The sequence below is a fragment of the Haemorhous mexicanus genome, chromosome Z, assembly GCF_027477595.1.
Source record: "Haemorhous mexicanus isolate bHaeMex1 chromosome Z, bHaeMex1.pri, whole genome shotgun sequence".
In the NCBI taxonomy this organism is placed as follows: Eukaryota; Metazoa; Chordata; class Aves; order Passeriformes; family Fringillidae; genus Haemorhous; species Haemorhous mexicanus.
Window position 1 is genome coordinate 77,002,390 of NC_082381.1, and position 124,635 is coordinate 77,127,024.

At 37.5% G+C, this 124,635-nt stretch overlaps 2 protein-coding genes and 1 long non-coding RNA gene across 9 annotated transcripts; 1 reads left to right on the forward strand and 2 right to left on the reverse strand.

Annotated features, from left to right (window-relative positions):
- The first annotated feature begins 10,212 nt into the window (after positions 1 to 10,212).
- RICTOR (RPTOR independent companion of MTOR complex 2) lies at positions 10,213 to 84,547 on the forward strand. Of its 2 annotated transcripts, XM_059873838.1 has the most exons (39): positions 10,219 to 10,292; positions 10,443 to 10,490; positions 18,990 to 19,419; positions 28,407 to 28,504; positions 36,967 to 37,031; positions 38,359 to 38,490; positions 39,432 to 39,495; positions 43,308 to 43,434; positions 44,296 to 44,465; positions 44,713 to 44,780; positions 45,322 to 45,389; positions 46,623 to 46,705; positions 47,344 to 47,431; positions 48,338 to 48,428; positions 48,573 to 48,639; positions 48,748 to 48,828; positions 50,134 to 50,234; positions 51,728 to 51,890; positions 52,265 to 52,366; positions 54,740 to 54,786; positions 57,519 to 57,654; positions 58,209 to 58,408; positions 59,381 to 59,507; positions 60,682 to 60,846; positions 61,289 to 61,365; positions 61,472 to 61,550; positions 62,394 to 62,503; positions 65,491 to 65,578; positions 66,333 to 66,425; positions 67,294 to 67,400; positions 68,040 to 68,269; positions 69,072 to 70,101; positions 73,528 to 73,705; positions 75,011 to 75,095; positions 76,352 to 76,585; positions 77,747 to 77,809; positions 78,502 to 78,625; positions 79,490 to 79,628; positions 79,793 to 84,547. In XM_059873838.1, the coding sequence occupies exons 3-39, from the start codon at positions 19,248 to 19,250 to the stop codon at positions 79,865 to 79,867; spliced, it is 5,127 nt and encodes a 1,708-aa protein (XP_059729821.1). In that variant the 5' UTR covers positions 10,219 to 10,292; positions 10,443 to 10,490; positions 18,990 to 19,247; the 3' UTR covers positions 79,868 to 84,547. The 2 variants fall into 2 exon arrangements, with proteins under 2 accessions (XP_059729820.1, XP_059729821.1); XM_059873837.1 differs by lacking the exon at positions 18,990 to 19,419 and having other exon boundaries at positions 10,213 to 10,292; positions 77,657 to 77,809.
- Positions 84,548 to 84,710: 163 nt separating this feature from the next.
- OSMR (oncostatin M receptor) lies at positions 84,711 to 116,177 on the reverse strand. Of its 6 annotated transcripts, none has more exons than XM_059873843.1 (21): positions 116,027 to 116,177; positions 115,587 to 115,780; positions 113,416 to 113,530; positions 110,088 to 110,184; positions 105,600 to 105,757; positions 103,946 to 104,105; positions 102,143 to 102,415; positions 101,422 to 101,548; positions 100,018 to 100,175; positions 97,885 to 98,021; positions 96,237 to 96,390; positions 95,630 to 95,706; positions 94,999 to 95,221; positions 94,283 to 94,465; positions 93,010 to 93,111; positions 92,389 to 92,568; positions 90,576 to 90,740; positions 89,304 to 89,382; positions 88,953 to 89,025; positions 87,774 to 87,972; positions 84,711 to 85,190 (listed from the first exon to the last, which is right to left on the reverse strand). In XM_059873843.1, exons 4-21 carry the CDS (start codon positions 110,158 to 110,160, stop codon positions 85,117 to 85,119), a joined length of 2,595 nt encoding a protein of 864 aa, XP_059729826.1. In that variant the 5' UTR covers positions 110,161 to 110,184; positions 113,416 to 113,530; positions 115,587 to 115,780; positions 116,027 to 116,177; the 3' UTR covers positions 84,711 to 85,116. The 6 variants fall into 6 exon arrangements, with proteins under 6 accessions (XP_059729826.1, XP_059729827.1, XP_059729822.1 ...); XM_059873844.1 differs by having other exon boundaries at positions 84,711 to 85,911; XM_059873839.1 differs by having other exon boundaries at positions 87,585 to 87,972.
- Positions 96,538 to 97,877, reverse strand: LOC132341794 (uncharacterized). The gene is made up of 2 exons (XR_009490312.1): positions 97,739 to 97,877; positions 96,538 to 97,654 (listed from the first exon to the last, which is right to left on the reverse strand). It is a non-coding gene; the product is annotated as an uncharacterized LOC132341794 (long non-coding RNA).
- Positions 116,178 to 124,635: the final 8,458 nt, after the last annotated feature.

Sequence of the window (124,635 nt, forward strand, 5' to 3'; positions counted from 1 at the left end):
AAGGAATGCAGCTGATCTCCTGCACATTCCTGTGTAAGAGGTTTATACTCTCAATCCACATAATTGCAGATCCCCTGGCTACTCCTCCAACAGTCATAACAAAATTTCTTCTATGTGTGATCCCTTTGCATAAATATTCTCAGCTGGAAAGATCAGTACTTTAGTAAAAGCGTGGAAATTCAGGGGGGGAATGTAGATTCTCTGTGTGAATTATAACACCCCTGACCACTACATTACTCTGCAGCAGACACCGTTGTAAGCACATGTGTGCATAGGAATGTGTGCATCTATTATGTGTGAGTATACTTCATGCATCTATTGAGGCAAATTCTGACAAAACTAATGGACTCATTAAAGGGCACCTTTATGATTTCTGTACAGCAGCCCCAGACCACCCTGCACAGAAAAGCTTTTGCATGTAGTGAAAAGAACTGCAGTGCTAGGAGAGTCAATAGATATGCTTGTATTTGCACAGCCTCTGTTCTGACTCCTCGTGTGGATGTGTTGTTAACTGTGTGCACAGTCTGTAATTACATGATGGCTCAGTATTTTTTCCACAGGATCCCTGCCTCATTTAGTGCATGGGCTGGATGAGAACTAATAGAAAGGGCAGTTGTTCAGCCCTGCTCATTCAGTTTCTAGCCACTCCTTCATTTAGTGCAAATCTTCCCAAGCTTAAGCTGCACCCAGAATTATTAGTTTCTCATGGCATTCATCACAATGATATCTCACATTCCCTTGAATGGGAATGGATTTATCTTGTGAGATAGGAAAACATTTTATCCCCATTTTAATGTATGAAGGGAAGGCACAAACAGAGAACAATTTGTGGCACATATCCATTAATCCTGGATATAAAACCAAACCACTGAAACTAAATTAAATTTTTTGTACTTTTCTAGATTAGGACTCCCACTATTTTATCTTCCTGTTCTTTGCCTCTGCCTATGGTTAAATAGAAAGATAAGAGAGACATTATCTTGTGTTTAAAAAGTATTAGCATGTAAAATTTATACTGTAAGTAGACTACAGAATTACAGACTCTCTAAGTGCTTCTTGAATTCTGGCACTTGGCACTTCTCAGACTTACCACTTCCCTGGGGAGCCTGTTCCAGTGCTCAACCAACCTCTGTATGAAGAACCTTTTCCTAACATTTAAATCTCCCCTGACTCATCTTTAGGCCATTCTCTCAGGTTGTGTCACTGGTCACCACAGAGAAGAGATCAGTGCCTGTCCCTTTGCTTCCATTCATGAGGAAGCTGTAACTGCAGTGAGGTCTCCCCTCACTCTCCTCTTGTCCTGGCTGAACAGACCAAGTGACTTTAGCAACTTCTCATATGGCTTCCCCTCCAGACACTTGACCACCCTCGTTGCGGTCCTTGGACACTCTCTAACGGCTTCATGTCCTTCTTACACTGTGGCACCCAAAAGTGCCCCCAGCATTCGAGGTGAGGCTGCCCCAGTGCAGAGCAGAGCAGGACAATCCCCCCCCTTGCTCAGCTGTTGATGCTGTGCCTGATGCCCCCAGGACAGGGTTGGCCCTCCTGGCTGCCAGGGCACTGCTGGCTCGTGTTCAACTCACCACTGACCAGGACACTTTTCTGCAGTGCTGCTTTCCAGCACCTCATTCCCAGTTTATTCATACATTCAGGGTCGCTCCATCCCAGGTACAGAATCCTCTCTGCTTTAGAGGCAGTCAACAGCTCCTCTCATTTTTGTATCATCTGCAGACTTCCTTAGTATCCATTCAGTCCTGTGTCCAAGTCATTTCTGAAGATGTTGAAGAGCACAGGGCTGAGGATGGAGCCCTGTGGAACCCCACTAGTGACAGGTCACCACCTCCCTAGTGACATGTCTGATCTCACCTCTCACTGTAACCTGATGTCACCCCAGTCACTGGGGTGCCCCACCCATGAGCCAGCTGCTCACACATCACAGGATGTGTTTATCCAGCTGCGGGCAGGACATTTTGTCCAGAAGGCTCCTGTAAGAGTACCAAAAGCTTTGCTGAAATTGAAAAAGATTATATCAACTGGCTTCTGTTGATCAACAAGGTGGGTTACCTTGTCACAAAAGAAAATCAGACTTGAACTATGTTTACAGTAATAAAAAGGTCAGTAAATAGGGAATAGTAATTAAAATTTAATGTAAATAATAGGTGAGGCTATATTGAGAAACTTAATAAAAAGTGAGGATGAATAGTAGAATTAGTGGTGCACATTATTACACTTCATATCAGTTGCTATCTTTCAGCTCTCATATTGACAGGCAGTTTGTTGGTATGGTTTGGAGTAAAGTCTATGGCTCTCGCCAGAATTAAACCTTTATGTGTATATGGTCTGGTATAGCCTGGTCCCAAGGCTGAGATATCTAAACTGGTTCTGAAAGAGCCAACTTATCTATAAGAAGCAATTCACACAGGATAGCAGCACTACCCTACAAACCCTCCACCCTGACTGCTTAGCCTAGCTAAGAAATAAGTCTGTTGTGCAGATGAAGGGTCATCTTAAGCAATTTCCAGAACCCCAGCCACTTGGGAACACTTTCAGTACCACTCTGATTAGCCATGCTACTGCAGAACACCCCCTAACTCATGTTCAAACCTTGTGCTGAGCAGCACTGTGGTAGTCCCCAATCCCCTGGGTGCAGCAAAGTACCATGATCTCACAGTTTTCTTTCTCTGATCTCATTCTAGATAGATGACTCCTGAACATACATAGAATTTGGTAAATCATTTTTATTTGCCTCCTTTGAAAGCAGTTTGAGAGAGAAGATTAAGATGTTAATAAATGTATAAAGTTTATTGCTTGGAGGCTTTTTATATTGTGGGCCTTGCTACAAAGAATATGGGACACTGTGTATCTTTTCTCAATACACAGACACGTAAATATTTCTTGAATTTAAAATACTCACTACTAGGCAGAAAGAAAGTATGCAAAATGTCAACACAAACATGAATGAAATGCTAATTAGAGGGATACCAAGGGTTTTAAGAAATATTATACGATTTGCATTACTTCTGCAGTAGCACAAAATCCTACTGCTCAGAAATCATGAGACAGACAAAGAAAGGAAAATTTAGCACTGGCTTTTTTCCCTGCTTTTTTAAACTTTTTTTTCTTTGGCCTGATTCCTGATTTTCAAGTTCTTAACAGAAAAAGCTGCCTGATCCTTCATTTACGTGTGGGTGTGCTTCAGGTAGAAAATGTACACAAAACACAGACACACAATACAAGGCTCTCGTCCATTTTTGCTGCTGACAGAAGGGACACACTGCCAAGCTCCCTTCCCTTCTTCTGCATTTCAGCTTCTTCCATGTTCTCCTGCCTTGGACAATGTTGTTACACACCTTCCAGCTCACCCAGGTAAGCCCAGTTTCTTCTTCTGTATTGATCCAAAGAAAATCTATATTTGGTTTTCATTACCTCCTTTCAATGCCTGACATGTTCTCTGTATTTTTTTTTTACTCAATTACTTCCTGTTCCCCATAATTATTCCTCTTTTCCTCTTTTCTGACCATGGCATTCTGTTCCTTGCTTTTCTGCTTCCTTGTTCCTTTCTCTTCTCATCCTTCTAAACTGTTGCCTACTTCTGCTTTCCTGCCCCTGGCACTTTCATTTTTATTCCATTTTTAAAAGCTGATCTGTTTAAATGCCTTTTTTTTTTTTTTGTGCAAGATTTTTAACTCTGTGGGTGACACCAGCAGAGGTTTAATAACTCAATAGGCACTGAGGAGACTTATAATTCTTGTATTTTGAGTTCTAGGCTGTTTATCCCACAGCATTTAAAATCAGATCAAACATAACTTCCTCTGCCTCCAATATTCGTGGGAGTTTTTTTTAGTACTCAAGTTGGGATGCTATATATAACTAAATCTTACAATTGGCAGTTTAAACTTTAAAAAAACTTTTTTCTATCCCATTCCTTTTTTCTTCTGTATTCATATTAAGCTGCTTGCTACTGGCCATGTAAGACTGAAGCATGCTCACTGGCTGCTTAGAATCTCCAATATTCAAATATTTCAGTACGGATATCAAGATGTATTTTAGCATTGCTGTTGAAATGTCAGCCAGTGCCCAAAGAAAATATTAATGGGCTTCTTCAGTTTTTAAGAAAAGACTATGAGTTACAAAAATAGTTTCTGCTGCCACATAGATTTTGTATCAGTGGATTATAAATTATCCTTACATTGAGTTTCGGCACTATTACTGGAGTTTATTTGGACAGAAACAGCAGCTGTGTTTTGTTAAAATTTTTCCTCAGGTGTAATTATTATGCCAGCTATACACAAACTAAACACCTGCTGCTTTTCACAGCTTCAATAGGATTATACAGTGTGGAATGCTGGGAAAAATCTCACATGAACGGGTGCCTGAGTATAAGGCTGTACTAATTAACAATCTAGTTAGCAACCTGCCCAATTAATCAGGAAGACTTGTTGCAGCACTTGACCTTCTGTTAGTTTGCCACTGATTGTTACTGCTTTACTTATGGTGCTCTTGCTTAATTATCTGCCATGCACTGTAAGTTCATTTTTTAAATTTCTTCCATTATAGGGTACTGAAGAAATATTAACACTACAAACAACTGCAATCAATTCTGATTTATATTAATACCTTTTATTTATTTCTTTATTTAAGGGTCCTATCTTTGTGAATTAACTTAGATTATGATGGTTTCCAAAATCAGAGCAATTTCAGAAAAGAAAAAGAAAGAAATTTCCTGAGCTAAAAAATTTGTTAGATATTGGGGAGTTGTTTATAGCAAACCACATTACTTTTGCCAACTATATTACTGATACTTCAAATAGTGCGTACAGAACTCATTTTCCATAGATATATATGTAGAAATACACCTAGTTAATTGTATTTGAAAGGGTTAGCATTGGAATATATTAGAAATATAGCATGTAAGCCAGAAGAGCACTCACATCCCAAAAGGCAAGCCCAGTAGTCGCAACTGCAAATTGCCTATTTTTCTCCAGGCTGTTTGGTGAACATGGGACCAAAATGGTCAAATCAAAACCATCAAACATATGGATCAAAAGTTCAGCAAAAAAAAAATTCAGCATCCACTTAAATGCAGTACTTACCACTTAGGTCTTCCTTGTTTGACTTACACTCTGCACTGTGCCAGTCTAGGCAGTTTGGCAACCCACAACTTGCCTGTAACTAGATGCAGCCCACAGCTGCATCCATACTACATGCATATATCATTTAAAACTCTGTCAGGGAACATCCTTGGGCACTGGACCTTGACGGCCTTTGCTGCCACATTGCCTGAATCAAACAGTTTTGGCTCAAGACCACTGCAAGGTTGTCCAAAGAACTCCCAGCTCATCTTTTCAGGATATCCACGTCACTACTTCCCTCCCCAGGTGACCCCATGAGCCAGATGGATTCCCAAGGAGCAGATGCATGTAAAATGCAATATCACTGCTTTCACATTGCAATTCTGTTTCAAGACCTCTGCCCTTCCCAATATCCCAGATTCTGTTAAGTTTTCAGCCCAGCTCTGGCCACACTGAATTTTTCTCAGATCCTCTGGTAGGATTCACAGCAAAAAGACTCTGTTCCCAGGAGTCAAATTAATTTATATTCAGGAGGAAGGACCCTTTCTATTTCTGCTTGTTGCTGGGGACATAGAACCAAATCTCAAGAACTGCACATTAAAGGACTTTGATTTATGTAGATTAAGCTGCAGATAATGGGGTCACCTTTTTCCCCCTTGTTTCCTTCCTCACATCCTCTGAAGCAGGTGCCTTTTCAATCTTGCAGCACAATCCTCTCTCAAGCAGGTCCTTCTATTGCACAACAAGCACACAAGCCCAGAACTGCAGCTGCATCCTCCCACAGACTGCTCTGTATCTGGTTGGAGATGTGACATTCATTGTCACGCTTGTACCACTTTATGCCAACTGTGAAGTACAGGGAGAATTTCAGTGCATGGCTGCCCAGGGGTCAGGCATTGTGCAGGTCTGCTCTAGGACCTGTGTTTTGCTTCAGAATGACCACTGGTTGTTCAGAGCTGTCAATAATTTAATTTGATACTATACATTTTTCCAGCTGCTAAAAAAGTGCTGATGAGCTGGATTTGATTTGACTTAAACAGTGGAACTTCTAAACCAAAACTCTACCAGGACCCATTCTTAGACAGACTTGTTTAGGTTGGAAAAGACATCTAAGATCATTGAGTCCAACTGTTAACCCAGCACTGCCAAGTCCACCACAACACCATGTCCCTAAACAGCACATCTATTCAGCTCTTAAATACCTCCAGGAATGGTGATTCCCTGGACAGCCTGTTCCAGTGCTTTACCAACTCTCCAGTGAAGAAATCTTTCCTATTATCCAGTCTAAACCTCCCCTGCTGAAACTTGAGGCCATTTCCTCTTGTCCTATTGCTTGGGAGAAGAGACTGACCCCCACCTTGCAGGATACAACCCCTGTCAGGCACCTGTAGAGAGTAATAAGGTCTCTCCCAAGCCTCCTTTCTCCAAGATAACATCCCCAGCTCCCTCAGCTGCTCTCCATAGGACTCCAGACCCTTCCCTAGCTGCATTGCCCTTCTCTGGACTCACTCAAGTACCTCAGTGTCTTTCTTGACCTGATTCTGAGCTGCTGCTCAGACAGACATTCTTACAGCCTGAGATTTTTTTTTTTTTACATTAAAAAATCAGGTCAAATTATTTTTGTAATATTATATGGACAAACCAGTATCAGATAAACTTCTGAGCAACTTCATTCAGTGATAGTTTCTTTATACTTTTCTTTTTGTACCTCCATTGACAGTGTTCCTTAGCTGCAGAGAATAGAGCTCACATTTTATCATGTTCTATGCAGTTTGATGGGCTACATGTCAAGAATAAGACTAAACAAACAGAGTGATTACAAAAACTCTTGCTAACAGTATAGAAACAGCAAAGAAGGGATGATTGTTTTAACCTTTTGATCCCTTTCACTAGACTTTCTTCTCTTCCTGTTTGTCCAATTGTAATTCAGTATTAATCATTTATTTATAGCCAATTTTATGAGATTGCAAATTAAGGAAGAGTATTGCAAGTACATTTGCCTAAGATAAAAAGCTGTGCAGTTACAAATCACTGTAGTTCAGTTGAATTCAGTAAGTTAACTTCTTGTCTGAATAGTTTGATTCAAGTTTATGTTTTTTATTCTACATTTATACGATGGACAGGCTGCAGCTGGTGTAAATGGCCCATCCATACTCATTTCCACAGAGTTTAAATGATTCCAGATAGTTAAGGCTCTGCCACTAGCTTTCTTTATTTGACCCCAAACAAGTGAAAAGCTTTCCTTTTTGATCTTAATTTTAGATTTTAATTATATAGCTCACATATCTTCTACAGTACATGGCATATCCCTGTTCAGTGTGTAAAAAGGCTGCCCCACATGTGAGGGGGTAAAAGCAACAATTTTGTGACTGGAAAAGGAAAGAACAAAGCAGTTTCTTTTTGAGTCCTTTGCATGCAAGCACAGAAACATGACTTAAGTTTTAGAAGTCTCTTTCCAGTCCTTGAGCATGTAGAAACACTTTATCCTGGTTTCAAGACCAACCTGCCTCTGCACACCTCCAGGTGACACTAGAGGATTGTTATGGTCTCATATGCCATGCTTTGCAGTTGGGAAAGGAAATACACCAGCAGCTCACAGGAAATTCTGCTTACCCAGTGTGTCCCTGTGTCTCCTTTTGGAGACTTACTAAACTACAGAGAGAACTAAACTACATACTTTCACATAAAATTATAAAGGAAGAATTAAATTGAAGCATTCTGATTCCCCATCTGGCCACTAATATATATTTTCTTTGATTGGATTTATAGTGATTTGATGTATTGTGTTTTAGACACTGAATGACAAAAAAATAAATAGAAGAGGCTGCCATACACTGGATCAGCTGTAATCTGTGACACGCAAGCCAAGTGAAGAAGTTAATTTTCTCCTTGGTATTAATTTTCCCCCTCCAAATGGCACAAAGAGACTTTTTTCCCCTCCGTATTTCTCTCCTTCTGCATACTCAGGAGCAATAGTGCTGATAAAAGTGTGTATAAAATTTGACGGGTAAGGAAACTTCATAAATAAACTTTGTGAAACTTTTTAAATAAACTTTTGTGATTCTTTCCCCATATTCGAGTGAAGACTAGAACAGAGGAAAAGCTCCAAAAACAGATGCAAAAATGTTCTCTGCTCTCCTAGGGTGAGAACTCCCATGCCAGTGATGACCACAACATTTTAAGGCCCTGACTTTCCTTGCAGCCTTATGTATGGGGCTGTTGAGTTTTTTGTTTGTTTGTTTGTTTGTTTTGTGGGGATCTAAATGGTAGTTAAGGTTAATGCATTCTCACTCTTTTCCATTTCTCCATAAAGATTAAAAATCAATGTTATTTTTCCTTTTTTTTTTTTTTCAGTTGTGGCAAATATTATTTATACCTCAAACTTCTTTTAACACAGCCTTGTGGATTAGCACTTATAACTGACATTATGACATTCTTTTATGTGTCATTATCAGAGACAACCGCAATTTTGTCTGCAGAATCCAAATATAATTAGTGGGAAAAAGGCATAGGAAACTCAAGCCCCCCAAAACAAATGTAATTTTTTTATTATTAAAGGCTGTCTGCAGGAAAAGATCCACAAGAGAGTATTCTGGGATTTAAAAATTACTCCTTTCTGATTCTCCCTTGTTGAAATATAGTATTTCCTTGTTGAAATATAATGTTTGGGTTCTCTTGAAGTACCTCATGTCTTCCAGACTGTATCTCTTAGGGAAGAAGCAAGTGCTGACTGGCAGTAGCATTTTTCATGAGTCGCACTTTACATAGCGATTACAAGTTCAAATCCAATCCAGACTTGACTAATATTTAGTGGTGAGTCAAAGTTATATGAAAATAATTACAAACCAGCAGAATTTGTAGTAAATAGGATGCAGCATTACTACTCCAGCAGCAGTTAATTTGGCATTTTCGAGAGGTCAAGGGTTCCCTGAACACAAAACCCTAAAGGACAGCCCTGAGGCATATTGATGAACCTGCTCAAGGGAGTTCGACATGTTCCTGTGTTATGAACAGATGAGATTTTATTGTTTAGAGCTGCTAATTTTCAGAATCTTTGGTTCCTCCAAAACATTAGCTTCATATTTAACATATTTAAAAATCATTATAAAGATTTTTTTTAAAAATCATATTTTAAATTAAGTATATTTGATGTAACAGGATTCTTCTATGCCGGGCATTAACTGATATGCCAAGAAGTTTTTCCAATCTGTCTTACCAAACAATTATTTTACTCTCCTAAATCAGTATTAATGTTTTAGAAGTGCACCAGTAAGTGTAAAAATTTTGAGATGAAACTTAGCTTTCCTGAATACTCAAAAATCCCAGATAAGTAATGCTGAATCTGAATTGAAAGACCTCAAGAGAAGAGGGAAAATTCAGAGTGGAAAATAATTGACTAGAAAACAGGAAAACAGTTACCTAAGCTTCTGAAGGTAATTTTATACAGCTGGCTTCTGCCACACTTCAACTTTACAATTATTTGCTGGATTTGGTTTAAAGAATTTGGGATGTCAGAGTGCAAGGATTTGCCTTGTCCATGGCTGTCTGTAACATCAGGGCGTGATGAGCTAATTTAAACTTCTCCCCAAAGAGGAGCCAGTATGTCAGTGAACCGTTTCTGGCAGTGGGACTTCTTTACCACATTGGGGGTTTTGGTTTGTTTTCCTTTATATTTTTTAAACTGCATTTATTTTATTAACTGAGTTTCACAAAATTTAAAAGCAGTAAGCAGATCAGCACTTGAGCCTAAAGAGAGACCCGCAGTGGACAAACCCAACAAGCAATGAAAAGCGGTTCCTTCTTTCCTGTTTTTAATTACTTCACGCTTTAAAAAAGCAGAAAACATCCGGCGTACAAAGCCCACGGTCACGCCGCACCCACGTGAATTACCACCTCATCACAAGGCCGAGAAACCGGGCGGGCAAACCCCGAAAGAAAGAAAGACTCAAATAAAAACACAGCCAAAACAAACCCAAAACCAACCAAACAAACAAAAACAGAAAAAAGGGATAAAGGAGCGATCGCTACCGCCAGGCCGCTGCCGCGCCCGCCCAGCCCCGCGGTGAGGGGAGAGGTGCCGGGGGGGGGCGCCCTCCGCGCCGTCGGCTCCGCGCGCCTCCCCTCGCGAGAGCGGGCGAGGTTTCCGGTGTTGTGGCTGCGGGGCCGCAAACATGGCGGCGACGCTCCGCGCCCGCTCGCTGAGGCACCTCCGCATCCGAGGTGAGGAGCGCCCCGCGGGCCGCCCGGCCGGCGCCCGCACCGCCACGGTGCCCGCCGGCGTCCCCCGCTCCTCTCCTACCTTTCTCTTCCCTGTCCCCGGCTTCTTCCTCCCCGCCTGTCTAACGCGCTTCTCTCCCCCCGTCCCCGCAGGTCGGAACGACAGCGGCGAGGAGAACGTGTCCCTCGATCTCAGCCGAGGTACGGGCGAGGCGGGGGGGCCGCACAAACCTCACTGCGCCCGAGGCAGGCGGGGGGCGCGGCGGAGCGGAGCGGCCTGGTGGTGCCGTGGGGCGGGTGCGGGGGCCGGGGCCGCCGCCGGGGGCTGAGCGGAGCCGCCTGCGGGTGGGAGCCGCTCCTCGGGCACCGTGGGGCCGCGCCGGGGCCGTGCCCGGGCAGCTGCGGGACTCCTCGCTCCCCGGCGTGCGTGCTGAGGCTGCTCGGCCGCCACTGGGGCTGCCCTTGAAGCCCCTGTTGCTCGTAGACAGGGTTGTTCTCAATGGCAAACCCTCCGGCCGTTCGTGCCGTGCTCCTCCGAACAGCACCTCGGCAGTGGCGACTGCTCCTGCCTCCATCCCTTTTTCGTGTATCCCTGCGTGCCTTAGGCCGGCTGGCCACCCGTTTGCCGTGAGCCTCTTGCTCCGAGACCAGCGGCCCCTTTGCTTGTTAAAATTGCTCCAAACATCCTCCACTGCTCTCAGATCTGTCGGGGGGTGGAGGGGGTGGGGGTGGGGTGTTAAGAGGAAGGAAGCAATGCTGATATCTGCTACACGCTAAGAAGTTTTGTCTCAGACGAACAGGTACTCGTTAGGTGCTGTTTCCCACCCACATGTATAGGGTACAAAATGTGATCTTGCCTAGCTGAGTACTGAGGTAAGGGTTAGACCCTCCCAAAGACTGGTAAAATTCAGAAAGCAAACTGGAATATTACTGCTCTAGAAGTGGTGATATTTCATGGGACAGAGGATCCTGGTGTGGGGAAGGAATGAAGTTGATGCTGGTATGTAACTGTTCTGCTTCAGGAGATCCAGGATGACTATTATGATGAATAGATCCATTTTATGGGGAAGTAGGCAGGGAAATGACAGAATCAATGAGATAAAAGTGGCCTGTGAAATGGAAAGGAAGTAAAAATACCAGCAGTAGAAGTACTGTTTTCATCTTGGAATTGTTGATACTGCATTATACTTTCTCTAATTCTCTTTTCCCACAAAGTAAGCTGTGTTTAGAATTATTTTATTAAGCAGTTTTATTGTGGCTGCAAGTTACCTCTGTGTATACATATCATATTTACAAGTGTGTTTTAATAACCGGGAAAACTGCGGGGGTTTCCTCAGTTTGAAGAAACAGACTCTTCTCATTCTCTCTCCCAATGGACATGATTGCTTTAGAGAATTACTGTCTTTAAAAATTAAAACATGTGGAGCTTTCATCAGCAAAATGTGGAACGAAGGCCTTGACAGTTTAAACACATTATTACTGTACATAAACACAGTTATTACTGTAAATAATGTCACTTGTTTATGAAATCTGCAGAATTAAGATTTTAATGAATGGGTCTAACAATTTATTTTTTTTAATTTTCTATAGCATACTGAATTATTTTGAGGTGAAAGAACAATACACAAAATTTAAATGCTGGAGTGGTAATTTTGAGATGTGGTGTGTTTGAAATCTTCTAATCAGAATTCGATAGGTGACTATCATTGTGATATTGATTCTTGCCATGAGGTGTTTTCAGCTGCCTGCTGATTCCAAGAGACCTGTAGTAGTAGAAGTACAACTATTACACGTGTATCATGTTGTAAAAGAGTCTCTTGAGTAAGATGCAAACTGCATTTTTAATATGTGTTTTCATTTTTTTTTAATTAAAAAAGGTATTTTGCACTGTAGCAATATGTCTTCTATTACTAAAAGAATAAATCATTGGGGAAATCGAATGAGAAGCTACTTTGAATTTAGATGTTAAAAACCCAACGGTTTTGGGTTTTTTTATTAGAAAGACTACAGCTGACTGATCAGTAAATATATAGCACCGTATATCTATGTGTATATTAACTGCATTTTAATGAGTAAACAAAAATAAGAAGCTTAAAAGTCTCAGCAAGATGTTAACTAAGCTAGATGATAACTTGATTTGCATGGTGAACACAACGAGTATTTGTTTTTCCAGCTGTTACAATAGTTATGTAAGCAATTATTTTAAATATTTTGTTACCCTAATTTGGTCCTAATAGCACAATGTTTTGATTCACTGTGTTGTGCAGATCACATAGTTTTCCACAGGGCTCACGTTTGCATTAGCTTAAAAGAATGTTCCAATGTTTTTTGTTTCCTGGTACAACTGAACTTTGTGTTGATTAATGTGAAATATCTGATTTGGGCAAAGTAGAGAATCATCATAAACAGAGCCTCAGCCATATGCTTCTAGTTACAGGGGCCTCTTTGTTACAAACACAAGAAGTTATATTGGCACTGCCTTATTTTGAATAGCTTCCAGTTAGTAATGGCACGACTTAGCCTACAGGTTAGACCTTTACTCGTCCATACCTGTGACTACACTTTCCATGCAAGAGGCCAGTGCTGTTATAAAGAATTTCAAAACAAATAATAGGTGTGGGGAGAGCACTCCAGTTTGTGCTGCTCTGAGTTCTGCTTCTTCCTGGCTTATTGAGCATTAAGGTGTTAGGACTGCCTTGCTGCTTGCAGAGTGATCTGCAATTTTCTGTATATGTTTGGTTTGCTCTTTTTTCTGGTGCTGTAGTTATAGGGTTGTTCATGTTTTCCCAGAAGACACCAAGTTTTTACAAAGTTTTTACCATGGCTGCTATACTAGGTTTACTTTTTGGAGCTTCTTGGAGCTTTGCCTTTTTAAAAATGATACATTATGTTTATGAAAGCCATTTTGCATGATGCTGGATGCTGCATTCTGTGTGTTTGTGTAGGTATGTGTGAGCTTTCTGCTTACACTTATTAGCCTGGTTAAAGATCATAATGTAAATAAGTATGTGGTTTGCTTTTACTGGGTTTTTTTACTTTTTTGGGGGGCGGGTTTGGTTCTTTGGGGGTTCTTTGTGTGTTCTTTTGTTTGGTTGGGGTAGTTTTTTGGGGTTTTGTTTGGGTTTTTGGCATATATTTGTTTGTTCATTTGGTTTTGAGCTTGTTTGTATTTATTTTGTTTCTGAGCCACTAAGCCCTGCCCATCTTCTAAGGTAATTCAGATAAATCTTTTATAAGAAAAACGCTTTGCTGAAGGTTTGATCAACTCTGGAAAGATTGTCCCCAGGATAAACATTTGTGTGTATAATGTCGGTATAGTAAGAAAAAATGGTGCAGAGACAGGGTAAACTCATTGCTTTTGTCTAATTAAATTGTCTGTCATGTATTTTGTTGATTACAAATTGCAGTTAATAATTGGAATTTAGAACACTCATGTTTTGGCCTTGTATTATATTACCTGCTCAGAATAGAACAGAAAAGGAAAAAGAGGACAGACTCACCACCAGTACAACTCCCACTGCAGTCATCTGGAAGGAATTAGCAGTGGGACGAGAGAGATTGGTTTAATTAGACTACTGAAATCAAGCCTGTAACTTTTGAAGGCCAGAAATGACAATTGGAGATATCAACCACATTAGTGCATTTGGTAGTAGACTTTGGCCATGGTTGTGTATAAAACATAATACAAATATTGTGCACCTTTTCTTTGTGACTGTTTTACAGGCATTTGAAGTTGAATCACAGAAGCGCACACACCTTCTGGAGCTCTGGGCACTGTTAAAGGCGTGTGTAATCCACATTTCATGTGCTCCTGAGTTTTTGCAGGGAGGTTGGACTACATGACCTTGAAAGGTCCTTCTCAACCCAAACCATTCTGTGATTCTTTGCTCACCTCTGTAATTGAATCACCTTATACTGCTGGGTGACTAACACCTCTTCCTTTGTTGGAATTTTGGCTGTTGTCCTTGGATCTTGAAGGCCTAAGTAGTTTGGAACTTGGCTAGCTGAGAGCAGTCTCATGGTTCCTTATCTGTCGTCAGGCTCATCTTCCTTCAAGGGATCCCTGTTTTCTTGGAATCCTGTAGCTCAGAGATTGCACTGGCTATTAGGAACTTTTCCGAGCTTGTTTGCCTACTACTGCAGGGGTGCCAACTGCATACTGAAGTTGAGTGCTGTTTATGTGTGTATGTGTTCATTTCCTCCTTTTTGAGGGTAGCAGTCTTCACATGCTGATAGTGTACTGTTTAAATAACTGAAACGTACCTATCTCAAGCATTAGTAGTTTCATTTACTATTCAAAAACATGCATTACAAGATTCTACTTTGGTTTATCAACTTTTCTTGTACAACCAATTCTGTTTTGTATAGTTTTTGTAGATGTTGAGTCTTCTGACTAACACAGGACATACATGAACAAAGCAGCAGCTGAGAAAACTAGTTGTTTTTTTTTTTTCTCTCTGAGACTGATATCACAAAATTGACTAATGTTATCTGAGAAAATACTCTTTCCTTTTTTGCCTTCATTTTTTCCTGTCATGTAGGTAACAATAAAACATAAAGGAGTTCCATTTAACTTCATGAGGTCTAAATGGTCTTACTTTTCTTACTGTGCTTTCATAATTTTAAACCACGTATATTTGAGTCTGTGTTCCCACATGGTATATCATAATGCAGTCCATGCAGGGCAAACATCTTGGGATGCTATTTGCAGTTTACAGCCCACAGAAATGTCAGGCATTTTTAAGGGTTATTTGTGGGATAGTTAAAGAAGGCTGGATGAATTTTGTTTCCAAAATCAGCTTGAGATTTGATGACCATACTGTTTCCAGCTTTCTTCATCAGTGTGGAAGAAGCAGGGAGGAACGGAGCACACATCTGATGCTGAAATCTGGAGTAGTGGAGGAAGCAGAAAATAACCCTTTTGTATTGCTTGCAGCGTGGCAGTAGGGAAACCACTGCAGAGATGGCAGCTGGTGCATATTTTTTGATGGCTCAGAGGCAGTACTTTCACGCTAATGGCAAGTCTGTTACAAAAAGCCTTTAGGTGGCTCTTCCTCTACTTGTGGGAAATGTAGCCTGGCTTGAAAATGTGGAGAAGTGGGGCTCCACCACACTGTAGTAACAGTGTTTTTAAAATAGCCAGATAATCAAAATGAGTGGGCACCTTTCACCCTCACTTTGCAGTATGCCATCATTTTCATGGGTAGCTGTAGCAGGATGTTGTGCTTGAGCAGGTCACACGGAGGAATAGGTGTTTTTTGCTCCTTTGTTTGTGAATCTGTGACAGAAATGGTAACAGTCATAAGAAGATAATTAGTAACATTTTTTATTCGGTCTCCTGGGGCGTGAAATATGCAACAATGGGGCAAAAACTGTTGGAGACCTCTTACTTCGCTGACTGAGAAATGTTATGCTGCATTATTTTTGTATGTTGGAGTTTTTTATTATGTAGGAGGAGCAAAGGGAAAGCGGTCAATGATGGTGGCCTGCTAACTTTTCTGGCAATGTGTAAGCTTTCAATAGGTTTTAAAGTAAGTGAGTTAACGTTCTGAATGCATGCACTTCAGAATTAAGTCATATACTTAACTGTCCGGTCTGCACTTGTGCTTGCACTTGTGCTTTAGCTGACTATCATTTTGGAATTGTATAGTGCATTGTCACAGTTAGATTAATAACACTTCTGTACCTTTAACTTTGCTTCCTAAGCACTGCTTTTATAATCTTAAGACTTCTCAGAACTAAGATGGTGTGCTTAAAATATTTCCACTTTCCATTTCTTTAAAACAAGAGCCATATTTTTAACAAAAGAAAAATTTCAGCAAAATTTCAGTAACTTTAAAATCTTATGGCTTGCTTGTCTGTTTTTAAGATTTCTATAGGAATTGAGTACTGCCATGTCTTTGAAGATCTACACTTATGTCTGTCTTTAAAGTTTTTGAGTACAGCACCTCTAAATTTGTTTTTGTGTGTGGGTTCTTTTTTCTAGCTGTTGTGGTCAGAGAATAAAATGACTGTTGTAAGGTCTTGTAGTTTCTATTACAAGAGATTATGTGATCTGGATCAGTATTACTATACCGATCCAAACACCTTCGTAGATGTTTAAGCAATGCTGTGTTTTCATTACTTTCTTCAACATATTTCCTTCCCTCCTGAGTGCTGAAGTATCAAAATCTCCTGCTGCCTTCTTGATATATTTGAGTCTTTGTCATAAATGTTTTTCGTGATTTTTTTTTTTGTTGCTTCCCAGCATCTCCCACTTAGAGATTAGAGCAATGCTTAGTTTCAGCATTTTTTTCTGTTAGAGCCTATCCAGTGTAAATGCTGTCTAAAGGAACTCACCCCCATCATAAATACAGTCAACAAGGAAGCTGTAAATCTCTTGTCTGTAAAGAAATGCATCTCTTGCCCAAGCTGATGATTTTCATCTGTACTTTACCAGTTACCTGGCAATCTCAGAAGTTTTACCCTAACATTGAAGAGATGCTTTAACATCAGGTACAGTTCCTTTCCTTTAAGTGGGAAGAAGTGAAATAGCCGTAGTTAAAATGCGGTTTTCCTACTCTTAATATCCATACAGACTCTGAACTGCAGAAAGCAGCAATGTTTAAGAGCTTTACAGGACAACTTAAGAAGTGACGTTGAAATGACAACTGACTTGGGGGAATGCTCTGAAAAATCATACAAGTTTTTCTTAATTTTTATACTAACAGAAACTCATTCTGATATTTCTTTTTTTAAACCAGTAAATGGCACAAGTCATCTACTTTTAATACTAACTACCTTCTTGCAACTAAGACAAGAACATGTGTCTTGAGGCTTAGATAACTACATAAAAGATCAGGTAAAGTAAGAAGTTTGCTTTTCTTTGGAAGTGTTTTACCTGCATACAGGCAGGCAGATGCTTGCACAGTAGTGCAGGTGAATTCACACACTGAGCAGTGCTCTGTGCATAGTTCTGATACAGAAGAGTAGGTGACATAACAGTGCTACAGAAGTGCTGGCTGGTATTTGTCAATTTTTTAACTAGAGCACTTGTAACCGTGACAATAAAATTTATCTGTTCTTGTTTAAGGGTCTTTAATTTTGGTATATTTGTCTATGTTGCAGAAATTGGGGGTTTTTTTCATTTGCCTGTCATCTGGTGTGGTGATGGAAAATTTTGGAAGCAAAACTTCAGAACATGATTAGTGAAAAGTGTATTCATCGAATCTTAGCATCTGATATAAAGGAAGAACACTGGTAAAGATGCATAAATGAGAAAATGTAGTTAAAAAAACTCTAAATCAAACACAAAACCCAATCCCCAACAGCAAACAAGAAATACTTAGTTGTATTTTTTAGTGATGTTACTGAATTTTACTAGCACATACCTGAAAGCTTTCTAGTTGTCACTAGTGGCCTGCATAAGTTTGCGTAAATAAATATAATGAGGAAGTCTCTTTACCTGAATTCTACCTGAACAGCAATAGCCTTTGAATCAATGTTGTTCATTAAAAAATTACCCTGAGTAATGAATGTTTTCGTAGAAGCGAAGATTTTTTTTCCTAAATTGACTGGTATTGTTCTTCCCTAGACTTTTCTATGCTCATTTTAGTTCAGCTTCTGTCTACTGCTCTGGGTTTGGGTACATCTGAAAATTCACTCAGCTGGTTGCTCCTGCAACATTTCAGAAGTACAGTTTTAAGTTTATTTATTTATTTATTTATTTATTTGCTTGTTTAGTAGAATTGTGTTTAATTGTCTGAGATACAAAATGTAAGTTTTTAATTATGTTTCAGTTAGAAAAATGGTTAGGGAACATAATTTCATGCTGTTTATAAATTACACTTTCAGTAACCATTTAAGTCCAAGAGAGAAAAAGGGTGACAAAATGGTAAAGATAACTGTTACTTGCCATCTTTGAAATGGCTCCTGTGAGTTAGCAGTTGTTTGGCTGACACGAAATAAGTACATCTCTGTGCCCTATTTGCATAAGTGTTCATTGTGAAATGAACTACTTCTGTTGATTTGAGACTACAGAATGATTGGTAGGAGATCTTAGACTTAAGGTGCTTAAAGCAAAACAATATGGCCTTGACTTACGGAAAAATACACAGTAATTGTAAGAGTAACAAAGAATAATTTAATTAATCTCTTCATGTAAAAATGTGTGGTGAGCAACGCAGGGATTTTGTTTGGGTTTTTTTAGCTGCATAGAAGATTGGCTTCCTGCTAGAAGTGTACATAGACTATAAATAAATACATATATTTAAAAATAATTACTTCATAAAAGTGGAGGACTATCAAGAACAGCTGTTGCCTAGAAATTGCTTATTTAAAAACAAATTATAAAATCTGTAAGTAATCTTATTCCTTTGTTACCTCCTGAGCATCAGTGAAGTCAGAATTCAGTTTGAGCAACCTCATATCTAGAGAATTTAGAATGTGTTCATCTCCTTCTTTATGCAAACCATATGTGTGTGTCACGGGTAGACTTCTGGGTTTTTTTCATGAAGTACAAAAAATTGAAATAGAAAAATCTTGCTGTTTCTATAAATGTGGCGTTTGCAGTTCAGTTTTTAGATTAGCCTGTTACTTCAGCTGGATAGGTTTTTCTAAGTTGAGGTTGACCAATAGATTAGATGTCCTCTGTGTTCAGAGAATTGTATTTAGATCTTGTGAAATCTATAAATATGACTGACACTTCCTGTCCTTTTTCAGGAGAAGGAGTAGAAGTCTTGAATGGTCTCAGCAATGTGACTGTACTACCTGTGTGATGCAATGACATGTCCTGTTCCTTAATATAAGGGAATGAAGCCTGCAAATATCATCAGTCTGCACTGTTTTAAAATCTTCTGGTTATATAGCATTTTAGGATGGGGAAACTAGCACATGACATTTGCTGTAGTTTAAGTGTTTCCTGCTTCAGTCAGTGCTATTTGTGAATTATTTGTAGTTTCTGGTTATGTCCCTGTATTAATGTTTGAGTATGTTAGTATTTTGGTGTTTCCATGTGATGCAAGTTACCCTCTATGTCTTGGTTGGCAAACTGGTGATCCTACATCTGTAATGTTGATGGACTTCTTACATGATGAAGGAAACAGGATATTTCTGGGGACAGTGGCTACTTCTGACAGCTTTGAGTTTATTGGTAAGAGCCATGTAACATTTATGCTTTCAGGTTCTTGAACTTATTGAAATGATGCAGAGAAGAATCAGAATGTTAATTGAGAAAATAGTCTCAGAATAAGATCATATTTCAGTTTCATAATATTCAGAGAAATACATGATCAAAATTCTCTTGGGTGGTTTTGAAAGCAGATTTGCCTAGTCCACTCTCCAAATACTGGTTGCAAGATGTCAGAAAGGCATGGCATTTTGTTAAAACAACTGAAAATTATGATATTTCTGCTTCTGGGAGTGGTGGCAGAAAAGAAGAAAATGGAAGAACTGAAGATAATTTTCTAAATCATTACAAGAAACTTATATTCACCATTCAGATTTGTTGTTGGTGTTCTGGGAAGTATTAATTTGATTTGTGTACCGACATAAGCAATTTTGTAAATCTGGGAAAGGCTTTTACTGGCTCTTGACCATAAGAACAGTTGTACTGGGTCACTCCAACCTTGGCAGTAGTTTATAATTGTTGCAGAGAAGAGAGCAGAACAACAGGGCAAACAAATGCGTAGTCACACAGTTATGGAATGTTCCCCAGCCTCCAGCATTTTGACTCTCTGTGTATTTTGTCTCCTTTATTTTTTATTTTTCTTTTTTCTTTTAAACATCTGAGCTTTTGAAAGTTTAAAGGAAGTTCTTCCTGAATTTAACTGTATTCCAGAATTTACATTTGTGTGTTATTAAGTGATCATGATAAAAATTTCAAGAGACTATAATTCAAGTTTGGTTTTAGTCATGATAATATGTAATAGTTATAGTTGTGTATCTTGTGGTGCAGAGAGATGACATTCTGGTGGGATTTTTTTGAGAGGAAAGAGGTGGGAGAACTGGGAATAAGTTTGTAATTCACAAAGATATGTATCAAGACTTATTGCTGTGATTCTTGTCATCAACATCCTGTCTTCCTGGGAGCTAAGGATATAACTGTAAATTTATATGGAGGACTAAATTAAATACTTTCTATGAATAGACAAGTTTTTTTTAAGAGTTGTTTCTTTTAATATGCCTTGGTACCTTAAGTAGTTCTTAATTAATACAATTCAATACTATTTTCGTAATTGGTCTTTGAGGAAGTTTATGCAGTACACTAGATTTTGTATTGCTATAAAGCATTTAAAGAATAGTTTGTTTATCAAAAACTGTATGTATATAATTTTCAAATCAGCCTTGTAGTTATCCTTTGCAATGGTCCTTCAGTTTTCTCTTTCTGTCCTGGGAAAGCTCTTAACATTTCATCTATGAAACCCATTTCTTAGAAGTTTTAGCAATAAAGAATGCTGTTTACAAAGCTGCCATACGAGATCACACGTTGGGAGTAATTAACATAATTCCTAGGTGAGAATATAAGAATGGCTTTTGTACAGATATTATCTCAGGGTCTTGGTTAGAAATAGTATTATAAGACCACATTTTGGAAAGTGGTTCATTCTTCAAGCTGACTGGAACACCAAACTGCTTATTTTCTGCCACCTTTATATATACTTAGGAATATTAAAATTAAAAAAAAAAAGCCCTTTAATTTACCACATCTCTGCACATCTGCAGAAGAGAAATATGTACAATCACAGTAGGCATACACATTTTACTTAATGTTTTCAGAAGCTCATGTGTGCCAAAGTAATCCTAATACTTGATTTCCTGTTTATCTGAAGTTCTAGTGATTCCTAGATCCTGCCTTGAATACGCTGTCTTTTCCACTGATTTCTAGTTTGTTGGTATTTTTGTATGTGGGCTTTTTACCTGAGTGATGTAGGGAGAGGAATAGTTTTGAGACTTTCTTTGCTGACTGCCATGAAAGAGAGGATGTGTACTTTTTTCTGTATTAGTGAGCCAGTTTCATATATTCGTAGCTTTCTTAAGCAACAAGGGGGAAAATAGTCTCAGTTCTTAGGTTTTTTTTGCTTTCTGTTTTCAGGTATGTGAGTTACTGGAACTTACCTATATTCAAAATAAACTGCTCTTTGTATGGTTCCCCCATGAAAACTATGGGAATCAAACTAAATAAATCTCTAGGTGCATTCTGCTGAAATGATACTTAGCCACAGGTACTTTTTAAGGGGTACTCTCAATTGTTAAACCTTGATATGTGTGTGAATTTTTATAATCTAAAATTTTCAAGCCTTATTTGGCAAAACTTAGAGTGCAAAGTATTTATGGCTTTAAGTGTAATAGTAGAATTTTAAGATTTTTAGAATTTATGATCATAGAGGATATCTATCTGGCTTAGTATTCAGTACATTTTTCAGCATAACTATGTTAATGTGATACTGCAAACAGACAGGTTTTCTTGGTTTTACATTATAAATTGAAACATACCTTCAGTCTAAATATGTATTACTGTGTTTTTAAAAATCACGTGTTGAGCGTAAAGTGCTCGTGCACTAATTTTTGAGAATCTGGCAAGGTAAAGCTGATATGTTAACACTAATAGTACAGGAGTGATCTGTGTCAGAGTTTGCTGTTTTATGTAGCTTTCTCATCTTTCATATTCTCAGGTTTTCTGTACAGCTTCCACCTTTTGAATTAAATGTAAATTAAGAGTACTTTAATATCAAGAAGATTACATAAGTGTCCTGATTTTTTTTTTTTTTGCAACAAGTTGATAATGGTAGAATATGACTTACTGTTGATATCTCATTTCATTATTAAAGGTCTGATTAAAATGTGTTTTAGAAGGCTGATTACTTATCATGTAGTCTTACACAGGCACCTCTAAGTAACTGATTTCTAATGTTTCACTGCTTTTAATAACTGATAACTCATTGTTTCAGCGGAAGTGGAGAACAGTGCATTAATGTTTCTAGTTTGTGTATTTCACTCAACTTCCTTCATTTTGGCAATGTGTACTTTAACAAGCTAAGAAGAGCTTAACAAAATGCAATTGCATGTCATTTTCACTTTAAAAATAACTAATAAATATAGAGGTGTATAGGAGGCTCACTAGAATGATCCATTATCCAATCATTACTGTAATTCTTTCAGTAAGAGGAAGATAACCTTTCATGTATGTCAATGGTGAGATGATTGACTGTAGTGAAGTACAACTTCCTTCTTTAAAGGAAGTATTTAGAAGTATTCAATTTTTTATTTCACTTTTTGGCCTTGTGATTCTAGTAGGTGTGACATCAGTTGCTCTTGTGACATCAGTCTCTCACTTGAGAGTTACTGAATATATATACACATTGGCTACTGTGTACAGTACTGTCTACTGTTTTAGCACCTACCAAGTGATGCATATAATGCACACTCTTCAGTTTAACTCATGCCCAACTTCAGAGTTACTGAATTATTTGTGTGCTAAAGCCTGACATTCTCTTTTTTTTCCCTTTTTCATTCACATCTGCATAACAGAACAGCGAATTGTACTTCTAGCATACTGAATGTGGTCAAACAATGCTGCTAAATCTGTCAGGCAAAAGGAGTCGTAATTTGTGCTAATATAGCTTTTGCTGGTCCTGTTTCATCCCTGCATTAGATGGAGCGCTAGCTGTTTTGTGTAGCTGGACTTCTGTCACGCTCTTTCTCTCTGGAGAATGGGATCTGTCAGAATGCATCATGGTTCTCGCTGGGGAAAAATAATGTCACAGTCCTGAAGGGGTGAAAAAATGAGTCAAGCCTTAAAAGGTCATGAGAGTTTAAAAACAAGCAACAACACAACATTGGAGATTTTTGATATACAGCATCTGTGAATTACTTTTAGACATAGAGAATCATGGAGTTCTTGAGGCTAGAGTTTTAAAAAAAGACCAGCTTTGCTCTGTGCTAAAGATTATAATTTTAAGACCAGGGTGTTAGTGCAAAGAATTGTGGGTGAGTAACTCTGTTTAGTATAACAGAAGTAAACAGAACAACTACTGCTACATCAAAGTTTTTGCTGTCTAACAAAAAGCAGACAGAGAGAAAATGAGAATATTGATGAGCAAGCTAAGAACTTGCTGCAGGACACAAGTGGGCTGACTTGCAATTTTTAAATGTATCAACAAGTTTTTAGATGACATTTGAGCAAAGTGGCTTTGTGTACAATAATTGGGACAGCTTGCCAATTGTAAAGTCCATGCAAAAAAAAAAAAAAAAGGTAACTTCTTTCTGCTGAGTGTCATGTGGAACAGGTATGTCTTGCTTCCACAACTCTACCTGTGAATAGCTCAGTGGCACAGCTATTTCAGAGTGGGTTTTGTTAGAATTTAGTATACAGTTTGAGTCAGTAACTCAGTTGAGAACTAACACAGTCAGAAGAACAAGAAAAGGATTCTACTGAGATACTTGGCAGGATAATTTTATTGTAAATTTGAAGATGAGTGCTGAAGCAGTGTAAAGGAGAAGGGTGTATTATACAGTGGGACAGGAGAGGGAAGGAAAGTATGGGAAAGGGTTGCACATCTTTTGGCAGAGGAAATCTGGAAGATCAGTTTAGTCATTTTGTACAGCTTCACCCTCAGAAGCACCATGGGAAAGAGTGCGAAGATATTTGGTTGTTGCTGTGGGCCAGCTGGAGATGGTAGAATCATTCTGGTTGATCATTATGTTCAACCGTAAACCAGACATTGCCAAGTTCATCACTAAACTGTGTTCCTAAGTGCCACATCTGTGCATCTTTTAATTTACCTCCAGGGGTGGTGACTCAGCTGCTTCACTGGGCAGCTTGTTCCAGTGCTTGACAACCCTTTGGGTGAAAAAATTTCTCCCAATAAAAGTCAGAGTTTCAGTAATAAATGCAGTGAGTCAAAAAAGAAAATAATTTTGAGGGGATCTTAAAATAGTAAGACCCCTTCTTTTTTTTTGGTTTTTTTTTTTTTGTTTTTTGTTTTTTTGTTTTTTTGTTCTTTTGTTTTAGATACAAAGCAGGAGTAGCTAGAGAGTAAGAGCTAAGAAATCTCTACAGCAGTGATATGACCTGGGGTCCTTAAAACAATACATACAACCAATGAGCACAATGGGCTAGAGCATGGTGCTAATGAAACAGGTTTTTGAGTTCAGTCCCTGTATGAGCCATTTACCTAAGAGTTTGTCAGTGATTCTTGTGGGTCCCTTCCAGTTTAGAATATTGTGTGAATCTGTGAAACAGCAACAACAGCCCCTTCCTCTCCCTCCACAGCCCTCCCACCAAAGCAAAACAGAAAAAAAGCAGCAAAAAACCCACCCCTGACAAACTGAAACAAGCAGAAAACCAAACAACAAAAAAAAGTCTTTGTCAACACCAAGATGAGCTATTAACCTTGACAATGAAATGTTAAGGCTGCAGTATTTCTTTGGAAAATCAGTCTGTGATTTTTTGCTATGCTTTTTGCTATTTCTGCATAACTTGTTATTTTATAGTGCCTTTGTAAGATTTTGAGACAGGAAGAGAGTGCTGAATCTGATGTGTGATTACAGGAAAGCTACATGACTTAGTTTTTAGATTCCAGGATGTATTTAGTCTATTTCCAAGTCCATTTCAATGTGAGGGACAGACTAGCGAAAGACTGAATCCCACTTGTGAAGTCACATTGGTTTGTTCAAATTCTTTTACATCTGTGGCATGAACTGGCTTTACTTTTACTAAAATGAGTAATACTTGAGTAAGTAATAAAAATTTTCTACTTCTTTGTAATGTATTTTCAGAAGGAGGAAACAGAAGATAGCCAGTCTTTCCTTGAAGTTAGTAAGTCACAGTTATTTTGTTAAATTTTTTATAGGATACTTTTTGTGAGAAGGTTTTTCTGAAGTTTAAAAAAGACTTCGCCTGACATAATTTGACCAAAAAGGCTTCTGTTATTTTAGTTCCTTCTGAAGTAATATACTGTGAGAGGGTCTTTATTTCTTTACTGTCTTGTTTTTCTGCAGAAGTATTGGTTTTGATAGGATTGAAGAGTGAGACAGCTAACTTGCTCTATTTATATTATCAGTTCAGTAGCGGAAATGTCTGTCATGTTCTCAGTTTTCTCACAGTTTTATAGCTTTTGCTCTGGAGTCCCTAGTTTGCTTCAAATTACCTGCTAATAAAGCTTCTGGGAAATACCTGACTGCCCTGCTAAGCCCCACAAACCTGTCTTTCCTCAAACTTTTCAGTCTCTAAAAGTGAGTTTTTCCTCAACTGAAAGAGGACGCAGTGAGGAAAAAGTTGGTGTAACTGCAGTTTTTCATGCAAAAATAGAGGAAAATAGTTTTAGTATACATTTTCTTTAGGCGTCCTAATTATACAGATCTGTCATTGCTACAGAATTGTTAATATGAGAAATTGTAGTATCACTGTGTCCTTATTTCCTCACATCCAAACTGACTGCTTTATCCACAGGACAACTTAGGGACTTGTGAGTTCATGCCAGCTTTATCAGATGGCTGAATAAGAATGGCCATTGCTAGTGCACAAGAGCTTTTCAGGGCTAGTCTTGTGGTCTTTCCTGTCCGCACAGTGAGCTTAGTTTTTGTAGGGGTTTATTCTGCATATGTAGCCATCTGCACTTTCAAAATCAAAACATACTTTCAGTCATTTTGGGAAGCTCTGTTGCTCTAAAACTGCTCACCTGGGATCTTTCTTGTGGCGTAACGGGGAATTCTACAGGTCCAGAAGTGTTGTGAGCCAGGGAAATTCCCACATGTTACCCAAGGCAAGCGAAAGCATAGATGTGAGACAGACTGTATTTTCAAAGAAACCAGATTATGAGGAAGCTATCTTCCTCTTCTGTTAAGTTCCCTTGAAAGTAAGTTTATGATATAAACTATTCCTAGTGCCGTTAACTAATCCATCCAAACTGTTTGTTTTCAGTCAGCCCCATCCCTGAAAGTGGTCAAGACCAGGTTAGATGGGGCTCTGAGCAACCTGGTTTAGTGAAAGATTCTCTGCCCATGGCAAGAGGGTTGGAACTAGGTGATCTTAAGGTCCTTTCCAATCCAAACCATTCCGTGATTTTATGTCTTACGCTATTGCAAACCTCTTAAACTGAGTTAAGCCCTGGAAAAGCAAATTGTGCAGAGGAATCCTAAACGTGGTATAGATCCAGTAAGATTCTCACTGTCCCTGATTTCTGTAATTGTAGAAGAGATTTTTTTTCTTTTTTCCTAAGTCCATGCACATATTCCAGTTTAAATTCAAAGTTATTAGATACCTGGTTTTACTGTGCATACTGCACAGCGGTGCAAGGTAGCTTGTGTATCTGATGGTTGACTTTGTGTATGCTTTGAGTAGATTTGTGGAAAAGGATCTTTCACATCAAGCTGGTTTTAATAGAAATTGATGCCCATGTTTAAGACTTATCTTCCCAAAATCTCACTGATCCTTTGTTTGAAAATTACCAGAATTATATGACAGTAGCATGTCTTTACATGTGCTAAAGTTTCATTATAAACACCATAGTCGATACAATTGCTCCGTACCCTTACAATTACAACCTTACCCTTGAGTACACATCTAGCAGCTAATCAAGCTGATGGCAGTTGATTTCATTGGCTGATAAACAAAATCTTCATTGACTGCAGTGGGTTAACAGGTTTGGGGTTTAATTGGGGTGCCTACTTGTAAGTGTCATAATTTTAAATAATGTCTTGATTCCTGTTGATGGTGCAAATACAGGTAGTGTCTGTCCAAACACAGTCTGGATATATCCTAGTAAGATTGCTACTTATGTTTGCTTTTCTAAATTTGTTTAAGTTTTTAAAGTACAGGAAGTGATGTAAAAGCATGGTTTATAGAGAGGTAGTGAAGGTGATGCTTTCTTTTCATCACCAATGCTTGATTTCCTTTCCATAATGAAATATGCACAAACACACTTTTACATGTAACAGAAATGTAAAAGGTTTTGTATATGCCACAAACTCAGCTGTAGCTATTCCATTCTATAGTAGGAGGCAAATTTTTCTTACTGAAGTTAGTGTGCACAAAAGCTCTCTCTTTGCTGTCAGGCAAAGAAGTCAGGCTTGTTCTAAAGACTTCATTTTATGTAATGCAGTTATGTCTTCTTTTTGGTAATATATTACTTTCTGTAGTTTACATCTTCAGGATAGCCTTGGTTTTTCATTTTTCTCGAACTGCTGATACCTATCCTAAGAGTCTAATCTCCATGAGAATCCTGCATCAAATTGGTCTCTTTGAAAACTGCCCTACTGCAATACCGCATACAGAACTTACTGCAGTGTCTGTTACAGTAGCTCCCTGTGCGCTCCCTGGGCCCAGCCTCACTCTGTGCAGCTTGTTCCACTCTGCCTCAATTCCAGCCTTAATTCCAAAAGTGGGACAAGAGTATCTCTTCTCTCTCATGGTACTCATTCTGTGTTTTCTAGCAGAATGCAGGGTCATCAGTTGGTGTGTGAATAGTGGTTTCTGGGTGGCATTTTTTTGTTCATCTGTTTTTGTTGGGATGGTGGGCCCTTAAGAAGAAAGAAGATGACGTTCTTAAGGCTTTTGTTTGCCTTGTAGTTCACTTACCATGTCACTGGAAAGGCCTAGTACTCTAAAGCATCATTGTGGAGAGCAGTTGATGTGGAGAGCAGAAAAGAGGTCTCATCTTTCCAAAATCCCACCAACCCTTTGTCTGCAGGAGAAAAAAGGAGTAATGTGGGGTGCTAGTAACATGCTATGTTTTAACTTCTGGTTTTGATCTTACTTTATCTTTAAATTACAAGGTGGTTAACAGTAAAGTTGTTCATTTACAAGATATAAGGATTGGCATTTCAGACACTAAATGGATTTCTTTGTCAACTGCAAATCAAAGATACTGATTAAAATCAGCTTTAAAGTAAGAGTGTCTCTCCTCCATGGCCTTAAGCATTCATTCTACAGAGCTCAGGTATTTATGGTTTTGGTCCCCATGGTTTTGGTTTTGTATAAATCGATGCTTCTTGGAGCAAAAGTGTTCTGCATCCCTAACTGAGACCAGGAGATTACCTATTATATTTATGAAGCTGCATGTTGAATGCATGTTTAGATTTTTCTTCTTTTGTATTTCACATTTACTGTATATGCTAATACCCTCTTTTCTTTTGCAGACCCTTGTGATAATATGAGAGAAATTCTCCAAAATGTGGCCAAATTACAGGGCGTGTCAAATATGAGAAAACTAGGTCACTTGAATAATTTTACTAAGGTAAGAGCTCAAATAGTGCCATAGAACAAGTAATTGTACAGATAAAATGTTTCATATTTGCTCAGTCAGACATTGGCTGGAACAATAATGAAATTGCTTAATACTACAGAGAGTACTTGAAGCCTGCATACTGTAGGAAATGAAGGTAACAAATAGGGACAAGCAAATACGTGAGTGTTGACTTACGCTGAAGTTTGCATATCGGTCCTGCTGGCTGAATTTTTGTAATATTTTAGTGCTTAGAAGATGGAACTATCTCCCAATTAATGGGTTAAGTTGCATAACTTGAACTAATTTGGTTCCTGCTGTGTGGAATTGAAGTAAAAAATGTAAAATGCCATACTTTCTGAATGTAAACTGATTGAGTATGGTGAGGGGGGAGGACTGTATCAGTGTACATTATATGCAATGTTTTGAACGCTAATAAAATAGGAACTGCAACTTTCACTGCAGTTTCCATAGTGAAAAAGATTTAAAGGGTCCATTTCTGGAATACATCTGTGTTGATGATTTTTTATGTGCTTCTTCCAAATTGCGGACCTGTGACAGGTACACGCTGAAAATACAACAGATATATTGGAAGCTGTCACTGTGAGCTAATGAGGCAAGGATTAAAAACTTCTGCAGCATGAGGGTGTAAGCTGACGAAAGAAGCTGTGAAAGATTTTCAGAAGGACAAGGAGTAGCATTTTTTGGGTAGAAGAGAAACCTGTGGAGAGAAGCTGTGGTGGTCAGGGAGATGATCAGGGAGTTAGGGAGAAGATGTTCATTGTAGGGCAGTGGGAGGTTGTGGTTGGACCAGTGTTGCATTTGTCAGTGCAAGGGAAATGTGCATTACAGTCAGTAAGGCAGGAGACATTGAAGCTTCAGTGTAGGCTTTACCCAGATTGATGGACTGATAAAGGGATGGAGCGTGTTGTACACTTTTCTGATAGAGATAGGGCAACATAGCTGAAAATGAAAACTGATGTCCTGTGACTGAGGATGGATCCTGCAACCAGCAGCAGCCAAGAGATAACACAGTAGAGGAGAATGTAAGGAATAAAGTAAGGTTTAAATTATGCTTGCAGATAAGTTTGTTACAAAGAATTGAATAAGATTGCCAGGAGTCTCTTTGACATTTTTGAGCCAATCTTAAGTGAAAGAGCGAATACTCAAGGGAAGGTGTGGGGAACCAGTTGATAGGAAAAGGACAAACACGCATGATAACCTTTAAAATAGGCATCTTGACTGTTAAAGACACTCCTTGTGAGATTGACCACTTCAGTGGTAATGTATAAGATTCACTTAACAGGAGGGTGAGTACTGAGAACAAAATCACAGTAACAAATTAATTTATCTTCTAATGCATTAATAGCAAATCTGTAAGTTCTAAATTTTCTGGACTGGTTGAGAACACATGTAGGAACATTCACTAAGAGGTTCATTCACTAAGGAACTGAATTTCACACTGAGATCTCTTCTTTGGGCAGTTGCCTTGTGTCTGTCATACATCAACCATTGACAGAATGCTGCTGTTTTCACTGGGATTCCAAAATATGTTGCAAGAATGCCCTTTATTCTGCTAGAAGAGTCTGATACATAGCTGGGTTTCCTTTTTGTGATAATCTGGAAATTTTGAAATGTGAACGCTTCCAAATTCTCTTGTTGTCTTAAAGAGCTTGATTAGGTTTGTAGATGCACGATTTGTAGTGAAAAGTCAATATTTGAACTAGGGATCTTAAAACAGTGTCGATTTTGCTGTTGAAAATCAGATATAAAATCAGTTTAAAATCATCCATAACTGTGTTAAATTAATAAATATGCATATTGTAATAAAAGATGAACCAAATATTCTTTTTAAAAGATAGCTTTGAGAGATTTCATAATTGAATATTTGAAGATTATTTGGGGATTTTGTTAAACCCAGCGTTGAAAATGGAAAATACTTACAGAAATGTAAGGATGGTTTTTATAAATTGTACTTAAGACTGGCAGGAAATTATGAGTGTGTAAAGCAACTTAATAAAATTAAATATGATGTTTGAAGATGGAGACTATAGTTCGTAACCTGATTTTGATTCTAAATCAGAATCAATGTGCGTGAGGGAATCATACTACTCAATTTAATATTCTCTCTGGAATATGTACTTTGTACAACTTAATGCATTTGGTTTTAAAAACTCTTCCTATTTTTGTTTGACCTGTAAATGCAGTCATGAGAATAGAATAAAAGTTGCAAGTTATACTGTATTGTCTGCCTTGTGGTTGGAAAAGTTCTGTGGTTTTCATTCCAGTGGTTAAAAGTGAAAGCCTGGAGCTTGGCGAAATGATTTTATTTCCTTTTTGCACTCTGTTCTTCTTCAGTGAGTTGGTATAGTCTCAGTTCCTCCTTTGTGAGACAGGAATATGAGTAAGATTGATATGCTAAAGGCTGAGGATATTTGTATCCTAGCTTGGAATTATAGTGAATATGAACTTGATTTGTTTATAAATTGTTGCATTTTGTGGTCCATTTTTAAAGAGCTACTTGTTATCTGCAATATTTGTACTATGGACAGGGAAAAGACCTTTGAACATTTTTAATAGTGTATTTCAGATAAAATTATGTGGAACATCTGTTATTCTCCTGCTAGAAGTATTATTATACTTGAAAGAAAACATCTGAACTAGTCTAAGCAGTTGCTCCAGTTACCCCACATTTTTCCTTCAAAAAGTGTGAATCTTACTGCTTTAGTTCTTCAGTCAGGGAAAGCAAAATGTTTTTATCACATGGAAACAAGTAATGTCATTTACTCCAAATGTGGAGTTTCCTGACAAGGATCATGGTAGACACCAAGTTTTGTATTATTTTCAGGGTATCTGAGGTGTGTTATGTTCAGATTTCTTTACTTGAAACTGGACTGGATTTTTAAGGTGAGATTGTTTCCCTCACCTCACTTATTTTAAGAAGTAGGAACATAATCATTCTTTTAAAATTACTGAACTAGTACTGAACTAGACTTCAGGGTTTTATGTAGAAGTTAAGTACTTTAAATTTTTGGAAAATATAGTGCTGATCAGAAGTCAACAGGAGTTGACTTCTAGTCTACTAGCTCATCTGCAAGAATGAGACAGTGAAGCAGATGCTTTATCTGAAGCTTGTGTGCTTAGGTTTTGTAGCTTCTGTTTCATTGCTGCTTCCCTTTAAGAGAAATGTTAACTAGTCATGTTCATGTTTCCACAGCTCCCATTATTACTGTGCAAAGTATTCTTTATACATAAACTTCATCTATCAAGTTTTTGCTAATACTCCTTAGTGGCTAAGTCATTAGTGTTCAGGTTCTTTGCCCTTTGTCTGCAGAACATGAGTTGTTCTTGCACGACAGGTGGTATTAAGTTTTCTGTTCCAGGAAATTAGCATTCCCAGTCTGGTGATGCACAGGCTATGGAAAGGTATGTTTAGTTCTGAATTGCAGCAGCAGCAGACTTAAAAATTTTATCTGCTTTGAATGAGAGCACACTCCTCCTGTGTTTCTTGTCACCTAGTCAGTGAAGCTGCAGTTTTGCAGGCAAAAGCTTTTATGAAGTACTGCCTCAATCTATATTCCTTTCAATCCACTCTATTTAAGCTAACTTATATTCTGACCTGAAAACTGGGAATTTGACCTCCAGTAAATAGTCAGCAACACTTTCAAATGTCACAGCAGTTCACAAGTTTGGTATATGCATTTAGCTCCAGTAAGCTGAGTAGGATTACCCATCTTTAATTTATATGGCCGCCTACATGAGGCAAGCACCTTGAAGTTCCCCAGCTTCCGCTGATTAGTACCAAAACATTATGGTTATGTGTTTCAGGTTTTCCCCACCCCCATGAGAAACAGTAAGATAAAGCACTGAAAACCTGAAGAAACTGTACGATTGCATTTACCTAGTTGAAAATATCTTTGTGATTTGAAGTATTTATTTATAATCCTCTGTTATAGAAAGTTTATCCCACTGGGAGCTTCTGAGAGATCTTTCATACCTTTGTAAAACTAAAAGGGTATTTTAATAACAAGCTGAAGAAGAAATCCATGGATATTGTACGAATTTCTGGTTTTTTTCAAAAAGAAAGGTACTTCTTAAAGGACAAAATTAAGCAATTAATTTTAGATACAAACTTAGGAATGGAACAGCATCGGTAATATAGTGATACGGAAAATTATGTTTTCAATCTGTTTGAAACTAATTGTCATTATTTAATGAAGCTGTGCTATTCTGCTTTATATATCTGTTAGCTTTTGGCCATGCTGCTGACTTCCACTAGGATGATACGGATTGAGTGGTTTGGAAATGGATATGGCCATAGAGGCTTTCAAGGTTATGTCTCTGATTCATAGTCTGTCATTTTAGAGTCTCTTTGTCTTTGCAAAAACCCAGGTTGTCTTAGACTGAATGTATTGCCTGACTGTAACATTCATCCAAGTAGATAAACTACTGACAAAACCTGAAATTTCACAATGATGTAGCAGATAGGAACAGAACATGTACTTAGAGACATTCAGCTGTGAACAAGTATGTCTAACTCTGGAGTCCACTGTTTGAGTAGGAGCTTCTCTTAAGACTAGGATCTACACAGTAGTCTTTGCTTAAATATTACCAGTGGTGGCTCAAACTGTATTTCCAAAGTTATAATGCAGTAGTTACATTGTGAATGCAGAGAATAATATAATATTTTTACCTAGTAATTGCTGTGGCTATTCTGCTAAATATAAATTGGAATGGTCTCAAATGTACACTCCATTTGTGCATGTTGTTGATCTCCTATGGTTTTGTTGTTCTGAGCTACTGTTTCCAAGACATGTTGATATGTTACTCATATTGCTGTGACTCATCTGAGTAGTATGAAGAACTCGTAGCTGACAGTAAACATGAAAAAACCCGTCACTGTATGTTAGTCGCTGTCTGGCCTAGTGTACTTACCATTTTGTCCTAATATTTAATCTTATCCTCAGAGAGTCTTTGCTTTGCCCAGTCACTGTGTATTTGATCACAAAATACTAATTTTGAAGTGGACTCATCTGCAGGTTTAATTCACAAATTATACTCTGTTTGGTTTTGTTTGTATCGGTATAAAAATATATACAATTTATTGTGTGTATTTAAAAATGTATACTTTTTATAGGTAAGATCTATGTATGGAAAATATAAATAGTATAAACATATAAATAATTTCATAATTCTAGGTATTATGTGAAAATGCATTGCCATTTTAATTAACTGTTTCAGTGTATAGCCAAAGCTGGATTTCAGTATTCTGGTACTGCTTGCCTACCGAGTTTTGCTATCATGGTGTATATGTTAATTGTTAAATCTTACAGTGAAACATATGACAGTTACTTGACTTTGTTAGGAGTTCAGCCATCTACAAATACCACTGCATTTGGGCCAGAATCATTGATTCCCTTAATGTTGTTTGAAGGTGAAATGAGAAGAAAGCGATAACGCTTTTCAGTATTTAAGGGCAGACATTTATAACATAGCAAGTACCCAAGGAATTGGAACCAGCTGAACAGAGTCTGTTTTTTATAGCAGCTTCCATGACTATTTTTTCCCCTTTTCAAACTTATAGAAATCCAGCCTTACCAACCAGTTTGTTTTTTCCTTTCCCTAGGTTAAACAAACCAAATGGCTCAGCCTTCATGGGTGGATTTTCTACCTGCCTTGTCCATTTTTCTGCTGCACATTTTCCACTTTGCTCTTAAAATATGGCACACAAAATTTTGTTCTTACAGTTTTGAGAGCAACCAGTGAAATGGAAAAAGTCTTTTAATCTGAAACATAAAGCAGTCCTATTTGTATTTGCAGAGATTTTTTTTTTTTCTTTTTTTCTTTTAAATTAACATTCTTAATGTGGATTTCTGGACATTTTCTGTTTCTCTACTGGCCTACTTTCATTTCTTATGTGTCTGATAATTTGTGGTACCCTGAAGAATATGATGGATATGCTATATGCTATATCCTTCATCCTGAAGGATATGAAGGATATGCTATTCCTACTATTTAGTTAAATCTTCTTACTGGGTTTGGGCACGCCTTTCAAGTCACTGAAACATTTTTGAAGTCTGATTTTGCTGTCCAACTTTTTAGGCCCTTTTCTATATGGAACATATTTAAATTACAAGGGGGGCTAATACATAAGTACTGGTGTCCCATTAAAGGGAGAATAAACTGGTAGTTCTTTTTTTGTGGGAGAAATATTTCAGATGCATGCACAGACACCATCAAACATTTCTATAATTATTACTGTCAAATTCAGAAATTTATATCCAAACAGCAGTTAAACTTGATGAAGGTTTTAATTTGTCAGGTTGCATGACTGTGTTTGAATTTCAAGATAAGGTCAAGTTCTTTTCAGCATGCATGAATATGTGTGCAGTGGGAGCACGAACATAGTTGAAAACAGTTGGTATTGAGCTAATAACCACTGTATATTTGGTGAGAGTGACAACCAGACTAGAACTGATTCAGTGAACCAATGTTTTTTAGCAGTGCAGCAAGTTAGATGGGTTTCTGGAAGATGTCAAATGCTTCAGTTTAATCTCAGGACTGCTTAAGATGCAAACTAATGGTAAATGTACGACAGGAGACTGTACGATAGCTTCACTAATACACTAGTTTACACTGTAGCAGCTTTCTAAAAAATGGGGTTTTTAAAAGTAGGAAAAATAGGCTGTTGAGGACAATCTTTTGTGTTAAGTTAGGATTTCTCATTTGTGTCCGGGGTGGAATGCTGGGGAAAGGTTTAGATGTATAAATGATTAGCCTAAACAACTATTGATGTAATTGTCTGCAACTGAACAATGAACTGTTTTTACTCACTATCTTCTCGCACTATTTTGCTTACACTCTGCCAGCCAATTTTTACAGTTCATAAGATGTCAATAGAAATGCTAAAGCAGCAGTGGTGGCCTTAGGCAGTCCAACAACATGGCATAAAAATAGATTGATGTTATGAAGTGACATACTGTCATAACCAGTTAGTGCATCAATTGTCTAGTTTTATTATCACTTAAACTTGAAAGGTGGTAAAAAAAGGTTATGTAAAAACTTTCCTTGTGTTTTATAATTGTCTTTGGTTAAGAAAAATGCAAAATCCAAAATACTTCAATTAACTTAAATTATTTGAGCCCAAGCATGGAACTGATCCAGGCCAATTTAATAATCTCTCATTAATAATCTCTCATAAATTTCAGCATTATCACTAAGTTTTTTTCTTGAAAGACAATTTTGTAAGACATAATGAGATCACTGAATCAATTTCTACTTGTTGGTTTACTTAAAAGAGGAGTTTCTGTCAGTATATCATTTTTTCAGATGGAGGTGAACAGTAGAACTGAAGCATGGAACACACTAAATACTTTAAATTATAGTAGCCTTGATTTGGCTGTTTGTGTTGTTTATTATAAATTTCTTATTGTTAGCAGTAAATACACATAAAGAATGTGTCACAGGGTTTGATATATCACAGTATTTTCAGAGCAGAGGTAATGACTAGTTAGCACAAATACTTCCTGAATTCCTCACTAGGAGAAACTTAATACTGTGCAGACTTAGAACTGAACACATGCCTGTTTTGAAAACAGAGGACAAAGTGCAAAGCTATTGCAATCAGTATTAGTCACTTAAGTTTTTGGAAGTGCTTAGAAAAGTGCTTTGGGATTTGGACATGATAATATTTTATAATTTTAGCCGGGGATAGTAAGTGAGATTACTAGGAATTTCTTAGCTGTTCTTGAAAAGAACAGAATCATCTCTTACAGAAGAGATTGTTTTCCTTTCCTCAAGAGGCTAAAACATTGGCAACCTAGGTTGCTCCTTTTAAAAGCATGGTTTTGGGCTTTAAAACTGTGCTTGTAAATTTTCTTCACAATGACTAGATATGGCTGAAGTATCCAATTTGTGGCAGTTTACAGCTGTCTTTTTGTGTGCATAAATTCAAACTTTGCTCTGATTTTTCAGAGGTACAAATTCTATAGAATGGGTGGCAGGCCAAGACTAAATGTCAGTTACAGGACACTTGGTAATGCCTTCTGATTTTTTTGTATTTCTGTGCTGCTGTGACAAAACATGACAGTGGACCATCACTGTCAGTCTTTTTTTCAAAACTCTTACCTAAGCCCCTGCAGATGTGCTTTGACTTCAGTCATTTTTGCTCTCTGCTCAAATTACCAGTTGCCAGCTAGCAATCTGGTGCTGTAAAATGGACCGACCAGTACACAGCTTACAGAACCATGCAACCTTTTTTTGGTATGAAAATCCACCGGTGAGTCTCCGTATCTGGTGTGTATAGGAACACAATACGGACAGCAGAAATTCTCAGGGAAGTCTGAAGCTGGTATTCTCTCCCTTGCTACAAATTAAATTCCTCAGGTTTTTTTGAAAGCATTTCCCAAAATCTGTGATTTTTCATGGTTGTTTTTGGAGATCCATAAATAATAAGTATTTTCTGTTATTTTCAGCTTCTTTGTAATACTGGCCATGCTGAAGAAAAGTTAGGTTTTACCTATGACAGCATCATTATATGGTAAGTACTAAAGAGCACTATGCAATCATAGGGAATTTCAGTTGTTTTGGTGCAATTAAATAAACTTCATTTGTACTTCTGAACTAGTATTTTGTATTTATAATATGTTTGAAGCTTCATAATGCATGTATACAACCTGCAAATATTTTAATGAGTAAATCAGAAATATATTACTCACTTTTAGGCAAACAGAGACAAACCCTCCAAGTCAGAAGTGTAGATTTCTTCATTATATTCCTCAGAGATGTAAAAGTACCTCTAAGTATTTCAGTAGTTGTAGAAAGCACTTCTAATAGAAATGTACATCTACAAAATACAGAGCATACTCTTGATACAGAGTCAAGATTTAAAGATCAGTATTTTATGTTGTACTGGTCTGTATATGTCCATGAAGCACTACTTGCCTTGCTACTAACATGTCCTATATATATACTTTTTAGTGGAATTTCTGTCTATTTTGTGGGCTGCATCCAAGGCATTGTGGGTAGCATATTCATATTACAGGAAAGATGGTCTTGAAACAATTTCCTCTTTGGTGCTGAAAGTAATAATCAGTCCATCTTTTTTGCAAATGATATGGCAGCCTACTTTGTCTAGGTATCACCTGAGAGTAGGCTCCTGTTACAGTGACTTACCCTGGCCAGGTATTCACCAAAAGACTCTGAAGATTTTTTGCCTTGGAGTAGCTGATTACCATATAGGACAACCCTAGAATAAGGGAAAAAACCCCCAAACCTTTTTAGAGGTAGAAATTCAGTCTCAGTGGCTGTAATATTGATGTTCTTAGATGTCCAGTGAAAAATCTTATTAGAAAGTGTTATTGGGAGGTTGAGGATTCCCACCCCACCATGCATGTTGTTGAGGAAGAGGGATAAATATCTTGAGGGCCTTCAAAAGGACAGTGTGCTACCACCTCATGCTTTCTAATTCAATTTCTAGAGGTTTTTCCATATCGCATTTCTTCTTACCTACCTTATTCTGCCTCTTAATTTTCTGGGACTAATATTATGCTCAGCTGTTTTGTCAAATAACTTGTGTACAGGTTTTCATTCTATGTCATTTTATGGAGGTACAAGCTGTTATTTGGGGGAAAAATTAATTTGTGGCTTTTCAAGATTAATATATTGTCTACCTCTGCTGATCGGGATGAGGGCTTGCCTTCTAGATTGCACATGAGAAGACCTGAAAGTCAGAAAATTAGTTCAGAACATTTATTTTTAAAAATAATACTTTTTGTCTTAAATGAGTGAGTACCAGCTGCATGTCAGATGGTGAAGTCTACTTGCTGCCTAATAGTTGTTTGTCCCTCTTGTTTTCTTCATTGTAGTCTGAGGTTAGCTTTACTAAATGAAGCAAAAGAGGTGCGAGCAGCAGGATTGCGAGCCCTTCGCTATCTTATTCGAGACTCCAGTATTCTTCAGAAGGTGCTAAAGTTGAAAGTGGATTATTTGATAGCCAGGTAATTTTTCTCTTTCTTCTTGTTGCAAATTGTAAAGTTCTAAATCACTTGCCTTTTCATGGTTGATACAGGAGAGAAGTGTTTCCATATTTTCTTATGTTTTTAGTGAGTAGTTTTATAAAATACATTTTTCTTCAACAGAATATTTCATCACACCAGCTAATCCAAATAAAATGCTGTCTAAATATATGATACATTAAAAGTAATCCAGATAATTTCTACTTTTAGTCATAAATGCCATTAACTTTTAATTAATGCGGTTGAAATATTAATATTTTTCATGTCTTAAGTTTTTTTTTTGGGAATTGTTTGATAATTTGTATTATCACATTGCTATAATACTTGATATCCAAGAATTTGTAGTCTAAATATAATCAATGATGCAACAGAAAAATAACAAAGGGCAAACCAACAGTGATGTAATACAATTAGCATGATGAACAGATGTAAATAATAGCATTTCTAATGCTTCTTCTAATGAAATTTTTTATTTAATATGCTGGCACAGATGTGTGTAAATTTCTGTTTATAAATATACACATGTGATTTTATTGTGCTGTTCAACTTTTTTGGAGCAAAAGGACTTTTCTTATCTCAAACTCTGAAACACTCAAGGTGTGTTGATGTGAAACATTAGAAATACTTGGTGTGGTCTCATTTGCAAATGACAAATGCAGCTAGCTTGAAAAATAGCATTGAAGCATTATGCTTAGCCATTTTATCTTTGAGAACATTTTAGTGACTTAATTGTAATGAAAATAGCAGAGAAAATATAAACCAAACCTAACTGATGTATCATAATGAGTACATTTGCTGAAAAGTGTAGTTTTTAAACCACAAGTCAATTATTTTTCTTTTGTATCTGTATGCATAAATATTAAGATGAGTTATTAACAGTTAAGGTGAAAGTTACAAAATATGTTTTTTTTAACTTACTTTAGGTGCATTGACATACAGCAGAGTAATGAAGTAGAAAGAACACAAGCACTTCGATTAGTCAGAAAGGTAAAATCTCCTATGGTTGTATCTGCTGTGCCACTCAGTTGTTCTGACTCCTGGTTGTCTCCATCAACAGTGCTTTTTCAGAGTCTCTAATACCTTGCTTTACCTTTATCATGTAATATAGCTGATGATTTAAAAGACAGAAGAATGTAGTAAAGAGAGTTGTTTTGATTTTACAATTTTACCATTTAGAATCTCTAGTGTGCTAGAAAAATCGTGCTTACTGGTCAAGATTTGGGAAATCAAAGATTTCCCAAATTCACTTATCAAAGAGTGAATGCAAGGGCATGAAAACAACATTAAGTTTCAATATTGAAATTATGACTACTTCATTGTGTAGTTTGTTTAAGCATCTGTGAGTCAGAGATTGGGAGATTTTCTGCCATGGAAGAATTGAGACAAATTGTCACTTAAGTGGTCATTCAAGGAATGCTTATAGTCTTACTGCTTTGTTTGTGGCAGTTGATGCTATCCACAGGATTTTGTCTCAGATACTCAATGAAAGATGTTTAGTCTGTGATGGTTACTGTACTGTGCACCAATGAACGTGAGATTTAAAAGTATGGTAGCTGCATTTCCAAGTTCACCCTAGAGAAATTGGCATATAGAGGTACCACATGTATTCAGGAAACATAATATTCTGCATTTATGCTGGACTTTGTTGTTCTTTATTGTTCTCATATTTGTATAGAAACTACCGAAGATGGGAGTAAAGTTTATAGTAGTTGAAGAATGGCTCCCCAGAAGTACTGTCTGTGTTAAATCCTTTTTTTGTGTTTTAAATCTATCTAAATATATTTTCTGTCTCATAGAAGATACAATGTACTTGATTAACAATTGTGCCAAAAAAGAGAGTTTTAAATATTAAAGACAGCTGCCTCCAAACCCAAACAAGCCAAAACCAGAAAAGCCTCAGGATAAAGGAGCAGTTCCTTGAGGAAGTTGCACTTTTATTATAAAAGTTTTTTGTGAATCTACTTTGAAAGAAGAGCTTCAGTGTAGACTCATCAGAAGATGGAAGCACATCCATAATTGGTTTTATTTGGGTCAGAAATTTGTCTTCATTATTTCTGGGCTTTTTTAAACATTTTCTACTTGAGCAAAAACTTTTGTCTTGCATGAAAGAAGAGACAGCGAGAAAAACAAATTCATTAGCTTGAAATGAAAAAAAATGGTGGTCAAAGAGAAACATCAAAGAAATCATACAGCTGACCCTTGGTGGGTTTTTTCCTCCATCATGGAGCAAGAGTATTGGTGTGTACCAGGTGTGTGCATCAAATGCATAGGCTGTGCAGCCATACTTGTGGTTCCTTGATGCTGAGAAGAACTGTGTTGCTGGAGAGCCTTTTCTAGCATCTTTTGCTACTTACCTATAACATTGTTTTCTTAAACGACAGTGTCAGACCAACAAAAAGCCACCCAGTCTGCTACCACTAAAGTTTGCAGTTAAAGTTATCACTAAAGTTAGCTTTCTCATGTGCTGTCTAGGCCACAACAGTTAAGCATGCATTGGCATAGAGCAGTCAGTACTCAAGAAATTCTCTCACAAGGAATACTGTGCTTCCTGAATAGCATGTTCTGTGTTTTCACACTGTCTTTTGATTACCCTGCTCTTGCCCTTTTTCTACCTCTTTCTTCATCTCCCTCAATGTCTCAGATTTAGTGATTTGATGTCAGGATTTCTAAAAGATTATATAAAGGACTAAAAGGGAAGAATAAAATGAAAAAAAGCTAACAAACTTGTTCAGAAGATTATTAACTGTGAAAAAGAATTGGGTTTTTCCAGTATCACAGAGCTATTGTTTTCGGTTTAAAGATGTGGCTCTTTAACCTCATCTTAGGTAGTAAAACTGTCTGTGAGAATTGCATACATTAAAATTAAAACCTCTTTTCTTTCTTTTCATAGAGAAGAACAACAAAATATAAAATAGTAATATTTCTTTATGAATTTAGAAAAGGCAATTGTAAACTTTGTTTTAAAAATCTTAGGTTTAAATGCTGTAGGCAGATTTAAAAAAAATCTGAATTTTTATACTTGATGTCAAATAGTTTTTGAAGGCTGAGTGCTTATTGCCTGTTTTGACTGTTATCAGCTCTACATTTACAGGTAAAAGTCTTACAATTTAGTAATATATTCAGCCATGAAAAGGATGGCATTAGGTTACTTCTGGAAGCCTTTTTCTGATGGAAGTCAATAACACATTTCTTTTAAGTATAATAGTCTGGGTGTTTTCTTCTAAAAGCAGAAGTCAGGGTTAGATGCAATATGAGCCATGTTCTTTCTTCCTCTTTTCTAAAGGAGTCTTAAAAGACCACATTCATAATCTCTGTTACTTATTTCATTGTAGCTACTTGTAAGTAGCTTTCCTTTACCTGTCCTTGGTCTTTAGAACTGCATTTTAATACCTAGAACAGATACAAAGTAAATTTAGAAAATGGTTTATTCTATTGATATGTTTAAAAATTGAGTGCTACAAGAACTACCTTTCCTTCTCTTGTCTTCAAAGCAAAGAAGACAGTGAAGCAGAGCAGCTTCTGTCCTCACAGGAAGTACCATTTCAGTATCAGTAGCAAACAAGTTGTAGTTTCTAGAGTGGATTGGTGCACCTATTCTATTGCTCATTCTTTTTTCTTCTTCCCAGTGTAAAAGTGAAAGACTGTGTGGGTGGGAGAGAATTTGTTTTTTCTTTAAAGTCCTATCTTAAAGCTTCCTGTTTTGTTGGCATTAAAATTATGTATAACAAGAAGCTTCTCAAAAACATGTATTTAAAGATAGATTTGTTAAAACTCTTCCAAAAAATATTTTGGTCGTAATTGTTGACCCCCTCTCATTTAACATCTCTTGAAAAAAAGGTAAAAAACTGATCGTCTTTGCATGAATACCTACAACGCATCAAAGGGAGATGTAAAATGGATATAGGACAAAATGGTTTTGGAATAATTACAAAGATATGCCTGGTTTTGTTGAAAACAAAAAAGATGATAAGCAAAAGCATGGGAAACTAGCCATAATTTTTTAGGTGTTTGATGGATATTGAGTATTTTTTATGTCTCATTTTTATTTATTAGAGGAGAAAAAAAGGTGATATGGCTGAGTGGGCTATAAAACATTGCACTGTTCCCTTTTTAGGCAGTCAGACAAAAACCTGCTTCCTCCTTAGTAATACATCTGTTTAGTGATCTTGTTATGGAAGGACATGTGTATTTAATTTTCCCAAATTGAAAAAATTTGAACAAGCAGTTGATCAGCCTTTGTAATCAAAGGCTCACTTGGGGGACAGTGAAGAGTTGGTGGTATTGGTTGTTCAGGAATGGTTTTCTTTAGCTTGTCTTGCTCCTTAATGTGATGTGAATTCTGAGTATCCCAAACTAACAGTTGAGACTGTCTGTAGTCATTTCTGCAATGTCTGTAGACATTTCTGCAAAATATCCTTAATGGTAGATGAATTTGTAGTCGACTCTGTATCATTGGATAATGTTGTCAATAAAGGTATTTTTGGGGGAAAAAAACCTATGATGAAGGTAGTCTTAATTCTCACTGCAAAAAACATGTTTTAAATTCTTTTTTATTAAGATAAAATATAAAAATAAAAAACTGAAGCACAAAGAGAATGGTAAAGTAAATTGACAAACAAACTGAAATTGAAAAAATTTCAAGAGCAAAACAAATAGTTGTGAAGATTCAACAGATACAGCCATGTAATAGGCGGGCTGGTCTGTGTAACTGTATGAAGGTAACAGAATACCAGTGAATATGTAAGTGTATTTAGAGAAATGTAAAGAAACCAGAAGGCTTTTTCTTTCCTTTTTGGCAGATGATCACTGTGAATGCTTCATTGTTCCCCAGTTCTATTACTAATTCTTTGATAGCAGTTGGAAATGATGGTCTTCAAGAAAGAGACAGAATGGTTCGAGCATGTATAGCCATTATCTGTGAACTAGGTAAGATAATTTTTCTTAATTAGTGTTCAGTTTTGACATGGTTGTCATTCACAGTACTTGTTTAATAAGGAACTAGATGTTAAGTGTTCCTATCAACAGTTTCATGGATTTTAGTTATTTGTATGATATAAACCAAAATTACTTAAAAGCTATTTATATATCATAGGCAAACTTTTCAGGTTTTCATCTTTTCCTTCAGAACTTGACAGTTTTTGATTTGCCTTAAAAACATTTCTCTACTGCAGTGGGAGTTTAATAAAGTAATGGATTTGAAATAGAGGGATTTCCATACACAAGATGCTGACAAATTTAGAAGAGTTCAGAGAACTACAAAATATCCTCATTTTAAAAAAATTTTGAGGTGAATACTGTAGTTATCAGGACAGTGGTTTATACTAACTCCCTAAACTTTCATTTGGCTGATTTTTAAAGGTTTTCAAAATCAATCAGTGGGAAATAATTCAGTAATTTGTTTTCAGGATTAAAGCTTCTGTTTTAAAGAAATAGACAAAATGTTACTCTTATTACAGTATAAATATTTTACCTATGTTGGTTCAGTGAAGCATGAAAACTCTTCATGGGTAAATCCAGTAACTACTCTATGGAAACTTGTTTGGGAGTTAAGTTGGGAAATGGCCCAATTGGAGACTGAGTGACCAGTATTTTTGTGTATGTTAAATGAATCCAAAAATCACCATTCATTACCAGTATCAGCTGGTAAAAGCAAAAAAAGCTTTACATGTGCCTCAGCGCTGTTCAGGATAAATGAGATACCCATACTAGAGATGACGAGTTTGTCATATACCATGCAATGTTTTATCTTAGATCACTGGCCAAAATTACTTGTTTTCCTTTATCTAGCACTTCAGAATCCTGAGGTCGTGGCTCTTCGGGGTGGTTTAAGTACCATCTTGAAAAACGTCATTGACTGTCAGCTAAGCCGAATAAATGAGGCTCTGATAACTACAGTTTTGCACCTCATTAATCATCCAAAGACTCGACAGTATGTGCGAGCAGATGTAGAATTAGAGGTGAGTGCAGTTCTATTTGTTTAGTGACAGAAATTAAACACCCTATTACTCATTTAAATGTTTTAGTTTTGTCTCAGATTTCCTGTGTGTTGGTGCACAGTGTCTAAAAGCTAAAATGTTTTAGGCTAAAAGTCTGAGACTTATGAAGCAGAAATAATACAGTAGTTTGGAGTGGGACTGAAAAAAGGGCAGTAGTGATTTAACTGTATTTTCATGTGAAAATAATGCGTGTCTTTCTTTTGTTTAGCGAATTTTAGCCCCTTACACAGATTTTCACTACAGGCATAATCCAGACACAGCAGAAGGACAACTCAAGTAAGTATTAGTCCTTCTACTTGTGCCATCAGTTATGTTCATAACATTGGAATTGAGCTGTACTTCCTTCCACATATTAAATTTCTAGAAGTTGAATTTCGTAGACCAGAGTGCAGTTCTCTAAAATACTGTTAAGAATTTAAGATTCAAAAGGCCTTTTTAGCCTAGGGAGGAGAGTATTGAGGCACACCCTCTGCTGAATAGCAGCCTTTTTACTACCTATGAAAATGCTTTCAAGAGGATATAGCCAGGGCCCTTCATGGTGGTGTAAGGTGGGAGGACAAGAAGCAACAGAGATTGTTTCCTCCTGTGGAAACTCCCCTAGAAGAGAAAAAGTAACAATGATGAAAAATTCTAAACCTTTTCTGTGTGTATATACGTTGTGTAAATACATATGTGCACATATATGCATACATAAAATATTTCTTTTACTCTAAATTTTGTACCCCATCTCAGTTAACTACCTTTTAATAATAATTCTGTAGTACTGTTTGTTTTGTAATTATTACTTGCATTGTGATATTTGTTGTTTCAACGGCAGAGAGGACAGAGAAGCACGATTCCTAGCTAGTAAAATGGGAATAGTGGCAGCATTTCGATCATGGGCAGGTAAGATTTGTTTGAAATTGGGTGATTGGAAGTGTAATTTTACTTTTTATTATAAATGACACAGGATCTATCTCATTTGATATGTCTCATTTCTGTCAATACCTTCCTACAATGCTATTTAATATCTGTTTTGATACTGTAAAGTTGGAGGATGCAATGCATAGTGTTCTTCTATAGACTTCTGAGAAGGCACTGCTTTTCCCCTCCTTTGTAAAATGCCTTATAAATTACATCTTCGTGGTCTTTCTTGAAATCTAGTGTGTGAAAGGATGTTTAAAATAACATAATATCATAAGAACTTGCATTTGAGATGGTTTTGCCACTGTAAATGAAGTCTTTTTGTCTATGTTAAGAGATATTGGGAAATACTTTACCTTCTTTTGCAAAAGCTGAAGAGAAATTGGAAATGGACATAGCAATTTTTCATGTAGAAGATATTTCTAAATCAAAAAAGTATTTTTTTTCATTTTACTAAATCCTTTCTCTGTGATATTACAATATGTGAGATGAAGGTACTGCCTCAGGAATTGCCTTTTTTTTTTTTTGTCAAGACACCATCTTGCAGATTTAAATCAGTTAATATAAACATTTACCAAAATTTTGAGTGTAATTTTTCCAGGCTATACTTAAGCTGTTTTGTGACACTGTTTCTGTTATTTTTAAGTTCTGACAATGATTGCTAAGCTTAATTTTAATATCCAGGTATCTTTCGAGTTTCTTGTGTGTTCTCACATACTTGAAGAGGAAGCATGTGATGACTTTGAAACTTTCAGAAAACAGTTTCTGATAGGTGTATTACTGCATCTTCCTGAACTCAGGCACTTAGATCTAACAGCTGTTAGAATTCTACTGAGACTAAAGGGAAATTAATTGATTTGTTAGGGTAAGATACAACTTTTGACTGAAATACCTTACAGTTCTGCTCAGATGATGAAAACCTTTCAGGCTTAAGAGTTACTCATTAGAGACAGTTTTGTCTTTTTGTCATTTCTTCCATGCATGTGTTTTTTCCACAGGTAACTTTGAGTACTGTTCACTGTAGGAAGGATGAGAATAGCACAATTTTTTAATGAGGTTTTAAAGTTGTGATTAGGAAGTTTGGTTAAGTATTGTTGACTGGGAAGGAGGTGATATTATGAAGGTGAATATGTTTGTGATTAGTAATTTTTTTTCATGTGTACTTGTCCTTTCTTTTGCTGATGAGGGAATATTGTTATATTTAATGTTTTCTAGGTATTATCAGCCTGTGCAAACCGGGAAATTCTGGGATTCAGTCTCTTATTGGGGTACTCTGTATACCAAATATGGAAATCCGGGTAGGTGGTGAATATTTAGTACTGATGTGGGAATAATACTTCATATTTAAATTAAGTTATTCTCAACTTTTAAACAATTAAATGGTTTAAATAAATACTCCAGTTATGAGACAGCTGTCCTTAAGTTTATTTAACTCCCAAAGTTCAAGTCTGTAATTCTGTTATAAAATTCCTATGAAACTGGGAAGCATACCATGTATATGTGACAAAATGGAGGAGAAAAAAGTTCATAAATAAGTTTTTACTCTGGTCACAAATCAAAGCAAGTTTACAGTAGCTGCAGTCACAAGTTTAAAACATAATAATCATAGTTGAATTCCAGGTTAAAAAAAAAATGTTTCTTCACAAATTAAACTTACTAGAAAAAAGTTGATGGTTCCAGATGTAACTGTTCTAAAAATCTGCAGTCCAAGTAGCCTGAACTGCAATAGCATTCATAATGACAATAAGGGGCAATTCAAAAGCAAAAAAGTCCCATCCTCTCTTCTCCAGTTTAGTTCTGTTTGTGAAAAAAAAAACACTGCGACAAATGCATCAGTGTTAGCACTCTAGAAATCTTAAGGTCATTATTAATAGTGAAAACAGGGACAATTTTGTAAGTATGTAAAATTTCCGTTGTGTTATGTTTTCTTTGGTAGCGAGGTCTGCTTGAAGTTCTCTACGATATATTTCGCCTTCCTCTCCCTGTTATTGCAGAAGAATTTATCGAGGCACTTCTCAGTGTTGGTAAGTATTTAAAACAATTCACATAAGAATTCTGTCTATTACACTCCTATACAAATTTGAAACCCTTGGTGTCATCACCTATGTACTGTAAATTGCCTTTGTTTTATCGCTGAATGTATTGGGTGCTCTGAACTCCTGTATGAAATTCTTTATCACCTCTTAAGTGTTATAAGTTTGGTGAAAGATCAGCATGGGTAGGCATTAACACAAAAGACTGTAGGGTCAGCACTGCAGATCAGAATTCTTTGAACTGTTAGGAGTATTCAGAATTGTGGATGTGTTAGTGAATACTGGAGGCAAGTTATTAGTCATTCTTTTCTATATGTTGTCTATCTGTTAGCTGTCCCCATTGTCCTTAGACTTCTGCTTTTTTGAGGGGAAGTGTGTGCTTTTTTGTGTCTTTAAATTTAACTGTTAGTATTTTACCTTTAGAATTACTCTTTTGTAAACGCAAGAGAAGTCACTGCTTTTTTTAATTTATAAGTAAATAAATAATTCTTTGTTGCAAACTTCCTAGTCATATATGGATGTATCTTGTAACATTTTAGGTGCTAATGGTATTTTCTCTTAAACATCTTTAATATGTTTATGAATTGGAAATACCATGTTTAATATGTTTATGAATTGGAAATATCACATGTTTTTGTTGACACTTAGATACAATCTTTGTCTTAGCTTTCAAGGTACCCTTGCTTTTTGTTCAGGACTGTGGATTAGATGACCTGTTAGAGATCCCATCTGACAAAATTTTCTGTAATTTGAAACCACCTGAAACAATATTTTCAGGCAAGGATTATTTTACAGTATTATTAGAATGGCAGTCAATATGTAAATATTGACTGCCATTCTAATAATACTGTAAAACCTAAGCTTATAGTTACCATTGTCCATATTTTCTTGTTCTAGATCCAGGCAGGTTTCAGGACTGCTGGAGACTTTCTGATGGCTTTGTAGCTGCTGAGGCTAAAACTGTTTTACCCCATCGAGCCAGGTCAAGGTGAGGATTTAATGAACTTAACTTAGTGTAAACCATTCTTCTTATTTTGTTTTGTGGCAGTGTGGACAAAACATTTATTGTTTTCTTGCAGAAACAATAAGAAATGTACTTTCTAAACTGTTTGCATACTTTTTTTCTCTTTAGGCCTGATCTCATGGATAATTACTTGGCTTTAGTGCTTTCTGCTTTTATTACCAATGGACTTCTAGAGGTAACTAATGACTTTTCAGTTTTAATAGATGCTTGCTACGTTTTTCCTGCAAGAGTTCAAGTAAGATGTTATATATTAAATGTTGTAATATTTTTTTGCATTCTGAAGGGTCTGGTTGAAGTGATCACAAGCAGTGATGACCATGTATCTGTCAGAGCAACTATCCTTTTGGGAGAACTTCTGCACATGGTAAATACCACTTTATGTAACTACTTGTATATAGATATTTGCTATTATAGCATTAATTTTTTATCCCAAGCTTGAAACGTGTCATTTTCATACGAATAGTGGATTAATTTCACATTATATCTTCTGGCACTTCATAGATTGAAACCTGTATAATTCAATAGGAAGACTCTGCTAGGGATTCTGCTCCAAGGCTATCTGTAGGTCTGACTCTCACTTTCATGCCATAGCAGCAGTTGTATTTTTAAGCTGGAATCCTGCAAACACTCCCATCAGTAACTGTGTTTGGGAAAAGGACCATTACTAATTTTTGCTTTTCTTAGAATGATGGTCAGTAGGCCTCTGACCAAGTGTCTTTAGCTTTGTGCCTCACAGGGGAGACAGATGAAAATTTATTCATACTCAGATTCATGTGCTTTTGGTACTCTGTGTTTCTCATTCAGGCAACTCCATCTTGGTGGAGTCCTCCTGCTGCAGGGAAGCTTCAGCTTCATTCCACTTCTGTGGACCTAAGACAGCTCTTACAGTATCTTCTCCCTCTTAAACTAATCTTGTACTGAGATGATGATACTGTTTTCATAAATACTACAGTGCTACATTTTTTATAATATTATATCCTATTTTTCTGGTTTCCTGAGTACTTTTGAGTGGGTGTGATTCTTAACTCACCCTGGAGTATGCTGTAAAGCACAGGTATTTTTTGATTTTTTGAAGGATAATCTGTTAATCAGATATGGCTACTGTTTCTCAAAAACTGAAAAAATACTTATCTGTTTATTTAGTGTTTGGAAATGTAAGTATTCTCTTTATCTTCATGTTCTTCAGTTTCTAAAAATATTTGCAGAACTACATATGTTTATTAAAAGCAGGTAAATGTCTAGTAACTTAAAATGTTATGTTAATAAATCGGGGTTTTCTGCGGTAGTGCTTTAGTAGAAATCACCAGCTTTAATTGGATTTCTGATTATAGGGTTTTTTAGAACTTTTTGTACATGACATAGGCACATCTCATGCTTTGCAAGTTTTTGCATATTGCAACTTAAATGCCGGTGGAAACAATATGTATTATAAAATTCTGAAATTGTTTCAAGTTACTTGCTGGTGTAATTTAGGTTGATTTGTTACATCACTAATTCAAAATGGTGTGGGTAATTACGCTCTGACATTAAGCGGAATGTAATTTTGTTGTCAGAAATTCCTGAAAATCTTGTGAGAAGTGGTAGATTCTTGAAATGTTAATCCGAAAAAGATGGATGAAATCGTTGTAGAAAGTTATTCTAACTGGTCTTTTGTTGGGTTTTTTTGTAGGCAAACACAATTCTTCCTCATTCTCATAGCCATCACTTGCACTGCTTACCAACACTGATGAATATGGCAGCATCCTTTGACATCATGAAAGAGAAAAGACAGTAAGAATTATATGTTACATTTGAAAGCATAAAGTTCTGTCACAAAATGCTGTCTTCTCTGTATTTTACACAGCTGAAACTTCCTAATGGAAGAAGTCAGTTTTATAAATTCACATGTCTTTAATATGTATTTCTTCAACTTTGTGTTCTTAGTTGGTTTTCTTTGTAGAAGACAAAATGAGTGTGTTGAGGTTTCTTTCACTTGTAAAAATGTATTTATTAAGCGCTCTTGCCATTTCTGATCTGTCTTGTCAGATCAGTATTCTGATAAATAATATAATGTTCTGTCTTTCATTTTGTTGTCAGTGACAAACTACAGCATTTTTCTAAACTGCTAGTGTGAAATGATAAATGCTGCTTGTAGAGTATTTCCTAAGAGTGTAGTGCTCTTCTGTTTTTTAGTTTTGGAGGTTTCTTATATGGCAGTGGAAGACTTTGCTATGCAGTGACAGCATTAGTTTTCAAAAAAGGCATATCTGAAATTTCAGGAGAGAATATTTTATATGGCCAAAATGGTGGGGTGAAAAAAAGGATAAAGAGCAGAAGACAGATGCTTATACATTACCTGGAATTGTTGTCCTTGTTAGCATTTCTGGACACACCTGATAGAATAGTAAGAATTCCCGTTCATGTTGAAAGAAAGTGTTTTTTTTAGAAGTAGTGTTTTTTTGTATTTTTTTAGGATTTTGGCATTGGTCAGCACTCTGCACTGTTTTATAGTCTGAAAAACTGTAATCTTATTTAAATTTAATCTGTAACACTAAGTGACCAAATCCAAAGGTACTTGTGTGAAAATAAAATAAAAGCACTCTCCTTCACTACGACAATTTTTGTGTATGGGGAAGATAGACTTAACTTCTCTTTTTTAGACTTCCTTATTTTTATTTGCTCAGTAGGCAGGGTTTTTTCTGCTGCCATTGTTTTGTAATTAACTGGTTTTACCCTTGTCAGCTGTCATGCAAGTTACTCCCTATCCTTTCCCAGAAAACAGAAACATGCTGTTGCTGAACTGTTTAGATATAAGAGCAGGAAGTGTACTATTGATACTCCTGCCACCCTTGCAGGGAGTTGGGATGGGTATGAAAATGGTAAGAGACACTTTGTTACTCTAAGTTGACGCTAGCGCTCTCAACTACCAACTTCACTGCAGGATGTTGATCTACTGTGATATCTCACAATAGAAATCAACTTTAAACTTTCCAATATCCTCTCTGAACTGTGGCAGACACCAGTACTTGCAGAGCAGAAGAAAATTTATCAGTAAGGTTAATATTTCAGTGCTCCAAAAGATATTTCAGTGCTCCAAAAGATATTTTCTGTATAATTTTGATGAGACTTGTGAATGTATAAAAATGTGTCTCAAGAAAATAATTTTCTCTGTTTCAGAATTGTTGGTTAGTTCTTTCTTGAACTTTTTACTCAGGAGGTGGTGGTCCTCTTTAGTCTGGTAACAGTTGCCAAATATTAATTATAATATTTCTTTTTTCTATTAGGCGAGCAAGTGCAGCACTCAACTGCTTAAAACGTTTTCACGAGATGAAGAAAAGAGGCCCTAAACCTTACAGCCTTCATTTAGATCATATTATTCAGAAAGCAATCTCAACACACCAGAAAAGGGATCAGTACCGTGTGCAGAAAGACATCTTTATTTTAAAGGTATTATGATAATTCACTTTCAAACCTGAATTTGACCCTGTGTTATGGAGACCTCAAGCTTCACTCAGTGTAATTCAGAATCATTTGTGTGATTCTATGTAGTATTTTTTTTCTCATTTGTCCTGCGGGTACTTGAGAATACTAAATTGAGGAATGAAATTCCAGTAATTTTAATGTTTTTTGTGACCGGTTGTGATTTCTTACTTTTGGATTCTTAATACAGTGCTGTAACGATACAATTTACCTTCAAATGCATATTACTATGAAACACAGCACTTAAATGATTTTTACATGAGCAGTAAGTATTTCATGTGGCAAGACTGAAAAAGATGATGCAGGGAAACCTGTTGTAATTTTACATGTCTGTATTCCAGGATACAGAGGAAGCACTCATCATGAATCTTCGAGACAGCCAAGTTCTCAATCACAAAGAGAACCTCGACTGGAATTGGAATTTAATAGGGACTATACTGAAGGTGAGCTTACAAAGGCCATGATAATATGTTGGAGAAAAAGTCTGTTTCATGTGTGAGCTTTGGCTTTCTAATATTCATTCCAGAGTACATCTAATAATTTGTTTTATTTCAGGAAATTATAATCTCCTGGGTTTAGTCAGTGCTGCTGTAGTGTCTTTGTATACAACCTTTAAACTATATTAAAAAATGCATGATAGTTAAAATCAGAGTTTTCCTAAGAAGCATGTATTAAATTTTTATGTCTTTATTTGTATAAAAATCGACTTTATAGAATTAGATATATTGTCTTCAAAGCTGCTAATGCTTCAGACTTCAGAGATGTTTAGATTCATAGCAGATTTTTTTTAAGTAATGTGAGCTGAAGGTTATAGCAGGAGGTGGGTTCTAGATCAAACTTCAGATGCGTAGACTGAACCCGGTATGAAAACTTCATTAAATGTTTTGAACTAATGCAAATAACTTCTGTAGCATTGATTTCATTACAGAATTAATTTCTTTTTATATCATAAAGGAAATAACTAATGGGGTGATGGGCATTGTTTTAAATATATTTATATGTCTTAAATATATTTAATGCACAGATTTTAAGATACTACCTCTTTTTGTAAGCAGAAAATATACTTTGCTTGACTAAGAAAACTTTCTAAATACTTAATATAATCTTCAAACCAAAATTGTTCCAAAATGTCATTCTGTGCATCAAAGCCATCATTGAGCTGAGTAGCATTCTCTTACTGTCTTCTTTACTGTGTTGTTACAAAGCTGGTGAAAGTACAAAAGAGGCGTATTGGTGACAGTCATAATCAAGACTATGTTGTTTTTTTGAGAAAAAGAAAAGAAACTAAATATTTCTGTGCCTTTTTTTCAGGGACCGATAAAGTTGAAAGAGCAAGAATCTGTCTGGTATAAAAACCTGAATATGTATATGACAGTAGCTTTGCTCCACCAGATTTCACTGTTTACAGACTTTTTTACTACCATAATACGATTTACTGGGTTACTAGATAACTATTATTAGTCGTAGATATTTTTATCTTTGATTCCCTCTTAAAGATATTATCAGAAAACTGTTTCAGAATCTCACTGTTAGTTAATCCGTGTAGTATTTTAACAGTGGAAGCCTTATGTAGTTGACCTCTGTGTTTTGGGGTTTTTTTTAAACTGAAATTTATGTCAAACAACCAGTTTCTCTGCCATCTCAAACCCCCCTAGCAATGTATTTTCTAGTGTCATGTCAAAAAGTTCCTAATGTCTGAAAACTGAGGACTCCTTTCTGAATGAGAAGTATGTGTGTTTTCTGGCTTACTTCTAACCATTTCTGTTCCTGTGTAACACCAGCATAAACTGAGATAATATTACCAGAGTGGTTGTCTTTAGTCCCCTAATGAGCAGGATCCAGATTCCGGTGTCTGAAATTTGTTACCTCATTTGGCTGCTCACCTCCCCCTTGTCTGTTGCAGCCTTGTATCTGTGGAGCATCAGCTCTCTAACCACCACATTGTGTGCAGCTCAGGTGGTGCCTTACTGCCTTTTTCACTTGCTCAGCTTGCTGTCTAAGCTGCTAAAAGAGCAGCAAAAGTGTAAGCCTCATCTGTATCTGGCACTGTTACTTTCTGTAGTCAATTTTACTAATCATTAACTAGTGCCGTGTGTGTCTTAATACTGGAACACCAACTGGAAATGTAGAAGAGTGTCACATAGATAGGAAAGAAGAATGTTTGATTCACTTTTTTTGCCATTCCTGACAAGAAGATACTCATTAGTAGCAACAGAAAGAAATCTGAAACCATAGAGACAACAGATGGCTTTAAAAACAGAGGAAAATCTAATGGGAAGAAAGAATAGGTCCTAAAGAGAATATTATTTCTCATGTGGTCCTTCTTAATATATCTTAGAAAGTATCAACATGGGAGTTTAAATACCATTTTAATAAGCAGCATTTAAGTGATCTGTAACAGAATAATGATTACTTTTAAGCCAAATCTGATGAATATTCAAAACAGCAGCCAAAAATTATTTCCCTGTTATTCATATCAATTTTTTTGTTATTTGCAGAAAAGAAACTAAGCAAAATTGTTTATGTTTCATCAGCTTCTCGTAGTTTTTTTTTTTGTTTCATTCACACTGTGGTCTTGTACATATAGCATGTGATCAACATTCCCTGTCCTTCTGTAGAAAAAAATTGAACAATTCTTGAAGCAGACAGTGTGGGCTTTTCAATAAAATCATGTCTTTTTAAAGATGTAACATTAGGTGCAAGAAAACTTTCTAATTATTAAGTAAATACAACTGATAGAAATAAGTAAATTTTACTGACTAATCAAGGACTGATGTACAAGTTTCATATAATGCTATATTTGCTGTTTTTTCTAGTGGCCAAATATAAATCTAAGGAACTACAAAGATGAACAGTTGCACAGGTATGTAAAAATTATGTAGACTTCCTTTTAAGAAAGAAATTTGGAAAATCAGTTTTTAGTACTGCAATAAAATATTCCCTAGATGTATCACGTTTCTAAAACCTAATCTTTAGATAAGAAGTTAAGGTGTAAATTGGGATAATTAAGTTGCAGTATTTGCTTTAAATAAACAGGTGTTTAAGCTTCTTTTCTATGCGCAGGTACTTTATATATTTAGTCCCTTTGGAATCATACTACCTTTGCAAATACTAAATTTAATTTTAAACCTTAGAAATGTTACTGCTAGATATACCAGTCAGAGGTGGTTTATGTTAGAGCTTGGAAAATTTTTACAAAGTTAAGTCCATAGTTGTACAGGTTTTCACTACAGCTTTCATCAATAACCAAAAGGAAATTATTTCTAGCTGCTGTTAATGGCAGAAGAAGTATGTGTAATTTGGAAAAAAAGCCAACCAAACAAACAAAAAGCCTCCAGTACAGCTCTGGTTCCTTTCATGTCTGTTGTCAGTAAGACATGTTTATTACTTCTGTGCCTGTGTGGTCATAGTGTTACTAATTAGTTCTTGGATGTGCCTTTTAGCATGTGTTTCAGAAATAGATTGCATTATTTTGAAGAATAGGTCAGTACTTGTGAGCATGAAAAGCTGCTTCCTGAACTGGGGAAAAACCCAAAAGATAGAATATATGCTGAAAGGCTCTTATGGCTCTGCTTTAAATTTTTACTAAAAAAATAGTCAGGTACTTTGATGACATATTTACAGCATAAGCAGCATTGTTATTATAACCATGACTTAATTTTATGTTTGTATTTTTTTCTGGGTTTCCTGAAATGTTACTTGCCAGTCTGTTCTTTAGGGTAAAGGATTATTTTCCAAATGTGGTGGTTTACATTGGTTCTCTAAAGCAGTGTCTGCAGTTCTGACTGTGATACCAACACACACTCCTCAATCTACCTATGTGGGACCGTGTTCCTGTTGCATGGTTTTGTGCTGCACTCAGGCATTGTTCAGTGTCTCAGTGATTTAACTCTGAATAAATTGGGAAAATCTAGAATTGAATTGGTGTGAAGCTTCTGTAGGTCTTTGATAATTTCTGCAGAGTTGGGAGCTTAATGGCTTAAAAATGCTGTTGCTCCTGTTTAATTACAAGTAAGTAAGCCCCAAAGCTCTTTAGTTTCACTGCTGATGATAAAAAAAAATTCTACTGCTTTGTTTTTCAAGTGTAAATTCCATTTATTTTTCCTTCTATAAACTGATCTTTTTAATGTTAGTGTTGTTGTGATGGTCTTACAGTAAAAATGAAATTCCAGTATTTTTTTTAAAGATTCCTTCATTCCATAGACATATATAAATACAGGATCACAGAATCATGAAAAAGATCTCAAAGATCATTGAGTCCAATTTTTCACTGCTAAAGTGTGTTTCCAAGTTCCATGTCTATGTGTCCTTTCAATCCCTCTCCAGCAATTTCCTGGGCAGTTCAAATGACTGACCTCCCATTTAGTCCAGAAATTTTTCCTAATATCCAATCAAAACTTCATTGGGGCAGCCAAAGGCCTTTTTCTCTCATTCTGTCACTTGTAACCTGGGAGGAGAGACCACCTCTGCCTGGGTACAGCCTCCTGTCACAGAGTTGTAAAGAACACTGAGGTCTCCCCTGTCTCCTCTTCTCCAGGCTAAACAGTCCCAGCTCCCTCAGCTGCTCCTCACAGGACTTGTGCTCCAGAGCCTTCCCCAGTTCTGTTGCCCTTCTTTGGACATGCCCAGCACCTCAATGTCCTTGCTGAAGTGAGGGGCCCCAAAACTGAGTGCATACATGTTGATAAACACACATGCTTAAATACACACATAGTGTATACATATGTGTATAAATGTGTGTGTCAGTATATATTATTGCTAGTAACCCAGGATAAAATACATTTATTTCACAAAACTTAATTAAGTCTTCAGGTTTTGTTTGTAATTGGTCCTGTGTTTGGAGTTAGGTGTAGTGGATTACACTGGCTTTTTCAAGTACAAGTGCAGTTCTGTAATTAAGTTTTCTTAATACCTGACATATCTGCCTTCTGATGGAATATTTTGTGTTATTTTAAAGCACAAATGTGTGTTTATATTTTGAAGAATTTGTGAAAGGAGGATCTTTGCTGAAGACTTATTCTTGTGGTGCAAAACTCAAGCTACATTGCTTACTGTGATTTTAAAAAGTCTGAGAGTGTGTTAGCAATCAGTGTGTTATGCTTCAGAAATGGTTAAGTGAGGTATTTGGAAATAGGGTTGCTGAATAAATGAGACTTTTTCCTGTCAGAACATGAAGATGTGTTTTTCCCAGAAGCAGTAACTATATTAGCTGAAGAAAGCTCAGGTCACAAGTTTATTTTTTAAGCTGTTTGGTAGTCTAGATAATACTGTCTTTGAAACTTGCCACAGGATAAATTACAGCAGAATAAATTATGAGAATGAGAAGGAAGATGTAGCTTCTGAGAGCACAGAGATTTTAAGTTCCTTTGCTTATAGTAGGCCATGGTATAGAAAACCCCTTGTAATGCACAGTATGGCAGCATCTCTGAAATTGTGTCTGGATAGTCACTACTGTTACCTGCTACTCTTTTGATTAAATTTTTAAGACTTACTGCCAAGAAACCAAGTATAACTCATTTTTTCTATCATAATTTTGTGTTGTGAGACTGTCCTTATCATACTGAAAAATAGCCAATTCTGTTTTACTTTCTACAGGTTTGTAAGGAGATTGCTTTATTTTTACAAGCCTAGCAGTAAACTCTATGCTAACCTGGATCTGGACTATGCCAAGGCGAAGCAGCTCACTGTTGTGGGTTGTCAATTTACTGAATTTCTTCTTGAATCAGAGGAGGTAAGAAATTTTCAGCTATAAGACTGGAAGTAGAATGAGTCGTCTTGTTGAATGCCACCTGGAAAAACCTTAGTTTTTTCTAAATACTTCTGAGATTTTTCGTGTTAAATCTAAAATCATCAGTGTAATTAAGAAATACATTGTGAAATGTTGAGGAAGATGACCATGTTTATGTAGAAGTTTTATTAAATACAGCTTTGTTAAATGCAATTTAGAGTTTGAAGGAATTTTTTTTATTATTCATGCTGTCTATAACCTTCCTTTTTGAGCTCCTTCTTTTGTGCTAAAGACTTTTATGCCTCAGGTCAGAGGAAAATGTCATTGAATAATACTTTGTCCTTTTCCTGGAGAGAATTAATCGTAAGATGTCTCCGTGCTAGCTCCTTTTATTTGCCTTGAAACTTATTCTTTAGTCTGAATTGTTTTCCAGTCTGTATTTCTGTTTTGTGTCTGTATTGTGTTTGTACATTTTAAGAAATTTAAAGTAGTGAGTTTCAGTAAAGAAGAAACACATTTCTTTTTCTAACAAATGCTATTCCTCTTTATTTTGCTAGGATGGACAAGGTTACCTGGAGGAATTGGTTAAAGATATTGTACTTTGGCTGAACTCTTCATCAGGCATGAAACCTGAACGTAGTCTTCAGAATAATGGGTTACTAAATACCCTTAGCCAGCACTACTTTCTGTTTTTTGGTACTTTATCTTGTCACCCTCATGGAGTGAAAATGCTTGAAAAATGTAATGTTTTTCAGTGGTGAGTGCTTTTATTTGCTTTGAGTTGTACTTGCAGTGTAGTAGTTATGCAAATTCTAAACAGTGTGAGGCCCACCATCTAAAAAGCTGAAATCTTTTAAAGTTATTTTGGTGTAGTTACAAGTAGAGATCCCCATTTTTTTTTCTAAGATCTTCTAGTCTGTCTTTACTAAGCAGACAGAGGTGACAGACAGTTGACTTTTTCCTATCCACTCCTGTGTGACAGAGATGAGTATCAGGAAGCATTATAGGGTACTAAAAAATGCAGCATGGAGAAATAGAAAAACAAACAAAACTAAAAACACACAAACCATGAAAAAAATGGAAAGTACCATAGTATTTGTGAAATGTTAATGTGTGTTGCACTTAAAACTTCAGTCCCATATATTTGAGTGGAGTTCGGCAGCTCAAAATTTTGTTCAAACATAGGTTCCTTTGGGAATAAATTGGCTGGTGACTAGTACTAGTTTATCAACATATAAAAAACTTGAAGTTAAAATGCAAGTGTTTTAATGTACTCCTTTTTATCTTTTATTGTTGATTTTATTGATTTTTAGATAGCAAGCTTTTTACTGGCTTTAGAAGACGTAATGTACAGTAAAATCTAGACAGTTAATAGGACTAACTTAATGTCAACCTTTATACACAATGTTTTAAAATGAAGAATTGTTCACAGAGCTTCATGAGCATTTGTTTTGGTACTGATTATCGCTAATTTTGCTGACAAAATTTTTACAGGACAATTATAAAAGATGTTGGTTTAAGGTTTTCCCCTTGCAGTTCAGTGCATTATTTCATCCCTGTTTGACTTTATAGTTGTAACAATTTAAAGTTACTCAGTTTCTTACAAGAACATACTCTGTATATTGCATTTAAAGTAATAAAAGTATAATTCAGAGTACTTAAGTTTAAGTTATTGATGATTCAAATGGGTTCAAATACTAATTTTGTTTCCTTCCTCCTCCCCTTCCAGTCTTCTTAATCTTTGTTCTTTGAAGAACCAAGATCACTTGTTAAAACTGACTGTTTCTAGTCTGGATTATAGCAGAGATGGATTGGCAAGAGTCATCCTTTCTAAAATCCTGACAGCAGCTACTGATGTAAGTTCAGTTCAACTTATATTCCTTTGTTACTGCCCTCTACACATTTATTTTATTATTCAAGGTGTATGACTTAATTTTAAAGCTGTTATATATGAAAAGGGTTCTTAATTTTGTATTCAGAGAAATGAACCTCCTACAAGTGTAGCTTTTAAATATGTTGTGAACTCCATACCCTGTTATTGTATTTTTGCTCAAGAAATTAAGTCCTTCAAATAGAATTTTCTCTCACCTTGGGTGGGGTCTAAAGTCTTGATATGTATAATTAAGTGTAATGTGATTGTTTAGGTCAGTGGCACCTTAAGTAAATTGTGAAGACATTGCTATCACAAACAGAAATCTGTATTTCTAGCAGCAGTAAGCATGTTAGCCTTGTAGTAGACACTATTCTGATAATGATTGAGGTTAGTCTGTGTTGGAACAAAGTAGATGCTATAGCTGCTGGAATGAGGGGCTGGTTCAAAAGTAGGCATTGGGATGTGTTCTTCTGAATCAAAGAAGGTGGAAGAGGATAAAAAATGTAATTACGTGGATTTGGGAGAGGAAACAACTTTTGAGGTAACGTTAGACAAGCAATCACTGATGTCAGAGAGATAGATGACAGGAATTTGAAATGCAGCTAGGAAAGAATGTTCATTACTTCAAATGGAGTTTCTGTTCTCTGAACTGACAAACGGTGTTTTAGAATAGATACAAGATTGAAAAATGTAGTACTAGCTTTAAATGTCTCACTGTATTTTGGAAGAGGAGGACATACATTGAGAATATTCTCTGACACTGTCAAAAATATGATTCTTATGGATAGAGTGGATTCTGAAAGTAATGAAGATACTTGAGGTTGAAGGAATGATTCATTGAAAGATGAAGCCTCCCTACTGAATATAATTTTTTTAATTGCTTCTAAATTTTCCTCAAAAGACATAATAATACAATAATAAAAGATATAGGATTGGACACTTATGATGACCAATTTACTTGTGATCTTAGATTCAGTTTTCCTGTTTGCTAAAATATAAATAGCTCTCTAATGAACTGTAATTTTAATAGATAAGGTATGCACCCCAGTTGCTTGCTGCAAAATGCAGTAATTGAAAGGTATTTTTAGAAGTTATAAATCTTGAACCTTGTTAATTATTTTTCTTCCATTCAAGAAAACATTTTCCTTACTTTACAGAGCTGCAGGTTGTATGCAACAAAACACTTAAGAGTATTGCTGAGAGCTAATGTAGAGTTCTTCAGCAACTGGGGGATTGAGTTACTGGTGACCCAGTTACATGATAAAAATAAAACTATTTCTTCTGAGGCACTTGATATTCTAGATGAGGCGTGTGAAGACAAGGTGAGCATCCCTTCTCTTTTTAACCTCTTTTTTGTATGCTGCTCTTAAGCTCTTCCCCACCCCCTTTCCTAGTAGCAAAGTACAAATAGGCAAGAAGGTACTGATGGTTTCCTTTCTGAATTGTCATTGATGGACTTAAAATCGCTTATAAGACCACTTTGGTTAAACTACTGCATATTACTTACAATAAAACATAGATTTCTGGATTATGCCTGTATTTAAATATGAAATGCAACTTATTTTATTCATTATACTTCTTGCGAAATAATTTATATTTAATGACAAAAGATACCTAAAATTAATCATACTAGGGTTAAGTTAGTATTTGATACTCGTGAAAAACTTGCTGTTTCATTGCAGGCAGAGTGTTGTAATTATTGCAGATCATTTTCAGAATTATAATTGTGCTCAAATACTCTTTATGTGTTCTTAATTATTTTAGGCCAATCTTCATGCCCTTATCCAAATGAAACCAGCTCTTTCTCATCTTGGAGACAAGGGTTTGCTTCTACTCCTAAGGTAAATGTTGAATATGCTGTTTGACTTCACACTGTGGAAACAAATTCATAATCTGGAGTTGTTTAAATTACAGTGTTAACTGTCTGATTTTTATTTTTTTTTACAGATTTCTGTCCATCCCAAAGGGGTTTTCTTATCTAAATGAAAGAGGTTATGTAACAAAACAGATGGAAAAGTGGCAAAAGGTAATGCTAAGAAGAAAATATTTGCCGGATATTAGGAGGAATGGTGGAAATATGCAGATTTAGAACAGAGATTCTTAAAAATGGTTGCATTTTAATTTACCTATAAAGCTTGTGCAAATACATTTATTGCATAAGTGATACAACGTTTTTGCAGGTAAATGTTGACAGAGACTTAGAGTTCCATAGCTTCTCTGTACATATGTGATTTTGATTTACCAAGACCTTTATATAGTTTTGGTATTTCAGCAAATATTTCAGAAGTGTAATGACCTTCTAAAATAGTTTGCTGTGGAAGGTCGTTGTCTAGAGAAGTGTGCAAAGTAATGCTGCTTTTCAAGATACCTGTTACCTCTGGTAATTAAAGTTAAACCTAGAGCTCATGAAGACAGGCTGATGCTGTTAGGATGTAAAGGGGAACGCAAGACCATTAAGAAAAATTAATTAGTGTCATAACTTGAATTAAACTCTTCATATGTTATTTTGGTTTTGTAATTGATTGTAAGACATTGGTCTCATTCCCATTGGCAACTTTTTTAGTGGTTAAAGTGTCACTTCTCAAGGAGTACTGAAATGCATGATGATCCATGGAAATTGAGTGTGTCAGATGTGACGTATTTCTTTCTTCCTTTTTTTAATAAATTCCCTAAAATAATTATGAAATCAATTGTTGACTTGCAAACTGTGTGAAGTGCATTCATTTTCTTGAGCCCCACCTTGAGATCATAGAAAAATTCAGTCTTTCTTAAAGAACCTTCCTCAATTATTTCTTCCTTATAAAGTCTCATGCTATAACACCATAAACCACTAAATGTACTGTGTCAACCCTCCTCTGTTTTTGTACAGGAATACAACTTAAAATATGTTGAATTGATTGAAGAACAACTTAATGAAGCACTTACAACATACCGCAAACCTGTTGATGGGGATAACTATGTTCGTCGGAGCAACCAAAGGTAAATTTGGGAAAATGCATTCTGAGGCACAAGCTGGTAGGACTGATTAGGAGAGCTGTAAACTGAAATCTGTGAGGGAAAGGGTTAGCAACAGGATTTCAGTTTAATATGCTCCTGGAGCAGTACATCGGCACAGTATAAGAAACACACAGGATGAACTGGATGCATTGCTTAGCTCCCAGAGTTTTAATATAATTTATTTCAGAGTTTTTTATATAATTAGTTTTTGAGCTTTTAGAATTCATGTTATTAAGACTAGGTGGATTGAGTCCCATGACTGGAGTGCCGGAATGGAGGGCTACAGACTTTTCAGCAGGGATGGGCAGATAAAAGTGTCACTCTATATAAGGAAGAGGTTTGATTTTACAGCCCTTACAGTTAGTGGTGATGTGGTTGAGAACCTCTGGGTGAGGATTAAGGGGATGGAAAACAAAGGAAGTGATGTAGTGGGTGTCTGCTACTGATTGCTCAGCCAGGATGTTTGTGCTGATGAGTCATTCTACAGACAAGTAGGAGAAACTTCTGGATCAGTAGCTCTTGTTCTTATGAGCTTCCTGTGGAAGATTTCAACTTCCAGGCATCGAATGCAAATAGTGACAAGCAGCCTTGGAAATTCTCAGTAGGGGAAAGTCTATAGGAGAGGTACTCAGTGAGCCAACTAGGAAAGATGCCCTCCTCAACTTGCTGTTTGTGAATGTAGGGCTTGTGGGAGATGTGATGGAGGGGAGGTTCTCTAGGCCTCAGTGATCATGGCATGGCTAAGTTCAAAATTTTCAATGTAATGAGGAAAACCACAGCAGAGTTGCTTCTCAGAGCTTCAGGGTAGCTAACCTGGGGAGCTGCTTTAGCAGAGTACATTTTTGAGGCCCAGGAGTCCAGAAGCGCTGGTCCATTTTTAGGAGCTGTCTTTTAGAAGTAGGCAAGGAGTAGGCAATCCCATGGTGTTGTAAGTCAAGCAAATGGGACAGAATACCACCTTGGCTGAACAGGGAACTCCTCATGGAGCTCTAAAGGAAAAGGAAATTAAATGATCTCTAGAAGGTCACCCTTCACAGGAAGGACTACAAAACATAAGCAGAAAGAAGGCACAAAAGGCCAAAGCTCATTGAGGACTGAAGCTGAACAGTGTTCTGTCACACAACAGGAAAGAGGAGGTCTGAAGAAAACACTGCATCAATTCTTGCTGAAGATGGTCACCTGACTAACAGGGATGAAGAAAAACAGAGATGAATTTAAATTTTGTGTGGTGTTTTTGCCTCAGTCTTTAGCAATGTTGATAGACCTAGGGCTGCCTGGTTCTCTGAGCCAGAGGTCCACAGATGTGGATACTGTGGCTTTCCATTTGTGGACACTAACATTGTAAGGGACCATCTGTATCAGCTAAATGTTCACCAGTCATGGTGTCTGGTTCCCACCAGGCTGAGGGACTAGCCTCATCAGTACTAGCCCACCAGTACTAAAGGTGCTAGCAGATGTTGTGTCAGGTCCCATCTCTTATCATCTGCCAAAAGTCTTGTGAGTCTAGGGAAGTCCCTCCTGGCTGGAATCTAGCCAGTTTATTCCAGTTTGCAAGAAGCACGTAAGGAAAGACCCAGAGAGATACAGACCTGTCAGTCTAACCTCAGTTCCTGGAAAAAGTATGTAGAAGATTATACTGCTTATTGTTGAAAGGCATTTGAAAAACAATGCAATCATCAGGTACAGTTAGGATGAATTCACAAAGGGAAAGTTTTTTTTAAGTAAGTTGTTAGCCTTCTATGGTAAGGTCACCCAGTAGGATGAAGGGAAGGTGGTAGATGTTGTTTTCCTGGATCTTGCTAAGATTCTTGATGCTGTCCTTTACAGCGTCCTTCTGGACAAGTTTCTGAGCAGTGGGATGAGCAGGTTCATGGCGTAGTAGGGGAAGAACTGGCTGAGGGACTGAGCCCAAAGGGTTGCAGTGGATGGGGCGACACTTGGTTGGTGACTGGTGACATGGGTAGTGTTCCTCAGGGCTCCATTCCAGGGTCAATTCTGTATTAATGCTGGAGGGAGTGCACCAGTAGCAGGTTTGCTGATGATCCAGACTGAGAGGTGCTGTGGATTCTTTAGAGGGACAGGAGGCTTTCACAGAGGGATCTAGGTAGATTGGAGCACTGAGTGAATGTAAATGGGGTGAAATGTGTCAAGTCCAAATGCTGCATTCTGCACCTGGGAAGGAGAAACACCAGGCACAGGGATAAAGTGGGAGAGGGGTGGCTCAGGGAGGGTCAGCAGAGCCCGGGCAGCCCCAAGGACAAAGCCCTTCCCAGAGCGCCGAGCACGGCACAGCCGGCCCAGGGACGGGACGGTCCCGCTGGGCTCAGCCTCGGCGCGGCCTCACCTGGGGCCTGCTGGGCCCTGCAGGTGGAGAAGGATGGGAAGGTCCTTCTGTGCATCCTGAGGAGGGAAACAGAGCTGGAACCTCCTGTGAGGAGCAGCTGAAGTCTTTGGGCTTGTCTGCTTTATAGAAAAGGAGGCTGAGGTGTGACCTCAGTGCTCTCCACAGCTTCCGGAGGAGGGGAAGGGCACAGGGAGGTGCTGAGCTCTTCTCCCTGCGTCCAGGGGCAGGATGCATGGGAATAGTTCAGAGCTGGAGCAGGAGAGGTTCAGAATGGATAATAAGAAGCATTTCCTTAACACAAGGGTTGTGAGTGGTCACATAGAAGAGCAGGCATCCTGGAGAGACGGTTGATGCCCCAAGTCTGTCAGTGTTCAGAAAGCATTTGGACAGAGTCCTTAATAAAAGGCTTTAACTTCTAGTCAGCCCTGAAGTGGTCTAGCAGTTGGATTAGATGATTGTTGTATGTCCTTCCAATTGAAACAGTGTGTTCCTTTCTAAATTCCTCAAAAGAATTCTCTGTTTGAAAAAATCAAGGATAAGTTATTGTATTACATTGCAGTGTAATTTATTTAGAATAAAATATTTGAAGTACTGGGAAACCTATGTATGTTTTTCTTTCTGCCAGATTACAGCGACCACATGTCTACCTGCCAGTTCACCTTTATGGCCAACTGGTACACCATAAAACAGGCTGCCATTTATTGGAGTCTCAGGTGAGGATCATAATCATTTATAACTTGAAATATTTTAAAGATCGTTATAAACCTTTTGAAAAAACGTTTAAAAAGAGATGGCATTTAAACAGGCATTGCAGAACAAGTAGATTATGAGTCTTAAGTTGTGAAGACAGTCTTTGCCATCTAATCCCACATAGAATTCTTTCCTCACACTGAAGTATCAGCAAAATACCTTGCAACATTCTTCTTAAAATGGCTAGCAAAATCTTAGCATGGGGAGCAGATTCATAAATAGAAAAATTGTTAGTCTCTGTGGATTGTATATTAACAGTTACATATGAGGTAAAACTATGCCTGTCCTTTTGAGCATACAGAAATTGGGAGATGAGGGAATAAAATCTTTCTAATATTTTGAAAATCTAAGAAAACAAACCCTAAGCCATAATCGCTTGAATTCACTTTTGATGTGGGTTGGTAAAATGATTTAATGAATTGACAGTGCACTTTGAGTAGTTCAAGAGAAAGTGTTGCAGTGTGTTAGTTTGACTAATCTATCATCCTTATAATATCTGAAATAACTTCATGCAATCCATAATTTCATTAAAATTTTCTTTGGCATTACCACTGCTGTTAATTTATGGGTATTATTCCAGAATTACCACTGTCTTCCTAGAGAGCATTATTTAAATTATTGCTTTAACTTCTACTATAAATGCAAGAGAACTTGTTTGGCTGGAGTCTCCTATTAATTTTCAACTTAGTTTTTTCTTCTTCTGTTTTTCTCCTTCAGAGTATTGTTACAGATCTAAGTTACACTGTTCGTTCTCCCATGCTGGATAAGTGGGAAGGAATTAAGCAGCTGAAAGCAGCCCTGTGGGCCTTGGTTAGTAATATATTTATTACTAAGTAATATATTTATTACTGAGTTTTGCAGTTGTTTAGTTCCATTATATCTCCTGATTCTTAAAAACCTAAGCAAAATTACATAAAAATAAAAGATAAGGGTGTTTTTTTTTCCAAAAATGTGTGATTTTTTCAAGTTAGCATTTTGTTCCATAATGCTTGCAGTTGAAGATGGTTCACTGCAACTGTTTCATTCTGAGGTTTTTAATAATCAATGTAGTCTTTTTTTTCTTTTTAACGAATAAGAATAACACATTGCCGTATGAGCATTAGTATGGTATTGATAGTTACAAGTTAAAAATTGCCGTGGTCTGAGTTTAATGTTGTTGTGGTAGTCCCTAATGTTCCTGCAAGGAAGTTAGTTGGCTGCCAGTGTTGATCCATGTGGTCATGATGCCCTGGTACTTGGGACAGGCAAAAACCTAGTGTTGGTGTGTATCCAAGCTACACTCCTAAATGTGCTTCTTGTCTTCCCCAAAGTTAATTTTAGAACATTTGTCCAAGGGGACTGATAGTGGAAGATACTGTAGGTATGTAACAAGATGCCTGTGTATGAGGAATGTAAAATGAGTAAACCAAGATCATGCTGCAGGCTATAGTAGAACTTATAAAGTGAGGAATAGATAGTAGTTCTAACTTTGAGCAGCTTTAGGTATTATACAAGTTGTGCTGAGTGCTTTTTTGTATTAGCACAGCTAGGAAATGTCACGGTACTCAGATCTTTCAACTGCTTTGAGAAGATGTGGCTTTAAACTCTACTACCAACAAACAAAATTGTCAAAGCTTTACATTGATAGTGTTGCAGGTCATATATGAGATCAAAACTTACTTGACAAATTTCATTCTAGGGCAATATCGGATCATCGAATTGGGGTCTTAACTTGCTTCAAGAGGAGAATGTAATTCCTGATATAATGGCACTCGCTCAACATTGTGAGGTTCTGTCTGTTAGAGGGTATGTGTCTGATATATACATAAAATTTTCAGATGGTACTTACCATCAGTTTTCAGATAGCTTTACCTGATTTACATGAGTACAGATTGTACTTTATTGGAAACCAGCTATTAAAGTCACCAATGTTTGAGTATGTCTTAGTTCTGTGCAACTGCAGAATTGTGTAGGAAGTCTGAAAAAACATGCAGTAAACAAATCTCTAAAACAAAGGTTGATACTACTTTTCTCCTGTTCCATAAAACAAAATATTTGGCTGTTTATATCTCTGTGAGAATTTATTATTCCATCTTTTTTATTCAATATTTTTAACTATTTAAAAGCATAAATAGATGGTATGTTGTCGAATATTGCTACTACGTAAATGTTTGGCCTTTTTTTCATAATGTACTTTTCTACTTTATGTAACCAGGCTCTTGTGATAATTTTTATTTTTTTACTAGTATCTTGTTCTCAGATATATTAATGAATTTCCTGAGCTTACATTGATTTGCAAATTAAAATGAACAGTTTACTGTTTGTCAGTTTTGTGAAGTTTCTCCTGAATTGCTTTGAAGTTGCTTCCTTTCAAATGTCAAGTAAGTTTAGTTAAATTAGGTGCTATTATTGTTGCTCTTTTTTCTATATATACATTAAATACAGAACCTGTGTCTACGTGCTTGGTCTAATAGCCAAAACTAAACAAGGATGTGACATTTTGAAGCATCACAACTGGGATGCAGTGAGACACAGTCGTAGACAGCCTTGGCCGGTGGTTCCTGATGACATGGAGCAGCTCTGCAATGAACTTTCTTCTATACCAAGCACTCTTAGCTTGAACTCTGAGTCTACCAGTTCAAGGCACAACAGTGAAAGTGAATCTGCTCCATCAAGTAAGTAACCAGAACACCAAAACAAGAAAACAGGAGAAAAATTATCAAGCCAACAAAAAATACCTGCGAAGAGCCCAACCCACCACAAACAGCATTTTGGCATTGTTATCAACGGTCTGGTAGAATGAGGTGCCGACCAATGGTGTAAAGGTGGTCTTGCTGTAAAACAGTGCAAGCAATAGGACAATTATGTCCATTCAGAGAGATGCAGACAAGTCAGAGGGAGTAAAACAGTGTCTTAGTTTCACACTTGGTGTAGAAGAAAAATTTTCACATGAGGGTAAGTTACTTATTTTTATGTTGAGTCGTGGCAGTTTGCTGTAACATGCTACAGAAACCACCATGCTTAGGTATAAAGATACACTTGGTTGTCCTCAAAGGAATAAGTGTTTATGTTCTCTGGGTGTACACACACCCCCAGAATTTTTCTGTATTTAAATTATTGTGTATTTCAAGTCCCTAATGCATTTTATTTTTTCTGTGGATACTTGGAATTCAAATTAAGAAATATACCATATTTAGGTATCATTATAGGCTTTCTGAGGTGGTAATCCTAGTAGCTGGATCCTAGTAGAAATACGACAGTGTGGCTTTTCTTTTGAAGCAGGGCAATCTTCAGGTCAGTTACTCCTCAAAATAGCTAATTTGCATGGAGTTCTGCAGAAAAAAAAAGAGGAATTAATGTTCCAGTAAATTGTGGACTCTCACTTGGGCTTCTCTAGAATGGCTTCCTATTTTGCAACATAGTTTGTAGACTTGGAAGAAGTGCCTATTTTTGTAACAAAGTCTTATATAATTTCAGGTATGTTCATCATGGAGGATGACCGTTTTGGTAGTACTTCCACCAGTACTTTCTTCCTAGATATTACTGAAGATGCAGAACAAATATTTTATGACAGACCTGGACCTTCCAAGGACAAAGACCGTAGTCCCTTTCCTTTTTTTTCTTCTAGTAGACTTGTGAAAAATCGCATTTTAAACTCTCTTACTCTACCTAATAAAAAACACAGAAGTAGCAGTGATCCAAAAGGAGGAAAGCTGACATCATCTGACAGTAAATCAGGCCTGAGGCGAAATCGTACAGTAACAGAACCTAGTGGTAGCATAGACTTTCCTGCTGGGGAAGAATTGAACCCTGTTTTCAGAGTTCCAAAAATCCAGACTTTACGATTAGAAACTTCTTTTGTTGGAAGTAAACATGTGGAAGATACTGATTGTACTCAGACTATCGGAGAAAATGATCTAAAGCTGCCAAAAGGTCTTGGAAATGAAATTCATCGGGAAAACACAAGCAAAGAAAGGCTAATTGGAGATGGTACTACACAAACACATTTCAAGAGTCGTAGCTTAAGTTTTAATACAGATACCACAACAAGTGGCATAAGTTCAATGAGCTCTAGCCCTTCAAGGGAGACTGTAGGTGTGGACACTGCAAATGTAGATACTGACTGTGGGAGTTTGAGTACTGTCGTAAGCACAAAGACAGTTAAACCAAGTCACTGTTCAACACCACAGTCTAACCACCTCCCTCTCTCAAAATCCAACTCTGTATCCCTGGTTCCACCAGGGTCTTCTCATACCCTTCCCAGAAGAGCCCAGTCTCTTAAAGCTCCTTCTCTTGCTACAATAAAAAGTCTTGCAGACTATAACTTCAGCTACACGAGTTCTCGAGATGCGTTTGGCTATGCTACACTAAAGCGCCTGCAGCAGCAGAGGATGCATCCTTCACTGTCTCACTCAGAAGCTCTGGCATCTCCAGCAAAGGATGTGCTATTCACTGACACTATCACCATGAAGTCTGGCAGCCTGGATTCTCGACTAACGCCAAGCCGGTAGGAAATTATTCTGTGCTCATTTCTTCTCACTTCAGTGCTGTAAGCACAACTTCAGTGTCTTCCTAATATTTTTTTAATCTGCACCTTAAAGGGACAGTTGTTGCAAGGTGATTCATAGCTTCACTGAAAGCAGTACTGATATTAAGTGAATAACAGAAGGATAATTCTCCACTTTGTAAGTGCTGTCAGAGAAGCCCAGCTTTCATAGCTGTGCTTAACATTTTATAATGCTGTTGGTGACAAAGGAAAAGGTTTCCTTTTATTGCATTTTCTTCCTGTTTTAACTGTTAGAGTATAAAAAACGCAGTTCCACTGCTAACATTATTAAAGTTGCAAACACACCGAATTGCCCGTGAAGTCAGAGGTACATTTCAAAAGAGAATTTTCTCGATGTCACTTGGGGAGGTTTTAGGACAGGGCCTCCTGCCAATATGCTATATTTGTTTTCACTGCAGCACTGAGGCCAGTGATGAGATACTGGTACCACTGATAGGAATGTCAGTTTGGCTTCTTAGCTACAGCAGATCAAAGATTTTACTCATAGCATTTATTTTTAGATGGCAGTGTCATCTCTTTATTTTTGAGCAATATTAGATGTTCTGAAGACTAATTAGATAGTTACATAAGACGTCTAGCTCTTGACATTGACACTGTTCCCAGCTGCAACAGTCACTGCTTAATAACCTTCCCTTAAAAGCTCTTGTACTAAATTTTTACTTCACATCATCTTTTAGCATTGGATTTTCACATTACTGTTGCGATGGAAAAGGCACTTTTTATCTCTGTTCTTTAACTTTTCTCAAATGAGAGAAGGGGGAGATGCTACCAGTACATGAGTCATCTGCTTACTGTGGAAAAGGCAAATGCTCAGTCCTTGAGCTGCCCTCCTCATATCCAGTTGAGTGTCTATGTCCTGAATAAAAGAAACATCCATTTTGTTGATATTTTCGCATCATTCTGGAAAGATGCCATGAAAGATGCCTTTGTTCAAGTAAGTTAGAGCTAGACTGAGTATGTTGGTTAGATTAAGGATGATTTACACTGCACTATCCTGGAAGTTGAAGTGCCATTCCTAGCTATGTCACTGGCATCCTGTGCTAGTGCTGGAACGAGTGGGTGTCATTTCAGTGGTAGTACAGGTTCTGTAATGGCTGTAAGTAAAGTTTTACCATTCCTTGCAGTCATGCCCTTGATGTGCAGAGCAGCCTTGCTGCAGTGGACTTTGATCCTGCACGCAATGTCATACTGACTATTCTTGGTGCTTAGCTGTTCATGTTCTCTTGTGACAGTGGATAGAGTCAAGGATTTGAGCTGACCTGCTTAACACCGAACTGAAATGTCTAGAGTGCTTTTATCTCTGAGAAGGTTAAATAATTGCAGACATGCATACTCAAAGAGAGATTCAGATTGTGTTAGTTGCTACTATAATTTGATTGGAAAGACTGCAATGAAACCAGTACATGTGTTTTTCTTGGTGGTTATGGTGTGTCATTAGAATTTCAGATTATATTTACAAAGAAATTCAGAGTATGTTTACTGGTCCACCTAAAACTGTCCTTAGCTGCTTTTTAAAAATAAACAAGAAAGAAAAATTCTGTCCTTTTTAACTGCCAGGTCAGTTTTTCTGTCAGTCTTCTGAAAAGTTTTATTTACGGTTTATTGACAGATTTGTGTGCTAGTGGCAACTAACAGTTATAGATTTAGTTTTGTGATGTTTTTAGTTGTTTTTTTTTTTTTTTTTTCAGAAGGTTAAAAAGCCCTTTTCTTTGCATAAATTTTGTGAGGATAAACTTCCCACCTTTGTCTTTAAAGACCAACCAGAAATGCTAATGCACATATTTTGGATCCTGATAGTGGCTTTCAGCTATCCCCTGCAGACATTTTTTAATGACAACTTGGTGCTGTTTATCACTACTAATGCTGTATTGTTCGTTTTTCTAGGAAAAGCAGGGACAAACGTTTGGGATTAAAACTGCTATCTTTAATTCATTTTGAGAATAATTGTAGAATATTTTATTATTAAGTATTTAATGCGGCTAATAACTTTTTGAGTTACATGATTGCACAATTATTTAGGTTGGAAAAGATCCTTAAGATTGAGTCCAGCTATTGACACAACACGCATAAATGCTCCACTAAACCATGTCCTTAACTGCCACATCTACACATTTTTAAATGTCTTCAGGGATGGTGACTCAACTACTTCCCTGGGCAGACTGTTCCAGTGCTTGACAACCCTTTCAGTGAAGAAGTTTTTCTTGATATCCAATCTAAACCTCCTCTGGCACAACCTGAGGCCTTTTCCCTGTTTTTTTTTAAGTATGGCTTGACTTCTTTTCTGAGTCCACTACTGTCACTAGTATTGGTCAGAATTACCAACAAGAAAACTGTTGATATCTTCTCAGCTGTATTTTGTGCCTTTCCATTACATAATAATTTCTTCCATCAAACTTTGATAATTTAATTTTATCTCAATATAAATCCCATCTGTAGGGATAAGAGGACACTTTATGCCCAAATAAAAAAGGGATAGAAAACTTCTTCCAAGGCAAAAAGTCAAAAAATCCAGTGTTCACTTTACCCCCAATAAGTCATAATTTGCAATAAAAATTCACTGTTCCTGAGGTGTGCCTTTATTAGGAAGCTTTAATCCAATGCATATAGGCCATCTACATAGATTGGTTATCAGAAAACATTTTTAGGTTTTTCTGTTTGTTGAGAACGAAAATGGCAGATGGTCATATGTGAAATTTCTGTCATCAGGGCTCTGGTCAGCAGTAAGGTCTTGTTCTCCAGCCTCTTCTCTCCTGTCTGATTTTCCTATTCTGTTTCTTTCTTTGTTCTTCAAGCTATTTTTCAAGTCAGCTCCACTCACTGTGCAGGTTTAAGTTTGTTCTTTGTGCATTCATGTTGAGCAAATACTTCCTCTGTGCTTGGGTGACCCTACTGGGTGGCTCCTTTGGAGTATGGGAGAAAAAATGTTCCTTATGTGTATCGCTGATAGGCTCAAGGTGTGCCTTTGCAGGGATGTACCTGCTCAGCTCAGAGTTTGTGAATATCCAGGAAATACACGTTCAGTGCATAGGTACATTTTAAAATTAGCTACTTAAGTGTTTAGAAACCCAAATCTTTACTGGCTGTAAATATTCAAAGCTAGAATGCTGAAGAAAATGCATGGTTTTGCAGGATGGGCAGGAGTTCCTGTACCGAGAATTATAAAGGAATTGCCAGGAACTGCCAAACCATGCAAGAGAATATGAGGCAGAAAAAGCAATGAACCTATAGCTGTAATTTGTCCTAACAAGCTCTGAGACCTGCAATGGGAGGATGGGGATGGTCTTTGTGTCAGCAGTCCTTTTTACTTTTAATGTGCCAGAATGAGAGAGTAACTGCAAATGTGATTTATTTTTTTCAATGTTACAGGTTCATGAAAGCTTTAAGTTACGCTTCGTTAGATAAAGAAGATTTATTGAGTCCTATTAACCAAAACACACTTCAACGTTCCTCTTCTGTTCGCTCCATGGTTTCTAACGCTACTTATGGTAGCTCTGATGATTACATTGGCCTTGCTCTCCCAGTGGATATCAATGAAATATTTCAGGTATGTATGTATTAACTGATTTGGTTCATTTGCATTTTCGTACTGAAAGGCAGTCAGCTGTTGCCTTTTCATCAGAGTAGATTAAATCTCGAGAAACGAGGAAAAATGGATGTGGTACTTTAAAGAGATACATTTTGGAAGGCTAGAGTTTCTTTCCTAACTGTTCTTTTGACTTTTTTTACACAAGATTATGAGGCTGCTTTGTGTTAAGGCAAATAATGGCAAAAACTGTTAGAGGAATGTTAAACAGTGGTTATGGTGTTAGAGTAGTGTTAAACAGTGGTTTTGCTGACAAATTTGCTGTCATAAGATTTTTAGTTGACATCTGGCTTTTATACTAAAATTAGCATAGTCTGTGCACATTTGTTAATTCTGCTTTAGCCAACCAATAATTGACTTGTTCATCAGCCACCTATAAATTATGTGTTTAATCACACAGTTAACGCCCTGCTACCGTGCTCTGTATTAAATAATAGATTCTTTTTATATATATCATTATAGTATTAAATTATATTGTCTTAACTTTGAAAATACATATATTTAGGTTAGAACAGATTATTTTCGTGTCTCAGAAAATCCCTTCCTCTTTCTACTTGGTAGAAACGCATTCCTATGTAACAAACTTACGTATCAGAGGGTTTAATATTCTGTTACTTAATTATCAAAACCAGGACATGGTCTGTGTCAAAGGTAAAAGTGATCTTCTTTATCTTTATTTTACCTAATCTTTGCCTTTCAAATCCAAATAAACTTCCTACTAATCTCAAAAAATTGCTAAGCATAGAGCAAAATCATGTTAAATCATGTATCTGCTTCTGTTTTTCCTTTGTGAAATGACTACTTTTTCTTTCTCCTTCAAGTCTTTGTGGCATATTTGTTACTGCATTTCATCTCTCTCAGCTCTCTTTGTAGCTGAGATGTGGCTCAGCTCTACATCCTACAGGCAGCATTTTAGATGTCCTGGTTGCTTTTGTACTTCATTCCCAAGATCTCCAGTGGTGTAGCATGATCATGGACAGATTATGAATGGCCACTGTGGGTCACTGGTTTTCTTACAGCCTGTCATCACTATTTGCTAACTCTTCATGAGCTTTTGTCAATAAATGTTCATTCACAGATGTACATTTTTCTCATTTGGCTTTTCTTTTGTACTCAGGAGCTCATTCCTAATTTCTTCCTCGAATGATGCATTTTTCTTGAAGTAAAAGAAAAGCAAGATTTAATTTCCTCATTTGGAAAATAGGGGTTTTTTCTTGTGTTTGATTATCACCTCTGTTAATTTTAATTTTCACTTGGGTATTGCAGGTAAAGGAAACCCCATATTTCCAGAAGAAAACTACACCTCCATTTGATGAGCATGGATCTAGGGTCTTTACATCTGATGCAGGAGGTACTGGTTTTATTTCTCTCCTGTAGCTTTCTGTTGTTTATTGGTATATTGGGTGGGTTGTTGATTTATTTGTTAATTTTTCTTTACAGAAAACATCATTTTAGCTATTAAGCTTTGAGGACTATGTTCTGGAATCAGGATAGTAGACCATTAATTCCCTGCCTTTTTTTAGTTTGAGCTAATGTGTTGCTTCAAAGTTTGGCCCTACTCTAAAATAATGGAGGAAAACCTGCATATCTCTGATAATGTGAGCTAATGCTGCTCAAAGTCTGGTAGTGATGTTGTATTATAGAAAGTAACAAAATTTAAGCTTTTAAGCTTAGAAAAATATGAATCCCATATATTGAACTATTTCCTTTTGATAACAAGATCATCTATAAGAACTTACGGTATTAGATGTGTATTTCAGAAAGTAAATTGTCTTTCTGTGATGTGTCCATGACAATTGTTCAGTGAAGATTATGGGACGAGAGAATTGCAAGTGTTCTAATGCCTGGCTTGCTCTGGAATGTACCTCTAGAGAAGTGAGAAATCTGTAGGGTCTTAGTATGTGTTTTGGCAACTGAAAAAAAGAAGGCTTGACACTGTTTTTTAATAGTTTATTGGGATAGCTGTTGTCCTACATTTTTGGGTTTTTTTCCCCTTTAATATGATACACAAAGTTGATTTTACTGGTAGTGTGTCTCTGTAGTTTGCTAAGTTTCAGTGTAAAGTAACTCTTCTTCAAAACTATTTGTTTGTTTTTTCCACCCAGGGAAGAGCATGTCACTAAAGTGTCTTCTGCTTGTTTCTGCATTGCTGAGTCTAGTTTCTTCCTGTCACGGTCACTAAGTTACAGTTTTTTAAATTGTGTTTATTTTTGCATTGGTGCATGTGTAATTTCAACATCTGGTATATCGTTGTATTAATCTCATTTGACACATGAAAATTAGTAATGTATTGGTGTTATGTGGGTATTAGTAATGTTGATACCATGTCAGGATTTACCGCTTACCTTCTTACAGTGTGTGTACTTATAGGTTGAATTCTGTCTTTTGCAATGTTTTGTTATGTGTAATAATTTAGAACTAAAACTTTGTCTCTTTCTCAAATGCTAACAATCTTAGGAGCTTAACCACTCCAGAAAACAACTCTATAGGTCTTCACGTGCACTGCATCCCCAGCCTTATAAGTTTGAAAGTGGAAATTAATTGAAAGAATTAGTGTTGGTTGCTTGGTTTTATGGGGGTTTTTTGATAACTGAATCTTATTTACAGGTCTTCCATCAGGTGCAAGTGATGTTGTCAAAAGCCCTTTTCAGATGCTCCGCCAGCAGATCAGTCTCACAGAAATAATGAATACCAGCCGTTCAGATGCCTGTCAGTTCTTAGAAGGTACAGAGGACACAGGGCTCCAGGAGCACACAGATGAGAACTGTCTTTACTGTGTCTGCGTTCAGATTCTGGGTTATCAGCCTAACACCAAAGTGAGCTCTTCCTATAATCGTACAGGTTAGTATTCCTTGTGGAGAAGTGTGATAAAACTGAGAGAACATACTGGCTTTTGCTCAAGTAATCTGACAGGGTTTTTGTTTAACTGACTATTGACCTTCAAAATATTTCTCTAATAAGCTCATTGTGCAACCAGTGGTATTGCTATGGTCACTTCCAGCTTTCCACTCTTTAGTGTTAGTAGGAGTAGGTGTCTGCATGTTTCTTTAGTATTTCTAACAGCATGTCAAAATAAAAAATTTGAAACCTTATTTAGTACTTAAAATGTGTGTTCTGAAAACTGACATTTGCTGTTCAACTAATGAAAAGTCTGACATCAAATCAAGTCTGTGCCATAAAATACAAGGAAATCTGTAGAGTGTGTTGAAACTGAGCTGTAATTTCTGGGATTTAATCTTTTCTCATACTTTGAGATTCAGAAGAGATTTGGAGTTATTTTTTCTAACCTTCTCTGCAGAGTTTTCAGTTACATGCCTTTTGTCAATTCCTGTGATGGAAAGATAATCCAGTAGTGGATGCTTTAGTAGGAGCGCTCACTGTTTTACAATACTGTTAGACACTTATTAGTAGCAATGTTGGCAAAGGGAGTGATGCACAAATGTGAGGAATGGCTCAGAGAGCTGAGCTGGAGGTTGAGTTAGTAGCCGGAAAAAGTGGCAAATAATATCCCAGCTATAATTACAGGTGCAGCAGAGCCTGGCTCTTGCCAGAGCCCTTCCTGCAAACACCTGTGACAGTTGTGTGAACATGCAAGAGCATCTCTATTGTGTTACATAAAAAGGAGCATAAAATGGATATATCAGTAACTATATCAGCACTATGTGTGATGGCTTCTTAGGCTTCCATCAGTGTCTGGAAAAGACTCCACTAATGTATTTTAAGATTTTTTTTTTTTTAAATCAAATTTGGAAGAGTTTGAATATAATTTGTCCCCAGTCCACCATTTAGTTCTGAGCTGATTTTATGCATAGTACTTAGTGCATCTGGCATGTTTGCAGTTGTTGAAAAATAATGAAAGCATGCAAATTGAGGAAAAATGTGAATAACAAAGGTACATCTTGTTTATGTCAGATTTTTCAGACATTCCATATACTGACTGGTGTGGGCAGACCATTCACAATCACTTAGATGTGCATTCCTCCAAATTTTCTGGAATTTCAGGCTGTAGTGATGCAGTATCCCATGGTTCAGCCAGCAGCACCAAGAGTACAGAGCTTGTATTAGGTGAGTCTGAAAGCCTTATGATTATTAGAGACTATCATTAATAAAGCATACTTTAGGCATTGTGAAAAAATTATATTTCATTTATGTACACTGCAACAAATTAGTGCTCTTTATTAGACAAAAAACAAACAAATCTGAATAAAAACATCATCCATCTCCAGGTGGGAGAATATAGTTTTAAACTGTTCTCCCTCTGCTATACAGCATTTCTGCAGATTATTCAATACCTGACATTACAAGCAAATTGTCCTTTTTTCCTACAGATGTTAATTAAAAAAAAAGGTCTAAGAATTACTGAATTACTGTAAAGAAAGACTTTATTATATACTTGTGTATTATATTTTGAATTATGATGGTTTCTTACGAAGTAGTTGGTTTTTTAATTCCCCCCATCTGATAGAAGTTCATCCAGTTTGCAACATGCTTTAGTGGTAACAATATCACTAACTTTATCTTGCAAATTTTTCTTTTAAATGGTAGAAATACTTTTGAAAAGGTTAACTGTTTAAAGTCCTGAAAATAGTGGTGTTCTAAGTTCTAATTTCAATAGAAATATTTTTGATAGCTCAGAATACATACATAAATATGTGTGTTCATGTGTGTATGGAATGTGTAAACAGACTTATTGTACCAGGCTAGCTCAGTCAAAGACAATTCTGTTTAAATGCACACTGTTTTATTTGTTTTTCCAGGAGTAAAGTCAATCCCAGATGACACACCAGTATGCAGGATACTTCTGCGGAAGGAGGTCTTACGTTTAGTTATCAATTTGAGCAGTTCAGTAGGAACTAAGGGCCATGAAACTGGACTTCTGACGTAAGTTCAATGCCTTACAGATGCTTTAGCAACACTTAGTCATAAGTATTCTCTTAAGGTCTCAGGGACTGTGAATAACCTCACTACTCAAAAGTTGTCAGGAGATAGGATTGAATGTAATGTAGAAGGTAAACAAATAATCTTAACATCGTTGCTCTGTGTTTAGTATTTTACTCTCAACCAAACCTTTTAAAATTAGTAATTCAACTGGAGTGATTACATACCTAGCGTAGCATGTTGATAAAAGAAACAGATACTTTTTTATTTTTGCTGAATAATAGGTAAGTACAATTACAAACTGAAAGTGATCTCTTGAGAAACCCATCTCTACTTTAAGCAAGAGTACAACTCCTGAAAATAATTTATTTTTAAAACATATTCAAATACAGGAATATAAATTCAGAGACTAAATGTTATAACCTGTAGGTTTCTGGCCAGTGACATTGGAAACCAGCAACTGCTAAAAGAAAATGCAAAAGTGTGTGGTTTAGTTTCAAAAATGCTTATAGGTTTAAAAGATTAGTTTAATCTTTTTCCATATTTTTATGACTGCTGTACTTGGAGATGCCAATTATTTGATACACTCTTCTCTTCTCCAAGTCTGTTATTTTAAGCCTAGCAATCACAGTAATTCTGTACAACTTACAAGTTGTATATTCTGTTTCATCTTATTAGTTTAGATTTCTTCCAGTTTTGTACAAAGTGATGCTGTCTGTTGTGATATTCTTACTGTGTCAGTTCTGGGATTTAGAATGCCTATTATTGAAGAATTAATGATGACATCTTATTGAAAAGTTTGGGGTTTTTTTGATACAATGGAAATCTGTTCAAGACTTACAAAATGTTGTTTATTGTCTTGTTCAGAATTAAGGAGAAGTATCCCCAGGCATTTGATGACATATGCCTTTACTCTGAGGTGTCCTACTTGCTAGCACACTGTACATTTCGACTTCCATCCCGAAGGTTCATTCAGGAGCTATTTCAAGATGTTCAGTTCTTGCAGGTAAGTGGAGGGTGCACTGAATGTACCAAACTGGCTGGCTGGGTGCAGATTCCATGTCCTGAGTAAAAGATGCTTTCAGATAGGTACATTCTAAAGGAGACCATTTTGTCATGTCTCCTGAGTAAAATCTCTAGCAACATTAATACTTCATCCTTCCCTTTCAGATGCATGAGGAGGCAGAGGCTATTTTGGCAACACCAACACAACAGCCTGTAATTGATGCATCAGCTGAGTCCTGACCTCTGCTCAGGCAGTGCTCTGCATATGGACTTTGAAATGCTCAGACAACCTCCCGCTGACTGGATAAAAAGTTTGGAACATCATCTTTAAAACCTTCCAGAAGCTACTGGTACCTGAAGACTGAACTGAAAACATTTTCTTCCTCAACCAATTACTGGCAGTCATTTGAGCCCTTTGGGGATTTATTAGACATTATCTTAGTTTTAATAATAGTAATTACCAGTATATGCAAGAGCCAAGCACTGAACACCTCCACAAGTTTTCATTTCATTTTCTACCATAAACTACAATGAAATAGGACAACTTGCAGAGACATTTTTAATTGACTTCCGATTCTGTTCCAGAGAAGCAGAATGATGCCTTGCTTTTTAGACCCTGGATACCAGGAATCAGAGAGATGGGGGTGCATTCCACTGCCAGCAATGGGGAGCCATGCTGTAGTTGTGGGCACCAGGGGATTAATGTTAGCCCTTCTCTGTTGATTTTTGTACTGTTTATAACACTACTTTGGGGATTTGTAACTTCAGACAGAAAGCAATGCCTCTGAATCTGAGGTTTCATTAAGTTATTTTAATATTGCTATAGTTCTAAGACATTTTATTAGCAGTCTCTTCGATTTCATTGCATTTACATACATGTATCTTGTCTGAACCAGTTAAGGATTTTCACTACAATTTGATTTTCAAAACAAGTCATTTAAAACTTAAAATGCTGAAATCAGATTGTTTTCCCTGAATACTATGCATGTGTTTGCAGTTTCTACACTCATGCTCATATAGTACAAATGTGGGTCTTACTCAACTACAATCCTTTAAAACGCATGATTTGTATCAGATAAGCAAATATTGTATAAACTGAACTTGAAAACATTTAATCATTGTAGGTTTTGTGAGGAGACTTAAGTATGAGTGTTTTCCAAGTTCCACGGAAACAGCTTTTTATAAAAACAAAGGTTTATTTGAATTTTCAATGGATTAGTGATCAAGCATCAGATAGTACTAATAATTGTAGTGAAAAGCCTTAAGTAACAAATTTTGGAGCAGCTGTACTTATAATTTTATACTGGTATTTAAGACTTGTTGCAAAAGTTAAATGATACAGTGACTGGTAATGATTGGAGTAGTTGCCTCTATCATGTTACTAGTGCCGTTTCTAAACTAGTAAGTGCAAGCTAAAAAAAAAAAAAAGTAGGAATCCCTGTCACTTTTATCATGGATCTAAAGATTCAGAAGCCTTTATATAAAGGTCGTATATATATGCAAATGTGTATATACAGTAGCATGGCCACCTTTGTTAGAATGCCTGTAATAGAGGGGATTACCCTTTGATTTTGATATAGGTGAATAATTCAGCTGGACTGTACTAAGTAGAACGTATTTTTATCCATTCACTCCTACCATTTTTTATAATTGTCAGATTAATACTTAAGTGAAATTTATCCTGATGCTCATATCTCTGTTCTTACTAGCTATGCTACTGGAGATTTCAATAAGTAGTCCTGTGAACAGTAACACACAGTTCCTAGTGAAATGTAGAATTTCTTTGTTCTTATTGGAAATTTCATGATGTCACATAAGCACTGCTTTGCAGCTATCACTTCACTGAATTCTTATGTGCACTGCGTACCATCAGGTTCTGGTAAAGCAGACTGTAAGTTGCTGCTCATAGTCAAATTTAGTTCCTAAGATTATCTTTTCATGAGTTCCCACTGAAAGGAGCAAAAACAAACTGATTGAACTATTCTGTGGTCATTGACATAAATAATACATCAGTGTGGCAAGACATGTTTGAAATGTTTAGAAAACACACCACACCAGTAACTATTGGACTTCTGGCCATGAGAAATAAATGCTTCTGTAAAACCAAAATGTCAATCACAGTAGACCAAATAGTGGTATAAACTCCAAAGGAAAATAATGTAGTTTTCCCACAAATGGGGATAGCGTATGTTATACAGTAGTTTCAAACACTACCTCAGTTAGGCTAGAGTAGAAGAGATTTGTTTTAATAACTAAATGGGGTTACATCAAACAACTCCATGTTATTTTTCTGCAGTTAAGGCAAAATAAACAAGTTTATCACCTGTATTTAAAAAACCCACCTCTCTTCATTTCTTAAGTTTTAACCCATAGCACTTAATGTAGAAAGCATCATAGGAAGGCCTCTGATTATAGAAAGGTAAGCAAATATACTTTTGAAAGAATCTCCATCCTGAAATGCTCATGTGTTCCGAATAACGCGCTTGTGTGGGGATCCGTGACAACAGAAACTTGACATAAAAAATCATGGCTGCAAATTCAGTTATAAAGCGTGATTTTTCTTCTGAAAGTGTATGAGTGTCAGTAGATTTCAACAAGTACGCATCAAGGATGTTAAGTCTGTATTGTACATAACATACATTTCTAGAAAATTAATTTACACACTGACATTAAGCTCACATTGATGTTTCACTTTAATTGGCAGATGAAGGGGATACTGTTAGTGAAGGAAATTTGTATTGGCTTAGTTATAAACTGTGAATTTCTAATTTTATAGTTCTCTTTTTTTTTTTTAATGTCCCTTTTAGAGTCCTTATTTTGGGTTTTTATTTGTATCATGAGAAACTTCAAAAGAAAGCTGTAGTAAATAATGATTGTGCTTACATTAGCCCTAATAAAAAATCTCTTCCACTTCTCCTAGGGAAGCTGACAGACCACCCGCTTTTTATATTTCCAGTCTGAGTGATTGGTGATAATGCTCAATAAACGGCAACGTGTGTAGCATTCACTTAACACTGTATACAAATGCAGTTCGGTTGCTGTGGCCAAGAAAACTCTTCAGGAACTCACAGCTCAGAGGCAGGAGCTGCTCCAGGAAGGAGAGGCTGCTTGTGGAACCAGTCACAATTAGCAGCAGCTGCCTGATGTCTCTTGGCCTGCTCTTACAGGCAGGTAGGGGAAAGGGGGGCCCTTTCCAAAGAGCAGAGAGCTGACTGCCCTGCAGCCAGGCACCTCCACAAGGGCCCGGTCCTCTCCGCCGAGGGAAGGAGGACGAGGCTAGGGGCTCAGTGTCTCCTTTTGGTGAAGGAGAACTTTTCACCTCTCTGAAATTCAGATATGCAGAACACTCCCAGCTGTTGTGGACATCACTTGAGCTGGAGATGATTAGGCTTTGAAGTTCCCAACTTATATGTGGGCCCCCTGGCATGTTGTGCTTGAAACAGTTGCCTTTGCTCATCTGACAGCTCTTACTTGGCTGACGTCTGACAAACATACCCTAAACATACTCTCTCTGCGGGGTGGTGGTGGGTTTTTCATTCACTAGTTTTGGGTGCAGTGGCTCAGCACACTGAGGTAAGCTGCCCTTATAAACATTTAAGGCACCTGTGAGAATCCTGCTTGTCTTTCTGATTTCACTTTGAAACGTACTTAGTGGTCTGGAAAGAAGAGTTGTGGTTTGCAGTGAGACTGAAAACAAAACCAAAGTGCCTCTCCTAGGTGTCTGAAGAGTAAGGTAGCTGTTCAGGAGAAATACACTGTAACCAAAACCTGGTGAGGGATGGAGGAGTTGCTGCTTTGTAGTCTGTGCCTTGGACTTGGTCTAGTTTGGGCAGCAGGAAGCTGGCGAAGCTCGTAAGCAAACGTGAGCTCAGGTGCAGCAGTCGCAGTGGTGGAATTCTCACCAGGCTCTGAGGTCCCGCTCACCTCCCTGCAGTCCTGCTCTGAGCTGCTCTGGAGCCATGTGGAAGCAGGTCCAGCAACATTTTTTTTAAGTCACACTTGTGTTACTGTGTCCTTATGAAAGGTATACAATGGGAGAGCAAAATCTTAAAACGGCACAAGACTTTTGAAGACATGCTGGAAACCAGCATGGTTTTTTTTTTTCTGGAGGTCTCCAGTCTCCTTGGTTTTTGTTTAACTCACAATAGTTCCTGGGTAGTTTTGTTTTAAACAGATTTATAGTCACTAACGAATATGGATTTTCTTTGGGTTATTTTTGTAGCGTAGATGGACAACAATGCCACAGCATGTGGAAACTGCGTATTTCGCTTGAGTTGCTTTTTCAAATACGCTATTTTACTTGCAAAATGTAATTTATGCCAAAAAAATGTAAAATAATTTTGCCACTGAATAGGGTGTTTCAGCACAAGATGCTATGTCTAAAGGGGAAAAAAGTTCCTTCAAATTTACTTTGTAAATCTAATTGAAAAATTGTTCCAATACTGGGCTGTCAGCATCCCTGAAACTGCATTACAAGACATTACCTAAATTAATCATTCTGATCTGAGGGAAGGGATCAAGAAAAATCTCAATACTTATTCTCCCTGTCCTGTGTGGTCATTTTTTTGTTTAGTAAAACGCTGCTACATATTTGGAGGTTCTAGTGTTTGTAGGTCACTGAACAAACATTGAAATCTGATTTATATTGTATACCTGTAACATAGAAAGAAAAAGTATTTATATATTTTACGTAAAAATATTGCATTGAGCTGTGTATAATTTAAACAGAGGCTTGTCCCAAAATGGTATTGCCCACCTTGATTTTTTTTTGTGTTTTCCTTTTTTCTTTTTCTTTTTTCCTTTTTTTTTCTTTTTTTTTTTTGTATACCATGTACAGTTCATGTCAATGAGCATTAAAGGCCTCCTGAAGCGTAGTCTTATCAAAGGGATGCGTTGTTAATAAAATGTACTTAAACTTCTTATAGTTGTTCTGGTCTCCTATGTAACTCTCAGCATTAGAAAGGGATTGGAATTTAATGCATATTTGCAAGTTATTAGTTAACTAGAACAATCAGAAGCTTCCCAAATAAAATTTTCTGGCAAAAAAAAAATTACATTAATGCTTTATAAGACACAGAGACTCTTTAATAGTTCACACACCATTTTTATTTTAAAAATTTAACATACTGAGAATGATGTTTAATTATGTGATAGTTTAGGTATTCACATTTCAACAACAGCTGTGAAAGTTGCATTATGAACAAAAAAAAAGGAGAGGATTACAGTTTTGAACTCATTCAACCATTAATGCAAGACAGATGTTTTAATATATAAAAATTATACACACTTCTCCACATATGCCAAAATACTTCTCTAATCTTCAGTTCTGGTGCCCAGACTGTGCCCTTTGACTGGCACAGAGGCATTATCCTTCCTGGAATCCTCCATCTGTGTGCTTTTTATGCTCAGGAGGTTCCACAAAGCACCACCCACTGGAGCCAGGAAGCAGAAGGATTTATAGGGAAAGAGGAGCCGGCTTCTACCCTCAGCTAGTGATTTGGAATGTGGTCAAGTGTGTCACTGCGCCCAGGTAATGGAATTTCATCAGAGCAGGAAGATGTCCCTGGGAACAGGCAGGGTATTGAGAGGTGAGACCTCAGCCAGGCCCATGTGTCTCACCCCATCATCAGGAAGGCACCACTGGCTAAAGCCACAAAGCCCTGCCTTTACTTCCTGGGTGGAACTGCTGCAGCCAGGCCTCAGTGACAGCAGCTTTTCACAGCTGGGAGTTGTGCCAGGTTGCAGCTGTCCCCCTGGCAGGAGGAACTGCAGCAACGTCAAAATTTAAAATGCTTTGTACGATACACTGATTTCTTTGACTGACATCTATATCTGAATTCCTTAGTACATAACTCTTGATTTAGGATTGCTCTTCAACATTTTAGAATAAATACACCTTTTTCTGAAATGTACAGCTCAGAAGTTTTGTATTGGTTGTGACACAGCAGCTCTCTTACTGGCCTTTTTTCCAGCAGTAAATCTTTTAATCTACACAAGCACATACAATGTGATGAAGCTTTCTGGAGAAGCAAATGTTCCAAGCTGTGAAGATACTGTGGAATCAAGCTTTCACATGCATTGTTACTCAAAGAGACTAAGATAAAGGGAGAAGTTTCCCTGGGATGTTAATCTGTCAAATCAGCCTTCTCCCTTACCCTCCCTGTTCTCTTGCCCTTCAGCAGAAGGTGTCCGGCTGTGTTTCCTTACTTGGCTGGCTGGAGGCTGGAAGGAAGGACCATGCTGCAAACTCTTCTGTCCCTCTCAAGTCTGTGAGCCACCTGCACCTGTGCACAGCACACGGATGGATGTGGTAGGGTTTGCACTGAACGCCTCCAACCATGTGCACCCATCTCTGTGTCTGTATTTTTGTACCTCCCCTTTTCCTTCTATCTCTGCAGGCAGTGCTTGTCTCAGCCCACAGGCTGTGCAAGGCCTTACTGGTTTTCCTGTTGCAACATGGCTTGTGACATTATAACAATATCTGTAAGCAACAGTATAAAAACGTGATGTCGTTCAGTATCAGAACTCACTCTGTCTGCAACTGGCTTGGTTTCTAGGAGTGAGATTAGCTAGTTAAACACAGGGAAGGCAAGTTACTACATTTTAGCAAACAAGCTGAACATCAAATTGTCAGACACCCTTTATTTATTTCACCTTTGAAAATTGCCTATGCTGTGCTCTTAAGTTGAAACCATCTCTTTGTTACAGATTCCAAACAGCATAAAACCAAAGGGTCCCTTGTGCACTGAGGTAAATCTGACAAGACTTTCAGCTACAATTCCAACTCTGCTGCTTCATTACAAATGTACAATTTCCTGAAATGAAAATGAAAGGCTGCTGTCTACTGTAGGGATTCTGAGTGTTACAATAAGTATTTTTTTTATTTTGTTTTTTTAACAAATGCAGAAGTAGTGTTGGGAGATCTAGATGTATGCAGCCTGAATATGATGTCCTTCACAATGGGATTCATACACCTGTGCTTCTTACCAGCCTGTCTGGTTGCTTGGTTGGTTGGGGCTATGGAAGTACAGGGGTCAATGCAAAAAGATCAGTTCATGTGCACCAGCAGAGACCACCCCATGTAGTACCACCTCCGTCCTTCTGGAAAATTAACTCCTTTCCACCCAACTCCCTATGTCTCTTTTAAAGGGGCTTTAGGCAGAGAAGGCAGAGGTATGAGGAGCCCCAGTTACAAGGAATGGAAGCAAGGGTCTTCCCTATGAAAATCTTTTTTCTGTGCTCTTTCACACATCAAGTGTAATTGGGACACAGGGGAAGTAAAAGGATGATTAGTGGATTTGGGTGCTCTGGACAGCACTCCTGGGGAAGCCAAAGTTCCTTCAAATCTTCTAGGAATGAGCCACACTGTGTGCAGGTAACACTTCTACAATGATTCCTTACATCGTTGGAGAGACATAAAATACAATCCAGCCCCCAAAATGACTGGGTAATGCTCCATGCCTAGCAGCACAGTATCCACTAGCTGGGGTGGCCAGAGTACACAGAACATTGCAAGAGAAATACACTCCTTGAGCAGCACAACCTTCCCCCTTGTTTCATTTGCTCCTCCACTTTATGAATAGTTTAATCTCTGCAGTTCTCTGCATCAGCCTGTGACAGATTGCTGTGATGTAATGTGCTGCATAATACAAGCCACAAACCACTATAAATCTCATCTAATGCCCATAAGTTGTAGTGGAACCGTAACACACATGATTCCTGTGCAAATCAGTACTCAAAACTAGTTCAGGAACAACAGCTTTGCCTTTATTAATGGAAGTCAGGCATCTGGGCCTGTGAGAGCCCTAATCACAAGAAGTTGTGGCTTTAGAAATTCTCATTTATAGTGTGTAGCCAAACACTGGGTGGACTCACTGGAGGACAGAACATCAAAGCCTCCCCCCCAGCCAGCACACATCTGTTTGAGAGATGTATTTCAGACTGCTCTTTCTCTCACCTGTTTCTCTGGTGGTTGAGGCTGCATCCTCATGAAAAATATCTATATAGCATTGTGGCTGGTATAGCACCACTGCCTGATTTGTCTTGCCCGTTTCCAGTGTCTCTGGCATTTGGCAGGGATCAGATTCAGCCTCAAGTGGAGAAGAATAAGCAAAATTCTCAAAACAAGTATGAGTTTGAGGTGTACCTGTGGGTGGAAAGTCCCCTGCTACATTTTCACTAGGGTAAATCCAGGAAGAATTGTGACCATCAATCTTATCTTCAGTTGGTGTTGAAGATAACGGGCTCCAGGTAACAGGGTGCAATTTATGAGCTTCAGCATTACTGTCCATGGCTAGCATGTCAGGAAGGCAGTCATTTATCTTCAGCACTTTCTCAGAATCAATCTGCAAGAGAATCATTAAACAAAAAAACTACTCAATGAAAGAAGCCTAGAGTAGAGAAAAGAGAGTGATCACTTTAAAGAATTCTAAAATTCCTACACAGTGTTTTTTAGTTTGCACTTTTCAAATAAATTAATTTGAAGGAAAACCTACATAGAGGATGTTCAACGGAAGATGTATTTTAGGTGAAATTTATCAGATTATTTATTTAGAAATTTCTTTTTTAAGTAAATTCATGATGACGGTATTGAGGAGGGAACCATGTCCCTGTACTTTAAAGACTTTGCCAGGTGTTTGATGTGTGCTGGTTGTAGTTTGAGGCAGAAACAACTGGAAGATAGCAGCAGTGGCTGTTAGGTGTACTTCTCACTCTCGTGCTGCTGTTCAGTGAACACCAGCAGCTCCACCTATGCCAGGGCAAAGGCTTTGGAGCCACCTGAACTCAGCACAGAAGCAGCAGCTCCCGGTTCAAAAGGGCTGCAGAAGAAGCTGAAGGCCTTTTGCCAATCCTGTTCTCCCAGCCAGGTCTGGCAGTGCCTGGCAGAACCCCCTGCATGCTCCCAGGGCCAGCAAGTGCACGGCCCTGCAGGGCATTGGGGCAGACACAGCTCCCGGGCTGCAGGGAAGCCCAGGATCCTCTGGGCTGTTGAGTTCAGACAGAGCAGGGGTTTGAACAGTAACAGTGGAGGAATCACCTGCTGATCAAAAGATTTCATTTATTCTCCAGTTGTGCATTTTCTTTTTGAAGTAACAGACTTCAATATAAGCTGGTCATTGCAGAGTTGCATGAATGTCAAAAGGAGAGTTTTCCACTAAATGGTAATATTAAACTTTGTTAATTTGTGTATAATGATTAAATGCAGTCAACACAAAAACTGACAAGATGTTAATTTTTAAATGCAGTCAACACAAGAATATGTTTTTTTTAATCTCCTAAGCAAAGAATGGACAAATTAAAAACTCCATATTTTCACTGATCTTACCTTAAACTCTTTGAATGACAGCACTTTGCTCTTGTTAGGACTAGGTATTACAGGACAACACCACTCCCTCACACTGGAAATAAGATCAAAGCAAATGACATTTTTGTTCTCTTATAAAAGCATACTCTACCAGCAGAAGCCACCCACAGATGTGCACAGGCACAGCAGCAGATGACCAGTGTCTTAGAAACACCACAAGCCAAATACTTAAAACATCCACACAATCAGACAGCCAAAGGAAGAAATGAATGAGGCCTTGCAATGGGCTGGAAGCAAAAAGCTGCAGCAGGGGTTCATGAATTAGATTAGTAATATTCTCTGTCTACAACAGAAACATGCATTACAACTTACCATTTCATCTTCCAGTGGCATATAGCTGCTACTAGGGTTGGAACTATCACTAGCAGGAATATGAAGTACAGCATGTTGGCTGTGGAAGAAAAATACTTTAAAATTTTGGTTTTAATTTCTCTCATGTTAAAGTCAGTATAGCTTGAATTTCTGGGAAAATATAACATCAAGTCTTGTGGGATGCCTACCACTAACTCAACAGTAAAACTGTGTGGTCCATGGTTGCAAGTTAGCTTGGCTAGAATTTCTGGGATAACTCTGTAAGCCTTTAGACCTTGACTCCCTTTACCAGAATGGAACTATAACTAGATTACTTTTTATTTGCTCTCATATTGGCACCTTAGCTGTAAGAATAATTTTCAAAAGGAAGGCAATGATAACCTCACTTAAGTATTGTTTCAGGTTTTCTCCCAGACTCACAAAGAAGACAGACTTTTACTGCGAGACATGAACAACATCTATACTTCCATTCTGGACTGACTACAGCAAGAAAAACACCACTCAAGTGTTCAAGTTTCCTAGATTTATGCTGATATTGATCTCAGTATTTCCTTCTAGCTGGAAGACAGCCTCGGGCTATGCTGTTCACAAACAACTGAGGCTGCCCTTCCCCTTCATCTCCAAACCCAACAAGTTTTTCAAAACCAGGCATCTCTAGTTTGGATCCTAAGTTTCACAACCATGCTGACTGGTATTTTCAAGGGAAAAAGTTATGGGCAAGTGATTTCCTCTTCTGCTCTGGTGATCAAATCTGCCCAGTTAGCAAACTACTGTGCCCATGCCAACAACCCTGCTGTACTGACTTATGAAGGAGTGAACTTGGCAACAGTTTTAAAGACTGATGGAGTAAGAATTACATTACAACATCACAAGTTCAAGTGTCCATACAGGAATTACCTGTTTGCACACAAATCTGTACATTTTTCCCTATATCAGAAAACCAGTTAAATCTAAAAAACAATTCTTCAGTGAGTTCTAACAAACAGGACTCACTAGGCATGCAAATGTGCATATATTGAGCTATTTCCCAGAAGGATATAAGACTTAAATAAAGATGTAAATTAGGTTCATTCTAAAATTTAGAAAAAATCCTTTCTACTTAGAAGTATCAAAATAGCATGTTGGTATGCTCATATCATTTCTCAGTTGGATTCTTTCTTAAGTGAAGGTTGCATTGAATTAAATGTTTTCCCTTAAGAAAGGAAGCTAATTACAACATTTTAAATCACCCCATCCTTCTGCTAGGGGATAGTATTCATAACCAGTACTCACAGTTATATGGTGTATCTATGTATCTAAAGTTAACAATGGGAGTCTCTCCTCCACCTGTAAATGCTTTAACCACTATTTTGTATTTTGTGTTTGGCATCAGGTGTTTCACAGTGTATCTCTTTTCTTCTGGATTTTCAATTGTGTATTTACATAGCTCTGATTCATCTAAAAGAAAACAGATCAGACAGAATCATTGGATCACAGAATGCTCTAGGATAGAAAGCATACTAAGGATCACCTAGTTCCATCTCTCCTTCCATGGACAGGACACCTTCCCCTAGACCAAGTTACTCAGCCCCATCCAACCTGGCCTTGAACACTTCCAGACATCCACAGCTTCTCTGGGCAACCTGTTATAGAGCCTCACTACCCTCACAGTAAATCTCCTCCTGACAGCTAATCTAAACCTACACTCTTTCAGTTTAAAACCATTACCACTTGTCCCATCAGTACAGGCCCTGGTAGAAAGTCTCTCTCCATCTTTTTTATTCGCCCCCTGTTAGGTACTGAAAGGTTGCAATAAGTTGTCCACAAAGTATTACAAAACCATTTAACTGAAATAACAAAACATTTGCAATCCGCCTTCTCTGTAATTTGCACACTTTCCTCCGGGAAGGATGATGCATCCTGACTCACTGCCACTGGGCTGGACTCACATCCCTTCTAACTGGAGGGGCCACAGCATTGCCCTCCTCTGGCAGACACTTAACAATTTGCTGTCAAAGACTGAACCTCAAGTTTATTTTAATTTCTTTTTCTCAAGTACCAGAATGATATGAGTTTTGCCTTTTTTTTACCGGAATCCTTTAGCCCTTAAGCTTATGTTAATTTCTTTGAAGATAATCAAAAGCAAGAAACCTCTGCCTGAAAAAAGAGCTCTTTTGCCTCTCTACTATGCAACTCCCAAACCCCAGGGAGAAAAGGGTTAGCTTATTTCTGCTGTTTTTGGTCACACCCCTTGTCTGCTAGCAGAACCAGTGAAGCAGAAAATCTTTGATTTAAAGTTTTTAAAGTGTAACTGGGATTACTTACAGAATTATAGTACTTATATGATTAGCTCAGTTCTGACAAGAACTGCTATATAAGCCTCCCTCAGTTCAAACCACTTTTCATTCTGGCACTAGTCTAATCAGCAGAACACAGGACATGACCCAAGCAGAAGAAGAGGCATGGGAAAAAAAAAATTATTTTAACGTGTTGGAAGCATCTGAAAATTATAATGGAGCAAAGTCATCTGGAGCAGTTTTGCATGTGGAACAGAAAGGTTTGAGGTAAATTTGTGGCTTTGTGCCACTTCACAGCTCAGTTCTGCTGAAGGAACTCTACTGTAGAGTACACACACAAATCCTTTCACTAAAAAAGAATTTACACAGGGAATTTATACAGTGCTCCAATTTTGAAGGAAATAAACTGTATCCCATGTGTTTCTAAAATACCCCAAATCCTAATAAGACTAACATGCCTATGACTTCTGTCCAAGTAGACCACAAACAGATGCTTTTCAACATTCATCCAGAACTCACATCAGAAGAGGCAGAACTCCTCCTATACTACCAAAGACTTTTCTGGAGCAAAAAAGGAGTCATGGACAACAGGATGTGAGCTGTAAATAACTATAAAGCCAGGAATCACTTCTGCCTATCAGCACCTCAAGCACAGAGAGGAACCAAAATCAATAGCTTTTGAAATCTAGAGACAGCTGCATGAGCCAGCCAGACTAAGAGAGAATGAGAACTTTCTAAGATGCTGCAATATCAAGAAGTCTTCCACCTGCATCAATGGCACAACCTTCTGTAGCAGAGAGCTCAGTTACCTGAAAGAATGTGCTTTTTTGATCCTTTCAAATTGCAGTTCCCTTGCATAGGTGACACATAAACATGGTAGCCTCTTACAAAACCAGGCTCTGACTCATTTGTGAGATAATAATCCCAAGACAGTGTTACTGAATTGTAAGTCAGGTCAACTTTTCTCACAACAGGATCAAGACGAGGAGCTGGAAGAAAGGAAATTTGAGTTAAACTTGCAATTATTCTCCAAGACTGTTTCCTCTTATCATTTGAAAAATCCACACTCCCATGTGGTGTCTATGTTCACATCTTCCTTGTATTTAAAAGCTGAACAAAGAAAAAGTTCTCTGCAAAAATGTTAGCTTCACAGAGCCTTCATGCATCCACGTAATACATGATGCAATAACTGATAATCACAGCTTTGTTTAGCTCTCCTAATAAACATGGGCTCTACCTGGTCACTGCACTAGCCAAATATCTTCCATGTAGGGCCTGTATGTTGACATAGAGCATTTTAAATGCCTCACTAAAGGTATAGAAAGAACACAAAACCTCCAATTTTATCTAGCTGTAGGAGGAGACAATTATTCTATTTGTGACAAATCAATTTAGCAAATGCACAAACTCCAAATATGTTGCCAACTTACGCAGCTCCTTAAGATAACCTATCTTCTTTTCCAGTAGGGAGGCTCTATTAGCAACAGATCCATAAATGCAGAATTTGTATCTCACCCCCGGAACAAAAGCAGCTAGAAAACAGTTGAACAAAAATAGGCTATGGTTTGTCTTTCAATGTTACTTTTCTTTAATTGCTTCCTACCAAGATCAATAACCTATTAGACACCTTCTCTGAGTGCTATTGTGCTATTAAAGCAACTGAAGGAGACAGAGAGCAAGCCAATTCTTGGTGTGCATTATGTGAATTAAACACATTTTTTCTGTCTGAAAGAGAGAATTGGGAAAGAGGTTTATATATAATTTTTTTTCCAGGTGATTGATCAACAGACTCCAAATGCACCAAAAAGAAAAGCAATTTTATTTATGTTTCTGGCACAGGCAAAGGCTGTGTTTTGGAATATTTGATGCAGACACATACTAGGAATCAGGATTCCTTGTTATCCTCCCTGACATCACTCCCATTCACATTAGGCAAATACAAACCACTGAAGAATTTGACAATACTCTTCCCGTGTGCTACCACAGTCCCCTTCATTACATGCAGGTTTCTGTACGTTTATGTGAATTGAGGTGCAGTTCCTTTATTGCAAATTTACGCGTGTTCAATCAAATTTTGTTCAAACAAGTTTCAAAGTGAGCTCTCAGCTTGAGAGACACCAGGAAAGCTAAATTCTTGCAGCTGTGGAAGCACACCAGAGAAACTTTCAGACAGAAAGAATTTAGGTCTGCTGGCCACAACCAGGATAAAAAACATGCAACTGATCCTCTAAGCAAGGACTGGTACTGAGGCACATCATTTGTGGCACACTGACAGCACCAAATCTCTCACTACACCGTGGGTTTAAACTGGCTGAGTCTAAACTCCTGATCCATGTTACATCTAGCATAGAGCTCCCTTCTGCATCCCTCTCACTAAATTATTTTAATTTCTTCATTAACCTCCCCATCCTCCTTCAAGATGCTGCTATAAGCCACTCCAAAGATGTTTTGTCTAAAATACTGTGTTGACTTTTCTAATATAGTATGCTGCCTTCCAAGGCTTAATGGTGCTGGTAAATTTGTAGTGTCTAATCATTTTGGTAGGAAAAACATGATTTCACATGCCTTTGAAGAATTACACCTGCACAGCACAGAATTCAATATTCAAAATATTTAAAAAAATATTTGTTTCCTAAATTCAATTAATGCCCACAACTTGAAGGACTGCTGCACAGTCAGAAAGACTGTTGGTTTGGCTTTCACCTGAGCTGATCACAGCACTGGAAGTGTTGGGTCCAAGTCTCTTCCATTGCAAATCACAAGGCTGCAACCTGGGAAAGTTACACCAATCAATAATGTAACTGTTATATATACTTCTGGGCTCCCAGGAGATAAAAATGCCATCATCTGTACCATTAACCTGTCCTTCCTTAAGCTCTTCAGTGCCTAGGAATGAACAAAACAGAATCCCTTGTTATTGTCTTGCATGACACTTCAGACTCATAAATGAAGATCAATACAGTTCCTATACTAACCAGTTGAAAACAACAATAAAAGAGTTGCATTCCTTTGCTAAATGACATATGGGGTCTTTCACATGCTGAAAGCTGACAGCTTAGAAACCATCCAGCAATTGTTACTACATATTCACAAAAAAACATCAGCTGCAGAAACCTAGAGTCAGTCACAAAAGGCTAATCACACTGGCACTGGCAGTGCCATCAAGGCACCCACTGCAGGTCTGAGGCCCTAGTTTTAGGCTAAATGTATTTTGCTCTGTGGAGACACTCCCTGCATTTAAGCTTAATAAACATGCAGCTGCCTCCCTGTAGGAAAAAATACACTCATAATTTTCAGACAGCAATGGCATGAGTTAAGAGTAAGGTTAATTTGTTGTCCAAGATGATAAATTATGTCTTCACTCAAAACAGGCAGAAAGAAAACTCTAGTAATATAATTATAGCTGAAAATACTCCTACTGTTATCTGTAGCTCTAGAGATGATCAATATTGAAGGAAGTGAAAAATTAACATTGTTCTTTGCCATGACACTGATTCTGTAGGAATGGTTATCAATGAAAATCCTTGTGTTATTGTAGACTGAAGAAAAGGAGATGCTTTCTGGCTGGGAGCCATCTTCTATTTTTTCCCAGGTTACTTCATATGAAATAATTTTTCCATTTGCTTGAAAACTTGGTGTTTGCTGAGAAAAAAAGTTATGGAGGAAGAGAACAATAACTTAGTAAATTTTGCTGAAAAAATATGGCAGGATCATTCTGAATTTTAAATAACTAACAGGATGTATTATTTCTGTAAGAACATAAACACTTGTTTCCACACATTCATACATACTGGTTGAAATGGAAATGCAGAAACCTTGGTTGTGGAATCTGTCTTGTTCTAATACTTAGAAAAACAGAATTGTATGTCTGAAATTCCAGGACAGCACACCACCATAGCTACATGTGTTCTGAGATATTTTACATACAATCTGTTTTAGATTTGTAAAAGACTTTCATACTGAATTGCTATCAGCTGCACACAAATCATGGGAGAAATTTACAACCCCTTTATGAAGAGCTTTGTTTTTATTTCTGTAGCAATGTCTCACCTTCCAGAACAAGGTCACATTTCGTCCCCCGAAAACTGGCGTAATTTCTCTCCATATGTCCAGTTTCCCTGATGGAGCTGCAATAAATATCGCAAAACAATAAAATGACAATGCTTTCATGTGGAAAGGATAGGCAGTTTAACTGCTTCCTCCCATTTCAAGAAATTCCACTCACAACACCTTCTTTTTCCCATCACTCCCAGGTCTTGACCAAACATTATCCTTTAACATCTTTTTTCCTTTATTCCTTTTTCTGAATTAAATTCTGCATTATTTCCCTAGAAAATCTTTGTTTGCAGTCACCAGACTCTTTTTCCCATCTCTGCATCATTCCTCCAGGCCTCACAGGGTGCTGTAACTCAGTCTGTACATCCTCCCAGTCAACTGGATTACCCACTGCCTGCACTGCAGGGAATGTCTGAGATTAGCAGGTAGGCTGAAAACTACTTAAGAAGCAATCTTCTTGGAGTTTGCTTAGCGTGTTTCTTTTGTGCATGCGACAGGCCTCTGCTGCAGCTACACAGTGGAAGAGTAACAACAAACAGCAAGGAGAGGTGGCAAGCAAGGAACATTCCTCAAACTTGGTTTCTCAACAGGTTGAACATACTTCCTTCCTTTGTTCTGGTGGTCAGGGGTTGGCTCCACTCACTCCACCTCCAGAAGTGCCTGGCCGCCCCGCAGCGCACCCTGGCCGTGTACTCCGTGTACGGCTGCAGCCCACGCACTGTGACGCGCCGTGAGTCCGCAACGGAGCTGTTGTGCTGCAAAACACAAAGACACAACCGGCACAGCTAACAGCCAGATGCTCTCCTCTGGGAAAACAGCTCTTCCTCTAGACCCTGCAAGAGCCAGTTAAGCTCTTATCATTTGAAAAATCCACACTCCCATGTGGTGTCTATGTTTACATCTTTCTTGTATTTAAAAGCTGAACAGAGAAAAAGTTCTCTGCAAAATTGTTAGCTTCACAGAGCCTTCATGCATCCACGTAATACATGACGCAATAACTGATAATCACTTCACTTGGGGAAGACAGTCATGGAACAACAATCCAAAATAGGTAAATAATGCACAAGATCAAAACAGTGGGAGATTCAAAAGGAGGGCTGGAAGCCACCTCTGTGTAACTGTCTGAGTCACACAGAACCCTCCACATGAGTACTTTTTACACCCAGGAGGGAATTTACTGGAATCTTGGCCTCACAGAGTCTTGGGCTATTACCTCAGATAAAAGTAGGATGTTGTTCTGGATCTATGCAGAGCAATCTACAGCCACCTTCTCTTTCCATGTTTTTTTCCCAGCCCTTACCTCACTCTCTCCTAAGACACAGAGTGAGTTCTGGTAAGAGTCAAAAAACCAGCATGCTTTTAAGCCTCTCCTCAAAACTGTCTCCTGCAATGGCCAACTGCAGTGGTCATTTGATCTGACAGCTACAATCTTAAGCTACAATCAAGAGAGAACACAGCTTGAATGTGATCTGCACTGTGCTTTTCTGACTGGCTAGAGGCAAGCTGCCTTCTAAGAAAAGAGCTACAGAGAGGTGACAGTAAAGAGGCAAAGAGTTCATCAAGCTCACCATTTGTAGATGAGGTGGAAAAAGATAAGGAATCCAGTCAAATAATCTTCAAGGAGATTGAAGAGGATGGGAAGAAAAACTGTTTTGGGATCCCATCACTAGAAACCAGACTCTACCATCAACTACAGTCAATAACACACAGAAAAAGCTTGGCCAGATACAAAACAAACCTTCAACACTGCTCTGGTGAGTGTGAAATAGCATGAGCAACAAACACAAATCAAGATTACCAGCAGCTAATATATATATATTATATATTATACAACTTTACAATTATTAGGCCTTCAGTGTTTTCACTAACTTCAACAAATCTCAGAACGCATTCAGCAGAGCACCGAGCCACATAGTCAGACCAGTCACTCATGTACTTCTGCCAGGGTACAGGCAGTGCCTGGCATGTGAATTAGAGCCAACAGTGGCTGCCCACATGGACTGCATAATCAATGTAGACCTTGGGAAGCAAACAAATCCAAAAAAACAAACACATCAACATGCTCACAAGACTTACAGTGTGGACTGCATAATCAATGTAGACCTTGGGAAGCAAACAAATCCAAAAAAACAAACACATCAACATGCTCACAAGACTTACAGTGTATTTTGTACTGCTGGGGAATTATTTTTTAATCACATCAGAAAGATCCTCACTATGTTTTTGTTTAGGAAATTCATGTTTCATACCAGTTCTACTTTGCCATCAGGTTGGACCACTTCAGTCTGACAAAAGAATTCAATTTCATTGTTTTCATAATTCCAGTGTAATGTCATTTCTGTATCTGTGCAATCTTCCCAAACCTGGAAAGGTGCAGTGGGATACACTGCCAATGGAAAATCTGAGTCAGCTCTTGCAAAACATAAAATACATGCAATAGTGTGTTAAGATATTTTAGCTGTGTAGTAGAAGCAAATAAAAAATACAGATTTTTCTTCTCATTTTGAAGAAACACATAAAAATCATAAAACTTCATTTCAGAATGTTAATGTAAGTAAATGTTACACAAGGTTTAAAAATCCCCTTGTACTGACTTAGAAATGTTTTAAAACATCATGAACAAAAGGAAGAAAGACATTTCTTGCAAACCATTAAAATCCTCTACTTCAGGACCTAGCAGAAGCTCCTGATGTAACATGGTAACATTTGACACATTTCTATACCGCAGAATTTGGCCTCTTTGACAGAAATTTTATTCACAACTCTAACACTGACTCCTGTCAGTAGTTACTCTCCTTATCAGTGCCAGTGCTACTTCTTCCAAAGGATTTCTGAAATCTTTTAATGATGGGTAAGAGTATTCAGCAAGTGAAGTAAATATCAAGCTCTCCTATATTAGTATAATAGTGAGGAATGCAATGCAATGCAATGCAATGCAATGTAGAGCATGGCAATGCAGATGACCCTTGGCCATTTATCCTAAAACTTCACAAACAACATGACTGAATTACACGACTCCATGAAATACAATTTGAGGACTTTCATACTCAAAAGAGTTTGCATTTGATATAGAAGGTCCAAGCAAAACTACCACAAGAAAAATTGGAAGCAATGGATTTACATTTTCATTTATTTACTGTCATCCTTTAAGTAAGCAAAATTCTAATGTAAATATTTGCAGGATCAGAGAAAACATGAAGGATTTTACAGGAATCACAATTTAAAACTCATCACACATATTATACATAATTTCTTTAACTTGCAACTATCATTAGGACTGGAAAAAGAACATTGTAATAAATTTTAATGTACTTATCACATTAAATGAAAACTATTCTAGCCTGACTTCCCATGAAAACTGTTAATTTATTAACTGTTAGGGAGACACTGTGTTGTCTCCCTAAAATCTGTCAGTTTACTCCTCTACTTTCTTGACCCGTTTCTTTGGCTTCCAAACAATCAGATAATCAAATTGTCATGCCTCTCTGGGACAAATCTAACACGGACATTTAACATAAGTTCCTTCACATAACAAAGCGTGGTTTGCAAAACTGTCAGCAATGCCTCTGAAGAAGGAAGCAGTGCCAGGGTGCAGCAGTTACACCAATGGCCTTCTAGGCCACTGTCCTGTCAGCTTCCAAGCTGCATGAAGCACATGAAGCTTCCTGCTTCTTCAAACAGGATAGGCAGCCACAGGACCTGGGGAACACTGAAGAGGACTCAAGGACAACTGGAAATACCGCTGGAGACTGAAGAAACACCCAGATGTTTTGAGGCAAGAGTAGGAAGGAGATTATGGGTCCCGGGGCACACTGAGATACAGGACACAACTACTAGGGAACAAGGAACCACAGTCATTAGATACTTCTCAGAGAATAACCTGTTTTTTGTCACCAATGAACTACTCTTCCTACCTTACAATAGCACAGTGAAGGTTACTGTCCCATATTAGGAGCAAGAGCAAATTAGCACCATCACTTCTTTCCCAGAAATAGCTTTACACATGTACCACATCTCGTTTCACACCAATTCCCAAGTAATCTACACATATATTTTCCTTAAACTCCCCATTTTATATCCTTGCATCATTTTGCTTTCTCTTCCATAACCAGCTTCAGCAAAGCAGCACATTTCAAAATATTAAGGGGTCATTCCAATAACCAAATCTAACCTTTGGAGAAAAGCTGCTTTCTACTATTCATACAACTTCCCAAAGATGAAACTGAAGCGAAAGCAGGTAACTATAGCACCAGGATAGATAAGTAATTAAACTGTGAAGATAAAATTCAAGGACTTCTATGCTTTAAACTGGGGAGCAAAAGTATCAAGCTCAGATGAATCAACAAAAGGCCCTAAACAAAGGCACAGAAAAAAACCCTTACTTCTGTGATTTACATCAAAAACATCAGTTGCAGTCTTCTTTCCCAGTGGGTTTTCCACAGTCACTGTGACATTCCAGATCCACTGCTGGCCTATATCCCAAGAGCATGAGCACTGCTTAGAACAACTTGCTTTGCACAGAGCCGTTTTCTGGGATGACCTATCAAAGAAAGTGAGAGGTAGGAGGCAGAGCAGAGAGAAAAAGGTGCTGTCCATAATATACAATCAACATAGATCTTGGAAGTTTCTGATGTCCAACTAGAATACAGCATCATAAAAAATAAGGCTGAGGGGCCTTATATAAGAAGCCACCAACTTCTTTACCTTAGCTTGATGTATGATGAATACAAACACCCTTAACAGAAAGTTTCCTTTGAAATCCAGGTTTGTGTTTTTAAGATACAGCTATATTGCTTTTAGAAATTTCCTTATGGGTAGTCTAAATCAGAGACTTATTTGCGAAGATGTCAATAATTTACATGTTTACCATCAAGCGTTTAAATGAAGTTGTAATTTCAACTGCATCTTGAAATGCATCTTCTAACCTTCCATTTTTAAATCACCATCACAGTATCTTAATGAAAGTGAGTGATGCAGAGAACAGGAAAGTATGTGCAATGCTGTCCTGTTTTCTGCTGAGATCTTTTGATGAAAGTTTGTTGTGATTATGACCTGTCCTGTTTTATGAGTTACCCTTTCTCTGCAGGCCTTGCTGTAACTCATATAAGGGGCATGTCTGATATGCCACAGCTGTGTAGCCTTGGCTCAGACTGCTAAGAAAGAGCTTTGAGAAAGTCTGCAGATTTATTTTTTTAAAGTAAACAAGCCAGGTGAAACTACAGAAATTATAGACACAAGAAGGACATTTGAGATAGGATTGTCAGTGGCTCAAGGACTCAAGAAGGATAACATCAATATGTAAAGCTCTAAAATCCTAAAGGAAAATAACTAGGGAGGTTAATCAGGCAGAGTGCTAAAATTACTTAAGAAGTAATCGCATCATTGGATCATGAGCACACTAATACTGAGCCTACCAGCTGATCAGATCCTAGTTATCTGTTGATTGTATATGCTACCCAATAATTATGTTATACTTTAAATTTATCTACATCCTGATTTCAGGGTGTCTTCATACCTATTGAACAATATCAAAACATATTAACTAAAAGAATGGTTAGAATAAGCGTTATCAGGCAAGAATTTGATCTATAGGACTGCCAACTTTGTTATAGTTAGTCTGATTCAGAGCAGTTCTGCACTGCTCAAGCTTTGTTAAATAAGTGATCAGTGAAGAGGAAAAAGGCAAGCAGCTAATTACATGGACAAATCCACAGATTCTAAGGAAAAGAAGGAAAGAAGGTGACTGGTACAGCACAGATCAGAGTTAATATAACAATGAGACTTACGTTTTAGACAAGGTGTATCGTGGTGAATTCTTTCCATAGAGATAGGTCTCTTCTTCTCTCCAAGTACATGTTACTCTTTTCATGTCTTGAGTTTGGCAGGAAAAATCTTTAGGTGTATCAGGTGGTTCTTGTCAGATGAAATAACCAAGAAAACAATATCATAGCAGTCAAGGCAAAACTCATCAACCTTTTTAATACATTAACAAGCTAGAAATAATGGTTAAATACAAAGTCTGGTTTACTATATATGTTATTATTGAAATTACACTTATTAAATAGCGACTCTGCAGAGATAGTCAGGATATCACCAAGAGTCAACAGCAATCAAACACTTCTATACTCCATTACCTTTTTTTGAATACTCATTCATTCATTTATTCAATCTGCATTCTTTTGTATCTTTAAAAATACAAACGAATTTGGCCTTCAAAAGGAGACTGTGCTGAGTTTTTACCACACACACACAAACAATGAAGCTGAACTCCTAAATGGATGGGTATATTTATGGTCAACCACCTGTCATATGGTTAATTAATTTAATGCTATTCTTTCCTGCTTCCTCTATATAAGTTTATAGATCTCAAGTCAGATGGAGTTCAGTCAGACATGGTAAGAGCATGAAAACTTACAGCAAGCTTTTTTTTCCCCATCCATTTGTTGTACAGTCATTCTTGAGTTAATAACAAGAGGAAAATAAAACTGTTACAATGTATTCACTTACTACCCACAAAGAAAGCTGCTTCATGTGACCGCTTATCTTCATCATAGCAGTAGACATGAATGTTAGACCCTTTGTCATGTGACAGATTCTCCACAGTGAGAAGTCTGACTTGACTCTTTGTGTACTTGTTAACATCAACAGTTGGGTATACAGAGAATTCCTTAATGGTTCGACCTTTCCCTCCGATGCAGCAAAGAGTGATATTAGAGCCTTCTGCTAAAATTTTTTCTTTTGGAAAGATTTGTGGCACACTTCTGTTTGAAGTGTCCAGGCCTGCAAAGTTAAAAAAAAAAAAAAAAAAAAAACTTTAAAATCTGCTCAAGGCAGCAGCCTTCAGCCAGAACATAAAACTAAGCATTTACACAAGAAATTGCTAATGTTCTATTATCCATTAAGGCTTTTATTTAGTATTCTTCCAAATACAGAGATGAATTTCACATGTAATAATACCTTTCTCTTAAACTCATAAACATGTAATGTAGTCCAACAAATTACCTAAGAGACTAAATCTGTTCTACTACCTTTCACTTAAGAGAAAAACAAAAGTGTCCTGTCAGGAATTCTCTTTACAAAGGAACACCACCTCCTGCTCCTATGCACAGGCTGTTGCTTATAGCCAAACCACCTGCTCTTGAAAACTTGTGACAGGGGCTACAAAAACATCATCTGGTGATCCGATGCTCATGCTGAGCACAGCTAAGAGGTGTCAGCTTGACTGAATCACATCAAGGGGATAATCAACTCGGAATGAGACTCCCATAGCTTTACATGTTGGACTTCTTGCTGGATGGGTAAGTTAATGGAATTTAAGCGACTCACAGCTTTTTACATATTGCACAGTAAAATCTACTCTCAAGGTTCTGATCAAAAAACTTGATGACATCTAGAGTTGCTATGTTTCAGAGAGCTCTAAATCAGGTCTGTAATGTGGGATCAGTTTGTGACCAAGAAGTAGTATTTTTGAGCCATATCCACTTGCAACTGAAAAAAATAAAATCTCCAAGATTGAGGAGGCTGTGGGACAAAAAAAGAGTCTTGCATCTTACTGCCCTTTATATAACAGCAGGGAAATGAGTGCCACAATCCAAGTATGAACACCTGTGATGCCTCTTCTGTTGGAGACATGATGTCTCAAATATTTAAAAACCCTTGCTGCTCTAAATGAGTGTTTCATTATAAAATCACTACATTCATATTTTCTAAAGTAGTTACATATTTTGTTTAAAGAAGATTCTCTGGAAACCAAACTGCTCTAGTAAGACATGGTAATACAAAAAAAAAGATAAATTTTGTGATGTCATTAATTACATTATTGGTTCACTCCCTGTTTATTCTCATATAATTCACAAGACATTCCTTCCAAGTGGAATAAGGAGCTGACTTGCTTGTTTCTCTCTGCTCCTGTAACACCATTTCAAGTTATGAATCCCAGACAAAAGCTACACATTCATCAGATCATGTAGTCCCTAGCTCTGCTACTCCTCCTCTCCCTAAATCTAGGCCAGGGATGTGCCTATCCAAGATCCCATGTCACTTCATCTACTACATTACTTTAATGTGTGAGTAAAAGAAAAGCTCTAAAACTTTTGGTCTACTAGCTTAGAAAGATTTTCTGCAATGCCTGAAGCACTTCTATTGTTGCTGGAAAAATATAAGGAACTCGCTAGTGCTTAGAGCAAATGGATTCTTGATGTGACGCCATATTTCCTGAACTGTCCTCCATGGTTACATTCACTGGTGAATTACAAACTAGCTTTATACTTGAAAAGAAACCCCAATATTACAAAGTCTTGTTCTGCTTACCCGGGAGAGTCTCCCACAAACTCCACTGACTCCAGATTTTTGATGTTTCTGCCTTGCTCCTGATCCTCACAGCATGTGACATACACTCCAAAGGTATGTCTGAATCCCATGTCCAATGAAGAGGTTTTCCCAGTTTATCAAGTGTGACATTTTGAAACTCCTACAAACAAAAAGCAGTAAGGGAAAGTATTGAAAACACAGCAATGTGAAGATTTGGAAATACAATCAAAAAAAGCAGGAAAGCTCAAAGGAGAAAAATGTTTTTGAAAATGAATGTCTGAAACTCTACTCTACATGTGATCTTACACTAAGTAACTAGTCAACTAATCAACTGCTTACAGATCTGTGCTAGCAGTAGAATGTGGAATGACTGATATGCTGACACATTTGGGAGCAAGACCCTGCTTCTCATTACATGGATTTGCTCTCAGAGACTCTATGTAGGTTATTTGGGTCCACTATTACATAAGATGCACTCTAATGCTCTGGATTACATATCCCTGAGGTGGAATCACTGTCCCTAGAGTGACTTAAAAGATGTGCAGATTCAGCATTTAGAGATGCGGTTTAGTGTGGACTTGGTAGAGCTGGGTTAACAGCTGGACTCAGTGACCTCATAGATTTTTTCCAACCTATGACATTCTATCATTCTACATGTTTTAGTAGAATGACAGATTCTCAGCATTCTCAGCATATAGATCTGTGCTACTAGTATGATTTGTGCCAAAGCCCTGACTCACACTGAGCAGTAGAGAACTTCTCTCCAGTACTGCTTTTCATTGGCAACACCTACACTTTCATATTACCACTGCTCTGAGAAAAACTCTGCCATCAGTTAAAAATTTAATTTCTCAGTTATAGCCTTGAGGAATGTCACCACTGCTCTAGAAGATATATAGGCTGTCCACACTTCGGTATGAGCAGACTCACAGAGCTTCTTTATTGGTACATGTACTTCAGAAAAACACAGAAGCAAATATATTCCTGTATGGTAGTGACATCCAAACTAACTTGTCACGTCTATTAAGAATAACAGAACTACATTCCTGGATTTGAAACACTTTTACTTCCTTCCAACAAGGAAATAAGAATTTGGTGAAGGACACTTCAAAAAACCCAAAACTTTAGTTTGTAGCTATTTTGGCCCCAGTTACTGCCTTCAGGGTTAGATCTACTCATTAGGCTAAAAATCCTATCCAGCATATTAAAGTGGTAAAAATCTTCAGAATGCATAGAGCTCATTTGCAGTGAAGATGTGTTTCTTCAAATTCAGAGACAAAACACCACCAGCTAGGGTGATCAAAGTAAGCTGTGATTTATAACAATGCCTATTTTTTTAATTGACCCCTGATTTCAGAAAGATAAGTCCTTGTCCTTTTATGTACTTTCTGACAAGCAGCAACTCTAAATGAGCTAGTGCAGTTTTTCAGTTTAACTAAGTTCTAAATTTTCTTTGGAGACTGTTCCCATACAGAAGTCACAAGCAGAAAAACATCCAGAATGTTAAGCCTATTATTTGAGTGATCTCCTCTTCACAAAATGTTGCTGGTTTAGATGCTAAGGAAAAATATCAGGAGAGAGACTTTACAAAGAGACATCACTACATCTTCCATCATTGTAAATGACTATACACTTCCTTTCTAAGTACACTTACTGTCCACACAACTTCATTGGTTCGACGGACTTGTATCTCAAAAGATATTGCCAGCTCAGCATCATGCGCTGACTTGACAACATCCCATTCCACCAGCAGCCGCTGAAGATCCAAATCCTTGGAAACATTAAGGTATGTTACTGGAAACACATCAGATTCTAGGAGCAGAAAAAGGGCACAAAAATATTACTGTCTAGCTAAGTTACAAAGCAGATCTGAAAAAAGAATGGTTAGAGGTAAGTTAGGTTCCACACCAGATGGTTCTGAAGGCAAAAATGAAAGTGATCAGGACCTATGCTGATGATGACAAAAGAGAAGATAATTCTTCTTCTTAAGTAATCAGCAGGCTAAAATGAGTTTCCTGAATCTATTCAATAGCTCCCCACCATGATATTTGGTATGCTGTTTAATTTCTTTATGCTCTCAATTTACTAGCTGGTTTATGGGAATACAGACCCATCCCTAGATAATCTTACGAAGAGGAACAACATAATATATTAAGAAGGACTAAATCCCAAAAAATATCAAACACCAGCAAGCCTTCATATCATTAGGGGAGAAACTCTGGGCTCAGTTTTGATCTCTGACTTAATACAGACTAAAGGAGTTAATGCAAAACCGTTATTTTAACAGAATAGGATAAGGATTTCCCTCCAATAGCCAGCTTAGATCATAGTCTAGTATTAAGTGCATTCCTAGTTGCTCTACACAGAGCTTAGGTCATGACCATGGAATATTCTACTGGAATTAGACACTTAGTTCTAATGGCACTTGCATACTTTTCTCAGTCTGGATTTAATTCCAGACCATGACATGATATAGCAAAGTTTAAAAGTCAGACTGAAGTCCCTTTTGGTGTTGGGAAATAAAAGGCCATGCAAGATTGTTCTGTGGAAAACTACCAATAGCCCTGTAAGTGGTTCCTCTTTTTAGATTATTCCTTTGTGACTCCAGCTGTTGGAAGAAATTAAATATAGCACTCACTGATTTGTCATTTCTCTACTTCCTGAAAACTAAACAAACATAAACCCCCTAAATTTGATCTGGTTGTTAATGAAGCCAGGGAGCTGAAATGACTGAATAACTAGGCTGCTTCTTTTGCCACAGATGCTTTCCAAGGTGCTTCGGCTTGTTGCAAAAGGACAAGGTCAGAATGTTTATCCTAACCAAGACACAGAAAACAGACACAAAAACAGCTACACCTTTTAATAAAATAGAACCCATTCTGTGCATTCCTGCCACATTACAGCCAGAATCATCAGGGACACAATGGATTGAGTGACCTCAACAGCCCCCTTTCACAAAACTTCCACCTCCGCTCCTGTCTCCCAGAGACACTTTGCCCACTGAACTACCTGAAACTTTCACCATGCACTAGCATTTTCACTAGCAGAAACACAAGCATTCAGAAGATTTAGACTGAGAATCTACATTTTGATAGATGCTTCTGGTAGCCCTCATGTATCCAAATCATTCTGCAATTTATCCTGGAGTATCTGCATTAGCCTAACCTCTATGCAGCAGTTTTCCAACACAGGGATTTTTACACTAGGAGAAGGGAATGAAAGGCTCAAGAAAAGCAGCAGTTGTAACAATCTCTGGTCAATCAAAGCAAGGAAATGAAACTTCATAAGCATATTTCTTTATTATGAGAATACAGACACTGACACAACTTTTTTGTTTATATAAGCCCAGACTATAATTAAAGAATAAATGGAGGAAAGTAAGTACAAAGTTATTAAAAACTGCTGGAAGAATGGATTCTCTTTTAGCAAATCGTCCAAAAACTCTGCTGGGATATTTTTAACCTACTTCATTTTCAAGGGTACTAAAAGTCAGAGAAAAATGAAAACCATATGCTTTCCATCTAGAAAAAACTACTGGTATGGGCATCTTCAGATAAGCTTGGAGAAGAAATCAAGTTTAACTGTCCAAATACATGGTCATAGAACTAGGACTGTGGTATCTTCAAGTGTTTTGGAGAAAAAAATATATGCAACACACCTTCTTTAAAGTCTCACTGCAGTCTTAATATATAGTTACCAGGAAATTATTAACACATAAATTTATGTGAAAGCAGAATTGACAGCCTTAGTGTCTCTGCAAGGTAAGTGCGAAATGTTTCACACGCAGAAATAAAACTTCCTTTTTGGCTATGGTAATGGCGTGGTCCATAAAAAGTATATCTGCTGCTTCACAGCTGCCTTTGAAAAATGATGGGCATCAGTTTTATACAGCCATAAGGAAACCCAGTACCTATGACAATTACTGCCTGAAACTGAATAAACAAGGTGAAAGGCTTGGGGGTAAATTTCACTGAATGATGACAAAGCATCAATTTTAGGTTTTACCAGAAAAAAGAAATATTATTATTAGCTTCATTGCCAACAACTGACTAGGCAAGGAGTCAGAACAACCAAAACAACACAGTGATTCATAAACTTAACTGTGGAAGTGTAGTATCACTTTATTTTGGGAAGATAGGACAAAACACACTTCATTTTCCCACATTTTTCACACTTATACCATCAAAACAAGATGTTAACAACTGTTAAAATCCAACTTATTCTAAAGAATTGACAGTAATGTTGTTTGTCTCCAGTATTCTGGTCAACCTTAATTGTACATTCATCATCTGTTTACCTGAAGCACCATGTGCCAAACTTCTGGGGTAGCTCATTTTACATACACAAGCTGATCTAGAACTCTGGGCCTTGTTGTCTATTGTTTTTTTTTCTGTCTGCACTGCTGAAGCAACAGAGGAAGAAAGGAACTGGGGGAAGGAAAGGACCCTGCTAGTCTCTCAATGAAATTCAATGGCACAAATTAAGAGTCCAGGGAGAGAAAATCAATACATCTGAAAGAAAAGTCAGCCAGCTGGCAGAAACCCCTCTCATTTTCAGGATACACCTTAAGAGAAACTTCTGCATATCTTCTGAATTTCCCTATCCTCTTTCTGCTTTTCTTCTAGCAAATTCTAATTTCAAGTGTCACTAATATGCCTGTTGCATTGATGATGAGCCTGCATCTCTTCTCTGCATCTGTTTCTTTTTGTCCAAATGAAAATATCATCCCGTTTCTTGCCATAAAGAATACTTCCACCTGCCACACTTAATTAGCTGATAAAAGAACTGCTAAGGTCTTATTATTTTCTGTTTTTTCTCCATCTGTACAAGCGTCCCTCCACTATCTCTCTTCAGCTAGACAACTTATCACTTCACACCGCATACTATTTTGTTTTCCTCAGAATCTGGCAGAAGACAGTCTAGATCACCAGTTGGAGCTTATACACAGTACTAAAAAATAGAAGAAACAATAAAGTTAAGGATATATCCAAAATGTTGATGACCACCAACTTACAATGCAGGTATTAAAGAATTTTGTAGTGTAGCTTTCACATGTGGGAGTATTTGCAGCATTTACAGTTACAATATTGTCTCCTAGCAAAATTAAGCGATCAAGGCATCTTAAGACTTGTTTTAACTTGCAAGCTAACTCAAGACTATGTGAATAGTTATGATTAACAACAGACACTAATTTTATTCCTGAAAAATTGCATGTGAAAACAAGTGACCAAGTCACTGTAATGAGGTAACTGTTTGGACTTGCCTGCATTACAAAGTTTTGCCATTCTAAGAGCCCTAGTAATAAGTCTCAAAACTGAGACTTGGGTGAGTGGTGTGTGAACCTATGAATTTCAAGGATGAAGAGACAAATGTCTGAAAGAGATATATTACCCCTTCAGTATGATAATAAATATATTTTAAAAACCCCAAACATTTCTCTTCCCTCTTCACCAACTTAAAAGAAGGCAATAAAATTTCCATAATGCAGACTAGAGCCTGGTAAGGTCTGCCTTCTTAGTGGCAGTCACAGAAAGGTCAATTAAGAATTTTCATTTTTCTTTTAATTGAGACATAGCGAAATGCTATTGCTAGCAGCAAGTACACAAGAAGTATTTCTCACCTAAAAATACACAGCCTTTTGAAAAGATATCATTATATTCAAGTTTTTCCCCTTCAAATATGCATATTTGCTTTTTGTATTTGTATTGGATAAGCATGTGAAGAGTGAAAAATAAAAATCTGGTCCTGGAATCTTGTGGCACAATCAGAAAAGAGCCAACAGAAATGCTAAAGTTTTCAGAGATGAGACAAAAAAAAAGGAAAGCAATAAAAAACCACTGAAGTTGTCTAAGAGGAAATACATTATTTGAAGATGACAGTGCAGATCATAGGAGAAAGAGGAGGAGAAAATAAATAAATACACTTTGGCTTCACATCATTGCAAGCTGTTGATTCAACAGGTAATTTTGCATAACAGGGTTACAAAAGGTAATAATGAAAGTCGCTCCATCACCTTACCAAAGAGAATAACTTCATTAAATGCGACAGGTTGCTTGATCAGAGATTTACAAATCAGCAAGTTGAAAGCTTCAGTTGCTGTAGATTGTTTTCAAATCAAAAAATCAAACATTCAGACATTTACCTTGCCATGAGTATGTAGGGTGGCACGTCCTCAGGGGGAGCAGTACTGCCAAAATCATGAAGTGATTCATCATTTGTCTACCTTTTCCTGCATAAGACTTAACAGCACATTTTAAAACATTTTAATTTATTTCTTTCAGGAGAAATGCAACATTCCAAACAATAGTCCAGATAATATTACTATATTTAAGAACGAATAAATGAAAACCCAATCAACACAGACTCCAGGAAGCTTAAGAGAAATTCAGGAAGAACGCACAAAGAAAGATAAGGAATGAAAAAAGCAAACCTCTTGTTTTTCAGACCTAGTTACAGAAAAGTAACATTATACTCAAAAAGTTCAATTGAGTCTAAACAAATAAATCCCACAATATCTTTAAAGTTTTTTATCCACTTATTTCAAATAAATATTGAAGTAGAAGTTTGCCCTATTTTAGCTTTACTCCCGCACAAGTAAGAAGATATGCATCCTAACAAGGGGAAAAGAGTATTAAAGGTGCAAAATACCCTGTGATTTCTGCCCCACCTACAGCCTGACTGATGAATCCAACAGACTCCTCTGTCAGCACCCAGGACACTATACATATAGGGCTTTAGTTAGACTGGAGTTGAAACACACATATCAAGTCCTAGCAAGTTTCATTCCCATATGGATTGTCATCTCAAGAAACAGAGCTCTATTTGTATTCTATTTACAGCTTTGACACTCATGCTGCGCCAGGACGAAACTCTTGGACTTGCAGACCCCAGTTCTGAAGGACTGATTGTATGTTAGATTTCAGAAGACATGAGTCACTTGCAAATTCCTCCATGCTGAAGTGAAAGCTAAACATCAGGCTGCAGAATGGTTAAAGCTCTCAGGCACAGAGGATACAAGGAGTACAAACAACAGGAACAGGACAATGGATACAGCTATCTTTAACATAAAACTTGTACATTTCTGAAGCTGTGCAGATACTGATAATCTTCTATCACTACTTCCATAACAGACGTTGCAATTGCTTAGCAGGAGATAACCAAAATGACCTGACCGCACTAAAGCTAAGAACAGAATATTAACAGATTTCAGAAAGGCCAGGAATTCACTATGGAATTTACTTCTAGCAGAAAACTTCTGATTTAATGTCTCAGAGCTGCAGACTCTTAAGTCTAATAAGTTTAATTAAATTAAACGGTTTTGAGAAGCTCTGAATTCCTCCAAATGATAAAAGAAAGGACTTCAAATTTTTTTTTTTTAATGTGTTTCTAAAGGTCATACGAATACTGTAGAACAGTCCTGCATGCAGCACTGCAACCCAGGGCTCAATGGACACAACAAGCACTCTTGCTGCAGTGTGTCCAAACTTCTCCTTGTGAGATCAAATGCTTCACATGCAGGCCCCCGTATTTACCAGGTGAATGTTGTCTTGCCTAATGCATAAGCTTCTGCAGTCTTCCTGCCACAAAACAAATATCCTCAGAAGTATTTATGTAACACTAAGATCACCATGTATGAAGAATCTAAATATTTTTGAGAAGCTAGGCTAAATTCACATTAGATTATTCCAAGAACTGATTTAGGGAAATCTTATTTTCTTCTAGACTTTCCAAGGATTTTTTAGAATCTAAAAGTGAAAATAATTGGTTATGTATTGGCCCGAATAAAGAAGACAATAGAGAGAATACAGTGGTTAGTAAATGACACAGAAAAACTTTTCCAAGGCAGATCATGTTACAACTTCTGGTAACTCCCTCAGCAGATTGCTGTTTTTCAAGTTATATGAAATTATATTAAGATACAAAGCCAAATATTACAAACCTCTTCCCCACCCCCCCTCCACACCCCCAGGAAAAATGTGAAACTAAATCTGCTTTCAAAGTCAAAGGATGCAACTCTCTGCTCTAAGACAGGTCAGTTAGGTTCAGCAGCATATCTCCTGACTTAATTATATCAGCATGATGAAAATCTGTGAAAATCTGGCCCTGCAAGACTCCTAATTTTGTAAATATCTTTGGGGATGGACACACAAACTTTGCCCCATTGGTTATGAATAATTTAAATCCAACATTAAAAACAGTGGGAAGGTACTGTGGAATATTGACATATTAGACTACTTGTTTAAGTTACTTCCTATTTGGAAAATAAATCCAAACTATTTTATGCTCTTAAGAACCATTCTCAACTATTGTCATGAAACCAATGTCTAATTTAACTATCTAGCTCAAATCATTTACACCACCAGTTCACTAATGGCACAGCCTAGATCACTTTTATTGATACAAAAGCCTTATGCTACTATAGTGTAATATAATAAATGATTACTAAAATACAATAATATTTTGGATAGTGACAATGGTTTTCACTATTCAGTATGCTAGTAATCTAGTTTAATGGTGCATAATAAATAAATTGTGGTAATATGTGCAATTGTAGGTAAAAAACTGATTTTCATGAGAAAAGTCCAAGAATTCTCTAACAAAAGAGAATATGAATAATTTTAAATAAATGAAACACCAGTTGAGAAAAAAGAAATAGGGTCCTTAATATAAGAGCAATATTTTGAATTAAATCCTCTTTATTCAGAAACATCTGCCTGTGACTAACAAATTAATCACACATAATAATTACCACCAACAAATGTCAAGCACTTATACTGCATTATCAATAATTAAGTACTTTTATAAAATCATCATTTATAAGTCTGTGTCTTGGCTACAGTTCTACAAAATACATTACCAATTTAATAAAAAAAAAGTAACAACAGCAAAATGATGGTAATAGATTAACAACATCCTTGCCAAAAGTGCAAATAGAACAACAAAGGGAATGAAGACGGGTAGCCAGAAAAGGGGAGATGATGACTAACAAGTTGAAGTCAGTTTGGCACAAAACAATCTGTCAGACCACAGAAGTTAGCTGAGTAACAAATCTTTCATTTTTAGTGTACATACTTTCCATTCTTATTAAAACTCAAATTCTCTGGAGGGATTTAAGCAGACTTGCTTGGTTTTGTCAGGCTGCAGGCTAAAACACTGGTTGTTTTTTGTTGTGTGGTTTTTTTTTAAATCATAACTTCATAGTCTAATTATAGACTGTTAGTTAATTATAGTCTAATTATATTCCCTGTTGGAAAAATGTAACCTGGGATGTGACAAAACTTATACAGAAGGATCTGGGACTACCTTGTCTATCTTGAAATTAATCAGCACTGATAGAAACTTCAATAAAACATAATTATTTTGGAGACACAGCAATTGAAATAATATTCAGCAGTAAAAGGAATTGTTCAGATTAAACACGATTAAAGAGGAGTCACTCAAGAAGTGGAGGCAGCACAGGAGTAAATTACCTTTGAAAAAATGAAATTTCCTTAAGTAGGTGGTCTGTGAATATTTTAAATAAATATCTCCTGGTAGACGATTGCTCCTTCAGAGCTAAAGGCTAGTTACACAATCCCCAAAGTCCTGTCCAAGCCAGTTTTCGTGATGCCATGCATAAAATGAAAAAGAAATTTTCATTATTTACCTAATTATTATATTAATTATAATATTATGTTATTTATCTATCTGACTATTTTAAGATTAACATTTCATCAAACACCACTTCAAAGTCACTGAAGCACCAAAATTCAATTGACTAGGAGTTGGAGCTATACAGTGTACATACTGTTGCAGCACCTGGAACCTGTGTGGGTCAGGAAAAGAAGCCCCTGCTATGAACATCTAGTCAAAGCTGACTGCAGAGTTAATCTGTTTTGTAGCAATCTTTCAAGGCACATATTTCAAATCATACTTAATACAACTTTGTTTTCTCAGTGCCATTTGCTTTGCTTATTTAAAACAGCTGCCAGGCACAAGCCAAATCCTTAAATGAACCTGAGCATGTACACAGGCTGAGAAAATAAATGTTTTCAGTTGCAGAATACTTAATCTATTTCATAGAGAGTACCTAGATATTATATATGCATACCAGCTCATGAACACTATGGACTGAACAAGTTTTTCTAAAGCAGACATGAAAGAAGACTGTCAATGAGGTAAATCAAGTAATAGTACATAACACTGTTCATTCTATGTTGTTATTCCCTCTGCTTCATAAACTACTAGAATCACAGTCCAAGTTTCTACCACACAATATAACACTGATAACATAAGTGACATTTTACTGCCAAAATCTAATAAACTCTATCCACAGCCTACAAAGAGGCACCCCTAGAGAGTAAGCAGAGCACAGGTAGGCTAACTAAGCCTCCTGATGAGGTTTTTTGTCTCCTAAATAAAGAGATAACTATGCCACTGTCAAAAGGAGCTGGAAGTCCCTAAGTCAATGATTTGTAAAAAGACCCTACACCACTGAGCACCTCTGCTCTCCTGATTTCTGCAATTCCCAACAGATCCCTTGCAAAACCAACGGTGCAGAGCTGACATCCAACTAAGGCAGTTTCCTTCAAACAGCGAGGACTGTCAAGCCACCAGGAAGCTGTGGAGTGTTGGTAAAGTAGTGTCTCTTAAAACATTACAGCTAAATAGATGGCATGAAAACCAAAACAAAAATCACAGTTTATAAAGAAAATAGAAAATTTGATTGTCAACAATCCTGAATGCTAAAAACAAAACTAATATCTGAGATATCACATTCTAAAGTGGACGAATCTTTCCTTTAGTCCTTGTACTTGCTTTTTTCTTCCAAGCAATTTTAATGGTGGTTTCAATTACACTTAGTACGCAAAATACATCTGTGTATTAGACACTGAAAGCTCCTAATAAACCTTCGTAATTTAATGGCTGAGCAACAAATTTAAAAGGCTACATAAGAAAGAAAGTAATTTCCATAATTAAGGTCTGATACACATGTAATGATTTGATCACTGAGGGGTAGTTTTATCTCCTGTGTTTTGATAAACAGAGAGCTCTTTGATGCAAGCTGTTGCTTTTCTAAAAAGCTCTGCCAAAACAGAAAAACATGTTTTTTATGGTCCCACAAGACATGAATCCAAACAAAAAAAGCAGTTGAAATAGGGAGGAAATGGGATCTAAAACTATAAAGCAATTAATGAACTTGGTAAAACTACTCTTGCCCCATCAGAAAAAAAAATGTCAACAATTGTAGAGAATTGTAGAGGAGCTAATTATCAAGCATTATCTACTTGTAACTCTGTTAGGATCTATATTGTGATGGAGTTTGGTCCACACATGCAAAATTTAAATAAAAGGAGAGGCAAAAAGGTTATGCCAAAAAACCAGCCAAACTCCAAAAACTTCAGGTACCACATCAGAACTTATGTTTTCTAGTTTACTAAAGTAGCCTTGAGATCAAGCAATGGATTTCAGCTGCTTAAAAGAAAACGGGAGCAACAAGTTTGCAATCTCTATATGATGCTGGAGTTAAAGAGCTGGGCTCACATTCCGGAGCAAGTCAACACCTTGAAGCAGTGACCACAGGTGATGTTGAAACTAAACCTGAATCACCTCTGGCAAGTGCAGCATCCTCATCCCACGAGGTATTTTACCCACAACTCACCTAGGTAATTTTTGCTCAAGTGAAATCAGCAGCTTTTATGCTGTAGCTAAGCAGTGGCATCCTGAAAGCACAGGAGACATGAGGCGCCCTAAATTCATCGGTATGTGATGATGCTGGCGGGCTCCTGGAAGGCGGAGATGCGTGCTGTACGAGGAGCTGCTCCAGCCCTCCCGTACCGCCGTACCGAAGGGTGCCTGCAAAACACGGGAGAACGAGCGGGCAAAGGGTGGAGAGGGCAACAGATGTGCTAAAATTCAAAGTAAAAACTCCACAGCGCTCTTCAAAACAAGTGCCGGAGTGGAGAGGTGGGTGTTCTTCAGCGGGGCAGGCAGGGCTCTCCTCAGCGAGGCCGGACGGGACGCCCGCGGACGGAGAGGAGAAGGGGGGGTCACGGAAGGAATGGGGAGCTGCCGTGACGGGGACACACCGGCATCACTCACCTGCAGCCGCCGAGAGCTCCCTCACGGCCGGACAGCGGGATCCCCGCACGTCGGAACACACCGCCCCCCGGTCAGTGCCGGGAAGCGGCTCGGCCGCCCCTCCCCGGGCAGGGCGGCGACTCCTCCCACCTCGAGAAGCCGGGTAAACCCCTTCTCGGAACTTTCTCCCCACCTCCGGGAAGTGCGGCCCGTTCCCGTGGCTGCGTTCCCAAAGACAGAGCGCGGGCCGCCCCCTCCTCGAGGCGCCTCAGGGCCGCAGGGTCCGGGGTGAGCCGAGCAGGGACAGGGGGACGGGCAGGGGTAGCCCGAGAGGGACAGAGAATGGACACGTTCCGATCTGCCCAGTCCCCAGCGGGCAGGAGTGATGTCCCCAAGCCGCCTTCACCCCTGGTGTCCCGGCCCCAGGTTGCCTGTGTCTCCGGGAGCCGGGACGGGCGCTCTGGCCGCCAGGGCGGACGGAGTGAGGAGGTGCCCGGTGCCCGCAGCGGGGCTCGGGGCCCGGCCGTAACCCGTCTGGTGCGGTGCCACATTGCCGCTGGCTGAGGAAATCCCTCACAGAAACCGCGTCAGCTAAGGCCACGGCTCACAAAGCGAACTGTTCACTCCCAAAAAAATCCCATAAAACATGGAGGGAGACCAGGAGTTGACCGTGTTTCTGTTGCGAGTCCCCTTACGACTGGCCTCATTTAGCGAGGTACGGTATGCCAAAAGCTGCCTGGCTACATCTTCTGATGTAGCCGTGAGAAAGTTTTGTTTAAGGTTGTTGCTCATCCCTTCCAGGACATTAATGGTGAAGGTTTTTTTCAGTTTGTAGCACTTCATAAAAGAGGTCTTCTGTCTCTTCCTGAAGCTCGGTTGCTTTTCATCAGGGGAATGTGATCTGCAAAGTTTTCAGCCTTATAGGCTATCTTATTTTTATACCTCATGATCTATAGTTTGCCTCTTTTTTTGTGCTAGCATAGCATTGCCAACATACACTTTTCTTGTGGTCCACTTCAGCACCTTGATCCTTCTCTTCTGAACTGTCTAGCCATTTGTTCCCTGCCTCATTGTATTTCAGGGATGTCTCATACTTCCCTCTGCCAAGTAACATCCTGTTCCTTAGTCAGGACTTCCATTTTCTTATGATGCTTTTGCTTTTTAGTCAAGCAAATAATTTCTAGTCAAAGGATAGTTTTATTCTTCAGAACTGTGTTCTGAATAGTTGCATCTATTTCTTCCACACAGTTCATGTGTATGCTTTGTGAGTCATGTTAAACTGAACTTTTCATAGAGGGTCACTCATTTTTCATTGCCTGCCTGTGGTCTGGAGACATCACAGCTGGACATTTGCTGTTGTTTCAGAATTCAGACCTGACATAAAAGGTCATCTAACTGCTAAGTTTTACTGAAAATGCAAATCACAGATGTCTACAGTTAGATGCCAAAATTTTAGCTTTTCTTTTTTTCTTATGTTTGTTAACAAGTCTCTGCGATATGCTAGTAAGTTCTTTCTTCTAATTTTTCTAGACAGCAAAATTAATAAAGCTTTCTGGAAATTTATCAATTGCATATTTAAAACAGATTTTTAATTATATACAATAAATAAAATGTGGAGTAGAAAATCTTTGCACATACTATATTAAAGATAATAACTCATTTTTATGCTTTGAGCACTCTCATCTGTGTCTGAAAATATTTATTCTTTTTTTCTAATGGACACACCTTTTAAAATCTATCAGTATATTTAATGAATCATTTCAGCCCTGCTGTGGCAGGGGTTTAAAAATTCTCTGTTGCCTCTATGTTTGGGTAGCAGCAACAGTCTCTGATTATGCTTTTACTGATCTACATGATCCATAAGTTCCAGAATGAACAGTGTGTTAGCTTATCCTGTAAATGTTTCCTTATGAATATATGAATTCACTGCTATTTAGAAATAATGCTCAAGATACTAATTAGAATCAAAAAGACCAGAAAGAGTTATTGAATAATATCTGTAATGGATTTCGTACCAGGTCAGAAAGTGTTTCAAAAAGCAACATGTCAAGTTCCAGATATTTGAGCAGGAAAAACTGAAGTACAAAGAGAAAAATGAAGGTAAATCCACCAAATAGCCTGGAAACTCAATGTGTCAAGTGTCACAGAATCTAGAGAATTTAAAATCCCAAGTCAGGTACCAAACTTCTCTATATACACCAGCTTATAGCAATGTAGTTTGGAAAGACCTAGAAGGCATCCAATCCAACCTGGCACCCTCTGTTTCTTTGTTGTGTTTAAAGTATTAAAGGAAGACTGCAAGTTAGAAATGCTGGGATTCCTCTCCAGAGAGCCACGGGAACTGACCCTTACCCTTTTGGCTCATGCCTGCCTGCTCAGCAAAGACTTCTTGAGTAGTTTAATATGAGTGGTGAGCCTAGTAATGCTCTGTCTAGCAGCTCATTAAACTAGCTAGCTCTTCTCTCTGTTAGCCAATAACTAACTGCTTTATTTTCAATTATGTGTGTTCTTCTTGCAGAGTATCTGTGCCTGGCTAAAATACCCAAACAAGCTGACCAAGTGTGACAAATGTACTTAACTCCTTAACCAAACTAAGGGTAGCTATTACAGGCTACAAAGAAGGTAAAGACCTAGGGCATTACCAGGGCAGGAACTTCTCTAGTTCCAGTCCATTCTGTAAAAATATGAAAGAGGTGAGCATTGATGCATATGAGCTTGGCTCACTGATCATGTAAATAACACATGAATAGCAGGTAGCTTTTCTAGGACTCACGTATCAAGGACCAAGGAAAGTTGTGGGTGCAAGGAATCTCACACATACACTTCCCATTGTATGTAATTTGACTACAAGGTAACCACTTTATCCCAGAAATATGTCAGCCTAAATGAGCATTTTTCAAGCTCTCTCTCCTAAGGTGCTATTTGCATGGGATCTCCCCTTGAGCAGGGACACCTCTTGAGTTTGCTCTTCAAAGGAGAGAGACATCCCACCAAAAGCAGATGCTCAGTAACTGACAGATACCATTCATGATCTGGTATTATAATGCAGGAATATTTTTTTATTGGTAGCTTTGAATCATTTTTATATCCTTTGTGCACTTATACAGTGAATCTTGCCATTGAATGTTGCTTTAAAAGTTGTACTTTTACAACATATCTCAATAAACTCACTTTTGCTGATACCTTTGGGTGGTAGTTCTTTATTTTTCATATTTGAGTGTCAGCTGCTCCTAAAATAAAATATTTCCTCTTTTATATGTCAAGTGTTTGTAGCTTCTTGGCATCAAAAACTAATTTTTCTCGGTTGAGATCTGTGTTACACAATGTTCTTGTAATGCTACGTAACATACTTGCATAATTTGCAAAATCTACCACTGAAGTTGGTATCTTAATAATTTCTACCCATATATTACACATTGTAGTAAATCTGCCCCTTATGAGTAATAAAAAGGTAATTTTCTTATTTCTCCACCCTTCAGGAAGAAAGTAAGCCATTGGAACAATGCTATCTGTGTTAACAGGACCATTTCAAAGGAAAACAAAAAAAAATCTGCAAACATATGGTACAAAACACAGTTCCCTTTGTTAGGCACTGAATCAAAGACTTGAAACAAGAAAAATTAATGTTAGTTTAATGTTTCTTATTAACCAGAGTAATGAAAGACTTTACTGTGTTGTTTAAAGTAAAGCAAAAATATTTGTATTTAAAGAGTTTCTGATTCCAGTTAGTTAGTAATCATATGCATGAGCTTCTGTACAGTTTACTAGAGGTATTGATTCTCTTATTAAAATGTAGTAATTTATATGAAAAATCTGAAGTTCTTTCAGTTGCAAATTAATATTCAAAATACTGTGAAAGATGTCATCTTAAGCCCCAAAGCAGGATGAATCCTACCTGATTCTCAAGTTTTTTTTTCTTAAAGTCTCCCGTTCCCAGAAGTTCCACTGCCTTCAAGGACAGCTTCTGGCTCAGACCTCACTATAGTGATAAAAAGTTCTCTTTTTTGGAAAGAGAATAGGTCAGTAGGTCTTTATACTCACTGCTCTCTGCCTGCAAACTAATAGAGACCAAGTTATTATTTCCTGTTCTGCAGCAGCCTTTGAAGCATTGAAGATTAATAATAGGACCCCCTCAGGCCTCTCTAGGTTAAACAAACTAAGTTCTTTCCATGATTTACAGAATGTTGATTGTGTTCACTGCTATTCACATGTCTCTTGAGCCCAATTTCAAAGAAGAATTGATGGACACAGCACTTCTTTTAACAGGAGTCTTATTAACACTGTATTTACTCACAGGTTACACTTCTGTTCCTACCTGTCTCTATGTTTGCTGTTTCCTCAGAAGAAGAATATTGTTTATTTAAGACCTACCTGTAATGTTCTGTAAGTCACAGAGGATTTTTGTCTTGCCAACACTTTCCTTGTTTAATTATTTCTGCTTAACACCACATCATTGCTCTTTCCCTTTTGACACACCATTTCTTTAACTTATCAAGATGCTTTTGAATCTTAATCCTGTTTTCTGATATGATTGTGATCCCTCATCTCTTCACATCATTTGGAAATCCTGAGCATCTTCTGTTTTAACAGACAGATTGTTGGCTGTGTACAGCCCAGATGGGTGTTTTGAACTCCACTATTGTTTCTGTTTAGCTGCAAGCCTCTACTAATTGCTTTCTGACTGCACAGTGGCAACTTCCAAACCCAAAGTAAAGCAAATCACTGTTTTCCATAAACATTTCCATACATTATTTCATTCCTACCCAGGAACAATTTCTATTTAGTCAGAAGTTGAAGAAGTGCTCTACAGAGGGAAAGAGTTCAGGGAAAAGTTACTGAGCTGAACTGCACTGAACAATTTCAGATGTATATTTTAGAGCATCCAGAATGCTAAAAGGTTTTCATAAATATTCATGGAGTTTCTCTGGAAGTAATTTTGGTCCTTCCACAGCTGCAGAGGAGCTGTTGAAACTGTACAACCATATTGTATAGGCTTAGTACTCTTTATTTCTCAATAGGCTCTCAGCTTGGAGTCAAGCTAGGATTCTTCAGTGTCAATCTAAATTGTCTCACAAAATGTAGAAGGCAGGAATAGTCTAATTGTTTGCACTTGTTTAGTAGGTGAATCCTGGGTGCCATACACAGATAAGGTTTGAGCTTTTTATAGGCATTTCCATTGTGGTTGTGGTAGGTCAGTGTAAAGGGCAAAGCCTGATCTTGTATCAAATTGCAAGCTTTGTTGAACACAAACTTCTGTGGTTGCAGCAACACTCTCTCCTCCAAGCATACATCTTTGATCGAGTAATAATTGTAGTTCCTGACAAGAGAGGGTGCAGGTGTTACATATGTATTATCTGATATGATCTTAACTAATAAGTAACAGGTGTAGGTTTGTTCTAAAGAATTAAAACCACAGTAGCATAAATAAGTTATGGGGTTAATGAAGAAGAAATTACCAATCATTTGCCTTTAAATAATAATTGCCCAACAATCCCTATTGTAAATGGTTGCTATTTAGATGAAAAAGCAGTGAAATGTAGTATTAAAATTAATAAATAACTTCAAGTGTCTTTTTATTTATATGCATGGTTTATATTGTGCTAAATTATGTCAGATCTATTTTTTTGACTAAGTCCAGTTTTGTAGTGAACACTGAGATACATGAAGTTCACTGATTCTATAGAACCACTGCGTTTTATTTTCTCCCAGATGTCAAGTGGAAGGTCTGCAGCTTTTTTTATGCTGAAATATTTAAACCCAGCTCAAAAACGTAAAAAAAAAAAAGTCACTATAATATTTTTTTGTCTGTAGTCCTTCATCCACAATGTCATATAAGCCAAATTTATGTACATCAATTTAATAGCGGTCTCTAATCTTTTTCCCTGCCTAACTTACTTGGAAACTAAAGCTATGAAAATTTTGTAGCGTTATTAAAAATGCAGTTGGGTTCAGCAGTGCAAGATAATAGATTCGTTACTAACAAATAACTACTTACATCATTTAGGCACTTATTTACGACTGAGATTGTTTGTGGTTTAGAGAACAGCACCTTCTAAGAATCATTAGAAGACCTAAGTTCTCCTTTGAGTAGATAAATTGCACCCTAATCATGTCCCAGAACTATTCTGTCCCACTGGATCAGATGAGACACAAGTAGCCTGTCTCTTCAGGTCACATGCTTCTGTGTATTTCTGAAGAGTTGACAGCTTTAAATGGAGGACAGTGGCTGTATCCATTTACACTACTGTTCAATCTCTGCCTTTAGTCATTCCTTGGGGTCATTCCAAGCATGTATTTGAACTTCTTCCAGCTGAAAAGGGAATTGAATCCTTCTCTTTACTTTCAGGTTGAGCACTCTGGTCAGTAGGCTGTTACAAAAGGACTGCGTGCCTTCGCATTTTAAGAGTGGACCTCAACATCTTCATCTGAAGGACAAGTATATGCAACATGCAATAGTCATACTCTGAGAATGAGCTTTCTGGGAATCCCCACACCTACCTTTTGATCCCAAAAGCGGTTTTGCAGGCTGCATGCTCCTCACACTGCAACGATTCTGTACACACGAAGTCTAGTTCCTCAAGGAATTTGAGTGTAGAGATGCCAAATGCATTCAGACTTTCAGGTTAATGGTTAGCTAGATAGGATTCCAGAAGGCAAATTAGCTTCTGCCTAAGAGCCTCGATATGTAATTGTGTAGTTTCCTGGCTCATCAGAAACATGCATTCTCTGGGGCCCAAACTTGGGACAATTCAGCCTTATTTTCAGATCAGTTTTCCTCGGGAGAAGCTCTCTACTACCATCTTGTGGTAGTCTAGAGGAAGAGACATCAAAAGCAACCATTCTCGGTTTGCATCGAAGTCAAGGGTTAAAATTCATTCCGTTCTTGGACAATAAAACATGGAGAGTGTGATGTAACATTTCAGGAGAAAAGAGTAAACAGCATGGTGCGATAGAACAAAATAGCTGTCCCCTTTTGTATAATGAGGCTGTATGCTCAAATATGGTTTATGCATACTTGTTATTTGTAGGGTTTGTATGGGGTTTTTTTTCTGTGAGATAATTTGCTAGGATGAAAAAGGAGCACAGTGTTTCTCTCTGTGGGATTAGAATATTATTTATAGCAGTTGTAGGGCTACTTGACGACCCTTATGGTTGCATTAGACAGCACTTATTCAGGACATTTATACAGTACATTTTATATCAGTGTCCAGAAAAAACTGCCTTTTTTGACTGGATAATGGAGTTGAGCATATTCAGAAGGAAGAGAAGAAGGTCCTCTGTAGAATTTGCTGTTCTTTGGACCCTCATACTGTTGTGTGTGGCACAACAGATCTGCCTGGTATCTGATGGAGTCATGGATTCCTGAGTTCTGGGACACCACAGTCCACTGTCAAAATGTGATAGAATACAGGCAACAGCTGAGACTGAGGCAAGAGACTGTTTTCCACAGAGTGAGTGTAGAAAGTGAGGCTTGCTACAACAAAATGGTTGTTTACACAAATCCTCCACTTTCTCCAACTAATACTATGCTATTCTAACTCATAACACAGTTATTTGCTTTGCACACAGTTTTAAGGTATGTCTGCTGAAGACCACTTTGAAAAATCCGAATTAGTTGAATGGGCTGAAATTGAATGGGCTGCTGCAAGTAGATGGTTTCAGGCTTCTTACCTAGTTATTTAAAATGATCAGGGGGATTTCCAGTCAAGCATTGGAGACAGTGGGGCAGCTCTAAACAAGTGTCTGGTTTTCCATTAAATATGACTACTAAAAGCTGCTAAGTCACTTGTACTGGAGTTTAAGAACCCAAACTTGCCTGCAAGAAACAACTGAGTTTTTCAACTGAATGAATGACTGACAGTAGCATCTTGAAATGGTAGTGCTACCTCTATATGCCTGCTTGTCAGTTCACAGTAGTCAATAAAACTAATTGGAAAAGGACTTTTTAAGCCTATTGGTGATGCAAATGGAAAAAAAATGTTTGTTTTGTTCCATGTATTGGCTTTGAATTGCTGTATTCAACATTATTATTCCTGAAAGTCTTGTTCAGTAGAGTCTGTAGAAAGTGGAGTCAAGCTCCAAAAGACAAGGTGGTCTTTCTCAGATGTAACTCAGGATACCTCAGCAACAATTGGGATCTTTTCTTTATACATTGTTGAAACATCTTGGATGAAAAACCTACTGCATTTTTCAGAAAAATAAAAAGAGCTGGGTGTTATGTGGATTTGCTGGAAGTAGAAATTCAAATTCCCACCACTGAGAATTAACTAGTTATCTTTTTCCCCTTTTCCCCAAAATGTAGAGTCTGGCTTAGGATGTGTGAAATTTCAAGAAATTGGAGGGCAGAAATTGGAGAGCAGAAATATTATCATTCTAAGTACATGCCTAGATTTAAATTATACACCATAAATAATGTTATTACTTGTTTAAACTTGGCTGTGTATTTAGTGAATGAATAGGCAATTAATCAATTACAAATTAATAATAAATTCACAAGAGAAGATGGTATAGTGTGAATGCACCAATAATGCATACAAGCCTGGCTCAATTATTTAGAGAAAATTGCAGCTTTGATTCCTTGGGTGCCTAGGCTCAGTAGATTGATGAAATTTAGCGCAGTGTTTCCTTAT

Excerpts from the sequence above, each read along its gene's own strand:
- RICTOR (XM_059873837.1), top strand. The coding sequence starts at position 10,244 with ATGGCGGCGACGCTCCGCGCCCGCTCGCTGAGGCACCTCCGCATCCGA. Across the intron at positions 61,551-62,393 it reads AGATGGAAAAGTGGCAAAAG|GAATACAACTTAAAATATGT; the intron begins GTAATGCTAAGA and ends GTTTTTGTACAG. Across the intron at positions 77,810-78,501 it reads GAGTACAGAGCTTGTATTAG|GAGTAAAGTCAATCCCAGAT; the intron begins GTGAGTCTGAAA and ends TTGTTTTTCCAG.
- OSMR (XM_059873840.1), bottom strand. The coding sequence starts at position 110,160 with ATGATGAATCACTTCATGATTTTGGCAGTACTGCTCCCCCTGAGGACG. Across the intron at positions 100,176-101,421 it reads CGATACACCTTGTCTAAAAC|GTCATCCCAGAAAACGGCTC; the intron begins GTAAGTCTCATT and ends TTTCTTTGATAG. Across the intron at positions 89,383-90,575 it reads CATAGATACACCATATAACT|CCAACATGCTGTACTTCATA; the intron begins GTGAGTACTGGT and ends TTTCTTCCACAG.